General features: G+C 40.3%; 5 protein-coding genes, 1 long non-coding RNA gene, 1 other non-coding gene and 2 pseudogenes across 8 annotated transcripts in view; 5 read left to right on the forward strand and 4 right to left on the reverse strand.

Annotated features, from left to right (window-relative positions):
• The window catches only part of LOC122000960 (mitogen-activated protein kinase kinase kinase 5-like), a 9,522-nt gene extending 6,242 nt beyond the window's left edge, over window positions 1–3,280 (reverse strand). Inside the window, exons 1-3 of one of the 2 annotated variants that reach the window (XM_042555479.1) lie at window positions 2,506–3,280; window positions 448–1,083; window positions 277–364 (exon numbers count right to left, since the gene is read on the reverse strand). In XM_042555479.1, coding sequence (XP_042411413.1) covers window positions 277–364; window positions 448–1,083; window positions 2,506–3,014 — 1,233 coding nt within the window. In that variant the 5' untranslated portion in view covers window positions 3,015–3,280. The remainder of the gene's footprint in view (window positions 1–276; window positions 365–447; window positions 1,084–2,505) is intronic. The other variant, XM_042555480.1, reaches the window with a different exon arrangement.
• Window positions 3,281–4,056: 776 nt separating this feature from the next.
• Window positions 4,057–4,979, forward strand: LOC121999911. The gene is made up of 3 exons (XR_006116822.1): window positions 4,057–4,585; window positions 4,667–4,723; window positions 4,911–4,979. It is a non-coding gene; the product is annotated as an uncharacterized LOC121999911 (long non-coding RNA).
• A 16,437-nt stretch (window positions 4,980–21,416) lies between these two features.
• On the reverse strand, window positions 21,417–21,872 carry LOC121999185 (receptor-like kinase TMK4). The gene has a single exon (XM_042553902.1). It carries the CDS (start codon window positions 21,870–21,872, stop codon window positions 21,417–21,419), a length of 456 nt encoding a protein of 151 aa, XP_042409836.1.
• A 2,159-nt stretch (window positions 21,873–24,031) lies between these two features.
• LOC121999186 (receptor-like kinase TMK4) lies at window positions 24,032–30,060 on the reverse strand. The gene is made up of 3 exons (XM_042553903.1): window positions 29,510–30,060; window positions 29,006–29,398; window positions 24,032–24,179 (listed from the first exon to the last, which is right to left on the reverse strand). The coding sequence occupies exons 1-3, from the start codon at window positions 30,058–30,060 to the stop codon at window positions 24,032–24,034; spliced, it is 1,092 nt and encodes a 363-aa protein (XP_042409837.1).
• A 2,358-nt stretch (window positions 30,061–32,418) lies between these two features.
• Window positions 32,419–34,533, forward strand: LOC121999187 (annotated as a pseudogene).
• A 1,031-nt stretch (window positions 34,534–35,564) lies between these two features.
• On the forward strand, window positions 35,565–36,094 carry LOC121999188 (annotated as a pseudogene).
• A 24,619-nt stretch (window positions 36,095–60,713) lies between these two features.
• Window positions 60,714–61,502, forward strand: LOC121999189 (putative germin-like protein 2-1). The gene is made up of 2 exons (XM_042553905.1): window positions 60,714–60,834; window positions 60,943–61,502. The coding sequence occupies exons 1-2, from the start codon at window positions 60,714–60,716 to the stop codon at window positions 61,500–61,502; spliced, it is 681 nt and encodes a 226-aa protein (XP_042409839.1).
• A 33,632-nt stretch (window positions 61,503–95,134) lies between these two features.
• LOC122003315 lies at window positions 95,135–95,212 on the reverse strand. The gene has a single exon (XR_006117949.1). It is a non-coding gene; the product is annotated as a small nucleolar RNA snoR35 (small nucleolar RNA).
• Window positions 95,213–114,614: 19,402 nt separating this feature from the next.
• On the forward strand, window positions 114,615–115,402 carry LOC121999912 (putative germin-like protein 2-1). Its single transcript, XM_042554536.1, has 2 exons — window positions 114,615–114,735; window positions 114,843–115,402. Exons 1-2 carry the CDS (start codon window positions 114,615–114,617, stop codon window positions 115,400–115,402), a joined length of 681 nt encoding a protein of 226 aa, XP_042410470.1.
• Window positions 115,403–144,179: the final 28,777 nt, after the last annotated feature.

Below are 144,179 nucleotides of genomic sequence, written 5' to 3' on the forward strand. Positions count from 1 at the left end.
ATTAATCAATTAATATGAACTTTATTTCCTAAAGGAAAGTGAACAAACACTAATCAATTAACCACTTCCAAATAACCAATGACAAATCAAATGAAATCATCAAATTTAACTGAAAACAGTAACTTATTAGGTAAGGCAACATACAGTTGAAACTAAGCCATTAATGTCTATGGAATTGGCACTTTGCACAGATGATGGAAAAACCAATGAAAAGGTAAGATGGCTTACAAAATATTTAAGTAGATACATACACAACCTATGATATTGAGATCTAACCTGTTCCAACTGCTTCAAGCATTCAGCTGATTTGGGATCGTCAGGAATTATATTAACTTCTTTCATGGCACATAACGCACCAGTGAGTCTGTCAAAGTGTATAAATTATACTAAAAGGAAACAAGAAAAGAAAGTAAATACTAACTATAAAAGAACACAAATATGCTGTACCTGTTGGTGGCTTCATAAACATTACCAAATGTTCCACTTCCAAGTAGTTTTCCTTTCTGCCATTGATTAGTCTTGTGTAACACCTCCGCTTTTGCTGCATGCTGATGAGAAAAGGTTGGTTGTGAAGGAGGTGATGCCCCAGGAGGGAGAGGAAGTGGGTGCACTTGTACATTAGCACCACTATCATGTCGTGTAGTTGAGCTCTCTGTGAATTTCTTTGTGTGCAAGGGTGAAGGAGGTCCACTAGGATTTCTAGATTTTGAAATATTACTTTGAGTGATTGGTGGAGACATTTCAGGACTACAAATCATCTTATCCGGCGAAGCCTGCGATGGAAAAATCGTCACCAAACCCATGGTAGAGATCTTAGGTGCTGAACACACTTGAAGGCATGTACTTCCATTGCCAGAAGTCAAATAGTCTGCAGTACTCAATCTCCTAGGGCTATTTATAGGACTAGAAATAGGACTTGAAAAATCACCAATTGCAACAGTCTTTGCAGGTATCTTCAGTTTGAAGTTCATAGTGCCAGAAGAATTTGGATCTTGGAATGCTTTCCTCCGGTAGCTAATTGTTGTCTGATCTGATGGTTTGTCAACATGTCGTCCACTCTGGACATTAGTCTGGTAAGCTAACCTATTGCAGTGTAATAAATGCAACTAAACAACATTTCCTCAATAACAAAACCAAAAGAACTAAGCAATGTAAGAAAATTCTTTCCTAAACAATGAAAACATTTCTTATAACATACAAATCAAATTACACATTCAGTTATCCAATCATAAGCTGTTGAAAATGACACAAAATTGTAGTTTAAAGGTTGCAATAGTTCAAGCAGCGAAATAAATAATGTCATAAAAAAAATAGGTTAGAATCAAGGTATGTCAAATGAAACGTTAGAGTGATGTTGGCTGATGGATACCCTTAGAGCATAGTAACTTTGAGATTTTAATTTTGTACCCTTTTCACAATTCTTTGAGATTTTCTTTCTTTTTTTGATTCTACATTCCAACAACATATACCAATAGGTCTGGCTACCATTAATTCTCGATACTGCTTGAATGATTTTTATCAGCAAGGTCTAAAACAAAGCTTATTAACCAAGAGTATCAAGGGTGATTAATTGCTTCTTGTAGTCTCCGAGGAGTCAATGGAAGCATTAGATTTTTAAGACAGGAACGTTTAAGGAGAGAAATCCTACCATTATAATGTAATTTATCTCCAAACTTATAAGTAAAACTCGAAATATATAGAGTAAAATGTTTATACTGAAGATTGATGTATTTTTGTCAGAAATCATAGGAAGGGAGATTCCAATACGCCATATACAAGCAGTTAGTGATCATTCGCTTTCAAGTCTCAGCAATTCACTACTAGTACACTTAGATTCTAAAATAACTTTCTTTTCCTAAAAAAAATATTTTAAATAACATGAAGAACTGGTAAATCTATTTTATTTCAAGATCATACTTCTGTACACCAAAAAGAATAATGAACAATTGTTTTAATACCATATTTAACATAATAATATCCTGACTCTAAGATAAATTCCCCAGCATGTACTTGCATACAGATAGCACAGTCATGATACGTTAACATTCTCACAATCATAACGACCAAAGTTATTACAGAAAATAGTAAAACTGAAACAAATTTAGGATAAATATATAGGACTAGTTATTTATTATATCACATTTAAGTAAGAGTAAGCAAGAAAAACAAACATTTATTCTCCTCAAGCAACTCGCACTTATTGAAAAACATGGGTAGATGTTTACATATTACACCAAACGAAAGAAGAAATAAGCAGCAGGCATCATAAGAAGCAATATTCCATCTAACATCAATGCTAACAACCTCAACAATTTTAGAGAATGCAAATTGTTTCGTTCAGAAGGCTTCACGTAAATGTTTTTCCTTTTTTGAACCATCAGGACTAGAAAAAGATTTCATATAAAGATAAATAATTTGCGGGGTAAAAGGACAAAATTGAGGTCCAAGGATTCCTCAATTACACATGAAGCACAGATATTAAGACGGAGCGGAAAAACATCATACCTTCCTACAACATATTCAACGGCAGAGGGCTCGGCCACCGTGACATTCCCCTGATCCGCTTCCACGCTGTCAGAAGTCACCAGCGGCGAGGGCAGAGGGCGTCCCACAGAATTCTGCGGAGAAAACACCAACCCTTGCTCCGTGGCCGAATGTCGATGCAACGAGACCGAAGGAAGGGGGAGCGGGTGTGGTAATAGCATGGACGAGGAAGCGGACCGGGAGGGTACGGCGTTATTGTTGCTGGCGGCGCGCGATACCGGTGTGGAACTCGATAATGCGGACGAGCGATCCTCGAGGGGCAAGGCCTCAACTTCGAGGTCGGTAAGGTGGCGGAGCTTGCGCTGGCTAGCGAGCCGAGGCTGGCTGTCCCGGCGAATCCAAGAAAAGAGGCGGGAGTCCTTGGACCGTCGCTGGCTCGGTGGGGCGGGGGAAGAAGACGACGATGAGGCGGAGGAAGGGGAGGAAGAGAGGATATGATTGGCGCTTACGTTGCTCTTCCACCAGGGCATGACGAGGACGAAGGATCACATAGGTTGTTAGAGAGCAGGGTTAGGATAGCACAGAGAAGGAGGGGGAAACCCTAAACCTAGACCTCGCCCGTTTGAATAGGAAGAGGCGGTGACGGTGGCGGAAATCGTCGACGAGGAAGAAGTAAAAAATGAGCGGACGGTGCGGAAGCACGACGAGCCCCATCTCTCTCGGGGACGGGACGGACGCGCCTTCGAAGAGACGAGTCGTTACATACCCTTTCGCTTTTCCCGTCTCACCTAATTTTTTACCCTTATTCTCGTTTCCCTTATGTGTTTTTTTTTTAAAGTTTTATTTTTTTTATTGATTTTTCTTTTTTTATTAATCAATTTTTTATCAAAATTTTTAATCAGTTTTATTTTTTAATAATTTTTTAGTATATATTTATAATCTTTTATTTTTTTTAAATTTATAAAATTTAAAAAATATATAAAAAGATGGATCAAAATTATATATATATATATATATATATATAAACAACTAACAAAAATACTAACAATTAATAGTATTTTATATATATATCTTACTTCTTACTATTTTATTAAAAATCTCACTCCTTTACTAACTAACTTTTGGTGAAGCCTAAAATGAATTTACGTTAATATCCTTTTTTCTATTCACACTAAAAATAATTCTAACGTTTATTAGTAATTCCACAAGCGAAACAATCAGTGATCTAGAGTTCGAGACTCAGCTGCGGCATATTATTATGAATTTTTCTCATCATTAATTTTCTCTGGTTGTTTTATATAAAAAAATATAATTCTTTTTTGTAAAATACCAGAAAATAGGCGAATATTAATAAGGGATTTTTCCGGAATTTTTGGAAATTTTTCGGGAATTTTTCGGAGCTAGTACGGACAAGTTAACGGGGATAAAAATGGGGCACGGAAAAGCCTGTTTAGGCTACCCTATTTAAGCGAGGAAAAGTTGATTTTCCTTTTCCTTTTTATTTTTTTTTATTTTATTTTTTTATTCTCTTTTTCTCCTTCCTTTTCCTTTCCTCCTCGCGTGCCAGAGCCTCACCCGACGTTGCCGATTTGCCCTAACCGCAGGCGGCTGTTTTCCCTTCTCCTTCTCCACCTCGCGGCGACTCCTTGCATCGCCTTGCCTCTTCCTTTGCTGTCGCCGAAGGTGTGCCCTTGCCGGATCCCTCTGCCGAAGCTTCTTCCTCTCCCTCTCACTCTCACGGCGAGGAGCACCTCTCCCCTCTACTGATCTATGGTTCTTCTCCGATTGATGACGCCGTCGGTTATCGCCGGAGCTGTAGAGCCCCTCTATCGAGGAGGTCATGCCCTAGCCCCTCTGCTGTGATTTGGCAGCACAACTGCCACTTTCCTTCCGTGCCCTAGTCTTGTGTACACACTGCTTTCCACTCGATCGCTGTGGAAACAACTGCTGCCGTCACCAGAAGGGAGGAGTTGCCGAAGGAAATTGGGGATCTGTTACTGACCTCATCCCTCTGTCCTTGCTCATACTCACGGAGCTAAGCTTCCCTCAAGCACCTTGCGGCCGGGTTTGAGGTGATCACCAGCCTTGACTACTGATTTAGGTAAGTGGATGTGGAATGGTTGGTTTGTGTACCTGGTTGAGTGTGGGATCGCTAATTTAGAGTATATGGTTTGGTGGACAGCAACTTCACCAGTTTCAGCTACTGTTGCTTGCTGTCATCATCGGAGAAGAAGGTCAGGTAAGGATCCTTTTAACTACAACAGTAATGTAGATGTAGATTTTGGTATATTACTATAAGGATTCCTAATTAGTGGAATTATGTTTATGTTGATTAGGGTTCTCCCTAAGTAGGTTGGGCATTTTCTTTAGCTATTTAATTCATTTGAATTTAGCTAAATAAAACTATACATGTACGATTATTACAGGATTCAGATTCAGAACGAGCACATCGACGTAGAGGTTGATTAGCTCGATCTACATTGGAGGCGGGTACCTCTTGACTTATCTTTTATGATATTGTCATTGGATATGCATAGTATTTTATAACTACAAGCAATGAATATGTTTGCCTTTGGTATGTCACTGTTTGATATCCATAGCATGTTAGATTTGTCACCTGTGAAGCATCCGTACTTATATCTCGTGATTTGTTGCCATGAGTACCTTATTGCCATGAGTATCTTAGTTTCTAGAGTGACATACCATGCTTTACTGAGGTTAGGGTTAGACTCTGGATTTTTGTTTCTGACATGTATATCCAAATTATCTGATACTTAGGTTTTTATGCCATGCTTGGATTGTGTATTTCTATTTGTATATCATATATGATTCGTGTACCTAGATCTTGTGGCTTTGATCTGTGTATATTATAGGTACATATGCTATGGAAGGAGGATATGTTTAGGATCTAGGTTGTTATACCATAGAGGACCAGTATACCCTAGATCCGTGGATTTGACATACTGATACTGTGGTACCCATATTATGTATATATGGATTTTTCTTTATGCTGATCAGGACATTCCATACTTATTATGTTCAGGACATAGGTTTTTGATATTCTATCTGACCTGTGTACTCTAGATCTTGGTATGTGACCATCGATTTTACCGTACTCATTTTATACATATGGATATGGTTATGTTGATCAGTTTATGACCATGCTTAGTGTCATGCATCATGATTGCATGCTGCGCGATTGTCGGCTCTACTATGGTTGAGCACATCGCCAGTTACATGTACTGCACACACCACCACTCATGGATTAGTGGTATATCAGACAGGTGTGTGGCGGTTCTGCTGTTTGGCTCCGTTGGTCTGAGGACTCAGCGTGGTAGCCGGCAGTCAGTTCCGCTCTGTTTGGCTCCGCTGGCATTTAGTGTAGCGGCGTAGGCAGACGGTGGACTCTGTTGGCTCCGTTGGTCGGTGACTCAGCGTGGTAGAGATACCTCCCGTCATCGTGTCTGGGAGATGAGCATTGAGCTCCCCATTTATGATTTGGGGTCACGGGACAGGAGTACTACAGCATTCCGTCCACTCGGTCACTCATCGGGAGTAGTGACGACAGAGTGTACGACCTACCCCCTCGGTCTCACCATTTGTGTGTGAGATGGCTGCCGGGGTGACCAGGACGCATCATTAGCATCATATGCATTGATGCATTTATATTTTATGATTGTGTTTGTGTGTTTGCTGCATTTGGTTGGATACATACTTTGACCTGCATACAAGATTATTGACACTTCGGTTTGTGACCCTTTTGCGGATAGGAGTTCTGGTGAGTCTGACTTCCTCGTTACCTTTCAGTTTTGCGTATTCCCTATATATGATTAGGAAGCTGTATTCCATGTTTGTTGTTGTTAGATATATCTTACTACTCATGTCCATTGGTATTCGCTGAGTTGTTGAACTCACCCCCGTTGATACTATTTTTTTTTCAGGTACCAGGTTGGTTTTGGTGTCGCTTGGAATATCCTGTCTGCTGGTCCCCACGTCACATCAGAAGACTTATCAGTTTCACGTATGTTTTGTTTGTTTATGTATCAGTTTGTTTAGCTCTATACTCCGGTTTTGTTTTTTGAGTGTTGATGTTGTTATGTGGTATTTTGTATTTGTTGTTGGTTGTGTAAGCCTAGCCGGCTAGCAGTTTTGTGTTTGGTTTGTATATGGTTTCTGTCGTTTTCCGTTGTGTTTTGATTTTGGTACAGCCGAGTGGGCTGCTTTACTTATAACTGCGTGGTTGTGTTTTTATTGTATCAGCCGAGTAGGTGAGATCATTAACTGCGTGGTTGTGTGTATATTCCAGCCGCTGTGGCTGATGTATATTGTGTATGTAGAAAGTTTTGGATTGTCAGGTGCTGCCGAAATTTCTTCGGACAGGGACTCCTCTGGGGCGTGACAATTTAGTGGTATCAGAGCCAAGTTATACGATACTTGCTATGTGTTCTGGATTTTTGAGATTTATCTGATACCAATTTATTTGGTATCAGAGATCGGCTTACGAGTTTTATTTCTCGTGTTTCGGATTTCATGTTTTAGTCTTCTCGATGTGACTTTTTGGATTTTGGGACTTGGCAGAAGCAGGACATCTCCAAGCTATAGGAGGTATGTTGGTATATGTTATCCTACCTTTTTGATTAGTTTATGCCCTGTTCATTATTACAGTCTATGACATGTATTAGCACTCTTTACTAGTACCTGTCTGGTTGTTGTAGCATATATTATATATGAGGGGTTAGCCACTGACGATGATCGACCTTAATAGAGATTGAGGGATTACAGTTTCTGGCGATTTTCCATATCATACACTAGTAGTTTTAGTTTCTGTTATTATTAGTTGGATAACGGATTGAGGTACATACCAGTCTCTGCTATTATTAGTTGGGTAATGGATAGTATCTATATCTTTATGTTGACCTAGCCAGTGGTGTACCATTTTATTTTAGTAAATTTCATCAGTAAATATTTATTTACTCATGTTAGATCGGTCAGTAGAAGACTGATTTACGTTTGTCGATTTGAGTTGTCATGGATCGATATACCTTTATGATTGTGGAGGATCATTTATGGGTTACTTGTGCTTAGTTATGTATCTATAGCACATTTAAGTACATGACTTGTACTGACGTGGAAAGGACTGAAATAATAGTATATCATTGTCGGCTCGACCAGGTATAGAGGATTGATGTATCCTATTCCATGGGTACTTTAATTTTAGACTGCATGTACCTAATTGGATAACTTAGAAGATGGCATAGGGTTTGTGTGGTAGATTGGATTAAATATGCTGATTATGCATAACTATGAAGTGTACATATGATTGTTATGAGTTGAAGGAGTTCTATGATGGATAGTTCATTTGCTGATAGTGTGAGTATTCACATTTAGATATGGTTATTGTAGGTTTCTTGTGGATTATAGCTATGTAGTTAGCTGTACGTGTCTGATTTACATACTGGATGTATCTTATCGATTTAAATCTGTGACGTGATATGTGCACTTGTGTTTGGTGTAGTATTTGAGGTATTTTGTTGATTATATATGATTAGTGAGTGCACTCGGGTCTATCTTGATCTGTTGGAAGTATTATGTTGATCATACTCAAGGTGTATGTATATATGGGGTGAGTATTATTGGAGGTATATTGTCGATTATACCTACGTTGATTTAAGCACACGTGTACGGTATGTATTGTTGGAGATATCACGATGGTTTATACCTTTGTTATGAGTATGTTTGGTGTATACAAAATGGAGGATTATGTCGATCATACATATGTTGTGTGTGCACGTGTGCCGGGTGTATGGTTGGTAGCATCATGATGATTCTACCTATGTTAAATGTAGAATATTAAATGTCTACATTATGATATTAGTTGTTTTACCCTGTCAACTAATTTTCTCATTAGTGGGTGACCGACCCACTAGGAGGATGATAGAGTTGACTATGGATTTGATTTGCTTACTGGGTGGTTATACCCTAGGCTACCCACATTGATCTGTGGTAGAGAGATCTCGTGCAGTCTCTAGTATGATAGTTAGGTGCCTTGGACATTTATGTATTGTTTGTGGTGGAGCGTAGCTCCCACATATTTTTTTTTGTTTGTTTGTGGTAGAGCGTAGCTCCCACATATTTTAGATGGTTGTGGTGGAGCGTAGCTCCCACATATTCCGGATTATTTGTGGTAGAGCGTTGCTCCCACATATGTAGTATTTCGTGTGATGGAGCATTGCTCTCACACTGGAGGAGCTATTCTTTGGTGATTATATATCGTTGGTGATTAGATCTGTTTATTGTTGTGGATCTTATGGTTAGGAATGTCTGTGATACGGACATTATGTGTCTTGGTTTTACCATTCGTGCTTGCGGTGCCCTAGATGTTATCATGGACTCGATGATATGGGTATTCCTAGGATGTTTAGATTGGTTTCCATTGTCTTTGTTGACGATGTGGTGATCTATTTCGGATCCGAGGTGAGTCACGTGCACCACCTTTGCATAGATCTAGAGATGATTCGACGAGAATATCTATATGTGATTATCAGTAGTGCTGATTTGGATTGTCTTATGTGATGATGTTTGGGACACACGGTCACCAGTAGGAGTGTACCGTGGTTCCACAGGAGATAGAGGTTGTTACCGTTGGGAGCAGCCGAAATCAGTGCAGGAGATCTGTAGTCCTTGGGACTGGCAGGATATTATAGACCTTTCATCGAGGGTTTCTTTCGCATAGTTATGCTACTTACACGCCTGACCAGGAAAGGCGTGAAGTTCACTTGGACTGAGGATTGCAAGACCAACTTCTAGGAGCTAAAGCTGAGACCAGTGCCGGCTCCGATTTTGGTTTTACCTTCGGGAGAGGACGGATATGTCCTCTACACCGACGCATCTACTCAGGGTTTGAGCGCTGTTCTGATGCAGCACGATAGAGTAGTCTCCTATGCTTCTCGGCAGTTGAAGGAGCATGAGGAGAACTACCCAGTACATAACTTGTGGCTGACCGCCATTATTTTTCCTTGAAGATTTGGCAGCAGCATCTGTTCGGTATTACATTTGAGATTCACACTGGTCATAAGAGTCTCAAATAGTTGTTCACTTAGAAAGAAACTTAATCTCTGACTGAAGAGAAGGATGAAATTCTTGAAAGATTACGAATTGTACCATTAGCTATCACCCAGAGAGAGCTAATGTGGTTGCCGATGCACTTAGCCGGAAGTATAGAGGGACTGTAGCTTACCACCGAGTTGTGGTCACAGACTTGATTCAGGGTTTCTCCGAGTTAGACCTTGAGGAGCAGGGACAGACAGAATAGAGTATTCTTGTTACCATGGTTGCTTAGTCGTCGATCAGGACGAGGATCCGAGAGCCCTATGCTGCTGATCAGTATTGGCAGTTTATTTGCAACCAGATAGCTTCCGGGTAGCAGACCGAGTTTACACGAGACGAGAAGGGTGATTTACACTTCCGAGGCAGATTATGCGTACTTCAGTCTTATCCGGCCTTATAGGAGTTACTTCCGGAGGCTCATCGCTCATGAGTTGCTGTCCACCCAGGCGGTACCCGTGTGTACCAAGATTGAGGTGTTTCTATTGGTGGAACGACATGAAGGAAGACATCGCGGATTTTGTAGCTAGATGTCTTGTCTGTCAACAAGTGAAGGCAGAGCATCAGAGATCTGTCGGATTACTTCAGCAGATTTCTATTCCTGAGTGGAAATGAGAATAGATTACTATGGACTTTGTGGTAGATTTGTCGAGGACACGACGAGGCCATGACGCGATTTGGGTAATCGTTGATCGATTAACCAAATCCGCGCACTCGTTAGCGATCCGGAAGACTGATTTCCTGAATCGATTGGTAGATCTGTTTTGCCGGGAGATCATCAGATCATGTGATGTTTCGTTGACTATTATTCGGATAGAGACCCCGGATCACGTCTCGTTTTTGACAGAGTCTGCAGCAGGCTTTGGGCACGCAGCTTTGTTTCAGTACGGTTTTCCATCCTCAGACAGATGGATAGTCACAGCGGACCATTCAGACTCTAGAGGACTTGCTGAAGTATTGTGTATTGGATTTTGAAGGCAGTTGGGAGGACCATTTGTCATTGGTAGAATTCGCCTACAACAACGATTTGCGTTCGGCTATCCGGATGCGACCGTTTGAAGCGTTGTATGGTAGACCTTGTCGGACACCCACCCTCTAGATGAGGTTGGGGAGGCCCAGTTGTTGGGACCTCATAGAGCTCAGCATGACGCAGAGTTGGTCCGTACTATCAGACGGAGAATGTTAGAGGCGCAGGACTGCCAAAAGAGTTATGCTGATCGGAGACGCAGACCCTTAGCGTTCTCTATTGGCGACCATGTATTTCTGTGAGTTTCACCCACGAAAAGGGGTGAAGAGATTTGGCTTCAGAGGTAAGCTAGCTCCGCGATACATTAGACTTTTCCAGATCTTGGAGAGGATTGGAGTAGTAGCTTACTGGCTAGCACTACCACCGTCCCTAGCAGGCGTTCATGACGTATCCATGCTTGAAGATATGTAACCGACCCAACTCATGTACTGTCTGATATACCAGTTCCCTTTCAGCCTGACGTTACCTACGAGGAGATTCCGGTACAGATTCTGGACTAGAAAGAGTGTCAGCTGCGGAACAAGACAACCCGACTAGTTAAAGTCGGATGACAGCATTATTCAGACAAGGAGGCTACCTGGGAGCTCGAGGATACGATCCGAGCTTGATACCCCATCTTTTCACTTGAGGTATGTGGGTTATCTTCCGTTCAGCATTTATGCTCTATATCTGTTGTTAGTACTTGCTGATGGTAGATAACGAAATTTGGGTACCAAATTTTTATTAGTGGGGGAGAATGTAAAATACCATAAAATAGGCGAATATTAATAAGGGATTTTTTCGGAATTTTTGGAAATTTTTCGAGAATTTTTCGGAGCTAGTACGGACAAGTTAACGGGGATAAAAATGGGGCCCGGAAAAGCCTGTTTAGGCTACCCTATTTAAGCGAGGAAAAGTTGATTTTCCTTTTCCTTTTTATTTTTTTTTATTTTCTTTTCTTTATTCTCTTTTTCTCCTCCCTTTTCCTTTCCTCCTCGCGTGCCAGAGCCTCACCCGACGTTGCCGATTTGCCCTAACCGCAGGCGGCGGTTTTCCCTTCTCCTTCTCCACCTCGCGGCGACTCCTTGCATCGCCTTGCCTCTTCCTTTGCTGTCGCCGAAGGTGTGCCCTTGCCGGATCCCTCTGCCGAAGCTTCTTCCTCTCCCTCTCACTCTCACGGCGAGGAGCACCTCTCCCCTCTACCGATCTCTGGTTCTTCTCCGATTGATGACGCCGTCGGTTATCGCCGGAGCTGCAGAGCCCCTCTATCGCAGAGGTCATGCCCTAGCCCCTCTGCTGTGATTTGGCAGCACAACTGCCACTTTCCTTCCGTGCCCTAGTCTTGTGTACACACTGCTTTCCACTCGATCGCTGTGGAAACAACTGCTGCCGTCACCAGAAGGGAGGAGTTGCCGAAGGAAATTGGGGATCTGTTACTGACCTCATCCCTCTGTCCTTGCTCATACTCACGGAGCTAAGCTTCCCTCACGCACCTTGCGGCCGGGTTTGAGGTGATCACCAGCCTTGACTACTGATTTAGGTAAGTGGATGTGGAATGGTTGGTTTGTGTACCTGGTTGAGTGTGGGATCGCTAATTTAGAGTATATGGTTTGGTGGACAGCAACTTCACCAGTTTCAGCTACTGTTGCTTGCTGTCATCGTCGAAGAAGAAGGTCAGGTAAGGATCCTTTTAACTACAACAGTAATGTAGATGTAGATTTTGGTATATTACTATAAGGATTCCTAATTAGTGGAATTATGTTTATGTTGATTAGGGTTCTCCCTAAGTAGGTTGGGCATTTTCTTTAGCTATTTAATTCATTTGAATTTAGCTAAATAAAACTATACATGTACGATTATTACAGGATTCAGATTCAGAACGAGCACATCGACGTAGAGGTTGATTAGCTCGATCTACATTGGAGGCGGGTACCTCTTGACTTATCTTTTATGATATTGTCATTGGATATGCATAGTATTTTATAACTACAAGCAATGAATATGTTTGCCTTTGGTATGTCACTGTTTGATATCCATAGCATGTTAGATTTGTCACCTGTGAAGTATCCGTACTTATATCTCGTGATTTGTTGCCATGAGTACCTTATTGCCATGAGTATCTTAGTTTCTAGAGTGACATACCATGCTTTACTGAGGTTAGGGTTAGACTCTGGATTTTTGTTTCTGACATGTATATCCAAATTATCCGATACTTAGGTTTTTATGCCATGCTTGGATTGTGTATTTCTATTTGTATATCATATATGATTCGTGTACCTAGATCTTGTGGCTTTGATCTGTGTATATTATAGGTACATATGCTATGGAAGGAGGATATGTTTAGGATCTAGGTTGTTATACCATAGAGGACCAGTATACCCTAGATCCGTGGATTTGACATACTGATACTGTTACCCATATTATGTATATATGAATTTTTCTTTATGCTGATCAGGACATTCCATACTTATTATGTTCAGGACATAGGTTTTTGATATTCTATCTGACCTGTGTACTCTAGATCTTGGTATGTGACCATCGATTTTACCGTACTCATTTTATACATATGGATATGGTTATGTTGATCAGTTTATGACCATGCTTAGTGTCATGCATCATGATTGCATGCTGCGCGATTGTCGGCTCTACTATGGTTGAGCACATCGCCAGTTACATGTACTGCACACACCACCACTCATGGATTAGTGGTATATCAGACAGGTGTGTGGCGGTTCTGCTGTTTGACTCCATTGGTCTGAGAACTCAACGTGGTAGCCGGCAGTCAGTTCCGCTCTGTTTGGCTCCGCTGGCATTTAGTGTAGCAGCGTAGTAGCCGGCAGACGGTGGACTCTGTTTGGCTCCGTTGGTCAGGTGACTCGGTAGGCCGTGAGATACCTCCCGTCGTCGTGTCGGGAGATGAGAGCATTGAGCTCCCCATTTATGATTTGGGGTCACGGGACATGAGTACTCGACAACATCCGTCCACTCGGTCACTCATCGGGAGTAGTGACGACAGAGTGCATGTTGTCACCCTACCCCCTCGGTCTCACCATTTGTGTGAGATGGTGACTAGCGTCAGGGATCAAGGCATCATTAGCATCATATGCATTGATGCATTTATATTTTTATGATTGTGTTTGCTGCATTTGGTTGCTGCATTTTGGTTGGATACATACTTTTGACCTGCATACAGGATTATTGACACTTTCGGTTTGACGACCCTTTTGTCTGGATAGGAGTTCCTGGTGAGTACAGCTTCCTCAGTTACCTTTCAGTTTTGCGTATTCCCTATATATGATTAGGAAGCTGTATTCCATGTTTGTTTCTGTTAGATATATCTTACTACTCATGTCCATTGGTATTCGCTGAGTTGTTGAACTCACCCCCGTTGATACTATTTTTTTTTCAGGTACCAGGTTGGTTTTGGTGTCGCTTGGAATATCCTGTCTGCTGGTCCCCACGTCACATCAGAAGACTTATCGGTTTTACGTATGTTTTGTTTGTTTATGTATCAGTTTGTTTAGCTCTGTACTCCGGTTTTGTTTTTTGAGTGTTGATGTTGTTATGTGGTATTTTGTATTTGTTGTTGGTTGTGTAAGCCTAGCCGGCTAGCAGTTTTGTGTTTGGTTTGTATATGGTTTCTGTCGTTTTCCGTTGTGTTTTGATTTTGGTACAGCCGAGTGGGCTGCTTTACTTATAACTGCGTGGTTGTGTTTTTATTGTATCAGCCGAGTAGGCTGTATCATATAACTGCGTGGTTGTGTGTATATTCCAGCCGCCTGTGGCTGATGTATATTGTGTATGTAGACAGTTTCAGATTGTCCGCCGTACAGGGGAGGTGCTGCCGAAATTTCTTCGGACAGGGACTCCTCTGGGGCGTGACATTTTTAGTCCCACATCTTAAAATTGACAACACTATGATCAAAAAGCTTCTATAAATATTTTAGGCCGACAATGTTAAAAAAAATATACTTTTTTTACTAAGATAAGTATAATATTAAATTAAATTAACTTTTTTCATAGGGAAGTCGTAAGGGTGACACTCGAAAAGACCTAAATAATTCAAATTTTCAAAAGTTAGGTACTTTACCCTAATGACTCTACTTTAGTATTTTAATGCTAAAATACTTTAATTAATATAATTTCATTATAAATGGTCAATGTGATTTCAATTATTATATTACACACGCGACGCGTGTGCACAATCACTAGTATATATATATATATATATATATATATATATATATATATATATATATATATATATATATATATATATATATATATATATATATATACTATAAAAAATACTAACAATTAATAGTAACACATTTATAGCTTACCCATAAATATTTTTTTCAAATAAAGAGAACATGTAATAATACACAAAAAAATATATAAAAATAGAAATTTTAATCAATATTACCTCCAAATTCTGCTCCCAACGCGTTTGGTGGTAATGTACCTATTACTTCATACCACAAATAAACACGTGTTCTCCTTTAACTTCGTTCGATAAATGTTGTCGCCGCCACGTTGGAATGGGTGGTACAGGGTAATGAGGGTGTAAGAAAATTTGCACGAAGTGATTGCCAACATGGGCAATAGCTATTTCTCGATGCTCTTGGTTTGGAACTGAAGAAGTTCTTAATGGCAAGTGAGTAAAACAACTCCCTACATTCTCACCAAATGTATGCAGTACAAGATTGTACCTTGATGCGATGATAATTCCCAAAGGTATAGAGTCCATCCAATACATTTCCAGTGCCTACGACTCAATTCAATGAGAATAATAAATTGGCTATTAAATTTCGATCTCGATAAAGTTGATCATATAGATCCCTATTTTTGTTTAATCTCTTCTATAAGCTTGAATCGTACATGAAACCAACCTACTTCACCATACCTAATTAGTGCAGCTATTGTCCTAATTCACAATGACCATCAGGTTAAACGTCAATAGTGTAAGAAATATAACACTGCAGAGGCACAAGTAATTTCTCAATATAAGTATCATAGATGGGCGGAACTGGAGAGTCATCATGGGTCATTTGAGTATTGCGAACCTTCGACCCCCTTCCACTTCCTCTCCCTCGAGATGTTGCAGTCGGTTGAGAGATCCTAGATCCTGAAGTGGGTGCATCTGTAAATGAAGGTATGCGACACCCACTTTGCTCATCTCTACCCGTATGTCGACCTCTATGTTCTGTGTTGTACGAAAGGACTTGAACTATATTTTGAGATAAATCTATCATATCGAAAAACTTGTCTATCATATACTCTCACATATGTGGATCCATCCCATCTAATATCTCAACAACGTGGGATGTCTTGTTGGGTCGTGCTCCCTCGTCATTAAATTGATGTACGTACATAGACAATCTCCTCCAATGAGCGTTGATACTCTGTAGTGGAATCAGAATGAAAAAGTAATGGTAATGTGCAAGATCATGCTCGCATGACAATCCGTATACAATTTTAATAGAATAGTCGCATCTGTCGGCTAGCTAGTGAGATATTTCCTCAACGCATTTTAGCTGACCAGAAATCAACTCCATTGTCTCTAATGAAATTCGACACCTTATTTGACTGAAAATATCATTATATAAATGTTGATGGCGTAGAATGTTGAGAGATCTCTCAAACGACTTTTTAATATCCCTGAACTGAATTCTCAATATCTTATGTATTTTTTCAAAAGATGTTTGTAGAGATTTTTAGGATCCTTTGCGGTCGGTTAGGGGGGGTGAATAACCCCTGCACAGATAAACAAAAAATACCTTTCCCGACTTATAGCTCGATTAAATCAAATACTTGTATATAAGAAATAATAAAGGAAACTAAAAGACAGAGGCACACAGATTTACTTGGCTACAACCGGGGAGGTTGTTAATCCAAGGTGGATGAAGTCACACTAATTTCTCCTTCAAGCGGAGAGGCCTCTTTACAGCAATGAAAGCACAGAAAAGATGAAGCTAAATAGAAAAGAAAGTGTGTACAAGTGTTGCTTGGATATTTCTTGTTGTTTTAATTTTTGGGAGCAAGGCTACTTATATAGCCTTGCTTGGGGCGCCTGGAAGGGTTCTAGGCGCCTAAAATGGGATAGAATTCTATCCCGGACGTAACAGTCAAATGCCACGTCGAATTGGCTAAGATTCGGGTTCTAGGTGGCCCGGACTGGTCCAGGTGCCCCGAGCACTAGAATCAACAAAATGCTGATTTTTTGTCCTAATTTCCTGCTTCAGTTCCACTCGCTTCGGTCCGGGTCTTCCGCTCCGACTCTGCTCGCTTGGGTGATTTCGGTCATCAGGAATAGGGCTCACCCGAACCCAACTTCTGGCCTTTTCGAGCAACCTTCTGTTCTTGGCTTCTCGTCCTCGGAAACACAGCGCACCTCCTTCTTGTCCACCTGCGTGTTGGTTAGTCCTAGGAAGACGTACCGGTTCCACTGTACAAAATTTTTTTGTACAAGTGTCAAACCTTTCCTTAAATAACCTATTGTGTTCTTTAGAAGTTAAATTAGGAATCGCAGACGGAACTTAACATCATTGATTCCAAATTTAACTTATATGTTCTTAATGGTTTAGATTTGAATCGCAAGTGGAACTTAATACTATTGATTCAAAACCACCTATGTTATTAATTTCATTAAATATTAATTTCCAAAATTGGCTTCCAGGACTGCATGGCGAGGCACATGACCTTCTTGGATATGGGAGCAACCATCACCGCCTAGACAAAGCCTTTTAAGGAAAGCTAATATTTAATTTCCTTAAATAACTCTAGGTTAACCAAAAAGAACAATCAAATCACAAATTCAAAAAAGAAGAATACACAAACTCGAAAAACTAATTCGAAAAACTAGATCTAATGTCTCTTGTATTTGGTATTTCCAAAAATAACTATATAAAGAAAACTAGTATGATGCGGAAAACAATTACTAGTTATACCTTTCTTTGTAAGCAAAAATAACCTCTTGATCTTCTACCGTATTCCTCTTCTTATCCCGGACATTGTGTGGGCAACGATCTACCGAGATGAGAATCCACCTAAGCCACCTTCTTCTCCAAGCAAGATTCGGCCACCATAAATCTCCAAGAGAAGTAGAGGTCCGACCACCACCACCAAGCTCCAAGGGATGCTACAAACAAAGCCTCCTTTCTCTCATTCTTCTCCTAGCTAGAATCGGCCATCAACAAGAGCTCTAAGAGAAGATGAAACCGGCCACTAAAGAAGAAGAGAAGAGGAGAAGGAGAAACTTTAGGGCCGGCCACACTAAGGAGAAAAGAGAGGAAGAAAAAGAATAGAGTCGTTAGCCATGAATACACCTCTACCCCCTCTTTTATAATCCTTGGTCTTGACAAATAAGGAAATTTAATAAAAACTTCCTTAATTCTTTTGCCATAAAAAAGAAAATTTATTTTAATTAAAAATCAATTCCCTTTTCATTATTATAATGGCCAGCCACAACCAAGTCTCCAAGCAAAGAAAATTTTAAACACAAATTAAAACTTCCTTATTTGTTTCCAGAAATTTTATAAAAAAATTTCTCCAATAATTTTTCCCTAGGAAATTTTATAAATTAAAATCTTTCTTTTAAACATGTGGATAATTCTCAAAAAGGAAAGTTATCTCTAAAAATTAAAATCTCCTTTCAATTTACAAATAAGGAAAGATATCAAATCTTTTCTTAATCTTTTGTAGAAACTTATAAAAGAGAATATTTAATTTTTAAACTCTCTTTTAAATCATGAACATGGTTTAAAAGAAAAGTTTTCACAAAATTAAAATCTACCTTTCAATTTACAAATAAGGAAAGATTTCAAATCTTTTCTTAATCTTTTGTAGAAATCTATAAAAGGAAAAATTTAAATTTCAAACTCTCTTTTAAAACCATGATGTCCACATAAGAAATAATTTTAATAAAAATCCCTTTTTAATATGATGTGGCCGGCCATACCAAGCTTGGGTTCAAGCTAGGGCCAACCACACCAACTCAACTCATCCTATTTACTTGGTCGGCCCAAGCTTAGGTTCCGAGCTTGCTTGGCCGACCCCAATAGGATGAGTATAAAGGTGGGTAAGAAGTGGGTATAAATCTCTATATACAAGAGGCTACGATAGGGACCGAGAGGAGGAATTGGTTTTGGTCTCCCGATGAAATTAAGTCCATTAATTAAATGAGTTACTGACAACTCATTTAATTAATATCTAGTTCCAAGAGTAGTACCACTCAACCTTATCGTCATGTCGGACTAAGTCCACCTGCAGGGTTTAACATGACAATTCTTATGAGCTCCTCTTGGGGACATCATCAACCTAGATCATTAGGACACAGTTTCCTTCTATAATTAACAACACACACTATAAGTGATATTATTTCCCAACTTATTGGGCTTATTGATTTATCGAACTAAATCTCACCCATTGATAAATTAAAGAAATAAATATCAAATATATGTGCTTGTTATTATATTAGGATTAAGAGCACACACTTCCATAATGATTGAGGTCTTTGTTCCTTTATAAAGTCAGTATAAAAAGAAACGACCTCTAATGGTCCTACTCAATACACTCTAAGTGTACTAGTGTAATTATATAGTTAAGATAAACTAATACATAATTATACTACGATCGTTCAATGATTTATTTCTTTCCATCTTGATTGTGAGCTATTATAATTTATGTATACTTGGATTGAGTTTCATCTGTATCAAGAAGGAAGTTAATGAACGAGGAGTACTCGGCCAATTGATCAAGCTGGTTACTCTGAATCATTTGCTCCTCACAAGTAACATCTTGTCGTTGGCCGTCGGTTTTGAACATTTCGCACGTCACTTGTGTATCTTGTTAGCAATTATTACATTATTAGTAGTTTGCATCACGTTGACTATATAGTATATTCAAATTGCATGTCATATCTTATAATAAACCACTTGTTGATCAAAATCTCCTCACGAGTCTCCATCACCAGCTCTGTAAATAGTTTGATTAGAAAAATAAAATAAAAGTTTTCATTCTATCCCTCTAATAATGTATTTATTTATAATTTGGAATGCTAAATTCACAATATAAAAAAAATTCTTTCTTTTTTTTGGATGATCCAGCTATTTACACCAAATATATAGATTTTCTTGTAGCCTTATGAGAGAAAATTGGGAAAAATAGGTTTGGTTGATCGCTTACTCATCCTTACCCCGCACATTGTTGGGTGACCATCACAGTAGGTTCGGACATTCGGATGTCCCCATTTCATATTTATAGATCGGGGTGTCCGGATGAACTTCCGGGCACCCAAATCTATTATTTATATATATATATATATATATCATTTTAGAGGTGACTTAGCTATGTATATTAGTTAGCTACTAATTAATGACACGCATGTATGAGTGTCAACTTCACATCGAACTCTCATTTACAGAACAGCTAGAACACAACGATATTCTACTTTTTATATATTAATTTTAGATAGTAATAAAAATTTGATTTAATAAAGATATAGATTTTGTATTAATTTTTAGCTTATATTGTTTCAAATATAATAATAATATCTTAAAAAAAATCCTTAAATGTATTCAATACTTGTTTAGTATCTAATACTAATTATTGTTCTTTTTTTTTTTTAAAACGATAACTTCATATTCAAGATGTTATAGAAATCACCATAATATTAATTATGTCATTAAAATGAAGAGAGAAAAAGATACGAAGTAGCAAACCCAGCAGTGAATGCCGTTTTCTCATTAATTTGCATGGAGAGGTGGAACATCACTTCTCATTAATCTGCTGCATGGAGAGGTGAGAAGAAATTAGTTACAGCTACACGTAGGCCACAAGCAAGCATATGAGCAAATAGGACAACCAACACTGTCAATTATTTGCCTCCCTTCTTTTATTCGACCGATGTCAAAATTAAAAGGGCAACTTTGTTGACCTGTCAAATTAACCCTTTCGAGAAAAAAAAATTCACCAGGATAAATCAAGAAATATTCATAGTGAATAATTCAAAAATTTAGTATAAATTTCTATAAATTCATTATAGTTGGAGATCTAATCACGGATGTCTAAGTGACAACTTAAATATCCTACCGTTGTATCATAGTCCTGAGATGAATTGCCTCCATCAAGATTATATGCATGGCATCACAACTATACATCGAGAAATACCATGATACAAATCATTGTACTGACGTATTATATGCACATTGGCTCAAGCCTCGCGTTGATTTCATATCATAAATCTTGCCATCTCTTCCTCCATTTTTATTCTTGATGTAAACATTATGCCACAAAAACAACAACAACAATAACTAAATCACCGGATAAGGGTGGTGTCGTGTTGCCATGTTTCAAGTATTTCAGTTAGACTATAAGTTGAGTCATCTTGATTGTTTATATCATTGGTTGTAGGAGGTTGTCATGGCTCTATTAGAGGAGAAAGTGTGACTATGTGGCTCATATAAGGCCTCTGGTAGGGTTCACGGCATGTGCAGTGCCAAGCCAAGTCTGCAACTTCCATTAGACTCTTCTGAGTCTCATCGTCAAGTTCAAAGACTCGGTCCGCCATGTAATTTAAAATTTTATTTTTCTCTTGAGTAAACTCTTTGCGAAACACTGATACAAGATTGTCATCAGGAAGGAATGACTCAGCCAGTACTTTTCTTCCGGAAATTATCTCCAATGATATAACACCGAATGCGTAGACATCAACCTTCGCAGACACTTTTCTAGTGGCAGTTAAAATACAAAAGCTCATGTTAGTAAATATTTCCATCAAAATATTTGAGTTATGTTTATAATTTAAAAGACAGAATATCTGTTAAAAAAGTAAATCAATCCACTTACTTGCATATTCAGGTGCAAGATATCCAAAAGTTATTGCTACTTTTGTCGTCATGGACATTTTGTTGTGTGTAGCAAGCTTTACCAACCCAAAATCAGAAACTTTGGCATTCAAATCCTTGTCTAGTAGTATGTTAGCATGTTTCAAATCCCTATGAATGAAAATCTCTTGGGCCAAACTGTGTAAATACTCAATACCTCTAGCAATATCCAAAGAAATCACTAGTTGCTGCTTCCAAATAAGTGGCAGTGCATTTCTATTCTCCCATTCAAACAAGTGATGCCCTAGTGTACCCTCTGACATGAATTCATACACCAAAAGTCTTTCTTGGCAATCAACACAATATTCAAGAAGTGCAACCAAGTTCTGATGTCTAACCTTTCTAAGAACATCAATCTCTGTTTTGAACTCTTGTTGGCCATTTTGACCCATCAAACCAGATATACATCTCTTCACTCTTGTAATTTTATGTTTTTTTAATATGTTTTCTATAGACCATGTCACTGAAACCATCTTGCGAATTTTACAGGTTTTAATAAATTTATCAGATGATGTCTCTTTTTTTCACAATTCATTTTATATAGATTTAGATTTAGATTTATTATTTTTTCATAAAGGAGATGCAAATTACTAGTTTATTTGGTCGTTTGATTTATTGAATTAGTTGGATTTTATTGAGGATCAAGGTTCACATTAGATCCCTATTGTTTCCTACTTATTATGAATTATTATAAAGAGATAGAAGATAGAGTTTAAGAACTGATAGCGGTAGGGAAAAATACCAAAATTTCGATATCCTGCACATACCATCTCTAAATTTACTAAATTATACCGATTTTATTGTATATCAAAAATTTTGGTATGGTATTATATCGTATTGAAATTTTCGGTTTCGATTTTGATATACGATTTTTAGTAAAATTTTCGATATACCGTACCGATACCGAAAATTTACCCTGAATAATATAAATACTAGAATTTCGGTATACCGAAATTCCGGTACGGTATTGGTATGAAAATTTTTTTTATCATATTTTTCGGTATGATAACGGTATGTGGGTTGATGGTTCGGTGTACCGTATCGAACCACCTTTAAGAACTGATAGAAATGCTCAGATACTCATATTTTATAGAAGGCCTCTTATAAATAAATACATAATCAATTGTTAAAGTTAAGTGAGGTAGATATATTCATTAGTCTATAAAGATATATAGATAGGAAACGATCGGAGATGGGATTACGAGGGTTCACTCAATAAGTGAAATGGGAAAGAAAACATATTATACTTATACTGGGTTGCTTTAGAATAGGTACCCCAAATATGTACTAGGTTGCCCTCTAGTAGGAATAAGTAACTGTTGGAGAGATACCGATTGTTTTTAGCATAAAGAAATTTTCCCCATGGGTTCACCTCAGTCGTAGATATAATTGAATGAAAGATGCATATGAGGCTCCACACCTTTTCTATCTTAATTGTTGCCATTCACGAGGCCAGAAGCAGACAATGCACTGTTATATTTTATAGTCGTAATGAGGTAGAATAACCCCGTAGCAGGCTCATCAGCAGGGAAGATCAATAAAAAAAGTGGAATACCTTTGCTAGTTGCTGTTGTGGAGTGCAGAGTGCCGCGGAGCTGTGGAGCTCGGAGTGATGAGTGATGAGGAGAGGGGAAAATATATAGTAATTTGTGATGTGAGTGGAGGGCGGTGGAGAGATAAGCGATTATTAGTGGCCACATTTTAAATCATTTTATTAGAAATTAAACCATTTCATTTGTCAAATGAAAGGAACTGCATCAACATGCTGACGCGGCTTGTTTGAACTTAGATTAAAAACGGAAGTCTTTTAACCGATTCAAGCAGTTTTTCAATCAATTTAGGTAATCGATTAAACGAAAAAATTGTTAATGTTTCTGTTCCTCTGTAAAAGCAAAAGAAAATGCAATTTTAATCAATTAAATCAGTCGATTGAATTTACTGTATCGAAATTTTTAGTATCAGTATCGATATACGATTTTTTACGAAATTTTTGATATACCGTACTAATACCGAAAATTTACCCTGAACAATATGAATACAAGAATTTTGGTTTATTGAAATTCGGTATACTGAAATTCTGATACGGTATCGGTATGAAAAATTTTTATACCGTATTTTTCGGTACGGTAACGGTATGTGGGTTGATGGTTCGGTATATCGTACCGAACCACCCTTAAGAACTGATAGAAATGCTCAGATACTCATATTTTATAGAAGGTCTCTTATAAATAATTACATAATCAATTGTTAAAGTTAAGTGAGGTAGATATATTCATTAGTCTATAAAGATATATAGATAGGAAACGATCGGAGATGGGATTACGAGGGTTCACTCAATAAGTGAAATGGGAAAGAAAACATATTATACTTATACTGGGTTGCTCTAGAATAGGTACCCCAAATACGTACTAGGTTGCCCTCTAGTAGGAATAAGTAACCGTTGGAGAGATACCGATTGTTTTTAGCATAAATACATTTTCCCCATGGGTTCACCTCAATCATAGATATAATTGAATGAAAGATGCATATGAGGCTCCACACCTTTTCTATCTTAATTGTTGCCATTCACGAGGCCAGAAGCAGGCAATGCGCTGTTATATTTTATAGTCGTAATGAGGTAGACTAACCCCGTAGCAGGCTCATCAGCAGGGAAGATCAATAAAAAAAGTGGAATACCTTTGCTAGTTGCTGCTGCGGAGCTGTGAAGTGCAGAGTACCGTGGAGTTGTGGAGCTCGGAGTGCGGAGTGATGAGTGATGAGGAGAGGGGAAATATATAGTAATTTGTGATGTGAGTGGAGGGCGGTGGAGAGGTAAGCGGTTATTAGTGGCCATGTTAATCATTTTATTAGAAATTAAACCATTTCATTTGTCAAATGAAAGGAACTACATCAGCATGCTGATGCGGCTTGTTTGAACTTAGATTAAAAACAGAAGTCTTTTAACCGATTCAAGTAGTTTTTCAATTGATTTAGGTAATCGATTAAACGAAGGAATTGTAAATGTTACTGTTCCACTGTAAAAGCAAAAGAAAATGAATTTTTAATCGATAAAATCAATCGATTGAATTTACTATACCAAAATTTTCGGTATCGATATCGATATACAATTTTTTATGAAATTTTCAATATATTGTACTGATACCGAAAATTTACCCTGAACAATATGAATACCAAAATTTTTGTTTACTAAAATTCGATATACCGAAATTCTGGTACAGTATCGATATGAAAAATTTTTATACCGTATTTTTCGGTACGGTAACATTATGTGGGTTGATGGTTCGGTATGCCGTACCAAACCACCTTTAAGAACTGATAGTAATGCTCAGATACTCATATTTTATAGAAGGTCTCTTATAAATAATTACATAATCAATTGTTAAAGTTAAGTGAGGTAGACATATTCATTAGTCTATAAAGATATATAGATAGGAAACAATCGGAGATGGGATTACGAGGGTTCACTCAATAAGTGAAATGGGAAAAAAAACATATTATACTTATACTGGGTTGCTCTAGAATATGTACCCCAAATACGTACAAAGTTACTCTCTTGTAGGAATAAGTAACCATTTGAGAGATACCGATTGTTTTTAGCATAAAGAAATTTTCCCCATGGGATCACCTCAGTCATAGATATAATTGAATGAAAGATGCATATGAGGCTCCACACCTTTTTTATCTTAATTGTTGCCATTCACGAGGCTAGAAGCAGGCCATGCACTGTTATATTTTATAGTCGGAATGAGGTAGACTAAGCTCGTAGCAGGCTCATCAGCAGGGAAGATCAATTAAAAAGTGGAATACCTTTGCTAGTTGTTGCTGCGGAGCTGCGAAGTGCATTGTGCCGCAGAGCTGTGGAGCTCGAAGTGCGGAGTGGTTAGTGATGAGGAGAGGGGAAAATATATAGTAATTTGTGATGTGAGTGGAAGGCGGTGGAGGGGTAAGCGGTTATTAGTGGCCACATTTTTAATCATTTTATTAGAAATTAAACCATTTCATTTGTCAAATGAAAGGAACTGCATCAACATGCTGACGCGACTTGTTTGAACTTAGATTAAAAACAGAAGTCTTTTAACCGATTCAAGCAGTTTTTCAATCAATTTAGGTAATCGATTAAACGAAAAAATTGTAAATGTTTCTGTTCCTCTGTAAAAGCAAAAGAAAATGCAATTTTAATCGATTAAATCAATCGATTAAATTTACTGTACCGAAATTTTCGGTATCGGTATCAATATATGATTTTTTTATGAAATTTTCGATACACCGTACTGATACTGAAAATTTACTCTGAACAATATGAATATCAAAATTTTGATATATTGAAATTCGGTATATTGAAAATCTGATACGGTATCGGTATGAAAAATTTTTATACCGTATTTTTTCGGTATGGTAACGATATGTGGGTTGATGGTTCAGTATACAGTATCGAACCACCCTAAGAACTAATAAGAATGCTCAGATACTCATATTTTTTTAGAAAGTCTATTATAAATAATTACATAATCAATTGTTAAGGTTAAGTGAGGTAGATGTATTCATTATTTTGTAAAGATATATAGATAGGAAACGATCGGAGATGGGATTACGAGGGATCATTCAATAAGTGAAATGTGAAAAAAAAACATATTATACATATACTGGGTTGCTTTAGAATAGGTACCCCAAATACGTACAAGGTTGCTCTCTTATAGGAATAGGTAACCGTTGGAGAGATAACCATTGTTTTTGGCATAAAGAAATTTCCCCCGTGGGATCATCTCAGTCATAGATATAATTGAATGAAAGATGCATATGAGGCTCCGCATCTTTTCTATCTTAATTGTTGCCATTCACGAGGCCAGAAGCAGGGTATGCACTGTTATATTTTATAGTCGTAATGAGGTAGGCTAAGCCCGTAGTGCTCAGCATACGGGCTAGTTGCTAGTTGCCCGTAATGAAGATCAATAAAAAAGTGGATTACCTTTGCTAGTTGCTGCTGCGGAGCTGCTGAGTGCAAAGTGTTACGGAGCTGCAAAGTGCGATTGCTGTGGAGCTTGGAGTGCGGAGTGATGAGTGATGAGGAGAGGGGAAAATATATGGTAATTTGTGATGTGAGTGGAGGGCGGTGGAGAGGTAAACGGTTATTAGTGGCCACGTTATTAATTATTTTATTAGAAACTAAACCATTTCATTTGTCGAATGAAAGGAACTGCATCAGCATGCTGATGCGGCTTGTTTGAACTTAGATTAAAAATGAAAGTCTTTTAACCGATTCAAACAGTTTTTCAATCAATTTAGGTAATCGATTAAACGAAGAAACCTTAAATGTTACTGTTCGTCCGTAAAAGCAAATGAAAATGAAATTTTAATCGATTAAATCAATCGATTGAATTTTTAATCGATTGAAACAATCGATTAAAATGAAAAAATAATCATGAATAGAAAACCATGTTTTTATATACCTGAACACTTGTTTATTTGATTAATAAATCTTTGCTATGAGGAGCAGTTTAACAACCATATTTTTGATTAATTGTATCACTGAGCTGAGCTAGCAATTCTGATAGTGAATGCAATGCAGTCTCAATAGGTTTATATAGAGAAAAAGTAGGTTTGAAAAATTCTTTTGGCTCTGCGATGCTCTGCTCTCATTTGGTACCGTGCGTGAGAAGAGAGATTATGAAATGGTAAACGCGCAAGCCATGTTCAGTCTTCGCCTGCTCCTTAATCATCTGAGTAACTACTTGCTCTTATCTAATTACTTGACCAATTAAAAGATTTCACCTGACAATTTGACCTTGTTGGTACCAAATACAAGACATGCACAAAGGTAATTGACTTTGTCCTCCACGTCTTCTTCTATACTAGTTTACTTGACCAACATAGAAGCAAATTAGAACTATACAATATGAGCAACTGAATGCCTTTATAATTAATTGATTGGCTCGGATCAACTTTACTAATCCATGTGCCCATTAATGTTCATCTTTGAACTATACAATATTTATAAAGATTATTTCAAACCTTATTCTTTATATATCCCTTTCCTCTAACCTATTCTTATATCATTGCAGCAAATAACTCGATCGCAACCGTTGTTACTCTTTTATATATTATTTTCAACTTAATTAATCTCCTTGTTCCCCTAAACAAATTAGCTAAGATGACAGCTAAAATTCATCTGAACTAGTATATTAATTCGCAACAATATAATATAATATAATTAATAAAGTAAAAAATATATATATAATCTTATAGTCAAAATTTTCAACTCTAACGTCTTTAATATTGTATTCTTCTAGTTGGTTCTGAATCTTTAAAAAAAATCTATGCAAATAGATATAGTGATTTCGTATTAAAAATAATTAAAATATAACTAACAATCTAAATTTAAACACTATAAATTCTAAAGCTATCTAATATCATAGATAAGATTCATGCCTATTGCTTAATTACATAATAGGCTTTAAATGATCAACAATATTGGTCACTGCTTATGAATGTACAAATTAGGAGGAAAAATATTCAATCTTAATGGAAGGAATAATATTTAGGGGAAAAGTATGGAGTTTTGAATATCGAAATATTTTGTAATTCAAATTACACAGTACATTTAAATATCTTCATATTCAAAATTTAATTTTGAGTTAATTTTTTCCCCTAGAATTCCTATAATTTTTTATAAAAAAATCATAATAATTGCATTAATTTGGAATACTCATAGAAGGCCTCACCATCTTTGGCCATTACTTGAGATTTGTCAATATATAAAAATAAAATAAAAATTTTTAATAAAAAATTGAAATATGAAAAATTCAAGAATGATTTTAATTTATTTCCTGATTACAAATTGTCTTATTGGGAATAGTTGAATTATGAGATTGCAATACAGTCAAATGGGAGGGAAAAAAAAGAGGAATTTCCTTGCAATTACACTGGTTGTAGTTCCATTTTCATTATCTAACTCTTGTAATTTTATGTCTTTTTAATATGTTTTCTAAAGACCATGTCATTGAAGTCAATCTTGTGAATTTTACAGGTTTTAATAAATTAATCAGATGATGTCTCTTTTTTTCACAATTCATTTTATATAGATTTAGATTTATTATTTTTTCATAAAGGAGATGCAAATTACTAGTTTATTTGGTAGTTTGTTTTATTGAATTAGTTAGATTTTATAGAGGATCAAGCTTCATCCCTATTGTTTCCTACTTATTATGAATTATTACGAAGAGATAGAAGATAGAGTTTAAGAACTGATAGGGGTGGGGAAAAATATCGAAATTTTGATATACCGTACATACCATATCGAAATTTACCGAATTATATCGATTTTATGGTATACCAAAAATTTTGGTATGATATTATACCATATCAAAATTTTCGATATCGAAATTTTTGCTATGTACCGTACAGATATCGAAAATTAACCCTGAATAATATAAATATCAGAATTTTGGTATACCGAAATTTTGGTATGATATCGGTATAAAAAAATTTATATCATATTTTTCGGTATGGTAACGGTATTATACCGTACCATCTTTCAAGTATTTCAGTTAGAATGTAAGTTGAGTCATCTTCATTCTCTATATCATTGGTTGTAGGAGGTTGCCATGGCTCTATTAGAGGAGAAAGTGTATTGACTATATGGCTCATATCAGGTCTTTGGTAGGGTTCACGACATGTGCAGTGCCAAGCCAAGTCTGCAACTTCCATTAGACTCTTCTGAGTCTTATCGTCAAATTCAAGGACTCGGTCCGCCATGGAATTTAAAATTTTATTTTTCTCTTGAGTAAACTCTCTGCGAAACACTGATACAAGATTGTCATCAGGAAGGAATGACTCAACCAGTACTTTTCTTCCGGTAATTATCTCCAATAATATAACACCGAATGCGTAGGCATCAACCTTCGCAGACACTTTTCTAGTGGTAGTTAAAATACAAAAGCTCATGTTAGTAAATATTTCCATCAAAATATTTGAGTTATGTTTATAATTTAAAAGACAGAATATCTGTTAAAAAAGTAAATCAATCCAGTTACTTGCATATTCAGGTGCAAGATATCCAAAAGTTCTTGCTACTTGTGTCGTCATGGACATTTTGTTGTGTGTAGCAAGCTTTACCAATCCAAAATCAGAAACTTTGGCATTCAAATCCTTGTCTCGTAGTATGTTAGCATGTTTCAAATACCTGTGAATGAAAATCTCTTGGGCCAAACTGTGTAAATACTCAATACCTCTAGCAATATCCAAAGAAGAAATCACTAGTCGTTGCTTACATGAAAGTGGCGGTGCATTTCCGCTCTCCCATTCAAACAAGTGATGCCCTAGTGTACCCTTTGGCATGAATTCATACACCAAAAGTCTTTCTTGGCCATCAACATAATATCCAAGAAGTGCAACCAAGTTCCGATGTCTAACCTTTCTAAGAACATCAATCTCTGTTTTGAACTCTTGTTGGCCATTTTGACCCATCAAACCAGATATACTTCTCTTCACAGCAATTAATGTTACACTGAGATCTCCTTTGTAAACGATTCCAAAACCGTCCTTGCCAAATATAAAATCCTCACTAAAATTATTTGTGGTCATTTTCAATGCTTGAATAGACATATGCAAACTTTGAGGTTAATCCAGGTATGCATTTACACTCTCAATGCTAAGTTCAAATTTCTTCTTGCTCTTCTTCTTGAGGTGATGTAGTAAAAAGTTGAAATATGAAAAATTTGAAAATGAATTTAATTTATTTACTGATTATGAATTGTCTTATTGGAAACAATTGAATTATATGATCGCAAGACAGTCAAATGGGAGGAGAAAAAAAAGGAGGAATTTCCTGGTAATGGCAATGACAATGTCTGTAGTTCTTTTTTTTTTATCATATTTTCATTATCTGACTCTTGTAATTTTATGGCTTTTTATTATGTTTTCTAAAGACCATGTCACTGAAGATCATATGTGAATTTTATAGGTTTTAATAAATTTATTCTTTATTTTTACAATTCATTTTATATAGATTTAGATTTAGATTTAGATTTATTATTTTAAGATGCAAATTACTAGTTTATTGATCGTTTGTTTTATTGAATTAGTTAGATTTTATAGAGGATCAAGCTTCACATTAGGGGTGGGGAAAAATATCTATATTTCGGTATACCGCACATACCGTATCAAAATTTACCGAATTACTGATTTTATGGTATACCAAAAAATTTGTTACGATATTATACCGTACCGAAATTTTTCGTATCGGTATCGATATACGATTTTTAACGAAATTTTTGATATACCGTACCGATACCGAAAATTTACCCTGAACAATATGAATATCAGAATTTTGGTATATCGAATTTCAGTATATCAAATTTCGATATACCAAAATTCCGTATACCGAAATTTCGGTACAATATCGATATGAAAATTTTTTATACCATCTTTTTCGGTATGGTAACGATATGTGGGTTGATGGTTCGGTATACCATACTGATCCATCCATAAGAACTATTAGAAATGCACATATACTCATATTTTGTAGAAGATCTATTATAAATAATTACATAATCAGTTGTTAAGGTTAAGTGAGGTAGATATATTCATTAGTCTGTAAAGATATATAGATAGATAACGATCGGAGATGGGATTACGAGGGATCACTCAATAAGTGAAATGGGAAAGAAAACATATTATACTTATACTGGATTTCTCGAGAATAGGTACCCCAAATACGTACAAGGTTGCTCTTTTGTAGGAATAGATAACCTTTAGAGCGATACCTATTGTTTTTGGCATAAAGAAATTTTTCCCGTGGGATCACCTCAGTCATAGATATAATTGAATGAAAGATGCATATGAGGCTCTGCACCTTTTCTTTCTTAATTGTTGTCATTCACGAGGCCAACAGTAGGCTATGCACTTTTATATTTTATAGTCGTAATGAGGTAGGCTAAGCCCGTAGCAGGCTCAGCAGCAGGGAAGATCAATAAAAAAGTGGATTACCTTTGCTAGTTGTTGCTGCGGAGTGCAGAGTGCTGCGGAGCTGTGCAACTCGGAGTGTGGAGTGATGAGTGATGAGTGATGAGGAGAGGGAAAAATATATAGTAATGTGTGATGTGAGTAGAGGGCGGTGGAGAGGTAAGCGGTTATTAGTGGCGACGTTATTAATCATTTAATTAGATACTAAACCATTTCATTTGTCGAATGAAAGTAACTGCATTAGCATGCTGATGCGGCTTGTTAGAACTTACATTAAAAACGAAAGTCTTTTAACCGATTCAAGCAGTTTTTCAATCGATTAAACAAAGAAACAGTAAATGTTATTGTTCCTCCGTAAAAGCAAAAGAAAATGAAATTTTAATCGATTAAATGAATCGATTGAATTTTTAATCGATTGAAACACTCGATTAAAATGAAAAAGAATTGTGAATAGTAAACCATTCATTTATATATATGAACACTTGTTTATTTGATTAATAAATCTTTGCGACGAGGAGCAGTTTAACAACCATGTTTTTGATTAATTGTATCACTGAGCTGAGCTAACAATTCTGATGGTGAATGCAATGCAATCTCAATAGGTTTATATAGAGAAAAAGTAGGTTTGAAACATTCTTCCAGCTCTGCTCTGCTCTCATTTGGTACCGTGCGTGAGAAGAGAGATTATGAAATGGTAAACGCGCATGACATTCTTAGTCTTCGCCTGCTCCTTAAGTAGTCCAAATAGAAATTAGAATAGTGCAATATGAGCTATTATGGTATTCATATCATTAATTTTTAGCGAAATTTCCGATATACCATATCGATACCGAAGATTTACCCTGAACAATATGAATACCAAAATTTCGGTATACCGAATTTTTGTATACCGAAATTCCGGAGCGATACCCATTGTTTTTGGCATAAAGAAATTTTCCCTGTGGGATCACCTCAGTCATAGATATTATTGAATGAAAGATGTATAGGAGGCTCCGCACCTTTTCTTTCTTAATTGTTGCCATTCACGAGGCCAGTAGTAGGCTATGCACTATTATATTTTATAGTCGTAATGAGGTACGCTAAGCCCGTAGCAGGCTCAGAAGCAGGGAAGATCAATAAAAAAGTGGATTACCTTTGCTAGTTGCTGCTGCGGAGCTGCGGAGTGCAGAGTGCTGCGGAGCTACGGAGTGCAACTGCTGCGGAGCTGTGTAACTCGGAGTGCGGAGTGATGAGTGATGAGGAGAGGGAAAAATATATAGTAATGTGTGATGTGAGTGGAGGGCGGTGGACAGGTAAGCGGTTATTTGTGGCGACGTTATTAATCATTTTATTAGAAACTAAACCATTTCATTTGTCGAATGAAAGGAATTGCATCAACATGCTGATGCGGCTTGTTTGAACTTACATTAAAAATGAAAGTCTTTTAACCGATTCAAATAGTTTTTCAATTGATTTAGGTAATCAATTAAATGAAGAAACAGTAAACATTACCGTTCCTCCGTAAAAGCAAAAGAAAATGAAATTTTAATTGACTAAATCAATCGATTGAATTTTTAATCGATTGAAACAATCGATTAAAATTAAAAAAGAATTGTGAATCCTAAACCATTCATTTATATACATGAACACTTGTTTATTTGATTTATAAATCTTTGCAACGAGGAGCAATTTAACATCCATGTCTTTGATTAATTGTATCACTGAGCTAAGCTAGCAATTCTGATAATGAATGCAATGCAATCTCAATAGGTTTATATAGAGAAAAAGTAGGATTGAAACATTCTTCCAGCTCTGCTCTGCTATGCTCTGCTCTCATTAGGTACCGTGCGTGAGAAGAGAGATTATGAAATGGTAAACACGCATGACATCCTCAGTCTTCGCCTGCTCCTTAATCATCTGAGTAACTACTTGCTCTTATCTTACTACCTAACCAATTAAACGATTTCACCCGACACTTTGACCTTGTTGCTACCAAATACAAGACATGCACAAAGGTATTTGACTTTGTACTCCACGTCTTCTTATCTACTAGTTTACTTGGCCAACATAGAAGCAAATTAGAACTATACAATATGGGCAAGTGAATGTCTTTATAATTAATTGATTAGCTCGGATCGACTTTACTAATCCACATGCCCATTGATGTTCATCTTTGAACTATACAATATTTATAAAGATTATTTCAAACCTTATTCTCAATATATCCCTTTCCTCTAACGTATTCTGTATATCATTGCAGCAAACAACTCGATCACAATCGTTGCTACTCTTTTATATATTATTTTCAACTTAATTAATCTCCTTGTTCTCCTAAACAAATTAGCTAAGATAACAGCTAAAATTCATCTTATTATTGTTGTTCTCTTTGCTTTGTCTACCACTCGTGTAGTATGGGCATCTGATCCTAGTCCACTTCAAGACTTTTGCGTCGCCGATAACAACTCCAAAGGTTTGTATTATATATAACTTCTTCTCCCTTGGTTAATTTAATTTAGTTGTCAATCTTTCGATCGAGTGGCTCGTCTAAATTTTATTCAATAGTTCCTTGATTTACGGTGCTTGTCAATGGATTCGTTGGCAAGAGCATGGATGGCGTGAAAGCCGAAGACTTCTTCGCCTATGGCCTCGACAAGCTCGACAAAACCATAAACAAGCTAGGCTCCAACGTCCGTGCAGTCAATGTGAATACAATTCCTGGGCTCAACACCCTCGGCATCTCTATGGCTCGCATCGACTTCGGTCGTCGTGGGCTCAACCTATCCCACACTCACCCTCGCACCACTGAGATCCTCACCCATGCTAGAAGGAGAGCTCTATGTTGGTTTTGTGACATCCAACATCGGCCAAACCAACCGCCTTTTCACCAAGATTCTGAAGAAGGACGATGTGTTTGTGTTCCCTCAAGGCCTTGTTGACTTCCAATTCAACCGTGGCCATACAAGAGTTGTTGCAATCATTGCTCTAAGTAGCCAAAACGCCAGTACTATAACCATTGCCAATGCCGTTTTTGGCTCAAAAACCCCCATATATGATGAAGTTCTCGCTAAGGCATTCCGAGTTGATCAAAAGACTATTGATCGACTTCAAGCTTAGTTCTGGATGGATAACAACAATTAGCTAGATAGGAGCTAGACGTGTGTGTTTGAATATATTATCAATATCATTACTATGCATGGGTTAATTATTATTATAACCAACATAATAAGCTTACTCAATGATGTAATTTGTCGTGTAATCATTTAATTTATTTCTATAATAATGATGATAATATGAGATTTTATTTGAATAATGATAATATAAGATTTTGTCTGTAATCCAAGGTTTAATCATGCTAAGAAATTAAGACAAAAGCATCAAATTTGATTATCGTATTTGCACCTTTTAAAATACAAATTAAGTTGCAATTATACGTTTGAATATGACTTAATCAATGTAAGAGTTTATGATAAGGGATGTTACGAGTGAATCCAGATATGATATGGCAGTCAAGGTGAGATGGCAGCTAGTGGATCACTCTCAACAGGACTTTGCTCTCTGCCTAGTGTCGAGGCTTTAAGTACGAGGATGGCCGGTCCAAAGGTTCGTTGGACCCATGGGACCTAGTGCTCCATTTTTGTGCTAAGACACCTATTATATATCTGATTAGGCAATAGCCGATCGAGTTTAAGGGATGATCGCTCTACTATGAAGTCGGTTGGTAATAAAGTCGTCCAAGTGTACACAAGTCAGCACGCTCGTCTCATATATGTACAGAAGATAAATGTACAAGGCAATTCTCATATAATAGACTCTGTCAGACTTTCAAATCTCATGTTATCATATCAGGGACGATCCTCCCAATGTATAGAGGATTGACTAAAAGCACCGATTGAATCTCTTAGGACTTCGCTCCCCATTCCTCAAAAGCAAGTATCCCAATATATGGTCAGTCATAGAACCGACCGGTCCTAGGGGACGAGATAGCTGGTGATTAAGGAAGAGTTTCATTTTGCCGGTATATGAATTAAGCAAGTATCTCACCTAATTAAGCAAGTATCTCCCCATTCATTTTGCCGGAAGAGTTTAAATTTTATTCAATAGTTCCTTGATTTACAGTGCTTATCAATGGATTCGTTTGCAAGAGCATGGATGGCGTGAAAGCTGAAGACTTCTTCGCCTATGGCGTCGACAAGCCCGGCAACACCATAAACAAGCCAGGCTCCAACGTCCGTGTAGTCAATGTGAATACAATTCCTGGGCTCAACACCCTCGGCATCTCTATGGCTCGCATTGACTTCAGCCCTCGCGGACTCAACCCACCCCACACTCACCCTCACGCCACTGAGATCCTCACCCTGCTAGAAGGAGAGCTCTATGTTGGTTTTGTGACATCCAACATCGGCCAAACCAACCGCCTTTTCACCAAGATTCTGAAGAAGGGTGATGTGTTTGTGTTCCCTCAAGGCCTTGTCCACATCCAATTCAACCGTGGCCATACAAGAGCTGTTGCAATCGCTGCTCTAAATAGCCAAAACCCCGGTACCATAACCATTGCAATGCAGTTTTTGGCTCAAAAACCCCCATATATGATGAAGTTCTTGCTAAGGCATTCCGAGTAGATCAAAAGACTGTCGATCGACTTCAAGCTCAGTTCTGGATGGATAACAACAATTAGCTAGATAGGAGCTAATCGCTGCTTCCAAGTAAGTGGCGGTGCATTTATGCTCTCTCATTCAAACAAGTGATGCCCTAGTGTACCCTCTGGCATGAATTCATACAGCAAAAGTCTTTCTTTGCCATCAACACAATATCCAAGAAGTGCAACCAAGTTCCGATGTCTAACCTTTCTAAAAACATCAAACAAGATATACTTGTTTTCACAGCAATTAATGTTCCACTAAGATCCCCTTTGTAAACGATTCCAAAACTTCCCTTGCCCAATATAAAATCTTCACTGAAATTATTTGTGGCCGTTTTCAATTCTTGAATAGACATATGCAAGCTTTGAGGCTCATCAAGGTATGCATTCACACTCTTAATGCTAAGTTCAAATTTCTCCTTGCTCTTCTTCTTGAGGTGATTCAGTAAATAATTGAAATATGAAAAATTCAAAAATGAATTTAATTTATTTCCTGATTGCGAATTGTTTTATTGGAAATAATTGAATTATGTGATTGCAAGACAGACAAATGGGAGGAGAAAAAAGAAGAAGAATTTCCTGGCAATGGCAATGGCTGTAGTTCCTTTTCTGATCATATTTTCATTATCTGATTCTTGTAATTTTATGTCTTTTAATATGTTTTCTAAAGACCATGTCACTCAAGACCATCTTGTGAATTTTATGGGTTTTATTAAATTTATCAAATGATGTCTTTTTTTTTTTACAATTCATTTTATATAGATTTAGATTTAGATTTATTCTTTTTTCATAAAGGAGATGCAAATTACTAGTTTATTGGCTGTTTGTTTTATTAAATTAGATAGATTTTATAGAGGATCAAGTTTCACATTAGGGGTGGGGAAAAACAACGAAATTTTGATATACTGTCATTCCGTATCAAAATTTACTGAATTATACCGATTTTACGGTATACCAAAAAATTTGGTACAGTATTATATCGTACCGAAATTTTCGGTATCGGTATCGATATACGATTTTTAGCGAAATTTTTGATATACCGTACTGATACCAAAAATTTACCCTGAACAATATGAATAGCAGAATTTCGATATACCAAAATTCTAGTACGGTATCGGTATGAAAAATTCTTATACCATATTTTTCGGTATGGTAATGGTATTATACCGTGCCATTTTTCAAGTATTTCAGTTAGAATGTAAATTTAGTCATCTTCGTTGTCTATATCATTGGTTGTAGGAGATTGCCAGGGCTCTATTAGAGGAGAAAGTCTATTGACTATGTGGCTCATATCAGGTCTCTGGTAGGGTTCACGACATGTGCAGTGCCAAGCCAAGTCTGCAACGTCCATTAGACTCTTCTGAGTCTCATCGTCAGTTCAAGGACTCGGTCCGCCATGGAATTTAAAATTTTATTTTTCTCTTGAGTAAACTCTCTTCGAAACACTGATACAAAATTGTCATCAGCAAGGAATGACTTAGTCAATACTTTTCTTCCGATAATTATCTCCATTAATATAACACCGAATGCATAGACATCAACCTTTGCGGACACTTTTCCAGTGGTTGTTAAAATACAGAAGGTCATGTTACTAAATATTTCCATCAAAGTATTTGAGTTATGTTTATACTTTAAAAAACAAAATATCTGTTAAAAAAGTAAAACAATCCACTTACTTGCGTATTCAGGTGCAAGATATCCAAAAGTTCCTGCAACTCGAGTCGTCACAGACATTTTGTTGTGTGTAGCAAGCTTTACCAACCCAAAATCATAAACTTCGACATTCAAATCTTTGTCTAGTAGTATGTTAGCAGGTTTCAAATACCTGTGAATGAAAATCTCCTAGGCCAAATTGTGTAAATACTCAATACCTCTAGCAATATCCAAAGAAATCACTAGTCGCTGCTTCCAAGTAATTGGCGGTTCATTTCTGCTCTCCCATTCAAACAAGTGATGCCCTAGTGTACCCTCTGGCATGAATTCATACATCAAAAGTCTTTCTTGGCCATGAACATAATATCCAAGAAGTGCAACCAAGTTCCGATGTCTAACCTTTCTAAGAACATCAATCTCTGTTTTGAACTCTCATAGGCCATTTTGACCCATCAAACCAGATATACTTCTCTTCACAGCAATTAATATTACATTGAGATCCCCTTTGTAAACGATTCCAAAACCGCCCTTGCCCAATATAAAATCCTCACTGAAATTATTTGTGGTCGTTTTCAATGCTTGAATAGACATATGCAAGCTTTGAGGTTCATCAAGGTATGCATTTACACTCTCAATGCTAAGTTCAAATTTCTTCTTGTTCTTCTTCTTGAGGTGATGTAGTAAAAGTCCTACTGAACAAGCGATAAGAACCGCCACAACGATAACCACCACAGCTATAATGATACCCACAATTGACAATTTGTCCGGAGGACTAGGTGCCCCACTTGTTAGAGAAGAGCTTTCACCTCCTGAGCCAGAGATTTTATGAAGATTGGGATTTCCATCAATTTCAACCTTAATAGAGCTACGAAATTTTGGCACATTCCCACTGAGGTTGTTATTAGGGACATCTAATATTTTGAGAATACGGATCTGAGCCAAGCTATCAGGGATCGTTCCGGTGAGATTATTGTTGCTTAATAACAGCTGAATCAAGGATTTGCTGGAGAACGACGGAAGAGGGCCCTGTAACATGTTTTGGAGAGGTCCACAATCCTAAGCGAAAGGCAGGCAACGAGAGACTGCGGAACAATGCCCTTGAGGGAGTTGCCATGGACATTGAAGGATTCAAGGACCTTGAGGTTGGACAGATCATGAATCGGCCTTTGAAACTGTTGGACTAGAGCCAGGTCATGGTGAGTTGTGGCATTGCCCCAATCACATCAATTCGGTCGGAGATCTTGTCACCAGATTGCTGGTGATCAAGGAAGAGTTTCGTGAGGATGGAGCCGGCGAAGGACCTCTGGAGGGGCCCGGTGAGCTGGTTGTAAGAGAGATGGAGGATGTCGAGGTTCAACAGGGAGCCAAGGAAGTCGGGAATCAACCCTGTGAGGGAAGCATTGATGGCGGAAAAGTAGACAAGTCCAACCGCGGAAGTAATGTCCTGGGAGAGGCTCCAGGGGCGAGAGGGATATCATGTAAAGAGATCTCTTGGAGGGAGGGGAGTCTGATGAAAAATCCACTTGGGATGGAATCAAAGGCATTGGCTTGGAGGTATATCTTCTGGAGCGAGGAGAGTTTCCTGAGGCGAGGGAGAGGGCTGCAAATGTTGTTGAACTCCCGTTGAAGAGACGTGAGTGAGGTAATATTTCCAAGTGCTGGTGAAAGGCTTTCGAAGATATCGCGTTGAGCAAGATTTATTGCGATTACGCGGCCGCGGGAGCAAATAACACCATCCCAAGTGCAGGGATCTAACTGGGGCGTCCAGTTGGAAGGAACCTCATAGAGGGATTGTGTCAGTTCATACATGGCTATATCATCTGTTGGATATTGGGGCCTTAAATGGACCAAAACGATTTTGAGGAAGGAAGCCATCAATTGTTGAAAGTTGTAATTGACTTCAAAATTGAAATCTACTGTAAAATACCAGAAAATGGCGAATAATAATAAGAGAATTTTCCGGAATTTTTAGAAATTTTTCGGGAATTTTTCGGAGATCGTATGGATGAGTTACGGGGATAAAACTAGGCCCTGGGAAAGCCTGTTTAGGCTACCCCATTTAAGCGAGGAAAAGTTTTATTACTTTTCCTTTTTCTTTTTCTCTTTATTTTTCTTTCTCCTCCCGATTTTCCCTGCGTGCCGAGCCCTCACCCTCAGGCCGTTTCCCTTCCCTTCTCAAGCAAATGTGCCGCTGTCGCCCTCTCGCGTCGCCTCGGTCGCCACAGCCAGCGCCGGTGGAAGAGAGCAACGCCGATCGCCTTTCCCCCTGTCGTTGCCTCATCGCCGCAGACATCTCAGCACCGCCGAGGTCGAGCCCTAGATTGGGGAAGGTCAGGAACGCGCCGACACTCCTCTTCGATGCCGGCCATCTTTCCCCTTCTTCCCGAGACACCGTCGGCCACAGGAGCCCTAACGCCGACCCTTTTCCTCTTTCGAGCGCCGGCAGCCAACTATTTGCCCTGGCTTGGATCGCGCTGCCCTCTCCTCCACTATGTCTTTGCCGGCCTCCATGGTCTTCTTCCCGATGTCTCTGCTTCTGCCCTAGCATTGGTGTCGCCACCTCTTCCTCTTGTTTTCCGATCGCCAGCCGCCTCCTCTGTGCCAACCACCGAGTGTCACTCAACCCCTTCCTCACAGGGTTCTGTCGAGCCACAACCAGCCTCTGTTTTGCTTGCTGCCACCACCGGAGAAGAGAAAATTAGGTACAGATTTTTTTTGTACACTTCAACCAGAGATATGGGTTTTGGTAAATTAGTGCTAGAATCCCTAACTAGTTGTGTTTAGGATTTGTACGTGCCAACCGTTTCTGGTTTCCGGTAGTAGATTTCTTGCTGCCTCTGTTATTGATTAGGATTGTTGCTTGATTGCGTATCAATCTTGATTTCATGTGATCCGAACAGTGAAGTATCCAGCAAGGAGGTTGGGCTAGGTGGAGGATCTTGGTTCCGGTAGCTATTCCATCTGTAGCCATCTTGTTGTCAGTATCAACACTCCCTGCTATGGATCAACAATCACAGCCGTTGATTAAGGTAAGCTATGTGTGGAGTTTTGGTTGTATTTCTATGAGTATTTGGAGGATATGCAATTGTATCGAATTGGAGATAAATTGGATTGCTAGATAGTTAGGTTGATCAGGGTTTTACCCTAATTTAGCCTTGAGGATTTTATTTAGCTATACATTTGAGTTAGCTAAATAAAATGTATGTATATTGGTGACACAGGACCTTGACGCGAGACGCGCATCTCGACGAGGATTTATTCGGATACGATCTTTTTATTGGAGGCGGGTACCTCTTGACTTATCTTTTATGATATCGTCATTTGGATATGCATAGTACTTTATAGCTGCAAGCAATGAACATGTTTGTCTTTGGTATGTCACTGGTTGATATCCATAGCATGTTAGGTTTGTCGCTTGTTATGTATCCGTGCTGATATCTCGTGATTTGTTACCATGAGTATCTTATTGCCATGAGTACTTTATTACCATGAGTATCTTAGTTTCTAAAGTGACATACCATGCTCTACTGAGGTTAGGACTAGGTTCTGGATTTTTATTTCTGGCAAGTGTATCTAGATTATCTGATACCTAGGTTTTTATACCATACCTGACTTGTGTACCTCTATTTGTATCTCATATATGATTCATGTACCTAGACTCTGATTCTTTGATCTGTGTATATTGTTGATACATATATTATGGAAGGAGGATATGTTTAGGATCTAGGTTGTTATACCATAGAGGATCTGTATACCCTAGATTCGTGGATTGACCTACTGATACTGTGGTACCCATATTATGTATATATGGATTTTTCTATGCTGATCAGGATATTCCATACTTATTATGTTCAGGACATAGGTTTTTGATATTCTTTCTGACCTGTGTACTATAGATTTTGGTATGTGACCATCGCTTTTACAGTACCCATTTTGTATATATGGATATGGTTATGTTGATCAGTTTTTGTTATGCATAGTGACATGCATCATGATTGCATGTCGCATTGTCGGCTCCACTATGGTTGAGCCCATCGCCGGTTACATACTGCACACACCCCCACTCATGGTTTAGTGGTATATCGTGCGTGTGTGGCGGTTCTCATTGCTTGCTCCTGGTCACATGACCCAATGAGGTAGCCGCCTTCGCTTGGCTCACCGGCATTTAGTGTAGCAAAGATAGTAGCCGCAGACGGTGGACTCGCTTGCGTTGGTCGTGACTCAGGTGGTAGGCAGAGATACCTCCCGTCCATCGTGTCTGGAGTTGAGATCATTGAGCTCCCCATTTATGATTTGGGGTCACAGGACAGAGTACTCCGACAGCATCCCACTCATCAGGAGCAGTGTTACAGAGTGCACGGTTGTCACAAATCTACCCACTCGGTCTCACCATTTGTGTGTGAGATGATCGAGGGGTGACCAGACGCATCATTAGCATCATATGCATCGATGCATTTATATTCTTATGATTGTGTTTGCTGCATATATGCTGCATTTTGGTGGATGCATTTGTTTGACATGCATATAGGAGACACTGCGTATCGGTTTGATGACCCTTTAGTTCGGGATAGAGTTCCTGGTGAGTACAACTTCCTTGGTTACTTTTCAGTTTTGTATATTTACTATATATTATTCGAAGCTGATGTTTATTATTGTTAGATATATCTTACTAGGCATGTCTATTGGTATTCACGAGTTGTTGAACTCACCCCGCTGACACTATCTTTTCGTGTACCGTGTTATTTATGGTGTCACTTGGAGCATCCCGTCTGCTGGTCCCCACGTCACATCGTAAGACTTATGGTTTCACGATGTTTTGTTTGTTTTATGTATCGTTTGTTTAGTACTCTGATTTTATTTTTGGAGTGTTGACGTTGTTATGTGATATTTTGTATTTATGTTATTGGTTGTGTAAGTCTAGCCGGCTAGCAGTCTTTGTGTTTTGGTTTTGTTCCAGCCGAGTGGGCTGATGATATATATTTAACTGCGTGGTTGTGTCAGCCAGAGGCTGAATTTGATATTAATTGCGTGGTGTTTGTTTTCTTTTATTGTTATTATTCCAGCCGCATGTGGCTAAGGTATATAGTGTTTGTAGAAAAGTTTCAGATTGTCCGCCGTACAGGGGAGATGCTGCCGAAATTTCTTCGGACAGAGACTCCTCTGGGGCGTGACAATTTAGTGGTATCAGAGCAGGTATACGATAGTTGCTATGTGTTTTGGATTTTTGAGATTTATCTGATATCAATTTATTTGGTATCAGAGATCGACTTACGTGTCTTATTTTTCCGGTGTTTCAGATTTTGTGTTTTGGTCTTCTCGATGTGATTTTTTTGGATTTTGGGACCTGACAGCGACAGGACATCTCCAAGCTATAGGAGGTATGTGGTATACTGTTATCCTACATTTGTGTTAGTATATGCACTGTTGACTATTACTGTTTATGACCTGTATTAGCACTCTTTTCTGGTACCTGTCTAGTTGATATAGCATATATTTTATGTATTAGGTTAGCCACTGATGATGATCGACCTTGATAGAGATTAAGGGTTACAGTTTCTGGTGATTTATCATATCATACACTAGTAGTTTTTAGCTTATGTTATTACTAGTTGGTTAGCAGATTGAGGCACATACCAGCCTCTGCTTTTAATAGCTGGGTAGTGGATAGTATTTATATCTTTATGTTGACCTAGCCAGTAGTATACTATGTTATCTTAGTTAATTTCATCAGTAAATATTGATTTATTCTTGTTAGATCAGTCAGTAGGAGTCTGATTTACACTTATTGATTTGGGTAGTTGTATATTGATATACCTTAGTTGCTTGTGGAGGATTAAGGTATTCTTGATTAGTTAGAAGATGATTGATTTAGTTTTGTTGGTTTGATCAGTAGAGGACAATCATACTCTATTTTTAGAGGTCCGAATCTTTTGATTTTTCGTGCTTAGTTGGATATTATGAGCACATTGGAGTACATGACTGTTACTGACGTGGGAAAAGACTGAATTAGCCGTATGTCGTTGTTGGTTTGGTCAGTCTTTAGAGGATTGATTTATCCTATTCCGTGGGTACTTTAAATTTAGACTATAAGTACCTTGTAGGATAACTTAGAAGGTGGCATAGGGTTTATGTGGTAGATTGGATTAAATATGCTGATTTTGCATATCTATGAAGTGTGTATATGATTGATATGAGTTGAAGAAGTTCTATGATGGATAGTTCATTTGTGGATAGTGAGATATTCCCATCTATATATGGTTATTGTAGGTTCCTTGTGGATTACAGCTTCTTAGTTAGCTGTACGTGTCTGATTGACATATCTGGGGTATCTTGTTGATTTTTTTGTGATTTGTGAATGCACCTGGGTTTTAGTATGCCTTATTGGAAGTATACGTTGATTATACTCTTGGCATGTGTGTATATATGTCAGGTGAGTGTTGTTTGAGGTGTATTGTCGATTATACCTATATTGATATGCGCACACGGGTTCGGTATACATTGTTGGAGGTATCACGGTGATTTATACCTGTGATGTGAGTATTTTTTTTGTGTGTACTAATTGGAGGATTATGTCGATCATACATATGTTGTGTGTGCACGTGTGTCAGATGTATGGTTGGTAGCATCATGATGATTCTACCTATGTTAAATGTAGAATGTTAAATGTCTACATTATGATATTGGTTCTTTAGCCTATTAACTAATTCTCCCATTATTGGGTGACCGACCCACTAGGAGGATGATAGAGTTGACTATGGATTTGATTTGCTTACTGGATTGTGATACTCTAGGCTAACCACAGTGATCTGTGGTAGAGAGATCTCGTGCAGTCTCCAGCTAGATAGTTAGGTGCTTTGGGCACTTATGTATTGTTGTAGTAGAGCGTAGCTCCCACATGTTATGGATTATTTGTGGTGGAGCGTTGCTCCCACATATGGAGGATTTCTTGTGGTAGAGCGTTGCTCCCACTATGTGGTATTTCGTGTGATAGAGCATTGCTCTCACACTGGAGGTTCTATTCTTTGGTGATTATATATCGTTGGTGATTAGATCTGTTTATTGTTGAGGATCTTATGGTTATGAATGTCTGTGATACGGACATTATGTGGCTTGGTTTTACTATTAGTTCTTGCGGTGCCCTAGAGGTTATCATGGACCCGATGATTTGGGTATCCTTAGAATGTTTGGATCAGTTTCCATTGTCTTTGTTGACGATGTTGTGATTTATTTCGGATCCGCGGTGAGTCACGCACGCCATTTTTGCATAGTTCTGGAGATGTTTTGACGAGAACATCTATATGCGAAGTTCAGTAGTGCGTTTTGAGATTTTATTTTGTGAGATTTTTAGGACACATGATGACCAGTAGGAGTATACTGTGGTTCCACAGGAGATCGAGTTTGTTTCCGTTGGGAGTAGACGGAGTCTACAGAAGAGGCTCGCAACTTCCTTTGTTTGGCCGATATTTCCGGAGATACGTTGAGGGGTTCTCACGGATTGCTATTGCTACTTACACGCCTGACCAGAAAAAGGCGTGAAGTTCACTTGGACCGAGGATTGCAAGACCAGCTTCTAGGAGCTGAAGCGGAGACCAGTGTCGGCTCCGATTTTGGTTTTTCCTTTTGGAGAGGACGGATTCGTGCTTTATACCGACGCATCTCCACAGGATTTGGCGCTGTTCTGATGCAGCACGACACAGTAGTCTTCTATGTTTTTCGACAGTTGTAGGAGCATGAGTAGAACTACCAGTATATGACTTGTGGCTGGCCGTCATTATTTTGTGCCTTGAAGATTTGGCAGCCTTATCTATACGGTGTTACATTTGAGATTCTCACGGACCATAAGAGTCTCAAATATTTGTTCACTTGGAAAGGAACCTAATCTCCGACAGAGGGGATGGATAGAGTTCCTGAAGGATTTTGATTGTACCATTAGCTATCACTCAGGTAGAGCTAATGGGGTTGCCGATGCACTTAGCAGGAAGTTAAGAGGGACTTTAGCTTGCCACCGAGTTGTGGTCATAGACTTGATTCAAGGTTTCTCCAAGTGGGCCTTGAGGGATAAGGACAGACAGAGCTAGGTATTCTTGTTACCATGGCTGCTTAGTCGTCGATCAGGACGAGGATCCGAGAGCCCTAGGCTGCTGATCAGTATTTACAGTTTATTAGCAGCCAGATAGCTTCCGGGTAGCAGACCGAGTTTACACGAGACGAGGAGGGTGTTATACACTTCCGAGGCAGATTATGCGTACTTCAGTCTCATCTGGTCTTATAGGAGTTACTTCCGGAGGCTCATCGCTCATGATTTGCTGACCACCCAGGCGGTAGCCGTGGGTACCAAGATTTGAGGTGTTTCTATTGGTGGAAATGTCATGAAGGAAGACATCGCGGATTTTGTAGCTAGATGTCTTGTTTGTCAGCAAGTGAAGGCCGAGCATCAGAGACCTGCCGGTTTATTTTAGCAGATTCCTATTCCTGAGTGGAAATGAGAACATATTACTATGGACTCTGTGGTGGGTTTGCCGAGGACATGAAGAGGCCATGACGTAATTTGGGTAATCATTGAGCGATTAACCAAATCTGCGCACTCGTTAGCGATTCGGAAGACTGATTTCCTGGATCGATTGGTGGATCTGTTTTGCCGGGAGATCATCAGATCATGTGGTGTTCCGTTGACTATTATTTCGGATAGAGACCCCCGGTTTGACAGAGTCTGCAGCAGGCTTTGGGCACGCAGCTCTGTTTCAATACAACTTTCCATCCGCAGACAGATGGTCAGTAAGGCGGACTATTTAGACTCTAGAGGACTTGTTGAGGTCTTGTATATTGGATTTTTGGAGGCAGTTGTAATGACTATTTGCCATTGGTAGAGTTCGCCTACAACAACAGCTTTCACTCGGCTTTCCAGAGGGCACCGTTTGAAGCGTTGTATGTAGATCTTGTCGGATACCCACCCTCTGGGATGAGGTTGGGGAGGCCCAGTTGTTGGGACCTCATAGAGCTCAGCATGAGACAGAGTTGGTTCGTATTATCAGACAGAGGATGTCAGAGGTGCCGGACCGCCAGAGGAGTTATGCTGATCGAAGACTCAGACCTTTGGAGTTCTCTATTGACGACCATGTTTTCTATGAGTCTCACCCACGAAAGGGGTGAAGATTTGGCCTCAGAGGTAAGCTAGCTCCGTGATACGTTGGCTGTTTCCAGATCTTGGATGGAGCGGTAGCTTACACGCTGACACTACCGACATATTTCGTGTATCTATGCTGAGGAGATACATAGCAGACCCAGCTCATGTGTTGACAGATAATCTCAGTTCCCATCAGCCTGACATCACCTATGAGGAGGTTCTGGTACGGATTCTAGACCAGAAAGGACGTCAATGGTGGATCAAGACTATCCGGCTGGTTAAGTCGGATGACAGTATCATTTGGATGAGGAGGATTACTTGGGAGCACGAGGATATTATCCGAGCTCGATATCCCCATCTTTTCATTTGACATATGTGATTTAATTTATCGTTCAGCATTTTATACTCTTTACCTGTTTTGGTACTTGCTGATGGTAGATAACGAAATTTGGGGACCAAATTTTTTATTAGAGGGGGAGAATGTAAAATACCAGAAAATGGCGAATAATAATAAGAGAATTTTCCGGAATTTTTAGAAATTTTTCGGGAATTTTTCGGAGATCGTATGGATGAGTTACGGGGATAAAACTGGGCCCTGGGAAAGCCTGTTTAGGCTACCCCATTTAAGCGAGGAAAAGTTTTATTACTTTTCCTTTTTCTTTTTCTCTTTATTTTTCTTTCTCCTCCCGATTTTCCCTGCGTGCCGAGCCCTCACCCTCAGGCCGTTTCCCTTCCCTTCTCAAGCAGACGTGCCGCTGTCGCCCTCTCGCGTCGCCTCGGTCGCCACAGCCAGCGCCGGTGGAAGAGAGCAACGCCGATAGCCTTTCCCCCTGTCGTTGCCTCATTGCCGCAGACATCTCAGCACCGCCGAGGTCGAGCCCTAGATTAGGGAAGGTCAGGAACGCTCCGACACTCCTCTTCGATGCCGGCCATCTTTCCCCTTCTTCCCGAGACACCGTCGGCCACAGGAGCCCTAACGCCGACCCTTTTCCTCTTTCGAGCGCCGGCAGCCAACTATTTGCCCTGGCTTGGATCGCGCTGCCCTCTCCTCCACTATGTCTTTGCCGGCCTCCATGGTCTTCTTCCCGATGTCTCTGCTTCTGCCCTAGCATTGGTGTCGCCACCTCTTCCTCTTGTTTTCCGATCGCCAGCCGCCTCCTCTGTGCCAACCACCGAGTGTCACTCAACCCCTTCCTCACAGGGTTCTGTCGAGCCACAACCAGCCTCTGTTTTGCTTGCTGCCACCACCGGAGAAGAGAAAATTAGGTACAGATTTTTTTTGTACACTTCAACCAGAGATATGGGTTTTGGTAAATTAGTGCTAGAATCCCTAACTAGTTGTGTTTAGGATTTGTACGTGCCAACCGTTTCTGGTTTCCGGTAGTAGATTTCTTGCTGCCTCTGTTGTTGATTAGGATTGTTGCTTGATTGCGTATCAATCTTGATTTCATGTGATCCGAACAGTGAAGTATCCAGCAAGGAGGTTGGGCTAGGTGGAGGATCTTGGTTCCGGTAGCTATTCCATCTGTAGCCATCTTGTTGTCAGTATCAACACTCCCTGCTATGGATCAACAATCACAGCCGTTGATTAAGGTAAGCTATGTGTGGAGTTTTGGTTGTATTTCTATGAGTATTTGGAGGATATGCAATTGTATCGAATTGGAGATAAATTGGATTGCTAGATAGTTAGGTTGATCAGGGTTTTACCCTAATTTAGCCTTGAGGATTTTATTTAGCTATACATTTGAGTTAGCTAAATAAAATGTATGTATATTGGTGACACAGGACCTTGACGCGAGACGCGCATCTCGACGAGGATTTATTCGGATACGATCTTTTTATTGGAGGCGGGTACCTCTTGACTTATCTTTTATGATATCGTCATTTGGATATGCATAGTACTTTATAGTTGCAAGCAATGAACATGTTTGTCTTTGGTATGTCACTGGTTGATATCCATAGCATGTTAGGTTTGTCGCTTGTTATGTATCCGTGCTGATATCTCGTGATTTGTTACCATGAGTATCTTATTGCCATGAGTACTTTATTACCATGAGTATCTTAGTTTCTAAAGTGACATACCATGCTCTACTGAGGTTAGGACTAGGTTCTGGATTTTTATTTCTGGCAGGTGTATCTAGATTATCTGATACCTAGGTTTTTATACCATACCTGACTTGTGTACCTCTATTTGTATCTCATATATGATTCGTGTACCTAGACTCTGATTCTTTGATCTGTGTATATTGTTGGTACATATGTTATGGAAGGAGGATATGTTTAGGATCTAGGTTGTTATACCATAGAGGATCTGTATACCCTAGATTCGTGGATTGACCTACTGATACTGTGGTACCCATATTATGTATATATGGATTTTTCTATGCTGATCAGGATATTCCATACTTATTATGTTCAGGACATAGGTTTTTGATATTCTATCTGACCTGTGTACTATAGATTTTGGTATGTGACCATCGCTTTTACAGTACCCATTTTGTATATATGGATATGGTTATGTTGATCAGTTTTTGTTATGCATAGTGACATGCATCATGATTGCATCTGTGCGATTGTCGGCCCCACTATGGTTGAGCCCATCGCCCGACATGTACCGCACACACCCCACTCATGGTTTAGTGGTATATCGTGTGTGTGGCGGTTATTGCTCCGCTGGTCACATGACCAATGAGGTAGCCGCCGGGCCTGCCTGCTTGCTCACCGGCATTTAGTGTAGCAACAGTAGTAGCCGACGGTGGACTCGCTTTGGCTCCGCTGGTCGTGACTCGGTAGCCAGAGATACCTCCCGCTATCGTGTCCGAGTTGAGAGCATTGAGCTCCCCATTTATGATTTGGGGTCACAGGAGTACTCCGACAAGATCCCGCCCACTCGGTCACCATCGAGCAGTGACGAGAGTGCACGTTGTCACAATACCCACTCGGTCTCACCATTTGTGTGAGATGATCGTCAGGGGTGACCAGGACGCATCATTAGCATCATATGCATTGATGCATTTATATTCTTATGATTGTATTTGCTGCACTTATATGCTGCATTTTGGTGGATGCATTTGTTTGACATGCATACAGGAGACATACTACGTATCGGTTTGATGACCCTTTAGTTCAGGATAGGAGTTCCTGGTGAGTACAGCTTCCTTGGTTACTTTTCAGTTTTGTATATTTACTATATATTATTCGGAAGCTGTATTCCATGTTTATTACTGTTAGATATATCTTACTAGGCATGTCTATTGGTATTCGCTGAGTTGTTGAACTCACCCCCGTTGACACTATCTTTTTCAGGTACCAGGTTATTTATGGTGTTGCTTGGAGCATCCTGTCTGCTGGTCCCCACGTCACATCAGAAGACTTATCGGTTTCACGTATGTTTTGTTTGTTTTATGTATCAGTTTGTTTAGGTCTGTACTCTGGTTTTATTTTTGGAGTGTTGACGTTGTTATGTGGTATTTTGTATTTATGTTACTGGTTGTGTAAGTCTAGCCGGCTAGCAGTCTTTGTGTTTTGGTTTTGTTCCAGCCGAGTGGGCTGATGATATATATTTAACTGCGTGGTTGTGTCAGCCAGAGGCTGAATTTGATATTAACTGCGTGGTGTTTGTTTTCTTTTATTGTTATTATTCCAGCCGCATGTGGCTGAGGTATATAGTGTTTGTAGAAAAGTTTCAGATTGTCCGCCGTACAGGGGAGATGCTGCCGAAATTTCTTCGGACAGAGACTCCTCTGGGGAGTGACATCTACGATTCGCGTAGATAGATTTAGACTATTAATTTGCTCAAAACCGATTAAGGGTGAATGAGAAATTAATGTTTAATATCGGCCCAAAATAACATTTATTATTCATTAATAAAGTGCATGGGAGAATAGTCCCACATCGGAAATTCTCGATGTGTGTTCTCTACTTATTAATGAAGATGTGTTAATGGAGTTAACACAAAAATAAAAGGACAGGTGCTCCCTTAGCCCAGGGCGAGCAGGTGCTCGCACCTGTGAGCCCGCCACCCGCCACGTGCGCACGTGCGCAATGGGCGTTTTGTAGGCACACTTTGCACTTCTCACGTACGCATCGTCGCGAGGAGCTTAAATTTATGCTCCAGGTGACATTGCAGTGCCTACGTGGCACTCGGGTGACGTGTCAGGCTCGTACCTGACGTGGCAGTACCTATGCGGCATCCTCATGGACAAAGGGAGATGACTGGACAGTTGACTTCGGGAATGGATGGCTACCATTGATCAACGTTGATCAAATAGGTGTGATGGATCGCTTGTGATGCGATCTAGAGCGTTGGATCGCAAAGAGTAACGATCTGACGGCTTGGGATGAGACTTGATCTGAAGCATCGAATCAATGGATCCAGATCCGATGGCCGATGACATTAGGCGGGATCTGAGGGTCACAACTCCTCAGATCTGATGGATGAGATTGAAGTGGGCTTGGTGAAGGGTTACAACCCTTCAGAATGGATGATCTAGATCGATCCAGCCCAAGGAACACATCCAAGGAACACATCCACTCACCCAAAGGACACTCAACCTCTTCTTTCAGTATAAATAAAACCCTCCAGATGATGGAATATTCACTCAATACTCTCTTCTCTTCCTCAAGCATTCATTTCATCTTGTGCATTCAAGAGTCCAAGAAGTCTACTAGAAGGTTCGCTGGTCTCGGAAGTCGGAGTGCTACGATTCCGAGACGTTCGTCGTCGTTGTATCTTGGGAACGAATTGCAACAATCCGTTAAGCACCGTAGCGGAGCAATATCGTTTACGGAGATAGTGTCGAACACTAGCCTCAACGATCAGTTTGTATACTCCAGAAGCTACCCGGGATTAACAGTCATACACGATATTTCGTGCAAATTGATATGGCTACCAACGACATTCAGACGGCCGTTCCGACCGTCGTTCCGACCGCCATTCCGACAACCATTCTGCACGGAGAAAAGCTGGAGAAATTCACCGGAACCGACTTCAAAAGATGGCAGCAGAAGATGCTGTTTTATCTAACAACGCTAAACCTTGTACGATTTTTGCACGAAGACACGCCAGCCGCTACGGAAGGTAGTAAGGCTGCTAGCGATGCGTGGTCTCACGGAGATTTTCTGTGCCGCAATTATATACTCAACGCCTTGGACAACATGTTATATAACGTATATTGTTCTCTGGAGACGGCGAAATCTTTGTGGGAATCCCTTGAGAAGAAATACAAGACCGAAAATGCTGGATTGAAGAAATTCATCGTCGGTCGGTTTCTGGATTTCAAGATGGTGGACTCAAAAAGCGTCTCATCTCAAGTCCAAGATATGCAATTAATACTGCATGATCTGGACGCCGAAGGCATGAAGCTGAACGAGACATTCGCAGTTGCTGCTGTAATTGAGAAGCTCCCTCCGTCATGGAAGGATTTCAAGAATTACCTAAAGCACAAGCAAAAGGAGATAGGGCTGCAAGACCTGATCCTGAGGCTACGAATAGAGGAGGATAATCGAAAGTTATCCGACTCCAGAGGAACCAAGCGGACTATAGACGAAATGTCCAACTTGGTCGAGCCGAACGCTAAAAAGCCGAAGCAGTTCAAAAAGAAGACTCAAGCAAAGAAGTTCAAAGGCTCCTGCTACAACTGTGGAAAGGCAGGACACCTGTCCAAGGACTGCAGACGCCCAAAGAAGCCAACCAAGGGGCCAAAAGATGCTGCGAATCATGTCGCAACCTCTCTTGAGGACTTGGATCTCACTGCGGTTGTATTTGAAGCCAACTTGGTGGATACCAACCTGAAGCAGTGGTTCATTGATACTGGAGCAACTCGTCATATCTGTTCCGATAAGGCGATGTTCTCCAAGTATACTCCGATAAATGGCAGGAAGCTCTATATGGGTAATTCCACGACGTCGCCAATTGTTGGACTCGGAAAGGTTGTTCTGAAGATGACGTCCGGAAAGGAGCTAACACTCATTGATGTACTCCATGTTCCCGACATCAGTAAGAACCTAGTTTCTGGAGCGGCATTGGTCAAGGCCGGATTTAGGCTAGTGTTCCAGTCAGACAACTTTGTACTTACGAAGAATGGTGTCTTCGTAGGAAAGGGGTACCTAGAAAAGGGTCTATTCAAAATGGTTGTAATGCCTGTACTCCGAAATTTTGATGGTAATAAAATAAATGCTTCCAGCTATGTTGTTGAGTGTTTTAATTTATGGCATGATCGAATCTGACATGTGCATAATAATACTCTCAAACGTCTCGTCAAATTAAATTTATTACCAAACGTCAATGTTGACGGAATACACAAATGTGAAGTGTGCGTGGAAGCGAAAATGACGAAACTACCTTTTCATTCGGTGGAAAGGACAACAACTCCTCTAGAGTTGATACATAGTGATCTATGTGACTTGAAATTTGTGCAAACTAGAGGAGGTAAAAAAATATTTTATTACTTTTATCGATGACTGCTCAAAGTTCTGTTATGTCTTTCTTTTAAGAAGTAAAGACGAAGCCCTAGAGGCGTTCAAAACCTATAAAACAGAAGTTGAAAACCAACTTGACAAAGGAATTAAAATAATTCGAAGCGATAGAGGTGGAGAATATGGTGCACCGTTTGATAAATTTTATACAGAATCTGGCATTATCCATCAAACAACGACGCCTTACTCACCTCAATCAAACGGTGTCGCCGAACGTAAAAATCAGACACTAAAAGAAATGATGAATGCCTTGTTAATAAATTCAGGCTTACCTCAAAACTTGTGGGGGGAAGCAATATTATCGGCAAATCACATTCTCAACAGAATCCCTCATAAGAAAAATGAGAAAACTCCATATGAACTATGGAAAGGCCGCGAGCCATCGTACAAATACCTGAAAGTGTGGGGGTGCTTGGCAAAGGTCGAAGTACCTAAACCAAAGTAAGTAAAGATCGGACCTAAAACGTTCGATGCGGTATTTGTCGGATATTCCCATAATAGTAGAGCATATCGTTTCCTAGTTCACAAATCAGACATTCCTGATATACATGTGGGAACAACCATAGAATCTCGGAATGCGATATTCTTTGAAAATGTGTTCCCAAATAAAAAGGGAAACGTTGAAAGTGATAACAACGGAAGTTCAAACAAAAATGACGTTACCGAACTTAGCTGTTATAAAAGGACTATTGACGATCAAAGTGAAGAGCCACATCGTAGCAAACGGGCTAGAGTTGAGAAATCGTTCGGGCCAGATTTCATGACTTTCATGTCAGAAATGGAACCAAGAACATTAAGTGAAGCTCTCTCTAGACCCGATGCTCCAATGTGGAAAGAAGCTGTCAATAGTGAAATTGAGTCTATCATGAATAATCATATTTGGGAATTAGTAGACCTTCCTTCTGGTAATAAACCATTAGGTTGTAAGTGGATACTAAAACGTAAGTATAAAGCTGATGGATCAATTGACAAGTATAAGGCCAGACTTGTAGCCAAGGGGTACAAGCAAGAGGAAGGCCTTAATTACTTCGATACATACTCACCAGTGACAAGGATTACGTCCATACGAGTGCTAATAGCCATTGCAGCACTGTATGACCTTGAAATACATCAAATGGACGTTAAGACTGCGTTCTTAAATGGTGAGTTGGAAGAAGAAATTTATATGGAGCAACCCGAAGGGTTCATCGCTCCTGGAAATGAGAAAAAGGTGTGTCGACTTGTTAAGTCGTTGTACGGACTTAAGCAAGCGCCTAAACAATGACACGAAAAATTTGACAAAGTAATGCTGTCAAACGAATTCAGAATAAATGAATGTGACAAATGCATTTATGTCAAAAACACACCTGAAGGCTATGTAATTGTCTGTCTATACATAGACGACATGCTAATAATGGGCAGTAATCATGATGTAATCATGACTACAAAGAAAATGTTGACCAGAAATTTTTATGGGTCAAGCAGATGTTATATTGGGAATTAAAATTCTCAGGACATCAGAAGGGATAGTTTTAACACAATCCCATTATGTAGAATCTGTATTGAAAAAATTCAATGCGTACGATTTCTCTACAGTGAAAACACCTATGGATTTAAGTCAACACTTAGCGAAAAATCATGGTGAGACCATATCGCAGTTGGAATATTCTCGGATAATAGGCAGTTTAATGTATCTCACAAACTGCACACATCCAGATATTGCCTGTACGGTCAACAAACTGAGTCGTTTTACGAGTAATCCAAACGACACCCATTGGAAAGCATTGATGTGAGTTCTCAGATATTTGAAATATACTATGAACTATGGATTATATTATGGAAAATATCCCGCTGTGTTGGAAGGATATTGTGATGCTAATTGGACATCAGATACAAAAGACTCCAAATCCACTAGTGGATATGTATTCACGATCGGTGGGGGAGCAGTATCTTGGAAATCCACTAAGCAGACTTGCATTGCTCGGTCAACTATGGAATCCGAGTTTATAGCACTAGACAAAGCAGCTGAGGAAGCTGAATGGCTGCGGAATTTCTTGGAAGATATTCCGAGCTGGATGAAACCTGTGCTTGCCGTACTAATCCACTGTGATAGTCAATCGGCGATTGGAAGGGCACAGAGTAATATGTATAATGGGAAGTCACGACATATACGTCGTAGACATAATACCATTAGGCAGTTGATCTCGAATGGAGTGATTGCAATTGACTATGTTAAGTCCAAAGATAATTTGACAGATCCTCTAACGAAGGGGTTGAGTTAAGATCAAGTATACTGCTCATCAAGAGGAATGAGATTAAAAATCTACAACTGAAAACAACTGTAGCGGTAACCCAACCTTGTTGACTGGAGATCCCAAGATCTTGGTTCAATGGGACAACGAAGTTACAGAAGTTGTGGTCCAGCACATTAGATAGTTTATCTCTATCCCAATCCTAGGATGAATTTGTGCTGTCCTACCTCATGTAGTGAGGTTAAGCTTATTCTTTTAGTGACTTCTATACCTGATAAGGTGGAGTATGGTAGGATACTCTTGATAGAAGTGTCACCTATGTGAGTGTGAAGACAGGCCGCTTCAATGAAACACTCATGAATCCAAGATGGTATCCATGGCCGAAACGGAACTAACCATGAGAACCTAAAGTAGGTGAGATAGATCTCTGTGTGGGTGTTATTGTCTAAGTATACACCAACAGCTGAGCAGTTCAAGACATCACGTTCACAGCCTAGTATACTCGATAGCATTTCACTACGGAAGGTTCAAAGCCACAAGCTACCTCTCCCGATGCAGTGACTTATCGATTGGACTCTTGTAAAGTGTCAGCATGCATACACGCATTGCATTAATTTCCATTCATGTGGGGGATTGTTGGATATTGGGGCCTTAAATGGACCAAAACGATTTTGAGGAAGGAAGCCATCAATTGTTGAAAGTCGTAATTGACTTCAAAATTGAAATCTACGATTCGCGTAGATAGATTTAGACTATTAATTTGCTCAAAACCGATTAAGGGTGAATGAGAAATTAATGTTTAAAATCGGCCTAAAATAACATTTATTATTCATTAATAAAGTGCATGGGAGAATAGTCCCACATCGAAAATTCTCGATGTGTGTTCTCTACTTATTAATAAAGATGTGTTAATGGAGTTAACACAAAAATAAATGGATAGGTGCTCCCTTAGCCCAGGGCGAGCAGGTGCTCGCATCTGTGAGCCCGCCACCCGCCACGTGCGCAATGGGCGCTTTGTAGGCGCACTTTGCACTTTGCACTTTGCACTTTGCACTTTGCACTTTGCACTTTGCACTTTGCACTTTGCGAGGAGCATTGAGGAGCTTAAATTTATGCTCCAGGTGACATTGCAGTGCCTACGTGGCACTCGGGTGACGTGTCAGGCTCGTACCTGATGTGGCAGTACCTATGCGGCATCCTCGTGGGCAAAGGGAGATGACTGGATAGTTGACTTAGGGAATGGATGACTACCATTGATCAACGTTGATCAAATAGGTGTGATGGATCGCTTGTGATGCGATCTAGAGCGTTGGATCGCAAAGAGTAACGATCTGACGGCTTGGGATGAGACTTGATTTGAAGCATCGAATCAATGGATCCAGATCCGATGGTCGATGACAATAGGCGGGATCTAAGGGTCACAACTCCTCAGATCTGATGGATGAGATTGAAGTGGGCTTGGTGAAGGGTTACAACCCTTCAGAATGGATGATCTAGATCGATCCAGCCCAAGGAACACATCCACTCACCCAAAGGACACTCAACCTCTTCTTTCAGTATAAATAGAACCCTCCAGATGATGGAATATTCACTCAATCCTCTCTTCTCTTCCTCAAGCATTCATCTCATCTTGTGCATTCAAGAGTCCAAGAAGTCTACTAGAAGGTTCGCTGGTCTCGGAAGTCGGAGTGCTACGATTCCGAGACGTTCGTCGTCGTTGTATCTTGGGAACGAATTGCAACAATCCGTTAAGCACCGTAGCGGAGCAATATCGTTTACGGAGATAGTGTCGAATACTAGCCTCGACGATCAGTTTACATACTCCAGAAGCTACCTGGGAATAACATCATCTGGATTTTCACCACGACATTGACAGCATAGATCTATCACAACTAAATAGAAGAGGAAAAAGAAGATGAAGGTGGCATAGGGAGTTCAATTCCTCGTCTCAACCATCATTCTCCTATACAATCTAATGAGGGGGTTGAGAGAAGAGCTAGTATATTAATTCGCAACAATATAATATAATATAATTTATAAAGTAAAAAAATATAAAATCTAATATTCAAAATTTTCAACTCTAACGTCTTTAATATTGTATTCTTCTAATTGATTCTAAATCTTTTAAAAAAAATCTATGCAAGTAGATATAGCGATTTACTAATAAAAATAATTAAAAAATAACTAACAATCTAAATTTAAACATTATAAATTCTCAAGCTATCTAATATCAAAGATAAGACTCATGCCTATTGCTTAATTACATAATAGCCTTCAAATGATCAACAATATTGGTCACTGCTTATGAATGTACAAATTAGGAGGAGAAATATTCAATCTTAATGCAAGGAATAATATTTAGGGGAAAAGTATGGAGTTTTGAATATCAAAATATTTTGTAATTCAAATTACACAGTATGTTTAAATATCCTTATATTCAAAATTAAATTTTTTAAATTTTTTTCCTAGAATTCCTATAATCTTTTTATAAAAAAACCATAATAATTGTATTAGAAGGCCTCGTCATCTTTGCCCGTTACTTGAGATTTGTCAATATATAAAAATAAAATATAAATTTAAAATAAAAAATTGAAATATGGAAAATTCGAGAATGATTTTAATTTATTTACTGATTACGAATTATCTTATTGGGACAGTTGAATTATGTGATCGCAAGATAGTCAAACGAGAGGAGAAAAAAAAGAGGAATTTTCTAGCAATGACAATGACTGTAATTCCTTTTCTGATCATATTTTTATTATCCGACTCTTGTAATTTTATGCCTTTTTATTATGTTTTCTAAAGACCTAGTCACTGACCATCTTGTGAATTTTACATGTTTTAATAAATTTATCAGATAATATCACTTTTTTTTACAATTCATTTTATATAGATTTAGATTTATTATTTTTTCATAAAGGAAATGCAACTTACTGATTTATTAGTCGTTTGTTTTATTGAATTAGTTAGATTTTATAGAGGATCAAGCTTCACATTAGGGGTGGGGGAAAATATCAAAATTTCGGTATACCGCATATGTCGTATCGAAATTTATCGAATGATACCGATTTTATGATATACCAAAAATTTTGTTACGATATTATACCGTACCGAAATTTTTGGAATTGGTATCGAAATACGATTTTAAGTGAAATTTAATTTCGATATACCGTACCGATATCAAAAATTTACCCTAAACAATATGAATACTAAAATTTCGGTATACCAAAATTCCGTATACCGAAATTCTGGTACGGTATCGGTATAAATAATTTTTATACTGTATTTTTTGGTATGGTAACGATATGTGGGTTGATGGTTCGGTACACCGTACCGAACCACCCCTAAGAACTAATAGGAATGCTCAGATACTCGTATTTTATAGAAGGTATCTTATAAATAATTAGATAATCAGTTGTTAAGGTTAGTGAGGTAGATATATTCATTAGTCTGTGAAGATATATAAATAGGAAACGATCGGAGATGGATTACTAGGGATCACTCAATATGTGAAATGGGAAAGAAAACATATTATACTTATACTGGGTTGCTTGAGAATAGGTACCCCAAATACGTACAAGGTTGCTCTCTTGTAGAAATAGGTAACCGTTGGAGAGATACCCATTGTTTAAGGCATAAAGAAATTCTCACCGTGGGATCACCTCAGTCATAGATATAATTGAATGAAAGATGCATATGAGGCTCCGCACCTTTTCTATCTTAATTGTTATCATTCACGAGGCTAGCAGCAGACTATGCACTATTATATTTTATAGTCGTAATGAGATAGGCTAAGCCCGTAACAGGCTCAGTAGCAGGGAAGATCAATAAAAAAGTGGATTACCTTTGCTAGTTGCTGCTGCGGAGCGTAGAGTGCTGCAGAGCTGCGGAGTGCGACTGCTGTGGAGTTGTGCAACTCGGAGTGCAGAGTGATGAGTGATGAGGAGAGGTTAGTGGTTATTAGTGGCAATGTTATTAATCATTTTATTAGACACTAAACCATTTTATTTGTTGAATGAAAGGAACTGCATCAACATGCTCATTCGGCTTTTTTGAACTTACATTAAAAATGGAAGTCTTTTAACCGATTCAAGCAATTTTTCATTTGATTTAGGTAATCGATTAAACGAAGAAATAGTAAACATTACTGTTCCTCCGTAAAACCAAAAGAAAATAAAACTTTAATTGATTAAATCAATTGATTGAAACAATCGATTAAAATGAAAAAAGAATTGTGAATAGTAGACCATTCATTTATATACATGAACACTTATTTATTGATCAATAAATCTTTGCGACAAGGAGCAGTTTAACAGCCATGTTTTTGATTAATTGTATCACTGAGCTGAGCTTGCAATTTTGATGGTGAATGCCGTGCAATCTCAATAGGCTTATATAGAGAAAAAGTAAGTTTAAAACATTCTTCCAACTCTGCTCTGCTATGCCATGCTCTCATTTGGTACCGTGCGTGAGAGGAGAGATTATGAAATGATAAACGTGCATGACATGCTCAGTCTTCGCCTGCTCCTTAATCATCTGAGTAACTACTTGCTCTTATTACTTGACCAATTAAAAGATTTCGCCTGACACTTTGACCTTGTTGCTACCAAATACAAGACATGCACAAAGGTAATTGACTTTGTCCTCCGCGTCTTCTTCTGTACTAGTTTACTTGGCCAACATACATGCAAATTAGAACTATACAATATGAGCAACTGAATGTCTTTATAATTAATTGATTGGCTCGGATCGACTTTACTAATCCATGTGACCATTAATGTTCATCTTTGAACTATACAATATTTATAAAGATTATTTAAAACCTTATTCTTTATATATCCCTTTCCTCTAACCTATTCCGTATATCATTGCAGCAATCTACTCGATCGCAACCGTTGCTACTCTTTTATATATTATTTTCAACTTAATTAATCTCCTTGTTCCCCTAAACAAATTACCTAAGATGACAGCTAAAATTCATGTGATTAATGTTCATCTTTGAACTTTACAATATTTATAAAGATTATTTCAAACCTTATTCTTTATATATCCCTTTCCTCTAACCTATTATGTATATCATTGCAGCAACTACTCGATCGCAACCGTTGCTATTTTATATATTATTTTCAACTTAATTAATCTCCTTGTTCCCCTAAACAAATTAGCTAAGATGACAGCTAAAATTCATCTGATTATTGCTGCTCTCTTTCCTTTGTCTACCTCTCGTGTAATATGGGCATCTGATCCTAGTCCACTTCAAGACTTTTGCGTCGCCGATAACAGCTCCAAAGGTTTATATTATATATAACTTCTTCTCCCTTGGTTAATTTAATTTAGTTGTCAATCTTTCGATCTGAGTGGCTCGTCTAAATTTTATTCAATAGTTCCTTGATTTACAGTGCTTGTCAATGGATTCGTTTGCAAGAGCATGGATGGCGTGAAAGCCAAAGACTTCTTTGCCTATGGCCTCGACAAGCCCGACAACACCATAAACAAGCTAGGCTCCAACATCTGTGCAGTCAATGTGAATACAATTCCTGGGCTCAACACCCTCGGCATCTCTATGGCTCGCATAGACTTCGGCCTTCGCAGACTCAACCCACCCCACACTCACCCTCATGGCACTGAGATCCTCACCCTGCTAGAAGGAGAGCACTATGTTGGTTTTGTGACATCCAACATCGGCCAAACCAACCACATTTTCACCAAGATTCCGAAGAAGGGCGATGTGTTTGTGTTCCCTCAAGGCCTTGCCCACTTCCAATTCAACCGTGGCCATATAAGAGTTGTTGCAATCGCTGCTCTAAGTAGCCAAAACCCCAGTACCATAACCATTGCCAATGCTGTTTTTGGCTCAAAAACCCCCATATCTAATGAAGTTCTCGCTAAGGCATTTTGCGTCGATCGAAAGACTGTCGATCGACTTCAAGCTCAGTTCTGGATGGATAACAACAATTAGCTAGATAGGAGCTAGACATGTGTGTTTGAATATATTATCAATGTCATTACTATGCATGGGTTAATTATTATAACCGGCATAATTAGCTTACTCAATGAAGTAATTTGTCATGTAATCATTTAATTTATTTCAATTATAATGATGATAATAAGAGATTTTATTTGAATAATGATAATATAAGATTTATTCGGTAAACCAAGGTTTAATCATGCTAAGAAATTCAGACAAAAGCATCAAATTTAATAATTGTATTTGTACCTTTTAATCATGCTAATCATACACCAATAGTTTTAGCTTCTGTTACTACTAGTTGGTTAGCAGATTGAGGCACATACCAGCCTCTGCTATTATTAGTTGGGTAGTGGATAGTATCTATATCTTCATGTTGACCTAGCTAGTAGTATATCATTTTATCTTAGTTAATTTCATTAGTAAATATTGATTTACTCTTGTTACATCGGTCAGTAGAAGACTGATTTACATTTGTCGACTTGGGTAGTCGTAGATCGATATACCTTTGTGATTGCAGAGGATTAACGTACATTTGTTAGATTTAGATAGTCGATCACCGATTCATTGTTTTGGTTGGTCCGATCAGCAGGGGATCGACTTACTCTATTTTATAAAAATGCTGATCTTTGAGTGATTCGTGCTTAGTTGGATATCTTGAGTACATTGGATACATGACTTGTACTGACGGGGAGAAGACTGAATTAGCGGTATACCATTATCGGTTTGGTCAGTCTATAGAGGATCGATGTATCCTATTCCATGTGGACTTTCATTTTTGACTGTATGTACCTAGTTGGATAACATAGAAGGTAGCATGGGGAATGCCAGGTTGATTTAGGTTATATATGCTGATTATTCATAGCTATATTGCATGTACATATGATTGTTATGTGTTGTAGGAGTCCTGTGGTTGACTGTCCATTTGCAAGTAGTATATGTATACATGTTCTGATATGGTTATTGTAGGTTCCTTGTGGATCATAGCTATGTAGTTTGGTGTGTGTGTCTGATTGTATAATTGAAGGTATCATGTCGATTAAATCTGTGTTATGGTATGTGTACATGTGTTTGGTGTTTTATGGGAGGTATCTTGTTGATTATAATTGTTCTGAGTGTACACTCGTATCTATTATGATTTGTTGTAAGAATTACGTTGATTATACACTTGGCATAGGTGTATATATATGGTAGGTGAATGTTGTTTGAGGTGTATTGTCGATTATACCTACGTTGATTTATGCATACGGGTTTGGTATGCATTGTTGGAGGTATCACACTGATTTATACCTGTGTTATGAGTGTTGAGTGTGTACTAATTGGAGGATTATGTCGATTATACCTATGTTGTGTGTGCATGTGTGCCAGGTGTATTGTTGGTAGCATCATGATGATTCTACTTATGTGGAGTGTCTACATTATGTCATTTGTTGTATTGCCTTGCCAACTAATTCTCCTATTAGTGGGTGACTCACTACGATGTTGATGGAGTTGACGATGGATTTGATTTGCTTACTGGGTTGTGATACCCTTGGCTGCCACAGTGATATATGGTTGAGTGATCTCGTGCAGTCTTTAGTTAGATAGTTAGATGTCTTGATCACTTAAGATTGTTGTGGTGGAGCATTGCTCCCACATATTGAGGATTGCTTGTGGTAGAGCGTTGCTCCCACATATATTGTTTTTCTTGTGATGAAGTGTTGCTCTCACATTTGGTGACCTATTCCTTGGTGTTTATTTTTGCGGATCTTATGGTTGAGGATGTCTGATGTACGAACATTATAAGTTCTTGATTTTATCATTTAGGCTTATAGTACCCTAGATGTTATCATGGACTCGATGATTTGGGTATCCCTAGGATATTGGATCAGTATCCGTTATCTTGATTGACGACGTGGTGATCTATTCCCGATCCGAAGTGTATCACATACACTATCTTCACATAGTTGTAAGGATGTTTCGATGGGAATATTTATAAGCAAAATTCAGTAGTGTATATTTTAATTGTCTTCTGTAAAATATAATTTTTAAGGAATTGTATCATATGAGAATAATGGTGAACTTAAGGTGTAAAATACCGAAAATAGGCAAATATTGATAAGGGAATTTTCTGAAATTTTTGAAAATTTTTCAGGAATTTTTCGGAGCTCGTACGGACGAGTTAACGGGGATGAAAACGGGGCCCGGAAAAGCCTGTTTAGGCTACCCATTTAAGTGAGGAAAAGTTGATTTTTATTTATATACTTTTCCTTTCTTATTTCTTTTCTCCCTCATTTTTATTTATTCCCCGCGTGCCATTCCTCTTCTCCTCTGCCGAACTCACCCGTGCCCTAACCTCCTAGCGCCGGCGGTTACCTCTTCCTCTCCGATCGAACGCCGGCCAAGCTTCTTCTTCCCCGTCTCCTTCTCTCTTCCGGCCGAGCAGCGCCGCCATCCTTTTGCCCTGGCGCTGGCGATGTGCTAGCCAACGTCGGCCGAGCCGCTCCTGAGCCCTAGCGCTGACCGTCGTCCCTCTCTGCCCTAGACTCTCCACCTCCGCACACTGCTGAGGGTCTCCCTTTCTTCTCTTCTCCTCTGCGTGTCGACGCTGACCCTCAACCGCCGTGCCCTAATTCTTGGCCGCGCCTTCTTCACCCGACAGTGCCGCCGCCGCACGGGACAGCGCCGGCGACACTCGAGCCAACGCAGTCGAGGACCCGACTCTAGCCTCTGCCCTGACTCCAGCGACGCCGTCCCTGTGCCCTAGTTCATCACTGCCGACCCCTCTCCTAGCCTCCAGCCATTGTGCTATAGTTTTTCTCTTTACTGTGGTTCTGTTTTGTTGTCCCAGTAGCCACAGCAGTTGTGGATTGAGGTAAGCTTCGTTTGTTGTTTAGGATTATTGCTTGATTGAGTGTCAATCTTGATTTCATCTGATCCGAACAGTGAAGTATCCAGCAAGGAGGTTGGGTGGTGGAGGGTCTTGGTTTCGGCAGCTATTCCATCTGTAGGCATCTTGTTGTGAGTATCAACACTCCCTGCTATGGATCAACAATCACAGTCGTTGATTAAGGTAAGCTATGTTTGGAGTTTAGGTTGTATTTATATGAGTATTTGGAAGATATGCATTTATATTGGATTATGTGGAGATGTTGTAATCTGCAGTTACTTGGTTAGTTGTGGATTTAGGTAAGTTATGATGGATTCATGTTTAACTTAACCTAATGTGATTATGGAAGGCTTAATCTATTGTAGTTGTGATGAATTAAGTACCCTTAATTTATGTTGGATTAGATTTAATCCTTGGATTTATTAGATATGATCATATTGCTAATCGTAAGTTGATTAGCGAAAGGAAATGATTGTGTTGATTGAGGATTATTGATTAAGGAGATTAATTCAAGTTAATCATTAATTAGGATTAATTAATGATGGATCGATTAGGGTTTTGCCTAATTAAGTTGGGTTGGATTTAGCTAGTTGTTGTTTATAAAATTAGCTAAATTGTATATCACATTATCTGCAGGACTTTGATTCGAGACGGTGTCTCGACGAGGGATCTATTTTGGATTGGACCTTTCTATTGGAGGCGGGTACTTTGACTTATGTCTTTGATATGCATAATAATATGTTTAACATATAGCAGTGATTGTATAATCATTTTGTTTCGGTTGGTCACTACATGATAGTTACATGGTTGCTTGTTTATTTATTCTGCACTGCATACTATTTACCTGATCATATATGCTTTAGGTAGTGACCCAACCACATGCTATGTTATCTTCTGGATCTAGGGTTTATTTGATGCCCTATCTGATTTGTGTACCTTCTATCTGATACATCTTCCAGTGGTATACACTTTGTATTATTTATATGGTCATTATTATGTTATTCATGAGATTGCCATGCTTAGTGTCATGCATCATGATTGCATGCTGTACGATTATCGGCTCCACTATGGTTGAGCCCATCGCCAGTTACATGTACTTACTGCACACACCGCCACCACCCATGGGTTAGTGGTATATCAGACAGGTGTGTGGCGGTTCTGCTGTTTGGCTCCGTTGGTCTGAGAACTCAGCGTGGTAGCCGGCAGTCAGTTCCGCTCTGTTTGGCTCCGCTGGCATTTAGTGTAGCAGCGTAGTAGCCGGCAGATGGTGGACTCTGTTTGGCTCCGTTGGTCAGGTGACTCAGCGTGGTAGCCGGCAGAGATATCCTCCTCGTCATCGTGTACCGGGAGATGAGAGCATTGAGCTCCCCCATTTATGATTTGGGGGTCAGAGGACAGGAGTACTCCGACAGCATCCCGTCCACTCGGTCGCTCATCAGGAGCAGTGATGTCAGAGTGCACGGTCACCATATGCATTTATTGTTTGTGATTGCTGCATTTACTTGCTGCATTTATATGGATGCATATGATTAACATGCATACAGGATTATGACTTCCCCGGTCTGACGACCCTGTTACCTTTGTACTTTGATTCCGGTTAGTACAGTTATCTCCTGATTTTGTTTCAGTTGCATTTATCCTTCTCGTATTCAGGAGACTGTACGCATGATTAGTGTTGTCTGTTATTTGTTTTATTATGCATATCAGTTGTACCTGCTGAGTGTTGGACTCACCCCGCCTCCATTGTTGATATATTTTCAGGTTGAGCAGTTCCAGTCGCTGGTCCCCACAGCACGTAGTGCTAGTCCATCTGCTGGTTTTTGAGTTGTTATTTTATTTTAGCTTTTCTCTATCAGACTTTGTTTTAGTCTTGTTTTGGATTTTACATATGGATATTGTATGAATCCTTCCGTTTGATGGACTTTTGGTATGATTTGGATTTTATTCTACTACATGCCTGCCTGGAGGGCAGAAGAGGTGAGTTCGTCGGATTTGAGCTTTACGAGTGTAGTTGAGTAGGGTGGATCTCGAGTCAGAGTACTATTGTTTGTGATTACTAGTATTAACTGCGTGGTTGTGATAGCCAGAGGTTGAATATCTATATAAACTGCGTGGTGATTGTTTTTATTTATGTTATAATTCCAGCCGCCTGTGGCTGAGGTATATGTGTTATGTAGAAGATTCAGATTGTCCGCCGTACAGGGGAGATGCTGCCGAAATTTCTTCGGACAGGGATTCCTCTGGGGCGTGACAATTTAGTGGTATCAGAGCTTAAGTTTTACGACCGTTGTTTTCGTATTTGGATATTCGGGATAATCTGATACCAATTTATATGGTATCAGAATGTCAAAGTTTGGCGATATTTGTTGTTTTTCGTGTTACGGATTTTTTTTTTTTGAGATTTAACTGATACCAATTTATTGGTATCAGAGCGGGTTATGTTACCTGTTTTTGGTGTTCTGGATTTTTGGGTTAACCCAAGTTTATGTGTCAAACTGGGGGTTGATTGTGGATTAGCATGGAATTCCATTATGTTTATGTTTCGGATTTCTGTTTCGGATTTATATGGATTTCCGACGATTTTCATGTTTGGAACTTTGAGGTCAGAAGTTGGGGACTGGACAACGATGGAACATCTCCAGACGGCATATAGGTATGATGTGTAATTTTATAGTTTATGACATGTATTAGCATTCTTTATTTAGTACCTGTCTGGTTGTTGTAACACATATTACATGTGATGGGTTAGCCATTGAGCATGGTTGACCTTAATAGAGATCAAGGATTGTAGTTTCTGGTGATTTTTCATAGCATACACCAGTAGGTTTAGCTTCTGTTACTACTAGTTGGTTAGCAGATTGAGGCACATACCAGCCTCTGCTATTATTAGCTGGGTAGTGGATAGTATCTATATCTTCATGTTGACCTAGCCAGTAATATACCATTTTATCTTAGTTAACTTCATCAGTAGATAATTGATAAACATTGATTCAAAGGGACTTTTAAAAGAACCTTATTACAAGTTTATTAATTTATTACATTGTTGTCCAAAAGAATTGGAATATCCTAAATGATTGGTTTTCCTAAAGTGTTGAGTTGGTTGAAGCTATTTTTTTTTGGTGTTTTCAATTTTCATATATGTACTCCACTTTGCTAAATAATTGTAGCAAAAACATGAATTATATATATCTCATGCTCGTCTATATTTCACTACTGTGCTTCGATGATTGAGTGTATTAGGCTCTAAATGGTATAATGTGAGAGCATAGGTTGACATTGCATGAACATGTTTGATAGATTCTACAGATGGACAACTTGAATCATCTGGATTTGGAGTATAAAGGGTAGGTTATATAGAAAGACCAAAACAATTATACATGACATATTTAAAATGATCATGTTGGATGACTATTTTATAAGAAGAACTAATTGAGACTAAGGTGAATATTAATAGAACCTTGGATTGGTGTGTTAATTGTTGTGCCTAAAGAATTAGTCAAGGTTATGTTTGAGGATGAGTTATGCAGATTTGAAATTTGACTTATTGATTAAAGATAATTGTTCACCATAGATAATAATGTAATCATGTAGTCTTGGTGATGTTGTATCTTATTAAACCTTAGCTACCATTGTAGTATTGCTGACTTCCAATAATTTGCATATAAGTGGAATAGACCAAGCTTGGAGATGGAAACATTGCCCATTTCATTTTGAAGCAATTGGACGTGGATGACTAAATTGGATTCTCTTTATAAAATGAGGGCCAATGTCTTGGGTTGTTAAAAGTTGAGAATTTTCTAAGTCCTAATTACAATAATTATGTCTCATACAGAGAAATTGCATTTGAATTTCACCTGGATCAACACGCTGAGTTTGATACTGCACTTCACATCAATAGAAGTGGAGATAAGGAATAGGATAAGTAATTCAATACAACAATTGGATAAATTGGGACACTAAGGCTATACATTGACCTACCAAATTTGGTTTTGATTAGCTGGCACAAGAGTTGCTATCTAGTTGACAATTGATGTAGTTATTGCACCTTAGAAGAACAGAGCAGGAGTAGAAAAGGAATAGAATTATTGAATTCTACTGCTGAGCAGAACCGAGCACTGAAGTAAAGTTTCAAGTGGAGCACTTAGTCTTCTATTGCCGTTAGGTGTTCCAACCTCTTCAGGCTCGCAATGGATATTGTTAGATAAGATATTATGATATATTGTTGTTTTCTGATGATTAGGCTGCTTTATTTTGGATTGTCTATGATTGTTATTTTCCTACTTGGTACTTATGCTTAATTATTCGAGGTATCTTGTTGATTTAATCTGTATCGTCATATGTACATATGGGTTAGATGTGGTATCTGAGGTATTTTTTTTGATTATGTTTGATTTTGAGTGCACCTGGGTTTAGTATGCTTTGTTGGAAGTATTACGTTGATTATACTCTTGGCATAGGTGTCTATATGCCATGTGAGGTTGTTTGAGGTGTATTGTCGATTATACCTATATTGATTTATGCACACGGGTTCGGTAGGTATTGTTGGAGGTATCACACTGATTTATACCTGTGTGTGTGTGTTTGATGTATAATAATTGGAGGATTATGTTGATCATACATATGTTGTGTGAGCAAGTGTGCTAGGTGTATTGTTGGTAGCAGCATGATTCTACTTATGTTGAATGCAGGATGTAGAGTGTTTGCATTATGTCATTTGTTGGATTACCCTATCAACCCATATTTTTATCAGTGGGTGACTCACTACGATGTTGATAGATTTGGCGATGAGTTTGATTGATTGCTGGATTGTTATACCTTTGGCTGTCCACAGTGATATATGGTTGAGTAATCTCGTGCAGTCTCTAGTTGGATAGTTAGGTGCCTTGGACATTTATGGATCATTTGCGGTGGAGCGGAGCTCCCACATATTATTGTTGGTTTGTGATAGAGCGTTGTTCTTACATATTTTGGATTGTTGTGGTGGAGCGTTGCTCCTACATATTACGGATTGTTTGTGGTAGAGCGTTGCTCCCACATATGTGGTATTTCTTGTGATGGAGCGTTGCTCTCACACTGGTGGATCTATTCTTTGGTGATTTGTATTGTTGGTGATTATATTACAGACTTATTGTCAGGGATCTTATGGTTAGAAATGTTTGTGATACGGACATTATGAGTCATGATTTTTTCCATTAGGGTTTGGGAAGCCTTAGATGTTTTCAGAGACTTGATGATTTTGGTATTCCTAGGATGTTTGGATCGGTTTTCATTGTCTTTGTTGACGATGTTGTGATCTATTTCGGATCCACGGTGAGTCACACACATCATCTTTGCATAGTTCTAGAGATGTTTTGATGGAAACATCTAGATGTGAAGATCAGTAGTGCGTATTTTAGTTGTTTTCTGTGAGATGTTTGAGACACACGGTCACCAGTAGGAGTATACCGTGGTTCCACAGGAGATCGAGGTTATTACCGTTGGGAGTAGACGGAGTCTATAGAAGATGCTCGCAACTTCCTTTGTTTGGCTCGATATTTCCGAAGATACGTTGAGGGTTTCTCTCGGATAGCTATGTCACTGACACACCTGACCTGGAAAGGCGTGAAGTTCACTTGGACTGAGGATGACAAGACCAGCTTCTAGGAGCTGAAGTGGAGACTAGTGTCGGCTCCGATTTTGAATTTTTATCTTCTGGAGAGGACGGATATGTCCTCTGCACCGATGCATCTATTAAGGGTTTGAGCGCTGTTCTGATGCAGCACGATATGGTAGTCTCCTATGCTTCTCGTCGGTTGAAGGATCATGAGAAGAACTACCCTGTACATGATCTGGAGCAAGTCACCATTATTTTTGCCATGAAGATTTGGCGACATTATTTATATGGCGTTACATTTGAGATTCTCACTGACCATAAGAGTCTCAAATATCTGTTTACTTAGAAGGAACTTAATCTCCGACAGAGGAGATGGATGAAGTTTCTAAAGGATTATGATTGTACTATTAGCTATCACTCGGGGAGAGCTAATGTGGTTGCCGATGCGCTTAGCAGGAAGTCCGGAGGGATTTTAGCTTGCCACCGAGTTGTGGTCACAGATTTGATTTAAGGTTCCTCCGATTTGGGCCTTGAGGGGTAAGGACAGACAGAGCAGGATACTCTGGTTACCATGGATTGCTCAGTCGTTGATCAGGACGAGAATCCGAGAGGCCCGGTTGTTGGGACCTCATAGAGCTTAGCGTGTGGCAGAGTTGGTTCATACTATCAGACCGAGGATGTTAGAGGCACAGGATCGCCAGAAGTGTTATGTCGATCGGAGACGCAGACCCCTAGCATTCTCTATTGGCGACCATGTGTTTCTACGAGTTTCACCCACGAAAGTGGTGAAGAGATTTGACTTCAGAGATATGTTAGCTCCGCGATACATTGGATCTTTCCAGATCTTGGAAAGAATTGGAGCGGTAGGTTACCGGTTGGCACCACCACCGTCCCTGGTAGGAGTTCATTCTACGTATCTATGCTGAGGAGATACGTACCTGACCCAACACATGTGCTGACAGATATCTCAGTTCCCGTACAGCCTGACGTGACCTACGAGGAGGTTCCTGTACAGATTTTGGACAGGAAAGAGCGTCAATTGCGGAACAAGATGATTCGGCTGGTTAAAGTCGGATGACAGCATCATTCGGATGAGGAGGCTACTTGGGAGCTCGAGGATACTATCCGAGCTCGATACCCCCATCTTTTCCCATGATGTAGGTGATTTAATTTACCGTTCAGCATTTATACGCTTTACCTGTTGTTAGTGTTTGCTGATGGTAGATAACGAAATTTGGGGACCAAATTTTTATTAGTGGGGGAGAATGTAAAATACCGAAAATAGGCAAATATTGATAAGGGAAATTTCTGGAATTTTTGAAAATTTTTCAGGAATTTTTCGGAGCTCGTACGGGCGAGTTAACGGGGATGAAAACGGGGCCCGAAAAAAGCCTGTTTAGGCAACCCATTTAAGTGAGGAAAAGTTGCTTTTTATTTATATACTTTTTGTAAAATACCGGAAATAGGCGAATATTAATAAGGGAATTTTCAGGAATTTTTGGAAATTTTTCGGGAATTTTTCGGAGCTCGTACGGACGAGTTAACGGGGATCAAGATGGGGCCCGGAAAAGCCTGTTTAGGCTACCCATTTAAGTGAGGAAAAGTTAATTTTTTCTTTTCCTTTTTATTTCCCTTTTTCTTTTTATTTAAAATTTTCTCCTCTCCCACGCCGCTTCCCTCTCCCGATTTCCCCGACCCCGTGCCCTAACCTCCCTTCCCAACCGGCGCCGATCACTTCTCTTCATCTCGGGGTGGCGCCGAAGCTTCTATCCCTTCTCCTTCATCCCTGCACAAGCGTCGGCGAGCACGAGCCACTACCAGTCGAGCCATCGCCGCCTGATTTTTCTGATTTCCTGAGCCCTATATTGGCTTCACAACCTGACCGAGTCTCCACTCCCTCTCCTTCCTCTCGAGTCGACGCTGCTTGATGCTGCGCTGCCGGCGGACATCGTCCGATCACATAGGTGTTGTGCAGTCACTGATCCTGCTTTCTTCTCCGCTGATCACCGGAGGTTATTGGGTCATCTTCCTCTCAAGGTTGTCGCCTGCACAGGAAGATCTTCGGCAAGGAAGGGGGAGCCAAGCCCTAGCATCGATCTTCGCTCGCGATCAACCCATTTCCGGACAAGCCTTCCCTGATTCCATCTTTGGCCGATCTCCTCTCGTGCCTTGCTTCCTCCACAGAGCAGAGACATTGCGGAATTGATGTTGCATCACCGGAACAGCAGGTTCTAACCGAGAAATCATGGCTGTATCCTTACCCTTTTCCTCCTCTTTGTTCTGTGCGAGTGTCACCACCAGAGGGTGATCAATCTAGGTAAGCTTATCTGGAATTTTGAAGAATTCATTGATAATGGTCTCATTAGTTTCTGTTGTGATGTTCTTCCTGATGTTGGACTCGTGGGAGGCATAGGAACAACTCCTTGATGGACTTCCTCTAGGCAGATTTCTGTCCTATGCATTCTTGCGGCTGAGTAAGGTTTCGGTTGAAGTTTTGGGGGCTGTTTGAGGTGAGTGTGGTTATGTTTGTTGGATTCTAGTAGATACATTCCTGTACAAATTGCTTATTGGATTTATCATCTACTTTGGTTTGGGTATTTATGTGGAATTAAACAGGGTGACCTAATCGACATTGGATTAGGTTCTAGGTTTAGCTAGTTGTTGATTGTGTAATTAGCTAAATCTGTATATCGTGTTGTTACAGGACTGTGATTCGAGACGGGCGTCTCGACATCGGATTGGTTCGATTCGATCTATATCGGAGGCGGGTACCTCTTGACTTATCTTTTATGATATTGTCATTGAATATGCATAGTATTTTATAACTACATGCAATGAACATGTTTGCCTTTGGTATGTCACTGTTTGATATCCATAGCATGTTAGGTTTGTCACCTGTGATGTATCCGTGCTTATATCTCGTGATTTGTTGCCATGATTATCTTGTTACCATGAGTATCTTAGTTTCTAGAGTGACATACCATGCTTACTGAGGTTAGGACTAGGATTTGGATTGTTGTTTCTGGCCTGTGTATCTAGATTATCTGATACTTAAGTTTTAGTGCCATATCAGGTTTGTGTACCTCTATTTGTATATCATATATGATTCGGGTGTTTAGACCCTGATTCTTTGATCTGTGTATATTGTTGGTACATATGCTATGGAAGAGGGATATGATTTGGGTCTAGGTTGTTATACCTTAGAGGATTTGTATACCCTAGATCTGTGGATTTGGCTTACTGATACTGTGGTACCCATATTATGTATATATGGATTTTTCTATGTTGATCAGGATATTCCATACTTATTATGTTCAGGACATAGGATTTTTGATATTTTATCTGACCTGTGTACTCTAGATCTTGGTATGTAACCATCGCTTTTACAGTACCCATTTTGTATGTATGGATATAGTTATGTTGATCAGTTTTTGTTATGCATAGTGACATGCATCATGATTGCATCTTTGGCGATTATCGGCTCCACTATGGTTGAACCCATCACCAGTTCTGCGCACACCCCCACTCATGGTTTAGTGGTATATCCAGGTGTGTGGCGGTTCTGCTGTTGCTGGTCCGAGGACTCGGCGTGGTAGCCTGCAGACAGTTCGTTTGGCTCACTGGCATTTAGTGTAGCAGAGTAGCCGTGACGGTGGACTGTTGACTCCATTGGTCGGTGACTCGGCGTGGTAGCGTGAGATACCTCCCGTCATTGTGTCGGGAGTTGAGAGCATTGAGCTCCCCATTTATGATTTGGGGTCACAGGGCAGGAGTAAAGATCCCGTCCACTCGGTCACTCATCGGGAGTAGTGACGACAGAGTGCACGTTGTCACAACCCTACCCACTCGGTCTCACCATTTGTGTGTGAGATGACTGACTGGCGTTAGGGGTGACCAGGACGCATCATTAGCATCATATGCATTGATGCATTTATATTTTTATGATTATGTTTGCTGCATTTGGTTGTTGCATTTTTGGTTGGATACATACTTTTGACCTGCATACAGGATTATTGACACTTTCGGTTTGACGACCCTTTTTGTCTGGATAGGAGTTCCTGGTGAGTACAGCTTCCTCAGTTACCTTTCAGTTTTGCGTATTCCCTATATATGATTAGGAAGCTGTATTCCATGTTTGTTGCTGTTAGATATATCTTACTACTCATGTCCATTGGTATTCGCTGAGTTGTTGAACTCACCCCCGTTGATACTATCTTTTTCAGGTACTAGGTTTGGTTTTGGTGTCGCTTGGAGTATTCTGTCTGCTGGTCCCCACGTCACATCAGAGGACTTATTGGTTTCACGTATGTTTTGCTTGTTTTATGTATCAGTTTGTTTAGCTCTGTACTCTGGTTTTATTTTTGGAGAGTTGATGTTGTTATGTGGTGTTTTGTATTTGTTATTGGTTGTGTAAGCCTAGCCGGCTAGCAGTTTTGTGTTTTGGTTTTGGTACAGCCGAGTAGGCTGAATTTGATATTAACTGCGTGGTGTTTGTTTTCTTTTATTGTTATTATTCCAGCCGCATGTGGTTGAGGTATATAGTGCTTGTAGAAAAGTTTCAGATTGTCCGCCGTACAGGGGAGATGCTGCCGAAATTTCTTCGGACAGAGACTCCTCTGGGGCGTGACAATTTAGTGGTATCAGAGCAGGTATACGATACTTGCTACGTATTCTGGATTTTTGAGATTTATCTGATACCAATTTATTTGGTATCAGAGATCGGCTTACGAGTTTTATTTCTCGTGTTTCGGATTTCATGTTTTAGTCTTCTTGATGTGACTTTTCGGGACCTGGCAGCAGCAGGACATCTCCAAGCTATAGAAGGTATGTTGGTATACTGTTATCCTATTATTTAGTTAGTGTATGCATTGTTGATTGTGATAGTTATGACACTTTGTATCTGGTATCTGTCTGATGTTGTAGCCATATTATATGTGATGGGATAGTCACTTATCTTGATCGACCTTAATAGAGATTAAGGAATATAGTCTCTGTTGATTTTTCATATTTTACCATTAGTAGTATTAGCTTTAGTTACTACTAATTGGTTAGGAGATGGAGGCACATACCAGCCTCTGTTGTTATTAGTGTGTAGTAGATAGTACCTTCATATTCATGTTGACTAGTCAGTAGAATACCGATATACTTTAGTTAGTTTTCGTCGGTAGATGATTATTGTACTCTGGTTAGATCGGTCAATAGAAAACTGATTTACATATATTGACTTGGGTTAGTCGTGGGTTGATTTACCCTAGACGCTTGTAGAGGTTTTATTGGTTCTTGATTAGTTAGTAGATGACCGATTAGTTTTGTTGATCCGATCAGTAGGGGATTGACCTACTTTACTTTTAGATGTTTGAATCTTGGGTTATTCGTGCTTAGTTGGATAACCTGAGCACAACGAGTATCTAGCTTATACTGACGTGGGAAAGGATTGAATTAGCTATATACTATTGATGATTTGGTCAGTTGATAGAGGATCGATGTATCTTATTCTATGGGTACTGTAATTTTAGACTGTATGTACCTAATTGGATAACTTAGAAGATGGCATAGGGTTTATGTGGTAGATTGGATTAAATATGCTGATTTTGCATATCTATGAAGTGTGTATATGATTGATATGAGTGGAAGGAGTTCTATGATGGATAATTCATTTGTGGATAGTGAGGATATTTCCATCTAGATATGGTTATTATAGGTTCCTTGTGGATTATAGCTATTTAGTTAGCTGTACGTGCATGATTGACATATTGGAGGTATCTTATCGATTAAAATCGGTGTTGTGGTATGTACATATGTGTTTGGTGTGGTATTTGAGGTATTTTGTTGATTTTGTGTGATTTGTGAATGCACTTGGGTTTTAGTATGCCTTATTGGAAGTATACGTTGATTACACTCTTGGTATATGTGTATATATGTCAGGTGAGTGTTGTTTGAGGTGTATTGTCGATTATACCTATATTGATATGTGCACACGAGTTTGGTATACATTGTTGGAGGTATCACGGTGATTTATACCTATGATGTGAGTATTTTTGGTGTGTACTAATTGGAGGAGTATGTCGATCATACTTATGTTGTGTGTGCACGTGTGCCAGATGTATGGTTGGTAGAATCATGATGATTATACCTATGTTGAATGTAGAAGGTTAAATGTCTACATTATGATATTGGTTGTTTTACCCTGTCAACTAATTCTCCCATTAGTAGGTGACCGACCCACTAGGAGGATGATAGAGTTGACTATGGATTAGATTTGCTTACTGGGTGGTTATACCCTAGGCTACCCACAGTGATCTGTGGTAGAGAGATCTCGTGCAATCTCTAGTTAGATAGTTAGGTGCTTTGGGCCCTTATGTATTGTTGTGGTAGAGCGTAGCTCCCACATGTTATGGATCGTTTGTGGTAGAGCGTAGTTTCCACATATTCTGGATTCCTACATATTGCGGATTGTTTGTAGCGGAGCATTGCTCCCATATTTATTGTGGATACATATTTTGGATTATTTGTGGTGGAGCGTTGCTCCCACATATGGAGGATTTCTTGTGGTAGAGCGTTGCTCCCACATATGTGGTGTTTCGTGTGATAGAGCATTGCTCTCACACTGGAGGTTCTATTATTTGGTGATTATATATCGTTGGTGATCAGATTCCTGATTTGTTGTTGAGGATCTTATGGTTAGGAATGTCTGTGATACAGACATTATGTGTCTTGGTTTTACCATTAGTGCTTGTGGTGCCCTAGATGTTGTCAGGGACTCAATGATTCTGGTAGTTCCAGGATGTTTGGATCGGTTTCCGTTGTCTTTGTTGACGATGTTGTGATCTATTTCGGATCCGCGGTGAGTCACGCACGCCATTTTGCATAATTCTGGAGATGTTTCGACGAGAACATCTATATGCGAAGTTCAGTAGTGCGTTTTGAGATTGTCTTCTGTGAGATTTTTAGGACACATGATGATCAGTAGGAGTATACTGTGGTTCCACAGGAGATCGAGTTTGTTTCCGTTGGGAGTAGACGGAGTCTATGGAAGAGGCTCGCAACTTCCCTTGTTTGGCCGATATTTCCGGAGATACGTTGAGGGTTTCTCACGGATTACTATGCTACTTACACGCCTGACCAGGAAAGGCGTGAAGTTCACTTGGACTGAGGATTGCAAGACCAGCTTCTAGGAGCTGAAGTGGAGACCAGTGTCGGCTCCGATTTTGGTTTTTCCTTTTTGAGAGGACGGATTCGTGCTTTATACCGACGCATCTCTACAGGATTTGGCGCTGTTCTGATGCAGCACGACACGATAGTCTTCTATGTTTCTCGGTGATTGAAGGAGTATGAGAAGAACTACCCTGTACATGATCTGGAGCTAGTCGCCATTATTTTTGCCATGAAGATTTGACGACATTATTTATATGGCGTTACATTTGAGATTTTCATTGACCATAAGAGTCTCAAATATCTGTTTACTTAGAAGGAACTTAATCTCCAACAGAGGGGATGGATGGAGTTCCTGAAGGATTATGATTGTACCATTAGCTATCACCCGGGGAGAGCTAATGGGGTTGCAGATGCACTTAGCCGGAAGTCTAGAGGGACTTTGGCTTGCCACCGAGTTGTGGTTACAGACAGAATAGAGTATTCTTGTTACCATGGTTGCTTAGTCGTCGATCAGGACGAGGATCCGAGAGCCCTATGCTGCTGATCAGTATTGGCAGTTTATTTGCAGCCAGATAGCTTCCGGGTAGCAGACCGAGTTTACACGAGATAAGGAGGGTGTTTTACACTTCCGAGGCAGATTATGCATATTTCAGTCTCATCCGGTCTTATAGGAGTTACTTCCGGAGGCTCATCGCTCATGAGTTGCTGTCCACCCAGGCGGTACTCGTGTGTACCAAGATTGAGGTGTTTCTATTGGTGGAACGACATGAAGGAAGACATCGCGGATTTTGTAGCTAGATGTCTTGTCTGTCAGCAGGTGAAGGCAGAGCATCAGAGATCTGTCGGATTACTTCAACAGATTTCTATTCCTGAGTGGAAATGAGAATAGATTACTATGGACTTTGTGGTAGGTTTGTCGAGGACACTACGAGGCCATGACGTGATTTGGGTAATCGTTGATCGATTAACTAAATCCGCGCACTCGTTAGCGATCCGGAAGACAGATTTCCTGGATTGATTGGTAGATCTATTTTGCCGGGAGATTATCCCATCACATGGTGTTCTGTTGATTATTATTTCGGATAGAGACCCCGATTCACGTCTCGGTTTTGACAGAGTCTGCAGCAGACCTTGGGCACGCAGCTCTGTTTCAGTACAGTTTTCCATCCGCAGACAGATGAACAGTCAGAGCGGACCATTTAGACTCTAGAGGATTTGCTGAGGACATGTGTATTGGATTTTGGAAGCAGTTGGGAGGACCATATGCCATCAGTAGAGCTCGTCGACAACAACAGCTTTCATTCGGTTATCCAGATGGCACCGTTTGAAGCGTTGTATGGTAGACCTTGTCGGACACCCACCCTCTGGTATGAGGTTGGGGAGGCCCAGTTGTTGGAACCTCGTAGAGCTCAGCGTGAGGCAGAGTTGGTCCATGCTATTAGATGGAGAGTGTCAGAGGCACAGGACTGCCGAAAGAGTTGGGCTGACCGGAGTCGGAGACTCTTAGAGTTCTCTATTTGCGACCATGTATTTCTGCGAGTTTCACCCACGAAAGGGGTGAAGAGATTTGGTCTCCGAGGTAAGCTAGCTCCCTGAAATATTGGGTCATTCCAGATCTTGGAGAGGATTGGAGCAGTAGCTTATGGTCTGACGCTACCACCATCTCTAGCTGGCATTTACGATGCATTCCATGTATCTATACTGATGAGATACGTACTTGACCCGACACATGTGTTGATAGATATCTCAGTTTCTATTCAGCCTGACGTCACCTATGAGGAGGTTCCGGTACTGATTCTAGACCGGAAAGAGCATTAGTTACGGAACAAGATTATCCGATTGGTTAAAGTCGTATGACAGTATCATTTGAACGAGAAGGTTATTTGGGAGCTCGAGGATACTATCCGAGCTCGATACCCCCATATGTTCATATGAGGTATGTGATTCAGTTTACCGTTCAGCATTTATACTTCCTGCCTATTGTTAGTACTTGCTGATGGTAGATAACGAAATTTGGGGACCAAATTTTTATAAGTGGGGGAGAATGTAAAATACCGGAAATAGGCGAATATTAATAAGGGAATTTTCAGGAATTTTTGGAAATTTTTCTGGAATTTTTCGGAGCTCGTACGGACGAGTTAACGGGGATCAAGATGGGACCCGGAAAAGCCTGTTTAGGCTACCCATTTAAGTGAGGAAAAGTTAATTTTTTCTTTTCCTTTTTATTTCCCTTTTTCTTTTTATTTAAAATTTTCTCCTCTCCCACGCCGCTTCCCTCTCCCGATTTCCCCGACCCCGTGCCCTAACCTCCCTTCCCAACCGGCGCCGATCACTTCTCTTCATCTCTGGGTGGCGCCGAAGCTTCTATCCCTTCTCCTTCATCCCTGCACAAGCGTCGGCGAGCACGAGCCACTACCGGTCGAGCCATCGCCGCCTGATTTTTCCGATTTCCTGAGCCCTATATTGGCTTCACAACCTGACCGAGTCTCCACTCCCTCTCCTTCCTCTCGAGTCGACGCTGCTTGATGCTGCGCTGCCGGCGGACATCGTCCGATCACATAGGTGTTGTGCAGTCACTGATCCTGCTTTCTTCTCCGCTGATCACCGGAGGTTATTGGGTCATCTTCCTCTCAAGGTTGTCGCCTGCACAGGAAGATCTTCGGCAAGGAAGGGGGAGCCAAGCCCTAGCATCGATCTTCGCTCGCGATCAACCCATTTCCGGACAAGCCTTCCCTGATTCCATCTTTGGCCGATCTCCTCTCGTGCCTTGCTTCCTCCACAGAGCAGAGACATTGCGGAATTGATGTTGCATCACCGGAACAGCAGGTTCTAACCGAGAAATCATGGCTGTATCCTTACCCTTTTCCTCCTCTTTGTTCTGTGCGAGTGCCACCACCAGAGGGTGATCAATCTAGGTAAGCTTATCTGGAATTTTGAAGAATTCATTGATAATGGTCTCATTAGTTTCCGTTGTGATGTTCTTCCTGATGTTGGACTCGTGGGAGGCATAGGAACAACTCCTTGATGGACTTCCTCTAGGCAGATTTCTGTCCTATGCATTCTTGCGACTGAGTAAGGTTTCGGTTGAAGTTTTGGGGGCTGTTTGAGGTGAGTGTGGTTATGTTTGTTGGATTCTAGTAGATACATTCCTGTACAAATTGCTTATTGGATTTATCATCTACTTTGGTTTGGGTATTTATGTGGAATTAAACAGGGTGACCTAATCGACATTGGATTAGGTTCTAGGTTTAGCTAGTTGTTGATTGTGTAATTAGCTAAATCTGTATATCGTGTTGTTACAGGACTGTGATTCGAGACGGGCGTCTCGACATCGGATTGGTTCGATTCGATCTATATCGGAGGCGGGTACCTCTTGACTTATCTTTTATGATATTGTCATTGAATATGCATAGTATTTTATAACTACATGCAATGAACATGTTTGCCTTTGGTATGTCACTGTTTGATATCCATAGCATGTTAGGTTTGTCACCTGTGATGTATCCGTGCTTATATCTCGTGATTTGTTGCCATGATTATCTTGTTACCATGAGTATCTTAGTTTCTAGAGTGACATACCATGCTTACTGAGGTTAGGACTAGGATTTGGATTGTTGTTTCTGGCCTGTGTATCTAGATTATCTGATACTTAGGTTTTAGTGCCATATCAGGTTTGTGTACCTCTATTTGTATATCATATATGATTCGGGTGTTTAGACCCTGATTCTTTGATCTGTGTATATTGTTGGTACATATGCTATGGAAGAGGGATATGATTTGGGTCTAGGTTGTTATACCTTAGAGGATTTGTATACCCTAGATCTGTGGATTTGGCTTACTGATACTGTGGTACCCATATTATGTATATATGGATTTTTCTATGTTGATCAGGATATTCCATACTTATTATGTTCAGGACATAGGATTTTTGATATTTTATCTGACCTGTGTACTCTAGATCTTGGTATGTGACCATCGCTTTTACAGTACCCATTTTGTATGTATGGATATAGTTATGTTGATCAGTTTTTGTTATGCATAGTGACATGCATCATGATTGCATGCTGTGCGATTGTCGGCTCCACTATGGTTGAACCCATCACCAGTTACATGTACTGCACACACCCCCACTCATGGTTTAGTGGTATATCAGACAGGTGTGTGGCGGTTCTGCTGTTTGGCTCCGTTGGTCTGAGGACTCAGCGTGGTAGCCGGCAGACAGTTCCGTTCTGTTTGGCTCCGCTGGCATTTAGTGTAGCAGCGTAGTAGCCGGCAGACGGTGGACTCTGTTTGACTCCATTGGTCAGGTGACTCAGCGTGGTAGCCGGCAGAGATACCTCCCCGTCATCGTGTACCGGGAGTTGAGAGCATTGAGCTCCCCCATTTATGATTTGGGGTCACAGGACAGGAGTACTCCGACAGCATCCCGTCCACTCGGTCACTCATCAGGAGTAGTGACGACAGAGTGCACGGTTGTCACAGCCCTACCCACTCGGTCTCACCATTTGTGTGTGAGATGACTGACTGGCGTTAGGGGTGACCAGGACGCATCATTAGCATCATATGCATTGATGCATTTATATTTTTATGATTGTGTTTGCTGCATTTGGTTGTTGCATTTTTGGTTGGATACATACTTTTGACCTGCATACAGGATTATTGACACTTTCGGTTTGACGACCCTTTTTGTCTGGATAGGAGTTCCTGGTGAGTACAGCTTCCTCAGTTACCTTTCAGTTTTGCGTATTCCCTATATATGATTAGGAAGCTGTATTCCATGTTTGTTGCTGTTAGATATATCTTACTACTCATGTCCATTGGTATTCGCTGAGTTGTTGAACTCACCCCCGTTGATACTATCTTTTTCAGGTACTAGGTTTGGTTTTGGTGTCGCTTGGAGTATTCTGTCTGCTGGTCCCCACGTCACATCAGAGGACTTATTGGTTTCACGTATGTTTTGCTTGTTTTATGTATCAGTTTGTTTAGCTCTGTACTCTGGTTTTATTTTTGGAGAGTTGATGTTGTTATGTGGTGTTTTGTATTTGTTATTGGTTGTGTAAGCCTAGCCGGCTAGCAGTTTTGTGTTTTGGTTTTGGTACAGCCGAGTAGGCTGAATTTGATATTAACTGCGTGGTGTTTGTTTTCTTTTATTGTTATTATTCCAGCCGCATGTGGCTGAGGTATATAGTGCTTGTAGAAAAGTTTCAGATTGTCCGCCGTACAGGGGAGATGCTGCCGAAATTTCTTCGGACAGAGACTCCTCTGGGGCGTGACACTTTTCCTTTCTTATTTCTTTTCTCCCTCATTTTTATTTATTCCCCGCGTGCCATTCCTCTTCTCCTCCGCCGAACTCACCCGTGCCCTAACCTCCTAGCGCCGGCGGTTACCTCTTCCTCTCCGATCGAACGCCGGCCAAGCTTCTTCTTCCCCGTCTCTTTCTCTCTTCCGGCCGAGCAGCGCCGGCGATGCGCTAGCCAACGTCGGCCGAGCCGCTCCTGAGCCCTAGCGCTGACCGTCGTCCCTCTCTGCCCTAGACTCTCCACCCCTGCACACTGCTGAGGGCCTCCCTTTCTTCTCTTCTCCTCTGCGTGTCGACGCCGACCCCTAACCGCCGTGCCCTAATTCTTGGCCGCGCCTTCGTCACCCGACAGCGCCGCCGCCGCACGGGACAGCGCCGCCGCCGCACGGGACAGCGCCGGCGACACTCGAGCCAACGCAGTCGAGGACCCCACTCTAGCCTCTGCCCTGACTCCAGCGACGCCGTCCCTGTGCCTTAGTTCATCACTGCCGACCCCTCTCCTAGCCTCTAGCCACTGTGCTATAGTTTTTCTATTTACTGTGGTTCTGTTTTGTTGTTCCAGTAGCCACAGCAGTTGTGGATTGAGGTAAGCTTCGTTTGTTGTTTAGGATTATTGCTTGATTGAGTGTCAATCTTGATTTCATCTGATCCGAACAGTGAAGTATCCAGCGAGGAGGTTGGGTGGTGGAGGGTCTTGGTTTTGGCAGCTATTCCATCTGTAGGCATCTTGTTGTCAGTATCAACACTCCCTGCCGTGGATCAACAATCACAGTCGTTAATTAAGGTAAGCTATGTTTGGAGTTTAGGTTGTATTTCTATGAGTATTTGGAGGATATGCATTTATATTGGATTATGTGGAGATGTTGTAATCTGCAGTTACTTGGTTAGTTGTGGATTTAGGTAAGTTATGATGGATTCATGTTTAACTTAACCTAATGTGATTATGGAAGGCTTAATCTATTGTAGTTGTGATGAATTAAGTACCGTTGACTTATGTTGGATTAGATTTAATCCTTGGATTTATTAGATATGATCATATTGCTAATCGTAAGTTGATTAGCGAAAGGAAATGATTGTGCTGATTGATGATTATTGATTAAGGAGATTAATTCAAGTTAATCATTAATTAGGATTAATTAATAATGGATCGATTAGGGTTTTTCCTAATTAAGTTGGGTTGGATTTAGCTAGTTGTTGTTTATAAAATTAGCTAAATTGTACATCACATTATCTGCAGGACTTTGATTCGAGATGGTGTCTCGACGAGGGATCTATTTTGGATTGGACCTTTCTATTGGAGGCGGGTATTTGACTTATGTCTTTGATAAGCATAATAATATGTTTAACATATAGCAGTGATTGTGTAATCATTTTGTTTCGGTTGGTCACTACATGATAGTTACATGGTTGCTTGTTTATTTATTCTGCACTGCATACTATTTGTCACGCCCCCAGAGGAGTCCTTGTCCGAGAAAATTTCGGCAGCATCTCCCCTATACAGCGGACAATCTGAAACTTTCTACATATCTCCATACCTCAGCCACATGCGGCTGGAATAATAACAATAAATATAACACAACCACACAAACATCCACGCATTTATATATAATCAAACAAAGTAGTAATACTCTGACTCGAAAACCACCCTACACAACTACACTCGTAAAGCTCAAAACCGATGAACTCACCTCTTCTGCTGTCTAGGCAGGCATGTAGTAGAATAAAATCCAAATCCAAATCCATCGACATAATAAAATCCGTACCATGTCCATAAGTAGAATAATCCAAAAACAAAACAAGTTCAAAACATAGTCTATGAAAGAAAAACCAAAAGACTAATCATATCCTCGAGGTCTGCAGGGACCAGCAACTGGAACTCTCTCCTGACAGCATCAACCTGAAAATATCAACAATGGAGGCGGGGTGAGTCCAACATTCAGCAGGTACAACTGATATACAAAGTAGGGAAACAACACCTAGCACTAATCATGCGTACAGTCTCCTGATATAAGAAAGATAAAAATGCAACTGAAGTAAACAAGAGAGAAACTGTACTAACCAGGACTTGGATATAAGGACAAACAGTCCGAGTGGTATAGAAATCCTGTATGCATGTCAAACATAGGTATCCAAATAATAAGTAGCATATAAATGCAGCAAACACAAACACAAACAATAAATGCATCATGCATATGATGCCAATGATGCGTCCTGGTCACCCCTGACGTCAGTCGATCATCTCACACACAATAGTGAGGCCGAGTGGGTAGGGCTGTGACAACCGTGCCGAGTGGACGGGATGCTGTCGGAGTACACCTATCCTCCTACCCCAAATCATAAATGGGGGAGCGCAATGCTCTCAACTCCCGGTACACGATGACGGGGAGGAATCCCTGCCGGATAACACGTTGTGTCACACTACCCATGAGCGGACCAACGGTGCCTAACAGAGTCCCTGCTGCAACACACTCTGCCTGAATCGACCACTAACCCATGAGTGGTGGTGTGTGCAGATCCATGTAACTGGAGATGTGCTCAACAATAATGGAGCGGACTATCGCACAACATGCAATCATGCATATGGTGCATGGCAATAACCAAAAAAACATCCTGACCTAATCCATATATATAGAAAAGTGCACCCTAGGTCAACGAATCATATCGAATCAAAGGTACACAAAAGGTATAAAAACCTAGGTCCGGAACATGGTGAAGCATGGTATATCACTACCCCCTATAAGCATGTATAAACAAATAAAGTATACATGGGATGCAAATCAAGCAATCAATCAATCATGTATCAGATAATGGGTAGTGACTAACCGAAACAAATAAAGGACATAATTAATGCAACTTGTTAAATTCACTACTATGTATATCAAATGACATAAGTCAAAAGTACCCGCCTCCAATAGAAATGTCCAAATCCGACATCGAGATACTCGTCTAGCGTCAAAGTCCTGTATCAATCAATGTGAAATTTTATTTAGCTAAAATCCAAAGAAATGGCTAAATAAAATCCTCAAGCCTAAATTAGGGTAAACCCTAATCAACCTAACCATCTAGTATAATTCACCCACAACCAAAATAATCATACCTAACCAATATCAAGTTCAAAATATGAACTATAAGTTATCATATATCAAAACGTACCTAAAATCACCCATAATAAATTACATTTATGTAACAATTTGTACCTATAACAACATGTATCAAGAACGTGCCAACTCAACCACACTCCAAACCCTTACATTAGGGTTGCTGGACCAAAGATTCTGTTGGAGACAAAGGTTGCTGCTCAAGCAGGAAACTCCACCGACTGTCCAAGCAAGAATCAAGATCTGTGATCAGCCACATAAAATCAAACCACAACCCTAATTCCCAAACCAACCTGAGCACTTACGTAATTTTCCTCTTTTCAACGATGGCAGCAGATCCAATCAAATGGTGGGTGGTGACATTAGGTCAAGTTGCTGCCCAACAAATCAACATTTCTAAAATCAGACACCTAACAAAGTTAAATGCCTAAATCCACAATAAATTCCTCAACTAAATAAGATTAAATCAATGTTTACCCTAAACTTGTGTCGGTAGCTTTCTTCCTGCCGGCATCTGATGACGAAGAAGGATGACCCGATAGAGAGGTCTCAGACACGGCTTGAAGGGCTTCGACAGAACTAGGGCAGATCAGAAGGGCTCTGCCCCACAGCAAAGAACTAAGCAGTGGTAACTGCGGCGGCGCTGAAATCTCCACAGCAAGGGGTGACGGGCGCCGGTGACTAGCTAGGCACGAGCATAGAGGAAGATGACCGGCGCTGCTCCGTGCGTCGCCGGCGGCAGTGGCGACGGCGGTTCGGCCCGGCGCTAGGGCACAAGAGAAGAAAGTCTCGGCCGAGGAAAAGTAGGCGGACGGCGGCGCTGGCTCCGTGCGTCGCCGGCGGCTAGGGCACCGAGACGGTGTCACTGTGGTGGCGGCACTAGAAGAGAAGCCTAGGGCACAGTCGCGACTGGTGACGGACCTGGTGGTCGGTGCTTTTTTGCTGAGGACAGGTGGTCGGTGGTGTGCGGTCAGCACTAGGGCTCGGCACAGAGAGGAGGTGACCGTCAGCATTTCTCCGGGCGGCGTCGGCTGTGGCAGTGGAGATGGGCGTCGCGAGGAAGGAGACAGATTCGGCGAGGATAAAGAAGAGGGGAAACCGCTCGGGATCAGGGGGAGGAAATTAGGGCTCGCGGGGAAAGAATAAGAGAAAAAGAAAAAAGAAAAGAAAAAGGAAAAGAAAATAATTCTTTTCCTCATTAAAACAGGGTAGCCTAAACAGGCTTTTCCCGGACCCCGTTTTTATCCCCGTGAACTTATCCATACGAGCTCCGAAAAATTCCCGAAAAATTTCCAAAAATTTTGAAAAAATCCCTTATTAATATTCCCTATTTCTCCGGTATTTTATACTATTTACCTGATCATATATGCTTTAGGTAGTGACCCAACCACATGCTATGTTATCTTCTGGATCTAGGGTTTATTTGATGCCCTATCTGATTTGTGTACCTTCTATCTAATACATCTTCCAGTGGTACACACTTTGTATTATTTATATGGTCATTATTATGTTATTCATGAGATTGCCAAACTTAGTGTCATGCATCATGATTATATGCTGTGCGATTGTCGGCTCCACTATGGTTGAGCCCATCGCCAGTTACATGTACTGCACACACCACCACCACCCATGTGTTAGTGGTATATCAGACAGGTGTGTGGCGGTTCTGCTGTTTGGCTCCGTTGGTCTGAGGACTGAGCGTGGTAGCCGACAGTCAGTTCCGCCCTGTTTGGCTCCGCTAGCATTTAGTGGAGCAGCGTAGTAGCCGGCAGATGGTGGACTCTGTTTGGCTCCGTTGGTCAGGTGACTCAGCGTGGTAGCCGACATAGATATCCTCCCCGTCATCGTGTACCGGGAGATGAGAGCATTGAGCTCCCCCATTTATGATTTGGGGTCAGAGGACAGGAGTACTCCGACAGCATCCCGTCCACTCGGTCGCTCATCAGGAGTAGTGATGTCAGAGTGCACGGTCACCATATGCATTTATTGCATTTATTGTTTGTGATTGCTGCATTTACTTGCTGCATTTATATGGATGCATATGATTGACATGCATATAGGATTATGATTTCCCCGGTCTGACGACCCTGTTACCTTTGTACTTTGATTCTGGTTAGTACAGTTATCTCCTGATTTTGTTTCAGTTGCATTTATCCTTCTCGTATTCAGGAGACTGTACACATGATTAGTGTTGTCTGTTATTTGTTTTATTATGCATATCAGTTGTACCTGCTGAGTGTTGGACTCACCCCGCCTCCATTGTTGATATATTTTCAGGTTGAGGCTGTCCGGAGTAGTTCCAGTCGCTGGTACCCACAACACGTAGTACTAGTCCATCTGCTGGTTTTTGAGTTGTTATTTTATTTTAACTTTTCTCTATCAGACTTTGTTTTAGTCTTGTTTTGGATTTTACATATGGATATTGTATGAATCCTTCCGTTTGATGGACTTTTGGTATGATTTGGATTTTATTCTACTACATGCCTGCCTGGAGGGCAGAAGAGGTGAGTTCGTCGGATTTGAGCTTTACGAGTGTAGTTGAGTAGGGTGGATCTCGAGTCAGAGTACTATTGTTTGTGATTACTAGTATTAACTGCGTGGTTGTGACAGCCAGAGGCTGAATATCTATATAAATTGCTTGGTGATTGTTTTTATTTATTGTTATAATTCCAGACGCCTGTGGCTGAGGTATATGTGTTATGTAGAAGATTCAGATTGTCCGCCGTACAGGGGAGATGCTGCCGAAATTTCTTCGGACAGGGACTCCTCTGGGGCGTGACATAAGGTATTCTCTTGTATTCCGTGATGAATTCACTTCTGAATATGTTATTCTCGGATCCTTCTGGTTCCTTGTTTCCTCTCCACCAATTTGATGTTTCATGAAACTCCGATGCCTTACTCTGTGTGCCTGCCTTTCACCCTGTTTATATTGGCTTTGATTCAGTTTATATTTGTGGCAACTACTTGGGATTGGATGACTGGATGTATCCATGGCATCGTAACTAGGTTTTGATATCTATGAGTGTAGAAATTGTGACCTTGTTTGCTGTTAAACAAGGCTAGACTAATTAATAGATGATGCATTTACAATATTCTGAGGCTAATATTTTGTCATAGCAGTTCTCATTGTTTCAAAAGGAGATTCTTAAAGCCACGCATATCCAATGCTTCCATGCATTATCCGTGCTCTTATATATATATATATATATATATATATATATATATATATGCACGGTATCATATTGCTCAAAAGCCTTTTTATTGTTTGGAGCATACTAAACTGATTTATCAATCCGACTCAATTGAGTTTCTTTATAGATATGCTAGATGAGGATGAAATACCTAGTTAGATTTATTTTTGGTCCAAATCTAGAGAATTAGCAAAGCATGATGATACTTAATCCCTGATATTAGAGAATGAGATAATTAAGGGAATCCTTGTGAATTACTTATGGACAAGAATAACCTATCTTTGTAGAGTATTAGGTGGTATTTTTGCATGTACCGTTTTCATTTAATTGGCCACACATTGCTTTTATACCTTTGTTATGTCAAACCTATAAAAGAGCATAGAAATTTCTAGCTACGTCAATCTAATTTTGATCTCAGATGGCAATGAGGATAAAGGAGTCTATGTTGAGTGGAGTTGGTTGAGTTGCAAGATCTGTTCAGTAGAGCTTGACGATGTGGAAATGTGATGTGTTCGCCTCATTTGAAGTAGAACTCGTATGGATTCAACTCATCAAACTGCAAGTGGTTCTGATGGGGTTGTGACCTGTCAGGTGTTTGTGTGGTTGATGGGTTCAGGTATGGGAACTTGGTTAAGAGCTTGTAGGAGATGAGCTTAAACACGGACATCATATGTAAGGCACGCCACGAAGGCAATCAAGTCGAATCCCTTCAGAAAGGTGAATCCAGTATAACTATGACCCAACCTTTAGAGTTATTGCATATTGACCTATTTGATAGTCACAACACAATATCCTTTAGTGGTCATAGGTGTTGCCTTGTTATTGAGGATGATTGTATCAGGTTTATTTGGATTAGCTTCTTTGAAATATAAGGATGAGGCTTTAAGGTCCTTATTAGTTTTTACGAGAAAGTTAATGGAACGACATGAAGAAAGATATCACGGAGTTTGTAGCTAAGTGTCTAGTTTGACTACGAATTTTTGTGGTAGGATTGCCTAGGACACAACGAGACGATGACGTGATTTGGGTGATCGTTGAGCGATTAACCAAATCCGCACACTTCTTAGCAATTCAAAAAATCGATTCTCTGGATCGATTGACAGATTTGTATTGCTAGGAGATCATCAGATTTCATGGTGTCCCTTTGATTATTATTTCGGATAGAGACACCCGGTTCGCGTCTCGATTCTGGCAGAGTCTGCAGCAGGCCTTGGACACTCAGCTCCGATTCAGTACAGCTTTCCATCCGCAAACAGATGAATAGTTAGAGCGGGTCATTCAGACTCTAGAAGACTTGCTGAGATCTTGTGTACTAGATTTTGGAGACAGTTGGGAGGACCATTTGCCGTTGGTAGAGTTTGCCTACAACAACAGCTTTCATTCGACTATCCAGATGGCACCGTTTGAAGCGTTGTATGGTAGGGCTTATCGGATACCCACCCTCTGGGATGAGGTTGGGGAGACCCAGCTGTTGGGACTTCATAGAGCTCAGCATGAGGCAGAGTTGGTCCGTACTATCAGACGGAGGATGTTAGAGGCGCAGGACTGCCAGAAGAGTTATGCTGACCAGAGTTGGAGACCCTTAGAGTTATCTATTGGCGACCATGTTTTTCTACGAGTTTCACCCATGAGAGGGGTGAAGAGATTTGGCCTCGGGGATAAGTTAGCTCCGCGATACATTGGACCTTTCCAGATCTTGGAGAGGATTGGAGCGGTAGCTTACCGGCTGACACTACCACCGTCCCTGGCAGGTGTGCACGACGTATTCCACGTATCTATGCTGAGAAGATACATACTTGACCCGACACATGTGCTGATAGATATCTCAGTTCCCGTTCAGCCTGACGTCACTTATGAGGATGTTCCGGTATGGATTCTAGACCAGAAAGAGCGTTAGTTGCGGAACAAGACTATTCGGCTTGTTAAAGTCGGATGGCAGTATCATACGGATGAGGAGGCTACCTGCGAACTCGTGGATACAATCCGAGCTCGATACCCCCACCTTTTCACTTGAGGTATGTGATTTAATTTACCGTTCAACATTTATACTCTTTACTTGTTGTTAGTATTTGCTAATGGTAGATAATGAAATTTGGGGACCAAATTTTTATTAGTGGGGGAGAATGTAAAATATCGAAAAATGGCGAATAGTGATAAGGGAATTTTTCAGAATTTTTAGAAATTTTTCTGGAATTTTTCGGAGACCGTATGAACGAGTTTACGGGGATAAAAACGGGACCGGGGAAAGCCTGTTTAAGCTACCCCATTTAAGCGAGGAAAAATTTATTTATTTTTTTTCTTTTCCTTTTTCTTTTCTTTCTCCCCCAATCGCCGTTTTCACTCCCTCACCGCCGAACTCACGCGCCCGACACCAAGCCTCCTTCTCCCGATCCCATGCCCTAACCGCAAAACTGCCCACGCGGTTCCTTCTTCCCCTTCCTCGCGTGCCCTAGCGACACCTTTTCCCTCTGCGGCCGAGCCCTAGCTCGATTCATCGTGCGCGACTTCCCCTGCTTCTTCCCTATCTTGGCTGTTGAGATAAGGAAGCATGCCGCCCTCTCGTGTTGTCCCGGTCGCTACAGCCGACGTCGCTCCGATCTCCGACGCCACTGGTCGTCGGGTGTCATTCCTCCTCAGCCCTAGCGTCGGCCCTTCTTCTCCTCTTTCGAGCGTCGGCAGCCTGCCAAACTCTTCTGCCCTAGATCTGTTCCTCGTTGCCGCACCTTTGCACAGCGCCGTCGCCGCACGGGACAGCGTCGACCTTCTCCACGCCATGCCCTAGGATCTCCACAGCTGACCGATTCCTTTGTTCCTCCTTCCCGAGCAGTTCACAGAGCCATCAGTGGTTTCGATTGAAGGGGTTGGGGATCTTTTGAGGTGAGTGATGATCCATGTGAATAGAGTTTTCTGGTGGAATGCTTGGTTGAACTCGTGATCTCCACTTCTTGATCTCTTTTTGATCCGGACAGTGAATTGGAATCCAGTTGGCAGTACAAGAAAAACCCTCATAGACATCAGTGGAACAACAACAGTTTTAAGCAAAAACCGATGTCTTTGAGTATTTTACACCGATTTTTCCAAAAACCAATGTCTGTGAGCGCAAATTTTCGCTCATAGACATTGGTTTTTTTAGCCGATGTCTATGAGCGCCTTTTTTTTCATTAATAGACACCGATTTTAACCGCGGTTTTTAAAACCGGTGTCTATGAACCAAAATTCTGGCGGACTTTCTTAGCGCCCTTTCTTTTGGGTTTCTCCTCGCCCACCGTAAATCGAAACCCTAATCCTTCGACATCCTCCTTTTAGGAGTTACCATTTGAAAGACGAGTAATGGATCTCGACGGCGATGTGGACGGTGGCCGTCGTCGGCGCTGTCGCGGTCTACTGGTTCGTGTGGATGAAGCAACCAGCCAATTTATCTCCCCAATTTTGAACAATTCGACATGGCGAAATCAGCACTCCTCTTCCTTTGATCCCATCTCTCGCTCCCTCTTCCCCCTTCTTTTGTTCCTTTTCATTCCGTTGATCTGTTGGCCAGATGAAGAAAGGCCGAGTTCTGGTGGAGCCGGCGGCGGCAGTAGCGGAGACGCGGTTCCGCGGCGTGCGCAAGCGGCCGTGGGGGTGTGGCTCGGAACATTCGACTCGGCCGAGGCTGTCGCCCTGGCCTACGACTCCGCCGCTCGCGCGTTCCGTGGTTCCAAGGCCAAGACCAACTTTCCCCTCGCCGCCGCCGCTGCTGCGTCTCCCACCCCTACTCCTGCATTCCGCTGCCCTCCCTCCGCCTGGTTTTCCTTCTGCGAGGACCACCATGACCCCTCGCCGTCCTCTCTGCAACGACCGACATCGAGCAGCCACAGCAGCACTGTGGAGTACTTCGGCAGGCCACGTCTTCCTGCGCCTGCGTTCGCGACGCTGAGCCGCCGATGTGTGTCGCAGCTAGAGAAGAAGGCCAAACCACTTCCCTAGAGAATTCCATACAACGACGAAAACTGCCACAGTGACTGCGGGTCATCGGCCTCCGTCGTTGACGACGAGCGTGACATCGCTTCCACATACCGGCATACACTTCCGTTTGATCTTAACCTTCTCCCTTCCCCCGATGACGACATCCAAGCCACGATTCTCTGCTTTTGACATCCTGATCACACGAATCCGTTTGTTTCCTTATCTCTTTAGCACTATCGATCGTTGCGCTTTCTTACATGCTCGCCATTTTATATATTTATGCCAGTGATTTCATTTGATCAAAATGCATATTAGCGGTATCTAATTAAATTGTTCTATCTGATCTTCTTTGATTTATGTTGAACTAGAAAACTTTGACTGTTGAGTTGGATCTACCATATATAAATAATATAGTAGTGAAATCTCTCTTAAGAACTGAATTCCACCCACGAAGAAGAAATGACTGAAGAACAATCAAGTTTATAGTTATTCCTTCAATCTTCTTTTAGATTATTTAATCTGAAGAGTTAGCTACATGAAGGTAGAGGAAAAAACTAAGACAGTATGATGAGGTGCACCGAGAATATTCGTACTTTTTTTGGCAATTTTTGCCAAGGACTGCTGCCTGAGGATTCACTTGGCTTTCTATATTTTAGTTTAGTTGTTCAGGACCTTAGGTGAGTGTGATTATTAGTTCATCCTCTTGATGAATCTTGCTTAGTTGCTTTTATTGTTCCTCAAATACTTGTCTGATGCCCATATTTTTTAAGTTAGAATCGCTTCTTCCAATTGTATGGTTTGAATAATTTGTTTCTATATCTTCTCTTGTGTGTATTGATCCTTCACCAAGTTTGTGGTATTACACAACCTTGTTAATTTTTTTTTTGCTATGATGGCTTGCAGTTTTTTACTTTGATTATTGAATTAGGATATAAGGCAGTGTGAGTTTTTCAGCCCTGCAGTAAAGTAGAATGAATGTAATTTATTCAGTAGGTTGCTTGCCTAATTACTACTTGCCTATAGGAAAACTAAATCAACGATTAAAGGTGATTAATCATCTCTAGTTTAAGCCATTTTGTTCTTCAAAGAAAGTATCTTTCTTCTAGTGCTCTGTCAAGCAAATGAAACATTTAATAAGAGTGTTGATGCAGGCATTGACAATGAGAAGGCAGTCAAGCTTTATGAAGTTCCACTCGTCAAATTCTTGGAGCAGAAATAGCTTTGTCATTTGGGTGGTAAGTTCCTTAAATCCAAAATTTTGTATGAACTTTTAATACACTAGGAAAAGCATACAAGAATCTCTAGCAACATAAGACTCCTTATCAAAGGTAACACCTAACTCCAGTTTATGGATGATAGGTGTAAATGCTCTTTGCCTAAATGATCTTAAAGAGCTTAGGAATGTATCTTACTTGTTTCCTTTATTAATATCGTCACATCACATTATGCAGACTTATTTCTTTCGTCAGTTTGGAAAGTCGGTCGTACAGGCTGACTACCTTACCCTTCGTCAGGGTTTTATCTTGGTATGCTTGAAGTTTTAGAGACATTTTTATATTTGATATCTTGTTCATTAGTGATGTTGGCTTCATGAGTATAAAGGCCAGAGGTTAGACTCATGGAGTGTGATAATGCATGAGTATAGGAAAAAACCTTTATTTGTTAGTTGTCTTTGGGCTTGCCATAGATTGCCATCTTAAATTAATACAAATGCATGCCTGCTTTACTTTGGGAGTGTTTCCAGATAAAATCTTGTCTTTCTAACTCGCTTAATTTATTCTTCATGGGGGAAAAAAAAAGAAGAAGGAATCACTTTTGGTTAGGTTGTAATTGGGCTCTGAAGCCAATCACTTACATCTTATGGTTACAGTTTCTCCTTTGAAGATAAAAACATTGCATTATAATCTTTATTTCTAAGAAATTTTTTAGTAGTACTTTAAACAAGTCTTCAGTATTTATAGTATGACTAGCATCATTTATTCTTCTAGCGGCTACCAGTGTAGCCACTTCATATGATTTGCTAACTTAATATCTAAAGTGCTACTCAAATCTTTATTGAGTACAACTTGACAAACTAAGCACCATCAATGTCTATGCTCCATTATGTTCTAGCTTGATGGAGAGAAGTAGAATAAATAGTTATAGACTTCAATATTCATCCCAAATTACCTATATGTTATTTTATGTATGGGATCTGTATCTGATGTAATTTTACTCTTGGTATTAATAATATAATTCCTTATTCTTAGCTGAGTTTCAATTGTTAGAGATGAGTAGCTTTTGTTGTTTGGTGCAGATGTTCAATACAGTTTATGTAAATACTAACTTGACGCGGTTGTTTCTTTCTTGTTGGTTTGCATACCAAGTTTGTTAGCACCTAGCCCATGCCCTGTGCTTTTACTAGTCTTGCTTTTGCAGATCAAATTACTGGGTCTCTTGGTACAGTCAACTCTTAATGGTTCAACATCTAATCTTGTAGACTCCTCAGGCCGACCCTATACCACATTGTTTTCTGGCCAGTCTGCGGCAGTGCCTGGGTTCCATCCTTCTGGTTAGACATTCCTACATAAACTTTATTAACATATTCATGTGAAATTTTGCTTGTATGTGGAATTTTGATTACGGTTTGTAAAAAAATAGGTGGTCTTCAAGGATTGCATAATATTCATGGAAGCTTCAACCTGCCAAATGTGCCTGGTTCGCTTGCATCTAGAGAGGCCGCAATGGGTGTTGTACCATCAGGTGGTGTTCAGCAACCAGGAGGAAGCATTCCTAGTGGACGATTCTCATCAAACAATCTTTTGGTTGCATTATCTTAGGTCTGGCATGAGTTTATTTCCACATTACTTCACTGCATCATATGGTCCTTTGAATGTGTTTTATAGTATTGATTCTGGATTATTTTTCATGCAAATGCCTCATGGCTCTGGTGTCACAAATAGAGGGGGTATTAATGTTGTTGGAAATCATGCTTTTAGTAGTAGTAATATTAATGAAGTCACTGGGTCAATAACTGGTATTTCCTCAAGTTCAGCTTCTGGGAATCGTAGTTCTGTTCCTGGTTTGGGAGTTTCTCCGGTATTGGGTAATGTAGGGCCAAGACTTACAAGCTCTGTAGGCAACATTGTTGGCAGTGGTAACATGGGAAGAAGCATCAGTTCTGGAGGATTATCTCTGCCTGGAGGATATTCAGGATACCAAGATGGCATCAGAGGTAGTACAATAAATAGTATATCTCTTCATCAGAGGTAGCTTTGTTCTTCTATGCTTCCTTCACTGGATTTGTTGTGTAGTCATATTTCTTTGTTCAACCATTATCATGCCTAGTAAGTTGTTGTATGATGCTGTCGGTTCTTATCAATCTGTACACTTGAATTAGAAGGAGCAAATTATCTATGTTATATTCTAAGCAACATATACTAAGTGTCATATATGAAAGTTTTAGATTCTATGTTATATTCGTTATCTTCCACAGCAACCTTTAAAAACTCAGTATTCTATTTTATTTGATACATGTTCACATTTGTTTTAGTTATTTGACATATGGTGGATTTATGTATTTTTACAGTTTACAAATCTCAAGTACTCCAGAGTTGAAATTGATGAAGTGCGGTTCGAGTGGGCTGAATGCATGCTAGATTACATTTGAAGTGCGGTTCTACCTTGATGTGTTAAAAGAATGTTCTACCTTGATTTTGATATCTATTAGCTAGCTTTTGATGTAAAAAGAATGTTTGGGTATTTTATGGATATTGTTGTAAGAAGATTATTTATATAATTTGTGAATATTTGAGTATTTTATGGATATTATTAAATGAAGAATATTTGTATAATTTGTGAATATTTGTGTATTTTTTTTTATTATTGTCGGTTTTTCATTGTTTCGGAAATCAAATTGTGCTGTTAAAAAATATACATATTACATCGGTTTTCCACCGCTGTAAAACCGGTGTTATTAACTAATATTACATCGGTCATTTACCGCTGCCAAAACTGGTGTTATTAACATACAATATTACATCGATTTTACACCGTTGATGAAACAGTGTCGTTAAGTGATACTACACCGGTTAATAACCGATTCGAAGACCGGTGTTGTTAAGTGATACTACATCGGTTTTAACCCGCTGTCTAAAATGGCAGACTTTTAACATCGGCTTCATAGACATCGGTCGAAAATGAAATAGACACCGGTGGAAAACCGATGTCTATGAAGGTTTTTGTTGTAGTGATGGTGGTTGTTTAGTGAATTCTCTTGGTTCCAGCATCAACAACGACTGATCAGTGAGGTAAGGTGTAACAATTTGTTCTTCGCTGTAGATTATGGATTGATTTGCATATTGTAGTAAATTGTTCATGAGTGATTGGATAATTACTAGATGAATTAGGTATGTGTTGAATTGGGATGATATGGATTACTAGATGGTTAGTATATCACTAGTTGATTCATGATTTAATGATTGCTATTCAGAGTATAGAAATGATTATCAGATGTGGGGGAGGAGTTAGATGATCCAATTAGGGTTTATAATTAGATGTGGATTTAGGTTAGTTTCTTGGGGATTTGATTTAGCTAATTAATTTATATGTAATTAGCTAAATCTGTATATCATGTATTACAGGACTCTGATTTGCGACGAGTTGCCTTACGTGGGATTTCCTTTGGCACGCGCGATATTTGAGGCGGGTACCTTGACTTATCTTTGATAATGTCAGGTTGATATGTTTAGTAGGTTATAACCTTTAGTAATGATTATGCTCGTCTTTGCTTCGGTGGTCACTACCCGATACCTGTTACATGCTTGTTTTGTTTACTTATTATGCACTTCATGTTAGTACCTACTTGATTATACATGATTATAGGGTAGTGACACAACTATATGATTATTATATTCAGGACCTAGGTTTTTGATACCTTATATGATCTGTGTACCTTTGATTTGGTTCATTGTCCTACGGTACACATCTTATATGTATGGATATTGCAATGCTGATTATGTATCATCTCGCATGTTTGCATGCTATGCGATAGTCAGCTCCATTATTGTTGAGCATATCGCCAGTTACATGTACCTGCACACACCACCACTCATGGATTAGTGGTATATCAGACAGGTGTGTGGCAGTTCTGCTGTTTGGCTCCATTGGTCTGGTGACTCAGCGTGGTAGCCGGCAGACAGTTCTGCTCTTTTTGGCTCCGCTGATTTAGTGTAGCAGGTGGTTGGACTTTGTTTGGCTCTGTTGGTCCGCTTATGGGTAGTATAAGGCAGCGTAGCCAGCAGAGATTCCTCCCCGTTATCGTGGACCGGGATATGAGAGCATTGAGCTCCCCCATTTATGATTTGGGGTAGGAGGATATGTGCTCCGATAGCATCCCGTCCACTCGGTCACTCATCCGGAGCAGTGACGGCAGAGTGCACGGTTGTCACAGCCCTACCCACTTGGTCTCACCATTGTGTGTGAGATGGCTGACTGGCGTCAGGGGTGACCATGTCATTGGCATCATATGCATTTATGCATTTACTGATTGTGTTTGTTGCATTTATATACTGCATTTGGATGGATGCATATGTTTGACATGCATACAAGATTTATGATACTCTCGGTCTGACGACCTGACTATTCTGATAGGAGGCCTTGATGAGTACAGTTCTCTTCGGCCTCTTTTATTGTGCATTTTCCAGCTTTTGTCCAGAAGACTGTACTCCATAGTTATTACCATTTGTTATAGTTTATTATACATGTCAACTAGGTATCTGCTGAGTTGTTGAACTCACCCCCATGGACACTATATTTTTCAGGTACCAGGTTGTTTATGGAGTTGCTTGGAGTATCCTGCCTGCCGGTCCCCACGTCACATCAGAAGACCTGTCTCCGTTTTTGTTTATTTGTATTTTGGTATATGAATGTGTGTATTTGGCTTTGTGTTCCGATTTTGTTTCCGGAGTATTGTGTTGTTGTGTGGTGTAAGCCTAGCCGGCTAGCAGTCTTCGTTTATAGTTGTATGTATTGTCTATTGGTTTTCCGTTGTGATTGGTTTTGGTACAGCCGAGTGGGCTGTTAGATTTACATATAACTGCGTGGTTGTATTTTTGTGGTTCAGCCGAGTAGGCTGCATATAAACTGCGTGGTTGTGTGTATGTTCTAGCCGCCTATAGTTGATATATATTGTGTCTATAGAAATGTTTCATATTATCATCCGTACAGGGGAGGTGCTATCGAAATTTCTTCAGACAGAGACTTCCCGGGACGTGACATATAAATTTGACTGTAAATATATCATTGTCGTGTCGCCTCCGTTTCGATATCCTATCGGACAATATAATGCGTCCATCATAGCCATAGGGATGACGACAAACAAAATGTAACCAAACTAAATTAATTGTTTTTAAAAAATAAAAAGGTACTAAAAACATTGACAACTTAAAATTGTCTCAATAGATTTAACCATTTATGCGTTAAGAGGAGTTACGAAATTTCTATAAATTCTCTGAAAAAAAATTCTTGTACCGCAAATTAAAAAAAAAAAAAATTAAATAGATACTCTTCTCTTGATTTTTGTTTTCAAAAATATCCCTTAATTCTAGTAAAATCTGATTATGCTCATCTAAACTTGTCTCATAGTCCTCCCTAAATTATAGGAAGGAAGATAAATCATGAGATCAATTTTAATCGATCATAATTTCTCGCAGACACATACGTCCATCAAAAGTTACTCTCTTACACAAGGATTACCTACCGAGAAACTCACGATGATGTTACCTATTAAGTGAGGGGAGGCAATCAAGGACCTTACAGATGAGCACCCTGGATATTGAAATCATCACGAATTGACTAAAAATTCTCTTCCATTTCCATCGATAAGCCTAAGGTCCCTGTGGTGCTAACTTTGGTTTGATATCTCACGAAACGGTGAACAGATCGATCTCTGTTGCATAATCAGAAAAAAAAATAAAAAATATTGGGATGCCATTCTTGTTCGAGTCACTAATACAAATTGTTCTATGTCGACTCTCACGGTCGGCTATCTAGTTTCAACCTCATCCTCGCCTCACCATGGAATTACTTATAACCGATCAAAATCATACAAGAAGTTTGTGGTTTTTTTATTACTAACTTTAAAAGCAAAGGATGGAACATGTATACATTCTGTTGATGCAGATACATTTGCTTGGATCTCACTTGACAAATAAACATTCATCTAACAACAGCAAAATGAAGAATTTTATGTTCCTAGCATAATTTTAACTAGAAGTATTCATTCATCTGTTGGTGCCCGGGTAGCTTCTGGAGTATGCAAACTGATCGTCGAAGCTAGTGTTCGACACTATCTCCGTAAACGATATTGCTCCGCTACGGTACTTAACGGATTGTTGCAATTCGTTCCCAAGATACAACGACGACGAACATCTCGGAATCGTAGCACTCCGACTTCCGAGACCAGCGAACCTTCTAGTAGACTTCTTGGACTCTTGAATGCACAAGATGAGATGAATGCTTGAGGAAGAGAAGAGAGGATTGAGTGAATTGAATGAATTTTCCATCATCTGGAGGGTTCTATTTATACTGAAGGAAGAGGTTGATTGCCCTTTGGGTGAGTAGATGTGTTCCTTGGGCTGGATCGATCTAGATCATCCATTCTGAAGGGTTGTAACCTTTCACCAAGCCCACTTCAATCTCATCCATCAGATTTGAGGAGTTGTGACCCTCAGATCCCGCCTATTGTCATCGGTCATCAGATCTGGATCCATTGATTCGATGCTTCAGATCAAGTCTCATCCCAAGCCGTCAGATCGATACTCTTTGCGATCCAACGCTCTAGATCGCATCACAAGCGATCCATCATACCTATTTGATCCACGTTGATCAACGGTAGCCATCCATTCCCTAAGTCAACTGTCCAGTCATCTCCCTTTGCCCACGAGGATGCCGTATAGGTACTGCCACGTCAGGTACGAGCCTGACACGTCACCCGAGTGCCACGTAGGCACTGCAATGTCACCTGGAGCATAAATTTAAGCTCCTCAATGCGTACGTGCAAAGTGCGCCTACAAAGCGCCCATTGCGCACGTGCGTACGTGGCGGGTGGCGGGCTCACAGGTGCGAGCACCTGCTCGCCCTGGGCTAAGGGGTAACCTGTCCTTTTATTTTTGTGTTAACTCCATTAACACATCTTCATTAATAAGTAGAGAATACACATCGAGAATTTCCGATGTGGGACTATTCTCCCATGCACTTTATTAATGAATAATAAATGTTATTTTGGGCTGACTTTAAACATTAATTTCTCATTCACCCTTAATCGGTTTTGAGCAAATTAATAGTCTAAATCTATCTACGCGAATCGTAGATTTCAATTTTGAAGTCAATTACGATTTTCAACAATTGATGGCTTCCTTCCTCTAAATCGTTTTGGTCCATTTAAGGCCCCAATATCCAACAATCCCCCACATGAATGGAAATTAATGCAATGCGTGTATGCATGCTGACATTTTACAAGAGTCCAATCGATAAGTCACTGCATCGGGAGAGGTAGCTTGTGGCTTTGAACCTTCCGTAGTGAAATGCTATCGAGTATACTAGGCTGCGCAGTGAACGTGATGTCTTGAACTGCACAGCTGTTTGTGTATACTGAGACAATAACACCCACACAGAGATCTATCTCACCTACTTTAGGTTCTCATGGTTGGTTCCGTTTCGGCCATGGATACCATCTTGGATTCATGAGTGTTTCATTGAAGCGGCCTGTCTTTACACTCACATAGGTGACACTTCTATCAAGAGTATCCTACCACACTCCACCTTATCAGGTATAGAAGTCACTAAAAGAATAAGCTTAATCTCACTACATGAGGTAGGACAACACAAATTCATCCTAGGATTGGGATAGAGATAAACTATCTAATGTGATGGACCACAACATCTGTAACTTCGTTGTCCCATTGAACCAAGATCTTGGGATCTCCAGTCAACAAGGTTGGGTTACCGCTACAGTCGTTTTTAGTTGTAGATTTTTTAATCCCATTCCTCTTGATGAGTAGTATACTTGATCTCGACTCAACCCCTTCGTTAGAGGATCTGCCAAATTATCTTTGGACTTAACATAGTCGATTGCAATCACTCCATTCGAGATCAACTGTCTAATGGTATTATGTCTACGACGTATATGTCGTGACTTCCCATTATACATATTACTCTGTGCCCTTCCAATCGCCGATTGACTATCACAGTGGATTAGTATGGCAGGCACAGGTTTCACCCAGCTAGGAATATCTTCCAAGAAATTTCGCAGCCATTCAGCTTCCTCAGCTGCTTTGTCTAGTGCTATAAACTCGGATTCCATAGTTGACCGAGCAATGCAAGTCTGCTTAGTGGATTTCCAAGATACTGCTCCCCAACCGATCGTGAATACATATCCACAAGTGGATTTGGAGTCTTTTGTATCTGATATCCAATTAGCATCACAATATCCTTCCAACACAGCGGGATATTTTCCATAATGTAATCCATAGTTCATAGTATATTTTAAATATCTGAGAACTCGCATCAATGCTTTCCAATGGTTATCGTTTGGATTACTCGTAAAACGACTCAGTTTGTTGACCGTACAGGCAATATCCGGACGTGTGCAGTTTGTGAGATACATCAAACTGCCTATTATCCGAGAATATTCCAACTGCGATATGGTCTCACCATGGTTTTTCGCTAAGTGTTGACTTAGATCCATAGGTGTTTTCACTGTAGAGAGATCGTACGCATTGAATTTTTTCAATACAGATTCTACATAATGGGATTGTGTTAAAACTATCCCTTTTGATGTCCTGAGAATTTTAATTCTCAATATAACATCTGCTTGACCCATATCTTTCATATCAAAATTTCTGGTCAACATTTTCTTTGTAGTCATGATTACATCATGATTACTGCCCATTATTAGCATGTCGTCTACGTATAGACAGACAATTACATAGCCTTCAGGTGTGTTTTTGACATAAATGCATTTGTCACATTCATTTATTCTGAATTCGTTTGACAACATTACTTTGTCAAATTTTTCGTGCCATTGTTTAGGCACTTGCTTAAGTCCGTACAACGACTTAACAAGTCGACACACCTTTTTCTCATTTCCAGGAGCCATGAACCCTTCGGGTTGCTCCATATAAATTTCTTCTTCCAACTCACCATTTAAGAACGCAGTTTTAACATCCATTTGATGTATTTCAAGGTCATACAGTGCTGCAATGACTATTAGCACTCGTATGGACGTAATCCTTGTCACCGGTGAGTATGTATCGAAGTAATTAAGGCCTTTCTCTTGCTTGTACCCCTTGGCTACAAGTCTGGCCTTATACTTGTCAATTGATCCATCAGCTTTATACTTACGTTTTAGTATCCACTTACAACCTAATTGTTTATTACCAGAAGGAAGGTCTACTAATTCCCAAGTATGATTATTCATGATAGACTCAATTTCACTATTGACAGCTTCTTTCCACATTGGAGCATCGGGTCTAGAGAGAGCTTCACTTAATGTTCTTGGTTCCATTTCTGACATGAAAGTCATGAAATCTGGCCCGAACGATTTCTCAACTCTAGCCCGTTTGCTACGACGTGGCTCTTCACTTTGATCGTCAATAGTCCTTTTATAACAGCTAAGTTCAATAACGTCATTTTTGTTTGAACTTCCGTTGTTATCACTTTCAACGTTTCCCTTTTTATTTGGGAATACATTTTCAAAGAATATCGCATTCCGAGATTCTATGGTTGTTCCCACATGTATATTAGGAATGTCTGATTTATGAACTAGGAAATGATTTGCACTACTATTATGGGCATATCCGACAAATATCGCATCGAACGTTTTAGGTCCGATCTTTACTTGCTTTGGTTTAGGTACTTCGACCTTTGCCAAGCACCCCCACACTTTCAGGTATTTGTACGATGGCTCGCGGCCTTTCCATAGTTCATATGGAGTTTTATCATTTTTCTTATGAGGGATTCTGTTGAGAATGTGATTTGCCGATAATATTGCTTTCCCCCACAAGTGTTGAGGTAAGCCTGAATTTATCAACAAGGCATTCATCATTTCTTTTAGTGTCCGATTTTTACGTTCGGCAACACCGTTTGATTGAGGTGAGTAAGGCGCCGTTGTTTGATGGATAATGCCAGATTCTGTACAAAATTCATCAAACGGTGCACCATATTCTCCACCTCTATCGCTTCGAATTATTTTAATTCGTTTGTCAAGTTGGTTTTCAACTTCTGTTTTATAGGTTCTGAACGCCTCTAGGGCTTCGTCTTTACTTCTTAAAAGAAAGACATAACAGAACTTTGTGCAGTCATCGATAAAAGTAATAAAATATTTTTTACCTCCTCTAGTTTGCACAAATTTCAAGTCACATAGATCACTATGTATTAACTCTAGAGGAGTTGTTGTCCTTTCCACCGAATGAAAAGGTAGTTTCGTCATTTTCGCTTCCACGCACACTTCACATTTGTGTGTTCCGTCAACATTGACGTTTGGTAATAAATTTAATTTGACGAGACGTTTGAGAGTATTATTATTCACATGTCCGAGTCGATCATGCCATAAATTAAAACACTCAACAACATAGCTGGAAGCATTTATTTTATTACCATCAAAATTTCGGAGTACAGGCATTGCAACTATTTTGAATAGACCCTTTTCTAGGTACCCCTTTCCTACGAAGACACCATTCTTCGTAAGTACAAAGTTGTCTGATTGGAACACTAGCCTAAATCCGGCCTTGACCAATGCTGCTCCAGAAACTAGGTTCTTACTGATGTCGGGAACATGGAGTACATCAATGAGTGTTAGCTCCTTTCCGGACGTCATCTTCAGAACAAGCTTTCCGAGTCCAACAATTGGCGACGTCGTGGAATTACCCATATAGAGCTTCCTGCCATTTATTGGAGTATACTTGGAGAACATCGCTTTATCGGAACAGATATGACGAGTTGCTCCAGTATCAATGAACCACTGCTTCGGGTTGGTATCCACCAAGTTGGCTTCAAATACAACCGCAGTGAGATCCAAGTCCTCAAGAGAGGTTGCGACATGATTCGCAACATCCTTTGGCCCCTTGGTTGGCTTCTTTGGGCGTCTGCAGTCCTTGGATAGGTGTCCTGCCTTTCCACAGTTGTAGCAGGAGCCTTTGAACTTCTTTGCTTGAGCCTTCTTTTTGAACTGCTTCGGCTTTTTGGCGTTCGGCTCGACCAGGTTGGACATTTCGTCTATAGTCCGCTTGGTTCCTCTGGAGTCGGATAACTTTCGATTATCCTCCTCTATTCGTAGCCTCTGGATCAGGTCTTGCAGCCCTATTTCCTTTTGCTTGTGCTTTAGGTAATTCTTGAAATCCTTCCATGACGGAGGGAGCTTCTCAATTACCGCAGCAATTGCGAATGTCTCGTTCAGCTTCATGCCTTCGACGTCCAGATCATGCAGTATTAATTGCATATCTTGGACTTGAGATGAGACGCTTTTTTAGTCCACCATCTTGAAATCCAAAAATCGACCGACGATGAATTTTTTCAATCCAGCATTTTCGGTCTTGTATTTCTTCTCAAGGGATTCCCACAAAGATTTTGCCGTCTCCAGAGAACAATATACGTTATATAACGTGTTGTCCAAGGCGTTGAGTATATAATTGCGGCACAGAAAATCTCCGTGAGACCACGCATCGCTAGCAGCCTTACTACCTTCCGTAGCGGCTGGCGTGTCTTCGTGCAAAAACCGTACAAGGTTTAGCGTTGTTAGATAAAACAGCATCTTCTGCTGCCATTTTTTGAAGTCGGTTCCGGTGAATTTCTCCGGCTTTTCTTCGTGCGGAATGGTTGTCAGAATGACGGTCGGAACGGCCGTCGGAATGTCGTTGGTAGCCATATCAGTTTGCAGGAAATATCGTTTACGACTGTTGGTGCCCGGGTAGCTTCTAGAGTATGCAAACTGATCGTCGAGGCTAGTGTTCGACACTATCTCCGTAAACGATATTGCTCCGCTACGGTGCTTAACGGATTGTTGCAATTCGTTCCCAAGATACAACGACGACGAACGTCTCGGAATCGTAGCACTCCGACTTCCAAGACCAGCGAACCTTCTAGTAGACTTCTTGGACTCTTGAATGCACAAGATGAGATGAATGCTTGAGGAAGAGAAGAGAGGATTGAGTAAATTGAATGAATTTTCCATCATTTGGAGGGTTCTATTTATACTGAAGGAAGAGGTTGATTGTCCTTTGGGTGAGTGGATGTGTTCCTTGGGCTGGATCGATCTAGATCATCCATTCTGAAGGGTTGTAACCCTTCACCAAGCCCACTTCAATCTCATCCATCAGATCTGAGGAGTTGTGACCCTCAGATCCCGCCTATTGTCATCGGCCATCGGATCTGGATCCATTGATTCGATGCTTCAGATCAAGTCTCATCCCAAGCCGTCAGATCGTTAATCTTTGCGATCCAACGCTCTAGATCGCATCACAAGCGATCCATCATACCTATTTGATCAACGTTGATCAACGGTAGCCATCCATTCCCTAAGTCAACTGTCCAGTCATCTCCCTTTGCCCACGAGGATGCCGCATAGGTACTGCCACGTCAGGTACGAGCCTGACACGTCACCCGAGTGCCACGTAGGTACTGCAATATCACCTGGAGCATAAATTTAAGCTCCTCAATGCGTATGTGCGAAGTGCGCCTACAAAGCGCCCATTGCGCACGTGGCGGATGGCGGGCTCACAGGTGCGAGCACCTGCTCGCCCTGGGCTAAGGGGTAACTTGTCCTTTTATTTTTGTGTTAACTCTATTAACACATCTTCATTAATAAGTAGAGAATACATATCGAGAATTTCTGATGTGGGACTATTCTCCCATGCACTTTATTAATGAATAATAAATGTTATTTTGGGCTGACTTTAAACATTAATTTCTCATTCATCCTTAATCGGTTTTGAGCAAATTAATAGTCTAAATCTATCTACGCGAATCGTAGATTTCAATTTTGAAGTCAATTACGATTTTCAACAATTGATGGCTTCCTTCCTCTAAATCGTTTTGGTCCATTTAAGGCCCCAATATTCAACATCATCTACATCAAGATATTTAGGGGCCACGGCCGGCCTCACGATCACGAGCATAACATGTGAGGGGATAAGATTCGGTCACTAATTCAGTCACTTTTAATCAGTTTTCTTGTAGTATCAGACGATGTGCTAATCGGGTGTAAGTTAAATGTTTGAACCTATAGAACTTGTATACTTTGATTGAGTTTCATCTATATCAGGACTCGACCAATTGATCAAGCTGGTTACTCTGAATCATTTGCTCGGACAAGTAACATCTTGTCATTGGCCGCCAGTTTTGAATATATATTATTTCGCACGTCACTTGTGTATCTTGTTAGTAACTATTACATTATTAGTAGTTTGCATCACATTGACTTTATATTATATTCAAATTGCGTGTCAGATCTCATAACAAACCACTTGTTTATCAAAAGATCCTCACGAGTCTCCATCACCAGCTCTGTAAATAGTTTGACCTAATAATGTATTTATTTATAATTTGGAATGCTAAATTCACAATATAAAAAAATTCTTTTTTTTTTAATGATCAAGCTATTTACACCAAATATATATACATTTTCCTGTAGCATTATGTATGAGAGAAAATTAGGGAAAATATATTTGGTTGATCCCTTACTCATCCTTACCCTACACATTATTGGACGACCCTCACAGCAGGTTCGGACATCCGAAAGTACTTTAGGATACCCCAATTCATCTTTACAGATCGGGGTGCCCAGACGGACTTCCGGACACCCATACCTATTATATATATATTATTGACGTTATTTTAGAGATGACTTAGTTAGCTACTAATTAATGAGACGCATGTATGAGTGTCAACTCCGCATCGAACTCTCATTTACAGAACAGATAGAACACAACTCCGCATCGAACTCTCATTTACAGAACAGATAGAACACAACGATATTTTACTTTTTTTATATTAATTTTAGATAGTAATAAAAAATTGAGTTAATTAGGATATAGATTTTGTATTAATTTTTAGCTTATATTGTTTCAAATATAATAATAATATCTTAAAAAATCCTTAAATATATTCAATTCTTGTTTACTATATATCTAATACTAATTATATTGTTCCTTTTTTTTTTTTTAAAAAAAACGACAACTTCATATTCAAGATGTTATAGAAATCACCATAATATTAATTATGTCATTAAAATGAAGAGAGAAAAAGGTACGAAGTAGCTAGCAAACCCAGCAGTGAATGCCGGTTTCTCATTAATTTGCATGGAGAGGTGGAACATCACTTCTCATTAATCTGCTGCATGGAGAGGTGAGAAGAAATTAGTTACAGCTACACGTAGGACACAAGCAAGCATATGAGCAAATAGGACAACCAACACTGTCAATTATTTGCCTCCCTTCTTTTATTCGACCGATGTCAAAATTAAAAGGGCAACTTTGTTGACCTGTCAAATTAACCCTTTCAAGAAAAAAAAAAATTTCACCAGGATAAATCGAGAAATATTCGTAAGGAATAATTCAAAAATTTAGTATAAATTTCTATAAACTCATTATAGTTAGAGATTCAATCACGGATGCCTAAGTGACAACTTAAATATTCTACCGTTGTATCATAGTCCCGAGATGAATTGACCCCATCAAGATTATATGCATGGCATCACAATTATACATCGAGCCATACAATGATACAAATCATTGTACTGATGTATTATATGCACATTGGCTCAAGCCTCGCGTTGATTTCATGTCATAAATCTCGCCATCTTGTCCTCCATTTTTATTCTTGATGTAAACATTATGCTACAAAACCAACATCAACAAGAACTAAATCACCCGGTCACGGTGGTGTCATATTGCCATCTTTCAAGTATTCAGTTAGAATCTAAGTTGAGTCATCTTCATTGTCTATTATCATTGGTTGTAGGAGGTTGTCATGGCTCTATTAGAGGAGAAAGTGTATTAACTATATGTGGCTCATATCAGGCCTCTAGTAGGATTCACGGCATGTGCAGTGCCAAGCCAAGTCTGCAACTTTCATTAGACTCTTCTGAGTCTCATCGTCAAGTTCAAGGACTCGGTCCATCATGGAATTTAAAATTTTATTTTTCTCTTGAGTAAATTCTCTGTTAAACAATGATACAATAAATTCTGTGTGAAACACTGATACAAGGTTGTCATCAAGAAGAAATGACTCATCTAGTACTTTTCTTCCGGTAATTATCTCCATTAATATAACACCGAATGCGTAGACATCAACCTTCACGGACACTTTTCTAGTGGCTGTTGAAATGCAGAAGCTCATGTTAGTAAATATTTCCATCAAAATATTTGAGTTATATTTATAATTTATATATATTTAGATTTAGATTTATTATTTTTTAATAACGGAGATGCAAATTACTAGTTTATTTGGTCATTTGTTTTATTGAATTAGTTAGAGTTTATAGAGGATCAAGCTTCACATTAGGTCCCTATTGTTTCCTACTCATTATGAATTATTATGAAGAGATAGAAGATAGAGTTTAAGAACTGATAGGGGTGGGGAAAAATATCAAAATTTCGATATACCGCACATACCGTATCAAAATTTATCGAATTATACCGATTTTATGGTATACCAAAAATTTTGGCACGATCTTATACCGTACCAAAATTTTCGATATCGGTATCGATATACGATTTTTTGTGAAATTTTCGATATACCGTACCAATATCGAAAATTTATCCTGAACAATATGAATACCAGAATTTCGGTATACCAAAATTCTGGTACGGTATCGACATGAAAAATTTTTATACCGTATTTTTCGGTATGGTAACGGTATGTGGGTTAATGGTTCGGTATATCGTAACGAACCACCCCTAAGAACTGATAGGAATGCTTAGATACTCATATTTTATAGAAGGTTTCTTATAAATAATTACATAATCAATTGTTAAGATTAAGTGAGGTAGATATATTCATTAGTCTGTAAAGATATATAGATAGGAAACGATCGGAGCTGGGATTACGAGGGATCACTCAATAATTGAAATGGGAAAGAAAACATATTATACTTATACTGGGTTGCTCTAGAATATGCCCCCAAATACGTACAAGGTTGCTCTCTGGTAGGACTAGGTAATCGTTGGAGAGATACCCATTGTTTTTGGCATAAAGAAATTTTCCCGGTGGGATCACCTCAGTCATAGATATAATTGAATGAAAGATGCATATGAGGCTCCACACCTTTTCTATCTTAATTGTTGCATTCACGGGGCCAGAAGAAGGGTATACACTGTTATATTTTATAGTCATAATGAGGTAGGCTAAGTCCGTAGTGCTCAGTAGCAGGGAAGATCAATAAAAAAGTGGATTACCTTTGCTAATTGCTGCTGTAGGGCTACCGAGTGCAGAGTGCTACGGAGCTACAGAGTGCGACTGCTGCGGAGTTGTGGAGCTCGGAGTGCGGAGCGATGAGTGATGAGGAGAGGGAAAAATATATAGTAATTTGTGATGTGAGTGGAGGGCAATGGAGAGGTAAGCGGTTATTAGTGGCCACGTTGCTAATCATTTTATTAGAAACTAAACCATTTCATTTGTCGAATGAAAAGAACTGCATCAGCATTCTGATGCGGCTTGTTTGAACTTACATTAAAAATGGAAGTCTTTTAATTGATTCAAGTAGTTTTTCAATCGATTTAGGTAATCAATTAAACGAAGAAATAGTAAATGCCACTGTTCCTCTGTAAAAGCAAAAGAAAATGAAATTTTAATTGATTAAATCAATCGATTGAAATGAAAAAAGAATCGTGAATAGTAAACCATGCATTTATATACATGAACACTTGTTTATTTGATTAATAAATCTTTGCGACGAGGAACAATTTAACAACCATGTTTTTGATTAATTGTATCACAGTGCTGAGCTAGCAATTCTGATGGTGAATGCAATGCAATCTCAATAGGTTTATATAGAGAAAAAGTAGGTTTTAGAATACTTTTAATTTATTTCCTGATTACGGATTGTCTTATTAAGAATAGTTGAATTATGTGATTGCAAGATAGTCAAGTCAAATGGGAGGAGAAAAAAAAAGGAATTTCCTGGCAATGGCAATGGTTGTAGTTCCTTTTTTGATCATATTTTCATGATCTGACTCTTATAATTTTATGTCTTTTTAATATGTTTTTTAAAAACCATGTCACTGAAGACCATCTTGTGAATTTTACAAGTTTTAATAAATTTGCGATGTCTCTTTTTTTTCACAATTCATTTTATATAAATTTAGATTTAGATTTATTATTTTTTCATAAAGGAGACGCAAATAACTAGTTTATTTTGTCATGCCCCGGGGGAGTTCCTGTCTGAAGAAATTTCGGCAGCATCTCCCATGTACGACTGACAATCTGAGCCATCTCTACAGACATAATATACTCAGCCACAGGCGGCTGGAATATACACACAACCACGCAGTTTATATGCAGCCTACTCGGCTGATACAATAAAAACATAACCGCGCAGTTATATATAAATCAAACAGCCTACTCGGTTGTACCAAAACCAAACACAACGGAAAATACAATGGACAACACATACAACTAAAAACGAAAACTGCTAGCCGACTAGACTTACACCACATAACAAAACAACACTCCATAAACAAAATCGGAGCACAAAGCTAAATACACTGATACATAAAACAAATAAAATATAAATGGAAACGGTAAGTCTTCTGATGTGACGTGGTAACTGGCAGGCAGGATACTCCAAGCGACTCCATAAGTAACCTGGTACCTGAAAAAAATAGTGTCCACGGGGGGTGAGTTCAACAACTCAGCAGATACCTAGTTGACATGTATAGTAAACTATAACAAATAGTAATAACTATGGAGTACAGTCTCCTGGACAAAAGCTGGAAGATGCACAATAGAAAAGGCTGAAGAGAACTGTATTCACTAGGGTCTCCTATCAGAATAGTCAGGTCGTCAGACCGAGAGTATCATAAATCCTGTATGAATGTCAAACATATGCATCCATCCAAATGCAGCATATAAGTGCAGCAAATACAATCAGTAAATGCATAAATGCGTATGATGCTAATGTCATGGTCACCCCTGACGCCAGTCAACCATCTCACACACGATGGTGAGACCGAGTGGGTAGGGTTGTGACAATCGTGCACTCTGTCGTCACTACTCCTAATGAGTGACCGAGTGGACGGGATGCTGTCGGAGTACACCTATCCTCCTACCCCAAATCATAAGTGGGGGAGCACAATTCTCTCATCTCCCGGTACACGATGACGGGGAGGAATCTCTGCCGGCTACCACGCTGCGTCACACTACCCATAAGCGGACCAACGGAGCCTAATAAAGTCCAACCGTCTGCCGGCTACCACGCTTCTACACTAAACTAGCGGAGCCTAATAGAGCAGAATTGTCTGCCGGCTACCACGCTGAGTCACCGGACCAACGGAGCCTAACAGCAGAACTGCCATACACCTGCCTGATATACCACTAACCCATGAGTGGTGGTGTGTGCAGATCTATGTAACTAGCGATATGCTCGACAATAATGGAGCAGACTATCGCACAACATGCAATCATGCGAGATGACGCATAACACTAAGCATGGCAAAAATCTTGAACAACATAGCAATATCCATATATATATAAAATGTGTACCATAGGACAATGAACCCAATCAAAGGTACACAGATCCGATCAGGTGTAAAAACCTAGATCCTGAACATAATAAACACATGGTTCTGTCACTACCCCTATAAGCATATATAATCAGGTAGGTACTAATATGAAGTGCATAATAAGTAAACAAAACAAGCATATAACAGGTATCGGGTAGTGACCAACCGAAGCAAAGACGAACATAATCATTACTAAAGGTTATAACCTACTAAACATATCAACATGACATTATCAAAGATAAGTCAAGGTACCCACCTCCAATAGGAAGTTCAAATCCAGTCCAAAACCGACGTCGAGATGCTCGTCTCGTGTCAAAGTCCTGTAATACATGGTATCCAGATTTAGCTAATTACATATAAATAAATTAGCTAAATCAAATCCTCGAGAAGCTAACATAAATCCAGATCCAATTATAAACCCTAATTGGATCATCTAACTCCTCAATCGATTCTACAAATCCATTCGAATTAGGACTTACAATAAGCATAATCCATCACAAGTTCTAATCCAAATCTAACTAACCAATCATTTAATTCAATTAGGTTAGGTAATCCCAACCATTCCCCATCTATATCTGGATTTAAATCTGTGAGCAACCTCAAACCAAAAACTCACCTGAGTTGAATGCCTCAATCGATAACTCACTGTCGGAGAAGTTGCTGCCAAAAGCTTGCTTCCTGAAGAATATTGCTGCCAACGGTCTATTGCCGACACTGCAAGGAACTATTACTCTCTATGTCAGCATCCCCAATCAAATCCAAATACCCAAATATGCCTTACTTGCAACGGTGCCAAGTTCTTCTTCTCTACCAAAGATTTAACAGAGGGTCAGACTAGGGCTTGAATTCCTTGCTCTTGTCCGAACCCAGCCCGAGCAAAGGTGGCGCCTCAGAGTAGAGGGAAACGACGACGGTGTAGGATCGGCAGTGACAGATCAGTGGTCTTCAACGCCGGAAAAATCAGGGGAGGAGAAAAGAAGATCGCCGCGATTTAGCTATTCGCGGTGGAGACGCTGAACCGAGGGAGAGGATCTGCTTTGGCTGGTTGCGTGGATGAACGACAACCGCGGTGTCGAGATCACAGCTAGGGCAGAGATGATCGGCGACGTTAAGTGGCTACGACACGAACACAAGAAGGGAACTCGGAAGCTAGGGTACAAGCGCTAGGCAAAGGAGAGGTGCTTGACTGCCCGCGCTCAGAAGAGGAGAAGAAGGGCCGGCGCTAGGGCTGAGGAGGTGCGACACCCGACGGTGCTAGGGCACAAGCGACGGCGGCATTGGGTCGGACCTGGTGGCCGGCGGAGGTGCTGTGCAGAGGCGCTTGGCGTCACGGCGGCAGTGAGGAGGTGGCGTCGCAGGTGGCGGTAGGAAGAAGAGGGGAATGGAACCGTCGCGTGAGAGGTGAGGATGGGCAGTGTCGGGGAAACGACTTGGCACGCGGGTTCGGCATGAAGAAATAGGAAAAGGAAATAAAGGAAAAGAGAAGGAAAAACAATTCCAACTTTTCCTCGTTAAAATGGGATAGTCAAAACAGGCTTTCTCGGGCCCAGTTTTTATCCCCGTAACCTACACCATACGATCTCCGAAAAATTCTCAGAAAATTTCTAAAAATTCCAAAAACTTTCCTTATGGTGATTCGTCCATTTTTGGTATTTTACATATTTAGTCGTTTGTTTTATTGAATTAGTTAGATTTTAAAGAGGATCAAGCTTCACATTAGGTCCCTATTGTTTCTTACTTATTGTGAATTATTATGAAGAGATAGAAGATAGAGTTTAAGAACTGATAGGGGTGAGGAAAAATATTTAAATTTTGGTATACCGTACATACCGTATTGAAATTTACCGAATTATACCGATTTTACGGTATACCAAAAATTTTGATATGGTATTATATCGTACCGAAATTTTCAGTATTAGTATTGATATACGATTTTTAACGAAAATTTTGATATACCGTACTAATATCGAAAATTTACTCTGAACAATATGAATATCAAAATTTCGATATATCGAAATTCGGTATACTGAAATTTCGGTACGGTATCGGTATGAAAAATTTTTATACCGTATTTTTCGGTATGTTAACAGTATGTGGGTTTGAACTATACAATATTTATAAAGATTATTTCAAACCTTATTCTTTATATATCCCTTTCCTCTAACCTATTCTGTATAAAAGCTAAAATTAACTAAGATGAAAGCTAAAATTCATCTAATTATTGTTGCTCTTCATGCTTTGTCTACCTCTAGTGTAATATGGGCATCTGATCCTAGTCCACTTCAAGACTTTTGCGTCACCGATAACAATTCCAAAGGTTTATATTATATATAACTTCTTCTCCCTTGGTTAATTTAATTTGGTTGTCAATCTTTCCATCGAGTGGCTCGTCTAAATTTTATTCAATAGTTCCTTGATTTATAGTGCTTGTCAATGGATTCGTTTGCAAGAGCATGGATGGCATGAAAGCCGAAGACTTCTTTACCTATGGCCTCTACAAGCCCGGCAACACCATAAACAAGCTAGGCTTCAACGTCCGTGCAGTCAATGTGAATACAATTCCTGGGCTCAACACCCTCGGTGTCTCTATGGCTCGCATCGACTTCAGCCCTCGCGGACTCAACCCACCCCACACTCACCCTCGCGCCACTGAGATCCTCACCGTGCTGGAAGGAGAGCTCTATGTTGGTTTTGTGACATCTAACATCGGCCAAACCAACCGCCTTTTCACCAAGATTCTGAAGAAGGTCGATGTGTTTGTGTTCCCTCAAGGCCTTGTCCACTTCCAATTCAACCGTGGCCATACAAGAGTTGTTGCAATCACTGCTCTAAGTAGCCAAAACTCTGGTACCATAACCATTGCCAATGCAGTTTTTGGCTCAAAAACCCCCATATCTGATGAAGTTCTCGCTAAGGCGTTCCGAGGAGATCAAAAGACTGTCGATCGACTTCAAGCTCAGTTCTGGATGGATAACAACAATTAGCTTGATAGGAGCTAGACGTGTGTGTTTGAATATATTATCAATATCATTAGTATGCATGGGTTAATTATTATAACTAGCATAATAAGCTTACTCAATGAAGTAATTTGTCATGTAATCGTTTAATTTATTTCAATAATAATGATGATAATAAGAGATTTTATTTGAATAATGATAATATAAGATTTTGTCTGTAAACCAAGGTTTAATCATGCTAAGAAATTAAGACAAAAGCATCAAATTTAATTATTGTATTTGTACCTTTTAAAATACAAATTAAGTTGCAATTATACATTTGAATATGACTTAATCAATGTAGAAGTTTATGATATGGGATACTACAAGTGAATCCAGATATGATATGACAGTCAAGGTGAGATGGCAGCCAACAGATCACTCTCAACAAGATTTTGCTCTCTGCCTAGAGCTGAGGATTTTAGTACGAGGACGACCAGTCCAAAGGTTCGTTCGACCGAAGGGACCTAGCACTCCATTTTTGTGTTAAGACACCTATTATATATCTGATTAGACAATAGTCGTTCGAGTTTAAGGGATGGTCGGCCTACTATGAAGTCAGTGTTGGATCGAAAGCGTTAGAGGGGGGGGGGATGAATAGCGCTCGTGGCTGTTTCGTTCGTTTCGGAAAACTCAAAGTAAAATACGCAGCGGAAAATAAAACACAATGCAAACACCAAGTTTTTTACTTGGTTCGGAATCTCTAACGACTCCTACTCCAAGGCCCACACGTAAGAGTGCTTTTGATGGACAATCACTAATCAATCCGGAATAAGTACAAGTACAATGATTGATTACAAATAATAAGAGAACTTTTAAAGAATACCAACAACTCAGAAAAATGAATCTTCAGCGCAAATTTTGTCGGAGCAGCTTTTGAGCGTCGAGGAGGTGTTTTCTGAGCAGCTAAAAGAAGCGAAAGTCGTTTGTTGTGTTGTCTTGAGGCTTCTGATTGAGGCTCCTTATATAGGCTATTTCGGGTGCCTGAAACCCCTCCGGGTGCCTGGACCATGTGGCTCGGCCACTCCACGAGTGCCACATCAGCTTCCCGATAACTTTTAGGTTCTGGGCGCTTGGACCGACTTCGGACGCCTGAACCAACTTTCTCCAGCTTCCTTGTTTTCTGCAAAACAAAGTTAGTCCAGGAAAAAAATAATATAATATAAAATTATGACAACCTCTGACTGTTCGATTCTGACTTCGGATTTCCATCTGGAAACCTTAGTTCAAACCGACGCCAACTGTTCGCTCACCGGGGAACGCGTTCTCGCCTACTCTACTTAGGAGAGTTTACCTGTTGCTAGTTGATCCTCCAGACCAACTGGAATTTTGGTCAGTGTCCGAATCTTCCGGTCTTCATACTGGACTTCCGCTCCACGACCCGTCCAGTCTTCCACCCTATTTGTGACACTAGGATTTCTGTTGGAACCCCAAGATTGTTTTGGTGTGATCAACAAGTTAAGTTAGGTCCTGTGTGTTTTTAACCTTGTGTCTAAGTGTACAGGAGCTTAGGAGCACAGGTAGTCGAGCGGAAGACGCAGCTAGCGAGAAGGACGGCACGCGGTGCGTCCGAGGGATGAGGCGTTGTAGAAGAGTACACCGACGGATGAGAAGGAAGCGTGCGGTGGTTCCGAGGGACGAGAAGCCGGAGCGGAAGATTGCTCGAGGAGCAAGAGAAGCAGATAGCGAGAAGGTCGGCACCAGGTGTGATCGAGGGACGAAGACTGCGGATGTGTACGCTGGCGGACGAGAAGGAAGCACGCGACGATTCCGAGGGACGAGAAGCCGGAGCAGAAGCCTGCTCGAGAAGATCGGAAGTTGGGTTCGAGTGAGCTTTATTCCAGATGGCAGAGATCACCTAAGCAAGCGAAAAACTTGGTCTGAGGAGAACAGAGCTGGAGCAGAAGACCCGGGCTGAAAAAGTCAATGGGGTTGACTTTTCCAACCGGGGTGCTCGGAATTGTCCGGGGCTCCCGGAATAGTTCGGGGCGCTCGGAACCCCTCCGAGCGCCCGGACCGAAAATATATCCAGATCTCGGTCAAACCGAGATCTATGCATTGGGGATAAAGTTTTATCCCCCCTAGGGCGCCCGGAACCCCTTCGGGGCGCCCTGATCAAGGCTATAAATACAGCCTTGGTCCAGAAGCTTGAAATCAACTCAGAAAATTATGTATTCCAACACTTGTGCGCTCTCAGTTGTAGTTTAGCTTCTATTTCTCTATGCGTTATTGCTGTAAGAGGCTTCTCCGCCTTAAGGAGTACTAGTGCAATATTTTTCTTAGATTAACAACTTCCCCGGTTGTAATTTCTGCTTATTTATTTTTGCTGTGAGCCTCTTCTATTAATTTCTGCTTATTTATTTTTTGCAAGTGTTAGTTTAACAAAAGTCGAGAAGGGTTTTGTGTTTTTATTTTTGCAGGCTATCCAACTCCCTCTTCTAGCCGGCCGCCGCGATGCAACAAGTGGTATCAGAGCCAAGGCGTTTCAGGAGGACTAATCGCCGATTGAAGCAAAGACGATGGCTAGACTGAGTATCTACCCGCCGAAATTCGAAGGGGAATTCGCTAGCTGGAAAAAAACGAATGTAGGTATCCTTTAAAACTGATTTTGATTTAATGTTAATTATGGAATTTGGTTTTACAGCACCGGAAGATAAGGAGAAATACCACTGGACGAAAAAGGAGCAGGCCGACTACGTGGCAAACGACAAAGCTAAGTACCATCTACTAACCGTTCTTCTGCCACAAGAAGTCAACTGGATCAACAACTATGACTCCATGAAGGAACTTTGGGAGAAGTTCCTTGAGCTGCACGAAGGAATGCCCAAAGCTAAGCTCGCGAAATGAGATTTACTCTGCAACCAGCTCACCAGCCTGTGACTTGGGGAAGATGAGACAGTTGCACATCTGCACTCAAGAATAAAGGAAATCATCACCGGACATTCGAATCTCAGAGAGACGGTAAGTAACCGAGATTCGCTAAGGTACGCACTAAATTCCTTTCCTAGAAATTCAAAATGGGCGTCACTGGTAGATGTCTTTTATATTTCAAAAGACTTAGAAAAAAATACATTAGAAGAATTCTTTTCCACATTTGAAGTGCATGAATCAAGATATGCAGGTACGAAGGAGCCCAAGAACAATGTCGCCCTCAAAGCATCGAGAGACGAACCTAAGTCGGAGTCTTCTCTCGACGACTAGTTAATGCAAAAGATCGAGCCAGCGTCAGACTCTAGCCAGGAAGGAAGGGAGCTGGTTCAGTCGATCGAACAGAGGGATCAGTCGACCGAACCTCAAAGATACTTATAAAAAGGGGCTCGAGATATGAGGCTGAATAATACTATTTTCTGATCATCTCAAAGCTCATCTATGCAAGCGGACCGTGCTACAAGTCTTCTACGACTCCTCAAACTACTCTATCCGGAAGTACTGATCGAGCTTCAACCTTTACTTACTATCATCAGTATATTTTTATATTACATTTAAATTAATATAAAATAGTAGGATTGTTACTATCTTATATCTTTGTATCTGTACGATCTGCTTCTTTCCGAGGATTTTAGAAAGAAGGATTATAGTGGATTACCCATCGGTGCGGCCAAGGATCGCGAGCCTTCGAGTAGGAGTCAACCTAGACTCCGAACGAAGTAAATGAACCAGTCTTTCATTTTACTTTCCACTGCACGACTTTGGTTTCTAAAAGAAAAAGAAAAGTTTTAGAAAGTGTGATATTCACCCCCCCTTTATCACACTCATCCGATCCAACAATTGGTATCAGAGCTTCGTAAGCTTTGAAATTACTTAACCATTTTTCAAAGCACCTTTTTAAAACTTCTTCTTTTTATTAATTATTCTAGAATATTTTTTTCCTTATTGTTTGTATTTTTTAAGCACTACTAATCCCAAGACGAGAGTCTTAGAAATCTGTTTATTATTCTTTCAAAGATGTAAAACTCTTATCAAGAAGGATACAACACTGTCCGACCTCCTCTATTCAAAGGAGAAAATTTCAGTTATTGGAAGAATAGAATGGAGTGTTACTTGAAGTCTAATATTAAACTTTGGTTCACGATCTTGAAAGGATACACTCCCCCGATGAAAGACAGAACATCATTAGAACCAGAAGATTGGACTCCTCCAATGATCAAGAAGGCACAACTAAACTACAAGGCGATCAACACCATTCAATGCGGGCTCATAATGGAGGAGTTGAACCGAGTCGGTCCCTACGATAATGCTAAAGAACTGTGGGACTCCCTAGTAAAACTATATGAAGGGACTAACAAATCTAAGGTAAATAAAAGGGATTTGCTTTTAAATAACTTATTCAATATTAAAATGTTCCCCGAAGAGACGGCTTCACAACTCCACGCTCGATTGAAGGACATCCTCAACAGTCTCCATCTGATCGGACATATTTTTGAAAACTGTGACACAATAAGGTATGCATTAAACGCTTTTCTGAGAAATGCTTTGTGGGCATCAATTGTAGATGCATACAAAGTTTCTAAGGATATTTCAATTCTTAAGTTAGATGAATTATTCTGTGAATTAGAATTACACAAACAATCTAACGTTAGCCATGTCGAGAAAGGAGTAGCTTTGTATGCAAGTCTAAGCAAGGAAACTAAAACAAGAACAAAGATCGAGTCTGAAAGCGAGTCAGACGCTGACTCAACAAATGAAGAAGAGTTAGTCAACATGGTCAGGAGATTGCTGACGAAGAAGAAATTCAGAAAAAGTGCCAAGAGGATACCACTCAACCAGACCCAAAACAAATTAGAAGTGATTTGTTACAGATGCAACAAAAAGGGGCATTTCAAAAATGAATGCCCAAATCAGAAGGAAGAAAGGCCTAAATCGACGAGACGAAAGAAAGCCCTCTAAGCAACATGGGATGAGACCTCTTCCGATGAATCTGACACAGAGCAAACATAGCATTCGTGTCATCTTGCATTTATGGCAAGAAATGACGATTCCGATTCTGAGTCCGATGAAGAGTACGAGTCCGAGATCGACATCGAGTCCGATAGAAGACACGGATCGGAAGATCAAAATATGGTAACGATTTATTCTAAGTCTAATTTGCTTAAAGTAGTTAAATGCTTGTTTAAAAAATTGTCAAAATCTGAAAAACAAAATAACTTGTTACTTAAGGAAATAGACCACCTTAAGCAGCAAGTTAGCTTGAGTGACTCGACTAACCAAGTTCAAGTCGGAACTTCAACTCAAGTTGAAAAACTTGAGGAAGAAAATTCTGACTTGAAAGGTCAAGTCAAGCGACTCAAGAAAACGTTGAAAAAGTTCGAACTGGGGTCCAAGTGTCTAAACATGGTACTTGGATCACAATGAGCCGTGTATAACAAATCAGGACTTGGTTACAATCCTAAACAAACAAACAAATCATACTTATCATTAATTAGTCAAAATGTTAGAAGTCAAGTCCAAGCATGGGTCCAAACAAAACATTTAATCAAACCAATTAAATCAAACCTATACTTAATCCCTAAGAGTCAAATTCATTACTTGGATAGACCTTATCTAAGCTATGATTGAAGTTCGAAAATACTAACATGCAATGTTACGAACCGTAAGTGTACAGTTACGTCATCAGTAATATAAAAGATTATCGTATCCACAGAGACTGTTGATTAAACACTAGTTAACTTCGCATGGTGAATTATCTAGAAAAACGTAAGATTTAAGGGAAAAGAAAGTAAGAGAAAGAGAAGAGGGAAGAGAGAGAATGGATCTCAAGAGGGGTTGACCTAGGAGGATAGAGGATGATAGATTCTAGGATTTCGGTTTCCTTGTAATTCTAGGCGATATTATATAGATTGCTTAGTTCCTATCCTTTATGTTCATGCTCTTGTAGGAAGTTAGATTCATTACCGACTCTCCCCTGCAATGTATAAGCCAACATGATCTCCTACTCTATGTCCTATGCTATTAAATGGAAGTGATTCCTATGAAGTCCGTTAGCGGGGCAACCCTGTCACGACGCTCCTCGATCATACAACATAGAAACACACTAACACACAATAATATAAAGATAGAAATAGTGATTATGTCCGATACCCTACTTGTGGAGATTTGCTTCTCTTTTCAAGGTGATACCTTAGACGTTCGTTAGCGGGGCAACCCTGTCATGACGCCCCTCGGTCATACGATCTAGGGTATCTCCCTCTATGGGATTAACAGTTCTACATAAGCATTTGATAAAATATGCAAAAGATATATATAAACATTCACACACACACATCATCATCATCAAACATGAACAAGGCATTAACAAGTTATTGAATAGAAACTTGGCAAATCTATATAGTTTTATATCTCCATCACATCACAAATACTTCCGACATCCTAGATCTAGAGATCTACTCTATTGCAAAGGTATAACAACCCCAAAATATAAAGAAATGCATACTTACAACCTTAGATGTGAGAAGAAGGGGAAGAAGATATGCTTGCCGATATTTCTGATGTCTTAGGTATGTCTCCTTACTCTAGAGATGGAGGGATCTTCAAGGGATAGAGGAGAATGAAGCTCTAGGGTTTCCCCCTAAGGGGAAAATCCTTTCCCAAGGAGAGGGGCGAAGTCCCTGTAAGGGATCGATGGCCGGCTAGAAGGGGGGTTGGATAGCTAGGTCACCCCCAATTTACATTCTTCTCTACAAGGTGTTAGTGCGTAGCGGAATATACTAAACAAAAACAATAAGAACAAGCAAGAAAGCACAAATGCTAACACAAATCCTTTACGTGGTTCGGAGATTGCTTGCTCCTACTCCACGGTGTGTCCTTGAGGTGGATGAGTCCTTGATCCTTCGGTGGATCAATCCCCAGTAATCTCCGGCTAGCTCTTACTCCTTCTCGGTGGAGTACAACCTCTCACAAAGCTCTCTTCCTCTTACAAGATGAAGACTTAGATTAGGAGGAAGAGAATGACTTGGAAGCTTTGGACAATTGCTAAGGAGTTATTCAACAAGCATGAGTAACCTCCTTCAAGCTCCAAAGCTTTCCTTAAATAAGAGGAGAGAGTTGATCATCATATCTGTTGGTGTTGCAAGGTTGCAAATATAGTCCCACATTGAAAACACATGGGAAAGATCATGAGTTTATAAAGAGAAAGATATCTCCATTAGCATGAGACCTTTTGGGTAGAGCCCAAGAGCAAAATCATGAGGGCTTAGGCCCAAAGTGGACAATATCATGTCATTGTGGAGATATCTAAATTCTTTTCGATCCTACAATTGGTATCAGAGCCCGAATTGTCAGAAGGTTTAACCGCCGACTGTGCACAAGAGTTATGGTCCGATTGAGCCATGTGGGTACAATATTGACCTCAAACAAAGAAATTGGGGGCTCCTATGTTCGGATCAAGAGGACCAGACACCAGGCAGGAAGTCCTAGTTGCGGCTAGGCAAGGAAGTCCTAGTAGGTTGGGTGGACTGAGGGGCAGGAAGATCTGGTGGGTCGAGGATCAAACATGGGAAGCCTGTGATCCTTTGTTTGAGGGGGAATTGTTGGTGTTGTAAGGTTGCAAACATAGTCCCACATTGAAAACACATGAGAAAGATCATGAGTTTATAAAGAGAAAGATATCTCCATTGGCATGTGTTGGATCATGATGTTTCGATAGAGGGGGGGGAGGGGTGAATATCGATTACGAAAATTCTTTCGAAAAGAGTTAAGCGCAGCGGAAAAAGGAAGCAATACTAACACATATCAATTTTACTTGGTTCGGAGCCTGTGTCGACTCCTACTCCAAGGCCCGCACTCGTTGAGTACTTTCGGTGGGCAATCACTAGCAGTTCAAAAATTATTACAAACTAAGTACAGAAAATGCTAATGAAAATAAAAGCAGTACCGACAAAGGAATAAATCCAAAAGGAAAAAGTGCGTGGTCGGAGCTTCATTATTGTCGCAGAAGCGCAGAGCAGCAGAGCAAGCAGTAGAAGATCTTCTTGTCAGTTGTTCATCTGAGCTCCACCCCTGACCCTTCTTTTATATGAGGCTTGGGGTGCCCCGGATCCCTTCCGGGTGCCCTGGTGAGACATGGCAGGTCCAACCAGTGAGCTCCACGTGGCAACGAAGCGTTCAGGATAAAATTGCCTCCCGGGCGCCCGGACCTCCGGGCGCTTGGATCCCCTCCGGGCGCCCGGACCTCCGGGCGCTTGGATCCCCTCCGGGCGCCCGGACCACCTTTCTCCAGAGATTCCTTCTCCTGCAAGACAAGGTTAGTCCGAGGCAAATATATAATATGTTTCCTACAAAACAAAGTGTTAGCCCAGTTTTATAAATTCAATATCAAGAGTATGACTTAGATTCTGTCTTTTCAAGACCGGAATCTAGTCATGATCTCGACTTAGATATCCGATATGGATCTAAGCCGGATCGACGCCTAATGTTCCCTTTCCGGGAACGCGTCCTCACAGTCACTCCCTTCCAGTGACTTACCTTTACTCATCTGCCAGACATCCGGTCAGTCCTTCGACTCGTCTGGACTTCTCGCCAGCTATCTGGTCAGCCCGTTGACCTAGCTGGACTTCGTGCCAAGCTTCCGGTCAGCCCGTCGACCTGCTTGGACTTCGTGCCAAATGTCCGGTTAGCCTGTCGACCCATTTGGACTTCATGGCAAGCGTCCGGTCAGCCTGTCAACCCGCTTGGACTTCGTGCCAGACATTTGGTCAGCCCGCCGACCTGTCTGGACTTCGCCTGCACACTCGGTCAGAGTGTTAGATAACGACAAACCTAACTTAACCTTATTTGTCATTCATCAAAACCTGGGTTGAATCGTTAGTGCTAACCGCACCAATAGCATGATCCCTTTTGGGTATAACCCAAGAGCAAAACCATGAGGGCTTAGGCCCAAAGTGGACAATATCATGTTATTGTGGAGATATCTAAATTCTTTTCGATCCTACAATATCAACTCATCTCGACACCAGTCGACTGCCAAAACCATCAGTCGACTGGTGCTACAGTTGGAGGTAGCGAACGACTACTTTGCAGCACCAACGGTCTACCAACGATCATTTACCAGTCGACTGCTAAAACTAGCAGTCGACTGGTAGCTGTTCGTTGAGCGAACAGAATATTTCTATTCGCAGCCAGTTGACTGCTAAAACATGCAGTCGACTGGTGTAGTTGACTAATAAAACATGCAGTCGACTGGTGCAGTTGACTGCTAAAAGTTGCAACCGACTGGACTGCACCTTGTTACACACTCACACTCATCCTCTCCGGAGTCACCCTTGAAGTGCTCTTCCTCGGCCTTCGTCCCTCAGATGCACCTAAGCCCACGGCTCCTCTCCGTGCCATCCTTCACATTGCCTTGAAGTCCACTTCCCTCGGCTCCACTCCATTGCTCCTCGTCCGACGGTCCCTCGGATGTCTTCCACACCATCCTTCACCGAATCAAGGATCCGAGCCCTAGGATGAGCTTCCCAAGCTTAGCTGCACCAAGCTTCTCATGTGTGTTTCACCAAGCCCTGGAAGACTCAAACACACATATCAAACACATATGAAAGCCTAACTTAAATTCTTTGACATACACATCAAAACCATGATCGTATCGATCAAGCATGGGTCGATTGCACCAACAATCTCTCCCTTTTTGATGTGTGACAATATGTTTAAGTTAGGCATAAATAACAACGTGAAAATTAAGAGCAATATGTAAACATGAAGCATAATACCCAAGCTCCCACTTAACATATGCTCTCAACCTTAATTTTCAAGTTTGCACACAAGTAGGTTTCTAACTTAACCCTTCCCATTTCTCCCCCTTTGACACCATCAAAAATTGTACCAAACAAGTACATATACCAAGGTATCAAAGTGGACATAAAATTACCCAAAACCAGCTCTTGACAGTGCTGGAAAATAGGTACCAGTCGACTGCCATCTGTTGCAGTCGATTGACACATTAATAATCTGAATTTCAGCCTTCTAAAGCCAACTTCAGAAATACATAAAAAATTCTAGAAAATTCAAAAAATCATGAAATTTTGAACACATATTTATTATAATGTTCTTTAATAAGGAAAAATATGCTTCCATGAAAATTCATCATATTTTTGAAGTTTTGATAAAAACTCAAACACTTTGAAAATATGTAATTATGTATCAATTTGAAACCTAGTTTTGCAATCATATGTTTCAACATAACTATACCACAGTAAATAAAATATAAAATTATTTTAAAAATATTTGAAATGTTCAACTATGATCTATGGGCAAAATGTCCATTAATTAAACATTTACTTTCCCCATAGTTGACCTATGATCACTAAACTTTGATACATTTCATAACTCATCAAAATGCCATAAGCATAAGTGAATTATTTGCATCATTCTAATATCTCACATTTATGGTTAGAAAATAATGCAAGTCATTGTGAGATAAAGGTAACCTCTACTTAGCCCTTTTGACCATGAATCTCTATCAAGGCTAAGTGCTCCCCCTTAAGGTCTCAAATCAACCTTTTTTCAAGGATTTGAATAATTATTTCTATGGTTGACTTGACCTAAAATCCTCTAACCCTTGAGGATTGATTTTGGCACGCAATAGAAATTCTTTCTAATTGGGTTAACCAAATATTCCTTGGGGATCCATTTTCTATCTATGGTCTTGGTTTTTTATTGCCCCCTAGCAAGTAGACAATGGTAGGTCTTTTCATTGTTGTGTTCATTGTATCCTAACCCATTTTTCTTAAAGCTTGCCCTTTGGCTCCCAATGATCATGTTTAGGGTTTTAGAGCCAATTTTATATTTTCTAAGGGCATTGGTAAGGTATTCTACCTTTTCCCTTAATTTCCTATTTTCCTCTTCTAAACATGAATCATTTGAACTAGAAGAGGAAGAAGCATGCAAATCATTATCCTTAATAGACATGGATTCTAATTTCTCCTTAAGCATGCAAATATCATTTTTCAAAGATTTGTTTTTTTTTCCTTTTGACTTTAAACAAATAATCATTTGTACTTTTAATAACTTTAATTAAAACATGGGGAGGAAGATTATATACCTCACTTACCGAAAAGTCTGAATCCGAGTTTGACCTTCCCTTCACTTGAGCTCCCTTGTTCATCTTCGCTTGAGCTCCTTCCATCTTCATTTTCGGATGAGGTGGAGGCTACATCATCAATTCCCATTAGAGCAAAATTGACTACATGGTGCTCTTCTTCCTCCGATGATGACGGATCATCCCATGTCGCCTTTAGATTTTTGACTTTCTTCCCCTTTTCTTTTGTCTTTTTCTTTTCTTCCTTCTTCTTCAATAGGGGGCATTCATCTCTTATGTGTCCTTCTCCTTGGCAATTGTAGCAAATGACCCTCCTTGTTCTACTTTTGCTTCTTGAGCTTTTCCTTGCATGGGATTTGTTAGATGAAAATTTTTTAAATGCTCTTCTCATTTTTCTTACCATATACACCTCTTGGTCACTTTCCATTGAGGTGCTTGATTCTTCAGAGTCGGAGGATGGTGGGGATAAAGACTTCTTCTTCTTACCCTTTCCCTTGTTTGCCACAAGGGCTACTCCTCTTGATCTATTTGCTTCTCCTTCTAATCCTTCAACTCTTGTTTCGTGAAGCTCCATTGTTGAGAAGAATTCATCTAGAGAGCTCTTCTCTAGATCCTTTGAAATGTAGAATGAATCTACAATTGAGCTCCACGTTGAGGTTCTTGGGAAAGCATTTATGGCTTTCATCATAATGTCCCGGTTGGAGAGTTTCTCACCTACACTTGTTAGTCCACTTAAAATTTCTTTAATTTTAGCATGAAGTGTAGATACCTTATCTCCTTTCTCAAGCTTTACATTGTTGAGTTGAGTTCGGAGGAGGTCTCTTCTTGCTAATTTCGCTTCCGATGCCCCTTCATGAAGCTCTACTAGCTTTTCCCATAGTTCTTTAGCGCTTGAGTAGTTTCCAACCCTTGTTACTTCTTGTTGGGGAAGGACATTTAGTAGATGATGTATTGCTTTTGAATTCGCTAAATGTTCTTCCCTTTGCTTCTTGCTCCACCTTGTTTTCTCGAGTATCTCATTGTTGTGATCTCTAGGCACTTCGAAACTATTTTCCATGATTAGCATAATGTCAAAATTCGTATCGAAAAATACCTCCATTCTCTTTTTCCACCAAGAGAATTCTCCTTCGAACTTGGGTGGATGAATGCTTGAGTCGGCCATTTGATGATGTTGCTCTTCTTGGCGATTAGTCTGTTGAAGAGCTTCCTCGCTCTGATACCACTTGTAAGGGATCGGTGGCCGGCTAGAAGGGGGGTTGGATAGCTAGGTCAACCCCAATTTACTTTATTCTCTACAAGGTGTTTGTGCGTAGCGGAATATACTAAACAAAAACAATAAGAACAAGCAAGAAAGCACAAACGCTAACACAAATCCTTTACGTGGTTCGGAGATTGCTTGCTCCTACTCCACGGCGTGTCCTTAAGGTGGATGAGCCCTTGATCCTTCGGTAGATCAATCCCCGGCAATCTCCGGCTAGCTCTTACTCCTTCTCGGTGGAGTACAACCTCTCACAAAGCTCTCTTCCTCTTACAAGATGAAGACTTAGATTAGGAGGAAGAGAATGGCTTGGAAGCTTTGGACAATTGCTAAGGAATTATTCAACAAGCATGAGTAACTTCCTTCAAGCCCCAAAGCTTCCCTTAAATAAGAGGAGAAAATTGATCATCATATCAACTCATCTCGACACCAGTTGATTGGAAAAATCATCAGTCGACTGGTGCTACCGTTGGAGGTAGCCAATGGCTATTTTGTGTTGGGTTCTTCAGGCCGCGAAAACCGCTTTTCCACGTCGCGGAAACCCCGAGTCACCCAAAGCCATGGATCTCGTGCAAAGATTCGTAAACAAAATTATCGAAAAACCTTTTTCTTGTACGAGTTTGTAAAAACTTTAGATCTACACTAAAGTTAAGATCATTACCCTTGTAGCAAAGCCCTTCGCGTTCCCGCTTGTCCAAGATGTCGCCGGATCTCTAGTTGTCAAAGTAGACAACCTCTATATGTATCCACACGGACACAAGTAGAAGGAGATGACCAAAACACAAGGTGTGCTAGCACCAATGGAGTGTTCGGCCAAGGAATGGGAGAAGGAGAAGAGAGAGCACCCAAGGGAGAAGAAGAGTGAATAAAATCAATGAGAGGAAATTCAAACAACCCCTTAGCTATCAAGTGGCCGGCCACTCTAGGAGGTGTAACTCCCACATTAATTCCAATTAGTGTGGAGACCATTAAGAGTTGTAACCCCCATGAGGTGGCACTCTAGGATGATGTGGATCAACACTATTGGTCCACATCTTGCCACCTCACTAAATGACATGGCAACAAGTGTAACCTCCTCATTTAATGTGGGCCGGCCACATTAAATGCTATGGAGGCTTGTAACCTCCATGAGGTGGCACACATTGATGATGTGGAGCAATCCTATTGGTCCACATCTTGCCAACTCACTAGTGATGTGGCAAAAAGTTAAGTCAAACATGACTTTTTCTCTTCCTCTCAAATCAAGTCAAACTTGATCAAATCTCTCTCATGGTTGATCTAATCCAACCATATGATTCAAGCCAACTTAATATAATGAATCTAATTCATTAAATTAAGTTGATTTAATGAGTCATAATCTAAATTAGACTCATTGAATACATGAATCAACTTGAGTCCAACTCAATTAGCCCAATTTGGATTACTCTTAATCCAATATAATTCATCAAATGAATCTAATCCTCTTAGTTCATCATATGAACCAAATCTCCATCTAATTGTCCTTAGTGTGTGACCCTATAGGTTCTTGTAACGTTGGCAATGCCCTAAACCCATTTAGGAGCATAAGTAATGAGCGGTATCTAGCAACACATCATTACTACCCAAGTTACAAGAATGTCGAGATCCGACATCACCTTGTGACTACCAATTGTGACTCCTCACAAAATATGTGACATTGTCCTTCTATCCTAGACATCTAGATTGATCAATGTGAGGCATAGACCGTGTCATCCTCTAATCAATCTAAATCTTGAACTCCAAGTTGACTCACTCGATCAAATGAGCTCAACATCTAATGTTGACTCATTTGGGCATGGCCATGCACTTCGTGGTCTAACTCTATCAAGAATATTGATGTCGCCCCCATATGGGAGGGATAGATCCCATCTACATCACTCACATTCCTCCGCATAATTTGTTACATACCCAAGAATCGCCTTTATAGTCCACCCAGTTACGGGTGACGTTTGACGAAACCAAAGTACATAACTCCTTATGTAGGGATCCATGGTGACTTCATGTCTAAGGACTAATAGTCATACTAATAGCCACATGAGAAAGTATATGACACTCATATAACGATCCATGATACTTTCTCATGGCGGGTCATTCAGTATACATTCTCTAATGCATACCCATGTGTCAGCTTGATATCTCTATATCCATGACTTGTGAGATCAAGTCATCGAGCTGACCTACATGCTAGTCTTATTGTATTAACATTGTCCCTGAATGTTAATACTCGACTAGGAATGATTTAGAGTAGTGTTCCCTATATCATCTCACTATCGATTCAACTAATCGATTGATATAGGTACGAACCTTCTACTCAAGGACGCTATTATACTTAGTCTATTTGGCACTAATACAAATAAGTATAATAACCAAACAAATGCCTTTATTAATATACAAGAATATGATACAATGAGTCCATACAATCATCAAATGATTAGCTCTAGGGCTCTAACTAACACTTTGCAGCACCAACGGTCTGCCAACGGTCATTTACCAGTCGACTGCTAAAACTAGCAGTCGACTGGTAATTGTTCGCTGAGCGAACAGAATGTTTCTGTTCGCAGCCAGTCGACTGCTAAAACATGCAGTCAACTGGTGCAGCCGACTGCTAAAACATGCAGTCGACTGGTGCAGTTGACTGCTAAAAGTTACAACTGACTGGACTGCACCTTGTTACACACTCACACTCATCCTCTCCGGAGTCACCCTTGGCCTTCATCCCTCAGATGCACCCGAGCCCACGACCCCTCTCCGTGCCATCCTTCACGTTGCCTTGAAGTCCACTTCCCTCGGCTCCACTCCATTGCTCCTCGTCCGACGGTCCCTCGGATGTCTTCCATACAATCCTTTACCGACTCAAGGATCCGAGCCCTAGGATGAGCTTCCCAAGCTTAGCTGCACCAAGCTTCTCATGTGTATTTCACCAAGTCCTAGAAGACTCAAACACACATATCAAACACATATGAAAGCCTAACTTAAATTCTTTGACACACACATCAAAACCATGATCATATCGATCAAGCATAGGTCAATTACACCAACAGTCCCAAACCCAAGATGAGTTAAAGAATGGATATCTTGACCCTTTTATACCTCCTCCAAGCTGCCCTGGAAAATCAAGATTACAGGGGTCTGGTAAACTGAGTTTTCCACCCATTAAACCAGGTTTCTCGTGATTCACCCTAAACCAAAGTTGTATTTCCTGAAATTATCTTCAATCTGATACTTGGATCGAGCCCTGGCTCCAATCGAGCCGAAAGTTATAGCGGTTCAAACTTTGGTTTGTAGTCTAGCGGGGGTCCAGTTGAACCCACAGTTGGGAGGCACGACCGTACCATTTAGCATGGGCAGACAATGCTTTCTCTCTGTTAGATCTGAAGAAAAGTTGTAGATCTTGAAGTCAGCTACGTTTTAGTATAAATAACAGTCTGAAACTCCAACGGAGCACAAAGTTATGGCCGAATTACAATCAGTCTGCAATCTGCCCAAAATTCAGCACAACTTTGTTTTGGTGTGGCACGACCTGTGTTCTTCATCACACGACCGTGTGGAATCCACACGGCCTAACATGGCTTCCTCTCGGGTTGAGTCACACGGTCGTGGCCCTCTTCTTCTCTGCCAAGGTCACACGACCGTGTGGATTCACACGGTCGTGGCCTTCTGCGTCTTTGGAAACTTAGCACAGCCGTGTGCTGCTTGGACACAGGGAGCTGACACGACCTCTGGAGAAATAGCACGGCCTTGCCTTGCTCTGCCTCTGGATTGTTGACACGACCGTGTGGGTCACATAGCTGTGATCCTCCTTGCCTCTGGAACATTGGCACGGCTGTGCCAATTGGCACGACCAAAGCAAGATAATGGCCACACGACCGTGTGGCATACACAACCCAAGATGGATTTCCTCCGGAGTTGCTCCTGTGTGCAATTTAGCTCCATTTTGGCTCTAAATAGTGTCCTATCAATCAAAACAAGTAAAGAGCATATCTCCGAACAAAATATAATAGAAGTATGATATTATAATGAAAATAGGGTGCAATAAACATAGATTATGCTCATGAAATACAAGTAGATATGCATCAAAGTATGCATAAATGTGTATATAATCTATGCACATCATACTCCCAAACTTAAACCTTTGCTTGTCCTTAAGTAAAACTCACAATCTTGACTCATGTGGTTAGATAGTGCATCATAATATCTAGCAAGTCAAACTAATCCTATCAAATGATTTCATTGGTGAGCAAGATACAAAAGTAGTTTGAGTATGACCTAAGTAGTAGTCCTCCGTACTCAGTGCAAAAGTGACCTATGCTTATCAAGTTTCAATCCCTAAGCCTAGTCAAGTCATCATAGAACCGTATTCCTTATGCTCTCAGTGATAGACACTTACCTGCCACACGCTTGGTTCATCCTTCTCAATATACCCAAGGTCTCAAAGGCATGCTCGATATCAAGAGAAGCATAGTAGTTATTTCCCCAATAATCTAACTCGGTCTCAAAGGGGAAACTTGCTAGTTTTCACTCACGATGACTATTTTTTATATCCCTTATTTATTTATTTTCATCATTATTTTTAAGTGATTGCAAGATGCAACACTTGAACATAAATGCATATAAGTGCAAATGTTGGGATATTTTGATTTTTCCAAATGAGTTGACATGATTCGAGCATCATCTAGTAACCAAAATATAGTTTGAGAAATTACTACGAAAACACTAGTACTAATCAAGTTATATGAATCATGACTATTTTCAGAGTTTTCTACTATCAAAACTAGGCAAAGTGTATAGAGATCCTAAAACAAGGCCAATACTTAAACTCTTATAGTAAAACATTACTCATTTCATGCTATCATAGATAGAAAAAGATAGATCACTAGACATAATTGCACCATAAGTCACCAATAAACCACATGGAATCTAGAATAGACGTGCTAGTATTTTGTAATAAGGAACAAACAATCATAATATGATGAATGATGCAACTAGCGAAAATTTTATTAAGGAACATGAAAAAAAAACTAAGGAACATGAAAAACTATACTAAGCCCAAACATCTCCCCAAACTTAAACTTTTCATTGTTCCAATGAAAACTAGAAATGATATATGGAGGAGATTTATGAAGTTTAGAGAAGTTATAAAGTGATGAGCTCCAAATGGTTGACATTCATGTTTTTAAAGATACTCCTCTATCCAATACTCACATTCCTCCGCAACTTTGAAATCTACAAAAATAAGATAGACAAGAAAAATTAAGTAGAGGACATGATTTATTATCAACGAAGTAAAAAGAAACTAGAAAGAAACTAAAACTAAAATAAAAACAAGATTGAACTTGGGTTGCCTCCCAAGAAGCGCTTGTTTAAGGTCATAAGCTCGACCACATCATTAGATTTAATGAAATCATGATCTTGGAGGTGTAAGATATTTCAACACCCTCCTACCAAGAGCACTTATTATGGAGGGAGCTTTCAACATTGGCATTAAAAAGTGAAATAACGCTCTCTCCATCTTCGTCTTCTTTGATGTTCTTTCAGGTGGCCGAAGACGGTTCAGATTGAGCATCTAATTAGAGGCCTATGAAAATCTGCACACTCAAAAGAAAAACATATCTCCCACAAGCATGTTATAGAGTATAGAACTAGAACCATATCAAGATAAGATGAATAAGTAATACAAACTGAATCACATCCAACAAAGTCAATTATAGGTACCTCTATAAAGTTTTCCAAAAGATCGCAAGAAATACTAACCATGCTTTGCTGAGAGATACTTGAAAATTCTAAACATGTGGATGTGACTTCTTCAGAATTAGGTACTGGTTCTAGCTCTGAATCAAGTGGTGGTTCCTTTGAAAATGGTGATTCTTGGGGCTTTGCTTCCATTGCATAAGTCCCTACACAATTATCCTCAACCAATTCCATTCTTGTAAATTCCATAGTATCAATTGGTTGTGCGATCAAAGGAGGTGATTCTTGGGACATTTCTTCCATAGTACATGTGCCTACAATTTTATCCACATCATCAACATAAGTGGTGAAGAGTCCACTAACATCAATATCATCAATAGAAGGATCAACAACTTTATTAGAAATTTGTAGTAATGTTTGCAAAGCTAGGATCCCCCATTGCACCATTAGCTCTTCATAATCTTGTGTTGTGGTCTTCATCTGGCCTGGAGCAGGAATAGTTGGGTTTTGATCTAAGTCAATTGGCTTATCTGGTTATGAATGATGTGGCCTGTCCAATAAAAAATCATCTTGAAACTCTGACGGACTCTGATACACATGGGAAGAATGCTCAACATTTTGTATGCAGTTGTAATCAAAATTTTGATGATCTATCCAAAATTGATTATAATGTTGAGGCGGGTCAGAGATCTGCTGCTGAAATAATGATTGCTCACTCTACTATAGAATTAGCTGGGGTTGAAGGTTCTAAATTTGATAATCATCCCAGTCATAGTCATAAGTATCAGGAACTTGTTCATATGTATCTTGATATTGAGGTTGAACCAAATACTGAAGTTCCGGAGTATTAGCAGATTTTTGGAAGAAGTGACAAATAGCAGCTGGATGAGATGTGCTACCACACACTCCACAAAGGAACTCAAATTCATCATCTTCTGAGTCATGATCTTTATAGATGGGAGATCTTGCTTTTTCATTCATGAGTGTGAAAAATTCTCTTAAAGGCCTGCTTGACATGTTAGTGCTCAAGATATATAAAAAAAATTATAAGAAAAATAAAAAATGCAGAATTAAAGACAAGAAAGAAAATGCAAAGTAAAAGCTAGAAAGAAAATGCAAAAACAAAAAGAAAACTGTCTAGAGTAACTCATATGCTAATCAACTAATGTTAATCGAAAACAGTCTCCAGCAACGGCGCCAAAAACTTGTTACGAACCACAAGTGTACGGTTACGTTGTCAGTAATATAAAAGATTATCATATCCACAGGGACTGTTAATTAAGCACTAGTTAACTTCGCACGGTGAATTATCTAGACAAACGTAAGATTTATGGGAAAAGAAAGTAAGAGAAAGAGAAGAGGAAAGAGAGAGAATGGATCTCAAGAGGGGTTGAGCTAGGAGGATGGAGGATGATAGATTCTAGGATTTCAGTTTCCTTGTAATGTTAGATGATGTTACATAGATTGCTTAGTTCCTATCCTTTATGTTCTTGCTCTTGTAGGAAGTTAGATTCATTATCGACTCTCCTCTGTAGTGGATAAGCCGACATGATCTCCTACTCTATGTCCTATGCTATTAAATGGAAGTGATTCCTATGAAGTCCATTAGCGGGGTAGCCCTGTCACGACACCCCTCGGTCATACAACATAGAAACACACTAACACGCAATATCATAAAGATAGAAATAGTGATTATGTCTGATCCCCTAGTTCTTTGTGAAGATTTGCTTCTCTTTTCAAGGTGATACCCTAGACGTCCGTTAGCAGGGCGACCTTGTCACAATGCCCCTCAGTCATACGATCTAGGATATCTCCCCCTACGGGATTAACAATTATACATAAGCATTTGATAAAATATGCAAAAGATATATATAAACATTCACACACACACATCATCAAACATGAACAAGACATTAACAAGTCATTGAATAGAAACTTGGCAAATCTATATAGTTTTATATCTCCATCACATCACAAATACTTCCTACATCCTAGATCTGGAGATCTACTCCATTGAAAAGGAATAACAGCCTCAAAACATAAAGAAAAGCATACTTACAACCCTAGATGTGAGAAGAAGGGGAAGAAGAGATGCTTGCCGATATTTCCGATGTCTTAGGGATGCCTCATTGCTCTGGAGATGGACGAATCTTCAAGGGATAGAGGAGAATGAAGCTCTATGGTTTCCCCCTAAGGGGAGAACCCTTCCCCAAGGAGAGGGACGAAGTCCCAAATCCAAGATGAGTCAAAGAATGGGGATCTTGACCCTTTTATACCTCCTCCAAGCTGCCTAGGAAAACCAGAATTATGGGGGTCCGGTGAATCAGGTTTTTCACCCATTAAACCAGATTTTCTTGTGATTCACCCTGAACCAAAATTGTAGATCTTGAAATTATCTTCAATCTGATACTTGGATCAAGCCCTGGCTTCAACCGAGCCGAAAGTTATGGTGGTTCAAAGTTTGGTTTGCAGTCTGGCGGAGGTCCAATTGAACCCACAGTTAGGAGGCACGGCTGTGCCATTTAGCATGGGAAGAAAATGCTTTATCTCTGTTTGATCTGAAGAAAAGTTGTAGATCTTGAAGTCAGCTACGTTTCGGTATAAAGAACAGCCCAAAACTCCAATGGAGCACAAAGTTATGGTCAAATTATGATCGATCTGCAATCTGCCCAGAATTCAGCATAGCTCTGTTTTGGCATGGCACGACCCGTGTTCTTCTTCACACGGCCGTGTGGAATCCACACGGCCTCACACGACTTCCTCTTGGGTTGAGTCACAGGGCGTGTGGCTCACACGGTCGTGGCCCTCTTCTTCTCTGCCGAGGTCACACGGCCGTGTGGATTCACACGGCCGTGGCCTTCTGCGTCTTTGGAAACTTAGCTTGGCCGTGCCATTTGGCACGGCCGTGTGCTGCTTGGACACAAGGAGCTGACACGGCCTCTGGAAAAATGGCACAACCTTGCCTTGCTCTGCCTCTGGATTGTTGACACGGTCGTGTGGGTCACACGACCGTGATCCTCCTTGCCTCTGGAACATTGGCATGACCGTGCCAATTGGAACGACCAAAGCAAGATAATGGCCACACAACCGTGTGACATACACGACCCAAGATAGATTTCCTTCGGAGTTGCTCCTGTGTGCAATTTAGTTCCATTTTCACTCCAAATAGCGTCCTATCAATCAAAACAAGCAAAGAGCAAATCTCCGAACAGAATATAATAGAAGTATGATATTATAAAAAATAGAGTGTAATAAACATAGATTATGCACATAATATACAAGTAGATGTGCATCAAAATATGCATAAAAGTGTAAATAATCTATGCACATCACTCCACCAATACACGGATGACGTAAAGTGAAGAATGTTCCATACTACACTGTTAGACTCGATGCAAAGATTGTTTAATCGGCTCCCAGTCAAATCCATATGTTGTTTCAAGGATTCAAGTAGGGGCCCAAGGAGACACTCAGGGCCTACATTAAAAAATTCAATGAGGTGGTCATGGATGTCCCCTCGACCGCCCCTAAGATTCTAGTGAGCGCCTTTTCTCAAGGGCTCGCAGACAATGAGTTTTTTTTGTTCCTTGATTAAGAAGTCCCTAAGGGACTTCTATTATCTACTTGGTTGAGTGACTAAGTACATTAATGTCAAAGAGGCATAATCCTCTCGGAAGAAGGAGATTACCACATCCTCTCTAGCACTTGCTCCTGAGCGTCGAGTTCCTCCCCCGCCTCTTCCTCATAAAGGACCTTGAGCAGACCCTTAGCCTCATAACCAAGATTCGTGACCTCAAACTTTACAACATGTGGTGTAAAATATCGAAAATAGGCGAATATTAATAAGGGGAAAATAATAAGCGAATATTAATAAGGGAATTTTCTAAAATTTTTGGAAATTTTTCGGGAATTTTTCGGAGCTCGTATGGACGAGTTAACGGGGATAAAACTGGGGCCCGGGAAAAGCCTGTTTAGACTACCCATTTAAGCGAGGAAATGTTCATATTTATAATTCTTTTTTTCCCTTTCTTTTTCTTTTTATTTGTTCTTCGTTTTTCCCTTTCCCCTACCGGAACTCTCACCCGACGCCACTTCTCGCGTGCCCGCGCCCCGCTTCCTCGCCCGATCCCTTGCCCTAACCGCTCTCGACCGACGCCACAAAACCGCCGCACGCCTCGCAAGTAAAGCCGAGCCGAACCCCTTTCCTTCTCCTCTTCTTTTTCCTCTTCTTCTTCTTTGTCTCCGCCACTGATATCGGGACGCGTCGCCGCCCCTTTCGACCGGAAGCCACCTCCAAGCCGTGCCCTGGATCACCAATCGGCCACCTCTACCCTAGCCTCTTCACTGCTGCACACCGCCGCTTGTCCTCAACAAAGGAGTGCGACGCCGATTGCCTCCTAGACGTCTCCACCACCACCACCCCATCTGGCTGATTTCCGTGCCCTAGTTTAGGGTTCACAGCCGCCGGTGCCGCACGGAGCAGCATCGACGTCGAACTTCTTCTCCGCTGTGCTCGTGCCCTAGCGTCGTTGCCACCTTTGTTTGTCCCGGCTCGGCACCACAGTGGCATTGGGATTTCACCAGAGGAAGCTTCGGATCTGATTGGGGTACGATGTGTTTGGTATCAGGCTTGTAAGGATCTGATCGCATTTTTTTGTGTGGGTATATTATGTTTAATTGGTTGATCAATCTTTGTAGTTTCAACCATTTCTAAATACAGATCAGGTCGTTGAGTTCTGATCGCAAATTCCTCCGGTCGTGAGCCATCAGTGAACATTATCGCGTTAGGTGAGTTTTGGATTAGTTCATGTATTAATCTAATCCAATTTGATTGTAGATAATTGGGGATACCTAATCCATTGTAATGGTGAAATGGGTTAAGTTAAACCTAGTTGAATTTGGATTAATGGTTGGTTAGCTAATTAAATGCATAAGGGTATTAGCTAAATCCGTATATGTTTGATATCATAGGACATTAATTTGTGATGAGCACTTTGACGCAGATGTTGTCTAGCTCGATCTATATTGAAGGCGGGTACTTTGACTTATGTCTTTTGATATGCATAATAATGTGTTTAACATATAGTAATAATTGTGTTTTCCATTTGTTTCGGTTGGTCACTACATGATCTGTTACATGATGCTTGTTTACTTATTATGCACTGCATGTTATTATTTACCTGATCATACATGCTTTAGAGGTAGTGACACAACCATATTATACATTATGTTCAGGACCTAAGGTTTATTTGATACCCTATCTGATCGGTGTACCTTCCATTTTATACATTGTCCTGTGGTACACACTTTGTATTTATTTATATGGTTATTGTTATGCTGTTCATGATATTTCCATGTTTAGTGTCATGCATCATCTTGCATGATTGCATGCTGTGCGATTGTCTGCTCCATTATTATCGAGCACATCGCCAGTTACATGTATCTGTACACACCACCACTCATGGGTTAGTGGTATATCAGACAGGTGTGTGGCAGTTCTGCTGTTTGGCTCCGTTGGTCTGGTGACTCAGCGTGGTAGCCGGCAGACAGTTCCGCTCTGTTTGGCTCCGTTGGTTTAGTGTAGTAGCGTGGTAGCCGGCAGGCAGTTGGACTTTGTTTGGCTCCGTTGGTCCACTCATGGGTAGTGTGACGCAGCGTGGTAGCCGGCAGAGATTCCTCCCCGTCATCGTGTACCGGGAGATGAGAGCATTGCGCTCCCCCATTTATGATTTGGGGTAAGAGTATGTGTGTACTCCGACAGCATCCCGTCCACTCGGTCACTCATCAGGGGCAGGGATGTCAGAGTGCACGGTTGTCACAGCCCTACCCACTCGGACTCACCATTGTGTGTGAGATGGCTGACTGGCGTTAGGGGTGACCATGTCATTGGCATCATATGCATGATGTATTTATTGCTTGTGCTTGCTGCATTTACTTGCTGCATTTATTTGGATGCATATGATTGACATGCATACAGGATTATGACACTCTCGGTTTGACGACCCTGTTGTACTTGTACCTTGGTCCTGGTTAGTACAATTTTCTCCTATTTTATTTCAGTTGCATTTATCCTTTTTGTATCAGGAGACTGTGCGCATGATTAGTGCTGCCTGTTATCTTCTTTATTATGCATATCAGTTGTACCTGCTGAGTGTTGGACTCACACCCTCCTTCGTTGCTATTTCAGGTTGATGCTGTCAGGAGAGAGTTCCAGTCGCTAGTCCCCTGCAGACCACGAGGGCATTATTGATCTTTTGGTTTTTCTTCTTTATTGGACCATGTTTAGACTTGTTTTGTTTTGATACTTGGAGTTTGTATGGATTGTACTTGTCGATGGATTTTTACTCGATATGTTTTACTATATACCTACCTAGACGGCAGAAGAGGTAAGTTGATCTTATCGTCGGATTTGAGCTTTATGAGTGTAGTAGAGTAGGAATTGGTTTTGAGCTTTATGGGTGTAGTTGAGTAGGGTTGTTTTCGAGTCTGCTTATCACTGTTCAGTTTGTTTACTATTAAACTGCGTAGTTGTGTCAGCCAGAGGCTGAAATTGATATAAACTGTGTGGATGGTGTGGTTGTTTGTTTATTATTATTGTTATTATTCCAGCCGCATGTGACTGAGGTATATGGTAATGTAGAAAGTTTCAGCTTGCCGCCGTACAGGGGAGATGCTGCCGAATTTTTTTGGACAGGGACTCCTCCGGGGCGTGACAATTTAACCTGGTTATAACCAAGAAGGTTGTTAATCCAGGACAGTAAGAAAGCACACTAAGAAAATTCTCCTTTGCTGAAGGCGGAGAAGTCTTTTACACTCTAATGGCTCAGAACTACTGCTAGAAAATGCTTACAGAGTTGAATGTTGAAGTTGTTATGAATTCCTAGCTCCAGGGGCCTTTAAATAGCCTCTGGAAATCTGATCTCGAAGGTCCAAGGTGCCTCTAATAGGGGGTCCAAGGCGCCTCCAAGGGGTGAGCGGATAAAACTTTATCCGCAGCTCGAAACGGTCAGTTTGACCTGTTGAAGGCACCTTAAACAAACCTGAAGGCGCCTTCAAGCTGGAGGTGTTGGTTGCTACTCGGAAAACCTATAGGTTCCACTGTACAAAAATTTTGTACAAAGGTCTGAACCTTTTCCTAGCTACCATGTGTTCTTTTAAATTAAATTTTGGATCACCTGCGGAACTTAACACGTTTGATCCAAAACTTAATCTATTCGTTCTTTTAGGTTTTGACTTGGGTCTCCTGCGGAACTTAACACGTTCGACCCAAATCGCCTTAAGTTATTAATTCCATTAAATATTAATTTCCATAATTGGTTCCCAGTACTGACGTGGCGAGGCACATGACCTTCTTGGATATGGGAGCAACCACCACCGACTAGACAAAACCTCTTATGGAAAGCTAATATTTAATTTCCTAAAATAACTTTAGGTTAACCGAAAAGAACAATCAAATCACAATGAAAAGAAAAACAAAAGAACACAACATCGAAAAAATATATTCAAAATTCTAGAATCGTAAGCCTCTTGTATTTGGTATTATTTCCATAAATAACTAGTATGATGCGGAAAGAAAATGTCACGCCCCCAGAGGAGTCCCTGTCCGAGAAAATTTCGGCAGCATCTCCCCTGTACGTCGGACAATCAAAAATTTCTACAAACACTAAATACTCAGCCACAGGCGGCTGGAATCATAACAATAAATAAAATCAATCACCACGCAGTTTATATATACATTCAGCCTCTGGCTGACACAACCACGCAGTAATAATACTCTGACTCGAAATCCACCCTACTCAACTACACTCGTAAGGCCCAAATCCGATTTTTTTCTTACCTCTTCTGCCGTTCAGGCAGGCATGTAGTAGAATAAAACCAAATCCAATTTCATCGACATCATAAAATCCATACAACGTCCATAGGTGGAATAAATCTAAAAACATAACAAGTTTTAAATAGTCTAGAACAGAAAAGAAACCAAAACGGAAACCAAATCCTATCCTCGAGGTCTGCAGGGACCAGCAACTGGAAATCTCTCCTGACAGCATCAACCTGAAAATATCAACAATGGAGGCGGGGTGAGTCCAACACTCAGCAGGTACAATTGATATGCAAAGTAAAGAAATAACACCTAACACTAATCATGCGTACAGTCTCCTGCTATAAGAAAGATAAATATGCATCGATGTAAACAGGAGAATACTGTACTAACCAGGTCCTGAGTATAAGGTCAAACAGTCCGAGTGGTATAGGAATCTCGTATGCATGTCAAACATAGGCATCCAAACAATATGCAGCATATAAATGCAGCAACCACAAACACAAGCAATAAATGCATCATGCATATGATGCCAATGATGCGCCCTGGTCACCCCGACGCCACCGATCATCTCATACAAAAGTGAGACCGAGTGGGTAGGGTTGTAACACACTCTGTCGTCACTACTCCCGATGAGTGACCAAGTGGACGGGATGCTGTCGGAGTACACCTATCCTCCTACCCCAAATCATAGATGGGGAGCGCAATGCTCTCAATCCCGGTACTCAACGGGAGGAATCCTGTCGGATAACTCGTTGTCACACTACCCATGAGCGGACCAACGGTGCCTAACAGAGTCCCCGCTGCACACTCTGGCTGAATCGACCACTAACCCATGAGTGGTGGTGTGTGCAGATCCATGTAATCGCGATGTGCTCAAGAATAATGGAGCGGACTATCGCACAAAGATGCAATCATGCAAATGATGCATGGCAATAACCATATAAACATCCTGACCTAATCCATATATATAGAAATGTGCACCCTAGGTCAAAGAATCATATCAAATCAAGGTACACAGAAGGTATAAAAACCTAGGTCCTGAACATGGTCAAGCATGGCATATCACTACCCCTATAAGCATGTATAAACAGGTAAAAATATACCTGAGATGCAAAACCAATCAATCAATCAAGCATGTAAGATTTGGGTAGTGATTAACCGATATAGATAAGAAACATAATTAATGAAACATGTTAATTCCATTACTAAGCATATCAAAGACAACAAGAGTCAAAAGTACCCGCCTCCAAATAAGAAATGTCCAATCCAACGTCGAGATACCGTCTCGCGTCAAAGTCCTGTGTTATCAAACAGATAATGTATTTAGCTATATAACTAAATAAAAATCTCCAAACCTATTTAATAACCTTATCCTTCCTTAGAAATGGAATTGATCCCATATAACAAAACAAGCAATGGATTAAATTCAATACCAATCCAATTCTATACATAACCTAATTCATCATATAAACTTAACTCACATCTACCATCATAATAGTCCAACCAACACAGAATCTACTACAAGGATCTGTTATCCTACACCTTACCTAGATTCCCAGCAGAAACGTTGCTGCCTAAGAAAAGTAGCCGCTGTTAGAAAGCTGCCGAACCCAAAACAAACCACAGAACAGCACCTTGCTGGAAATTCTTCCCACGAAACAGATCAATATGGTATCAAGCAATAATATCCTTGATCAGAACAAGAACAAATATCAAGCTATGGGAATCATAGATCTAAACACCAACCTAATTAACAACCTAACCTTACCTTAATCGATTTGTCTCCGAGAAAAAATGAAGCAAGGCCGACTGTAAAAATCAAACCCAGGGCACGGGACTGGTGAGGAAGATCCCTGCGATCGCCGGCTGCTCAAACACGAAACAAGGCAGTGGCGTCGGAGCCGGCTACAAGCTAGGGCACGGTGTTGGCGCAGGGGTGATCGAGAGTGAGGGGGTCTCGGAACAGATCTGGTGGCCGGCACTGCTCTGTGCGACGGCGGCTCTCGGCTCCCGGCGATCTAAGGCACAGACGATGGCGGCCGGCTGTCGACGCTAGGCTAAGAAGAAGGGTCGGCGTCGACTCGGCCGGTGGCGGCGACGCGATGCAACGAAACTGATCTTCCTTCCGGCGAGCCCCTGCTGGCCGAGGGGTTTCTGTCGCGAGGAGGAGGAGGAACCACCGCGGGCGGCAGCGGTTAGGGCAGAGAGATTTCGCGTGGGGAAGAAGGGGCGCGGCACGGTTTCGGCGAGAGAGAAACGGCGATAAAAGCAAAGGAAAAAGAAATAAGAAAATAAAAAGGAAAAGGATATATAAATATAATCTTTTCCTCGCTTAAATCGGGTAGCCTAAACAGGCATTTTCCGGACCCCGTTCTTGTTCCCGTTAACTCGTCCATACGAGCTCCGAAAAATTCCCGAAAAATGTCCAAAAATTCCGGAAAAATCCCTTATTAATATTCGCCTATTTCCGGTATTTTACATTCTCCCCCACTAATAAAAATTTGGTCCCCAAATTTCAGTATCTACCATCAGCAAGTACTAGTAACAGATAATAGAGTATAAATGCTGAACGGTAAATAAATCACATACCTCAAGTGAAAAGATGGGGATATCGAGCTCGGATAGTATCCTCGAGCTCCCAAGTAGCCTCCTCGTCCGAATGATGCTGCCATCCGACTTTAACCAGCCGGATAGTCTTGTTCCGCAACTGACGCTCTTTCCGGTCGAGTATCCGTACCGGAACCTCCTCATATGTAATATCAGGCTGAACTGGAACTGGAATATCAGCCAGTACATGCGTCGGGTCAGGTACGTATCTCCTCAGCATAGATACGTGAAATACATCGTGGACGCCTGACAGGGACGGTGGTAGTGCCAGTCGGTAAGCTACTGCTCCGATCCTCTCCAAGATCTCGAAGGGACCAATGTACCGCGGAGCTAGCTTACCTCT

The sequence above is a fragment of the Zingiber officinale genome, chromosome 7A (genome assembly GCF_018446385.1).
Source record: "Zingiber officinale cultivar Zhangliang chromosome 7A, Zo_v1.1, whole genome shotgun sequence".
Taxonomy (NCBI): domain Eukaryota; kingdom Viridiplantae; phylum Streptophyta; class Magnoliopsida; order Zingiberales; family Zingiberaceae; genus Zingiber; species Zingiber officinale.

Bases quoted from the DNA above. Each gene is read 5' to 3' on its own strand.
- LOC121999185 (XM_042553902.1), bottom strand. From the start codon at position 21,872: ATGGGTCAAAATGGCCAACAAGAGTTCAAAACAGAGATTGATGTTCTT.
- LOC121999912 (XM_042554536.1), top strand. From the start codon at position 114,615: ATGAAAGCTAAAATTCATCTAATTATTGTTGCTCTTCATGCTTTGTCT. The intron at 114,736-114,842 runs GTTTATATTATA...CTTGATTTATAG, and splicing joins CACCGATAACAATTCCAAAG to TGCTTGTCAATGGATTCGTT.
- LOC121999189 (XM_042553905.1), top strand. From the start codon at position 60,714: ATGACAGCTAAAATTCATCTGATTATTGCTGCTCTCTTTCCTTTGTCT. The intron at 60,835-60,942 runs GTTTATATTATA...CTTGATTTACAG, and splicing joins CGCCGATAACAGCTCCAAAG to TGCTTGTCAATGGATTCGTT.
- LOC121999186 (XM_042553903.1), bottom strand. From the start codon at position 30,060: ATGACCACAAATAATTTTAGTGAGGATTTTATATTTGGCAAGGACGGT. The intron at 29,399-29,509 runs TAACTGGATTGA...TATTTTAACTAC, and splicing joins CTTGCACCTGAATATGCAAG to CACTAGAAAAGTGTCTGCGA. The intron at 24,180-29,005 runs GTACGGTATAAT...TGCACTTCACAG, and splicing joins ACTGAAATACTTGAAAGATG to CTCCGCAGCAGCAACTAGCA.